This window comes from Emys orbicularis, chromosome 2, assembly GCF_028017835.1.
Source record: "Emys orbicularis isolate rEmyOrb1 chromosome 2, rEmyOrb1.hap1, whole genome shotgun sequence".
NCBI lineage: Eukaryota > Metazoa > Chordata > Testudines > Emydidae > Emys > Emys orbicularis.
Genome location: NC_088684.1, coordinates 248286429 through 248403160, shown reverse-complemented (window position 1 = coordinate 248403160; position 116732 = coordinate 248286429). Strand labels below are relative to the sequence as shown.

Here is a 116732-nt window from a genome sequence, read left to right as displayed (position 1 = left end):
TGGACAGGGCATAGCCTGAGAATTCAAAGCTAACTTTACTTTTCAAAATGACATTTTACAATGGCTTAATCCATAATGTGAACGAATGAGTTCCATCATTTTAGAAAAATATTGGGAAAGCTACTTCCAGTTTGTCTAGTTAAAAATGGGTGGATATGATGAGGATTCAGAGCAATGCAGATGCTTTGCTGCACTTGTGCAGTACCCAAAAATGACCAGAGTCATTTACAGTTCAGAGGTCTACGATCTGTGACCTAATAGCTGCTTTAAAGCCATTATGGTCTCAGTGGCCTTGTTCACACTGGGTATTTTTCAGTAAAATTTTCCACCTTTGCATTAATTGGAGCAGCTCCTGGGAACTTTAATGGAGATTTGCTGCCACCATTTTAATAGCCATGGAGTCAAACTATGCTCAGAACAGGTTGACATGATATGTTGGGCTAGTGGCCCACTTAAGACAGTGAGAATCTTTATTGATTTCAGTGAGCACTGGGATTGGGATCTTAAATGCCAGCAGACCATCTCCATTAGTGCTCCCAACATTGCTGCCACCGGTGCTCCCAACATTGCTGCCACCGGTGGAGTTATGTGGGTGATCACAAACGGGGGATGAAAAAAAATGTAGTGCAGACAAAGCCCAGGTTACAAATCCAGATGAGCCATAATTACGAAGGACCAACTTATATTGTGCTGTACAAACCTACCAAAATGTCAGTTTCTGCCCCACCATGCTTACAGTCTAGAAATCAAGACGACAGTTGGAGGAGCTGAATAAACAAGGCAAGGTTGGAGCAGTGGGGTTGGGGTAACAAAAAGAATAGGATACGTGCATTTAAAATATTTTGGAATTCTGTAGTTAAGCAGCTACAACTATTGGATGAATATAATTTTGAAAGTGTTTCCATACTTACTATGTATGGATTTTATAGAGGGCTCGTTTGTTTTTTTAAAGGAAACTCAGCTACCAAAAGTTACACTTCAGGACATTTTAGCCATGCCTTCAATTCACAACACAGATGCTCAGAAGCAAGCTGAAAAAGTGGCTTTGCATCCTGTTGTGCTTCACTTTTGCAGCTTTTAAGGACAAACTTCCTCCCAGCCCCATATGCTTGGAATGCGAATATAATATAACTGGAATATGCTTCATGCAAAAGGTCTCTTGTAAGGTATCATTACAAAGCTTATAATCTATTGAGTGTGGTCATCCTATTTGTATGAATGTATCATTCTTGTATCTAAAACTAGAAAAATGAAGTTAACTCTGAGGTCCTATTGTAATTATGCAAAGTGTGGGCCATTAATGGAGGCTCCCATTGACCAGGACAATTGGTTGTAAATGGCTGTTTCCTTGCAAGCCTTCCTGTGTTCCTGTGAGTACAGGGTTCTCTTGCCAAACCTGCTGCATTACTATTCTTGAGTGGCCTGAGGCAATGAGATGAATTATTAGCTACTGTTTGAAAGCTGGTCATATTTCATCATCAGATGACGACGCATACTGCATTCAACAATGACACTAACATTCTAGCTGAAAAAAGAGGTCCTTAGTATGTCTTTTTTTCTTTGTTGTCAAAACCATTTTATTAAAGGAGAGTTAGTGTCACAACAGGCTCAAGAAACACATGCTTATCAAATCAGTTTGATAAAAACTACTCAACAGAAAACTTGAATGCTTTCAAGGCGTGTGTAAGCAATAGTGGCACCCAACTTCTGCTTTGCATGTACAAATCCTGTTGGCACAATGAAAAACTCAGGAAGGATGCACTCTGGGCAATATTTTTGGTCTTGTGTAGTGCAGTTTGTCTAATAATTTATATCAGAGAGACCCTGAATACAGCAGCTTGACAGACCCAAATATAATCCTTCAATAATTTAGCCTCAGCATGGATTTTTCACTATGGATACTAACAAAACAGATTGAATTTACATCTCAACATAGCAGTGGCAAATACAATCATTATTTGACTCATGCAGCCTCTCCCATTACATGATCTTTTGATTTGCACAAGAAACATTATAAAAAAATAGGTTTATAATTTATATTTCACTCTAGCATTAGCTCCGCACACCTCAGGCAATGACAGTGTTTCAGCAGGTATCCTAATATGGCTAGAATTCTGTCCTAAATTTTAACCTCATTTGGTAAGTCCACATAGAAAATAAATGCAAACTCTTTATACAAAACAAGATCAAATAATTGTACCTATATAAAAGGGGGTTAAATCCCTTTAGTTTTATTATAATGGCACATACTTTATAGTTTCACAACAGCATACTGATTTTGTTGTAGTCTTCTAAACCCGAAGATAGTGTTAATGAACGGAGCAGTGTGAGTTACCATAGGCCGCAGACTCATGCATTGAGCAATTCATGTTCTTTATCTGTTTTCCCAACAGCATCAGGATTGGATAACGGGTCAAGGTCAGCAAAAAGATTGAACCAAGCAGTCAGGTCTTTAGGATTCTTTGCAGGTTCTGGAATAGTGAAATATACCATGTCAGAATTCTTACTTGACTTAAACATAGCTGATTTAATGCAGAAGATCAAACAAAATGAATGCCATGAGTATTGTTAAGCTGATGAAGAAAATGCATCTCCTTCTAGAAATAGTGTAATGAATTACATTTCAACATATTACTTACAACAAAATTAAATATCCACCCATTTCTGTAGAAATGCATGTAGCACATCAGTCTATACAGGTATTTATATGCTCCCCAATTTTAAATATCTGAGCACTTCCTAATTATTTGAAGATACAAATTATTTCTCCCCTCCCTACACCCCCCATCTCCCTGTTTCCAGCCTGTAGGAGAAATTGCTTGATAACTTGACAGGTGTTTTGTTTCAGTTTGCGAATGTGATGGAAGGAGAACAAAGTGAGAGAAATGAGTTTTGCATGTAGCTTTGGCCACGGGACTAACCACTTCCAATCTTCTCCTGTGAAAGCTCTGTCTCCCAGACTGGTCAACAGTTTCATAACTCTGATGAAATGTAGTGGTTATAGCTGTAGAGGGAGAGTAGGGCCAATCCCCTGTAGGGCTTTGAATACCAAGACAGGAGACTCTGAACTGTACTCTAGGTTCACAGCAACCTGCTATGTTAACAGGCTGTTGCATTTTGTAACTGCTGGAGCTATTCAGGGTTAGCAGCTTCACACCTCGATAGAATGAATTCCAATAAATAAGCCTGGAGATTTTGAATTAATTTTTCCCCATAGCCTTATCTGTGTCTGCTAGGCTGGGGCTAAGTCTCAGGCAGGGGCTAGTTGGCTGGGTAATAAAAAAGCACTGAGAGGTCTGAAGGACCCTCTTAGGAGGAAAAGTTGCCCATAATAATCTAAGTTCAGTTTGAGAAGAGGGACCTCAGTCATTTCAGGGCATTTCCATTCACCCCTGAAGCAGCTTGTAGGTGGGACAGGAGTACATGGTCTCAGGTGCCAGAGAGATGAAACAAAATGATCATGGGATGTACTTCCTTTTCCTATGAACAGGAGGAAGATATCCATCAGAGCAACAAGTACTGTCTGAGTACCATGCCCTAGCCTGAACGATCCAAAACATAGGCAGCTGGCACTGAAGTGCTAGCATCTCAAATAGCTTAGTTAGAAAAGGGAGGCAAGTTACTGGGCAGTTGATTGAAAGGTCTCTAACACCAAGGAATGGTCTCTTCAGTACTAGTTGCACTGTTGCATGTATTAGGGCTCTTTAGTCAAAGGAGTTGTGGACAATCTCTGTTAACAGGTGTCCCAGATGTCTTCTGTTTTCTCTTACCATCCAGGAAGGGCAGAAAATGTTTTCATTGCCCTCCCTCCCCTGTGCCAAGCCAAAAAACAGCCAATCAGCACAGCAAAAACGGCCAACTGGCCAGAGTGCAGTAAAACAGCCAAGTGACACAGTGGGACAGCGCACCCTGGAAGAAGGCGCCCAGGGCAATCACCCTGCTTGACCACCCCTCGTAGGGGTCCAAGTCACAGGCGGTGTGTCTGATTGCTGTCAGTGAGTTCATGACTACTGTGTGTGTGAAGGGGCTGAATTCCTGGAAGGAGGAGAGAATTGCATTTCTGGTCTTGTAGTCAGCATGTTGTTTTCGGTGACCTGTGGATCTATTTTATGTGAAATAAAATACTTCCTCTCAGTGGGAGGTACTGTGTTCTGGGGTTGATCGGAGGCAATCTGGGTTCACAAAGCGATTTATGGACGAGAAAAGTTCTGCTGGGTCTGACTTCACTATCTGTATGGCTGAGAAATAGAATCTCTTTGCCACCTTCACAATTATTGGAATAGGTTTTAGACTAATCTAATGAAGTTTATTGTAACTGATGCAATTATCACAACTGCGACTTCCCCACCCACTTTATGACCACATCTAAAACGGATGCCAAAACCCACTCAGCCCTACGCACCTAACCATGCAAAGAAACTTCACACACTTCAGCAAGGAAACAAAAATACACAATATGGTTTAGGTCACTGGTCTTTCCTGCATAAGAGATCTTTGAGGAATTTGTGCACACACACAAGAGGCTAGAGACATGTAATGAACACTTTACATGTACTTTGCCCAATCTTTCAGCAAACCCCAACCAAAGCCAATGGGAGTTATGTCCTGGTAAAGGATGCAGGATTGCACTCTTTGCAATATAATTCACTTGTTGCTACAGGCACCTCAAAGCAAACAGATTACTGTAACATGGGGCACGTCACTGAAATAACATCTTGATCAGCATGTTCAGTTAGGACTCTGTTCTACCATTTCAGAGGCCTGTACTTCAGCCATAATGTCCTCCCTGAACTCCAGAACAAATGAGGTTCAGTTCAGACTGAGTGCACGTGGATGCAATTCTATGGCTCACAGATTTTAGAGCAGAAACCCCTGTGTTTCATCTGCTATTTCATTGGAACTTAAATGATTGCTCATTACATTTCACCAGGTTTAGTGCCAGCAAATACAAATACATATATATTCCAACATCGAGTATCTAAAGTAAAGTATTTAATTAGTGTGCACATACAATTCCTGAAGGTAAATGTATTATGCAAATAAACTTAGAGTAACGGAAAACACTAATAATGAACATATCACCTTTCGCAGGCATCTTGTTGGTGTTCACATTCAGGCTGTTTGATTTCTGTGCTGGCTGTGGTATAGATGGATGGCTAACACTGTTAGCTGCCCAGCCTAAAATTCAATAACAAAGTTGCATTAGTGTCAATCAACAGTAATTATTTAATGAACTCGTATCATCCTGGGTACTTTACAGCAGAAAACTCATATCAGTTGATGGAGTCATACACCAGCCTCACCCCTTTACCGGTTATGGTTACTGCTGCTCATATTCTCCCTCATTTCCATAGAGATAAGCCGTTAACTTCTGCAAAGGAGCAGTGTCCTTGAGAAGAGTATCTGCTGACCAGTTGCACGTTCCGAAAGGCTAAGGCAATCGTGTGCTTTCCGTCTGCACAGCCAAATTTCCACTCTGCCTAAAAGAGCACTTGTCCTGCCTCCCTCCTAACAAGACCACCTTCCAAGCACATTTTAAAAAATAGTCAGAACTAGTTCCTGTTCACAGAAGCTCCAGTGCAGACAATCCAGTCAGGCAGGAGGGTGGGTGGGAGGATTTTTAACATTTGAATTGTGGTAAATGTGACTACGATTTAGCTAAAATCTGACCCATGCTGTAATTTTTTCTTCTGCTGCTGCTCTTGTATAGTTCCAGGGACCATCATTTCATTTATTGGCCAAAGCTAAGTATTTAAAGGGACACTTAACTTGAAGCTATTTTTAAATGATTAATTTTAAAAATTCCAGGTCCTTATAAAGCACCTTTAAATAGCATACCCAGAACTTTATTCTTTAGGTTCCTTTTAAAAAAGATTTTATATGGGTGGTTCTTCTTCTTCCTTGGTTTTAAAATTCTTTTCAGCAAGGGAGAAACTAACTACACAAAGTAAACAGCGAAACTGACTACACACAAAGTGCTGCTATAACATATACACACAGGCACCACAGTCAACAGTGGGAATAGAACCCACCAACTTTAGCACCAAAACGCCAAGTCTTTACCCTTGAGTTAACACCCCTCCCCTCCTTTTTCCTGTGAGAGAGCTGTGGATTATGCAATCGCTGGGCTCCGCCAGTACAGGAAGACAGGATCACAAGCACTAGGCTTCCATATTACACTGTTAAACATGCAATGTAAACACACAGGAAAATAGGACTTTTTCCCTTAAATTATTTTATTTACAGTTATCTAAGGTGCTTATTGTAGCTATAATGGGTGCACGTTATTTCAGTCCTTTCATTTTTATGACGGTTATAGGGTATACGCTACCACAAGTCTAACCATGATATGTGGTGCTACGTCTGTGTATATATGTAGCCAGATCCTCTTCCCAGTAATCCTATCATAATGTTGTCTTCTCTGCATGTGACCAGGGCCGGCTCTAGGCACCAGCAAACCAAGCACGTGCTTGGGGCAGCACATTTTCAGGGGCGGCATTTCGGCCTCTTTTTTTTTTTTTTTTTGTTGCTTCCGGTGGCAAAAGACTATAGCTGGGCCTGGCAGCAGCAGCGCCTCATGCGCGGGGGTGCCCTGGGGCCGCTGCAGTTTGCGCCATGACGGAGCAGTGCCGCACCTTGTGGCTGGGCCGGGCAGGCTTCGAGCGGGGGACACTCAGGCTGGGGGACACCCCGCGGGGCACACGGAGCTGCCTGCAGGTGCCGCAGGGCAGCCACCCCCCAGCGCCGCAGCCGGGGCTGGGCGAAGCAGCCCGAGCCGCCCAGGGACTGCGGCAGGGCGGCCAGAAGCAGCAGCAGCAGCGGAGCCATAGAGGGCGGGGCGCTGCCGTGCGGGGCCCACGTCCTGCTCTCCGGGGCTCCGCTTCCTCTGGGGCTACCCTGCCCCGGCTCCGTAGCCCCCTGCTGGGGCGGTCCCCCGGCTCTGCCCTCCTGGTCCCGGCCGGTCCTGGAGGTGGGAGCCCTGGCTGGAGGGACCCTGGGCTGAGGCGCGGCCCGGGAGCCCCGCTGCTTACCACAATCCTGCCAGCGCTGGACCGGCTGGAGACGAGGGGGGAGTGACGGAGTCAGCACTGGTGGGGGGGAGCCCAGGGCTGGGGCAGCAGGGGGTGCAGGTGGGGGTGGGTGGGAGAGAGCCCAGCGCTGGGGTGGCAGGGGGTGTGGGTGGGGGAGGACACTGGGGGGGGGGTGAGAGCCCAGGGCTGGGGGGGGGGGGGGGGGGCAGCCAAAATTTTTTTTGCTTGGGGCGGCAAAAAACCTAGAGCCGGCCCTGCATGTGACTTACTTATCCAACCACCAATTTTACTGATCAATGGTCCCTAATTCTAGGATATCTTAATTGTAATACACACACACACACACATATATATAAATTGTTAGCATTCAGAATATCCTCATTTGTTCTCATCTCCCTTCTTTCTACAAGCCCACACCTTCCTTCTCTGTCTCCCATAGTTTCGCTCCACTTTCCTCGTCCTCCATCCCTCTACTTACTTTCTTATCTTTTGCCATGCCTGTCAGATACTGGGTCCTGGTGCCACTGGTTCGTGTTCCAAAGGCCATTTAAGATAAAGTCTATACCCTAGAGTCTTGCTCGCTTCAGTAGACTACCGCCATTACTGTGGCGATCTGACCTCTTTCTATTTGATTGGTAGGTAAAGCGGTTCCCCTCTGTTTATAATTAATGCCAAGGCCATTTTATTAAAATAGACAGCAGGAGTGTTTTATAGACCTGGTCTACACTATGACGGTAAATCGATCTAACTTACGTGAATAATGTAACTGAAGTTGATGTAGTTAGATCCACTTACGGAGGTGGCTACACAGTGCTGTGTCGACAGGAGAGCGTCTCCCGTTGACTTCCCTTATGCTTCTCGGGGAGGTGGAGTACACAAACCGATGGGAGAGTGCTCTCCCATAGATTTAGCGTGTCTTCACCAGACCTGCTAAATCAACACTTGCTGCATCGATTGCAGCAGTGTCGATCTACTGGTAAGTGTAGACATGCCCACAGAATCACATAAAATTAGAGGTGGCAGGGGTCTTTTATGTCCTTTCCCTACCAATGAACAGCAGGTTGTCACCAACTCTAGTAAGAAGGGAAAAGAGATGGAAACCTAGGGCAGAGATGCATTGTCTATATTCATACAAGCAAACTGGACAATTGTGCCACAGGCCCCTCACAAGCGGGCCTCTACCTCCTTAAAATGTGACCCTGCACTGTTAAAAGTTTAAACTTACATACCACTAAGTTAGGCTTCCTTTATTATTTATAATTCTATCAGCCAATCTGCTTGGGAAAGGCTTACACTAGATTGTACCAAAGCCCTTGTAAATTCATGTGCCACATCCATCTCCTCATCTTTTTCTTTTAAATCTCGTCACAGTTTCATTAATGGACAACTGGTGCAGCGCTAAAGGTATCTGGTTTTGATGGTGGGTTTTTCAGGTTAGTGTGTGTATTCTAGACTACAGATGTCTGCTAATTCTAGTAGAAGTTTTTTCTGATACACAATATGTATCATAACTCTACAGCAGGGATCGGCAAACTTTGGCATGCAGCCCATCAGGGAAATCCGCTGGCGGGCCGGGGCGGTTTGTTTACCTGCAGCGTCCGCAGGTTCGGCCAATTGCAGCTCCCACTGGCCGCGGTTCGCCGTTCCCGGCCAATGGGAGCTGCAGGAAGCGGCAGCCAGCACATCCCTTGGCCCACGCCACTTCCCACAGCCCCCATTGACCTGGCACAGTGAACTGCGGCCAGTGTGAGCTGCAATCGGCCAAACCTGCGGACGCTGCAGGTAAACAAACCGTCCCAGCCCACCAGCAGATTTCCCTGATGGACCGTGTGCCAAAGGTTGCCAATCCCTGCTCTACAATATTTGCACACTAGTACCTTCTTTCCTTTGCTGTCTTCCACAATGAAATCCTGATAACCATGGACATATTCTTCTGGGGCTCTTGTGCGATGAAGCGTTTTTTAAATTGCTTCCATAATTTGTAATACAGTATTGTTTTAAATCCCACGCATGTGCACAATACTCCGTCTAATGAATGGCCAATAGAAATGTAGGAATTTGCTGCCACTCTATTTGAGCATGATATACCCAGCATGATATAATGTTAGATACAAGCCAGGGAGCAGGGGCATTGCCTACATCAGCGGTTCTCAAACTTCATTGCAGCGTGACCCTCTTCCGACAACAAAAAGTTACTACATGACCCCAGGAGGGGACCGAAGCCCAAGCACACCCCAGCCCCACCACCCTGGGCCGGTGGGGGTCCATAGCTGAAGCCCAAGGGTTTCTGCCCTGGGCAGGAGGCATGTAACCTTAGCCCTGGGGCTACAGCCCTGGGCTTCAGCCCCAGGTGGTGGGGTTCGGGCTTTGGCTTTAGCCCCAGGCCCCAGCAAGTCTAACACCAGCCTGGGCGACCCCATTAAAATGGGGTTGCGACCCACTTTGGGGTCCCGACCCACAGATTGAGAACCCCTGGCCTATATAAACAAACTGCATTGGGAAAGGGATGAAGGCAACATGAATTGAGTAACCATTTCCCGTGTTTTTCTGGAGTTTACTGGATAAACATTTCCCCTACCCCCTTTGGCATAGTGATGTTTTATCAGTGTTTATTGGTTACTACAGAAATCAGAACCCCATTTGTATGCCAATTGTTGGCAATGGATAGGTTGAGTCGGTTAAGTAAATGAGGCCAAATTCTAATTTCACAGAAACAAATGGGAATTTTGCCTGGAAACTTTCTCCCACTGACTTCCGTGAGACCAGTATTTGGCTCAAAGAACTAACTGATGGGAGATTTACACTGATGAGACTGGCAGACCACAAATCTGAACATATTGTAGAACAGTATTTAACTCTTACATAGTTTTTCCTTTTTGTCCTTGCACTAAGAGTTGGGGAGCAGAACGCCTCTGAAAGAGACAGTGGACTCTGCTCTTGCTTGAGGAGAACAGACAGTTTAACAAGTAAACCAATTTAAAAAAAAGTCCTCAATACAAACTGTGCTGATTTTTGTGATGAAACACTGGCTCTGAAAAGGACTGCTTTAAGAGATTACCAGCGTCTCTTTATGAAGTAGTCTCATGTACTGTACATGGGGGAGGGATAGCTCAGTGGTTTGAGCATTGGCCTGCTAAACCCAGGGTTGTGAGTTCAATCCTTGAGGGGGCGATTTGGGGATTTAGTTGGGGATTGGTCCTGCTTTGAGCAGGGGGTTGGACTAGATGACCTCCTGAGGTCCCTTCCAACCCTGATATTCTATGATTATCACTATAGAGCAAGTTAGAGAGAGGAATTTTGCCTTTGAAAAAACAAATTGCAATTTATAAATTTGAAAGCATTTGTTGGCCTTGAGCCTATTCTGGTTTGCCTGTTCACTGAGAATGGCTTTATGACATGACTAGACAAAAAGATTATCAGTGAGACAGTAAGGAAGTCAAGCAGCTTACTTTTCATTCCTGCAAATGTGGGAAGTAAGTTAAAAAAAAAGTTACCACAATTCAATTTAGAAATGGAACCAGCAAGTTGCACATTTTTCTCCAGCTGAATGATATGTCTACACAGATAATGTTAATAAGAGTCCTTTAATTATTATGGATAAGTAAATGGGATTGAAAGTATAGCAAGAGGAAAGCTAATGCTCCCTTTAAAAAGGCAGCTGAACTAGAGCGCTACATTTGCAGTGGAATATAAAAACCTAGAGAGAGCAATTGTTTGTTAACCAAGAACTTTTAAAAATAAAACTGGCTTGCTTTCTCCTTTAGAAATAACAACAACAACTTGTACTACCGTATCACTAAGAGGCTCCATATGAGATCAGGCCCCATTGCGTGAGATAATGTACGTATAGTAAGAGAAAATTTCTGACCCTCAGGGTATCATCTGTACACTGCACTAAATCACTGGTGGCCAGCCCATGTCAGATGACTCAGGCTCACAGGGCTATAAAATTGCAGTGTAGACATTCATTCCCAGAGGTCGGGCACCAGCCCGAGCCTGAATGTCTACACAGCAATTTTATTGCCCCACAGCCCAAGCTGGAGTCAGTTGACATGGGCCAGCCACAGGCATTTTATTGCAGTGTAGACATACCATAAGAGTTTACACTCTAAATAGCCAAGACGGACAAAGATTGGGAACTGAAGTAAAGAGAGACTAAGGTCCCAAATCTGGAAAAACTTACGCAAGTGCAAGACACACACTCACCATGTAGAGAGGACTGTAAATCGTTCATGTTTTGGTCTAAGAGCTGTGAGGGAAGAAAGCCTGATGGTGCTGCCGCTGATGATGGAGTGCTCTCCATTTCTCCGACTGAAGAGGTAGTGGAGAGGTCAGTGAGTGGGTCTTCTCCAAAGACAGCTGTCCACTCTTTGCTGAATTCCCCCTCATCCAACGAGGAAGCATTGAGGATCTCATTCAACAATACCATATCATCCTTATCACCAGACTCAGGCTCCAGGGAGTTTGCAAAATGGTCTTTCAGAGCTGATTTTAAACAAAACGTGGGGAACAAGACAAATTACTACAGATGAATTAACTTTCAGGGAAACAAATGCAGAATGAAGTGGAATACAGAAAACTTCAATTCAGTTTTAAAATACTGAATCATATTCAGATTGTATACTCGGTGTGGATGTCTATGGTTTCCCATTTCCAGACCCGGCTTCTGTGGACAAGTCTGGTTGCAGCTTATGCAGCAAGGTATTCTTTGATAGGTACTTGAAAACAATTACCTCCACAGAGACTTTTTTCCATTTAAAATGCAGTACAAGTTCATAATCACAAACCAAAGCACCGTATAGTCCAAGGTTTAATAAACTCTAGAAGGCTGCTTTTCTGCTTGCTGTCCGGGTCCCTGTTATACGTGCACTCTAAAAAGACTCATTTGACCTTAAATTAAATCAGGTTGCTGCATGCCCAAATAGAAGGCTGCCTGTGTAAGATTCAAATATATAGCAAACATTTGTTCAGTTGGACTTTTTGACCCACTGATGAATGACTGGATCAGTTGGGGGTCTCTATTTGAGAAAACTGCATACATGTTGAGGGGGATTTTCAAAGACACTCAGCTTTGGCCTAATGCTTCTCCCATTGAAGTCAATGTTAAAACTCCCATTAATTTTAATGGGAGCACAGTTAGACCAGCACAGAGTACTTTTGAAAGTCCCAGCGCTTAACCCTCGTTATCCTCTTGACCTGTTTCCCATTCTATATCAAAGGAACTGTGGTTAAAGAAGCTGCTAGGTTATCACTGACAAGGTTAGTGTTTTTAAAAAGTCTATTCCCACCCCCCCCCAACACAGACATACACAGCACATGTAATTCCTGATCATAACTATTAACCATCTGGTTACATCCGATATTGTCACAGTACTCAAACTGAAAGAAACCATCTCTGGATTTAATCAATAGGTATTACTTTCATCTTCACCCAGAAACGTTTAGAACTACAGGTATATTGAGGGACTATGCTGATAATGAAAACAGTGGTTTCCATCTGCTACTTAGCGCTGGTTACAAGTCTGATACTATCACAGTACTGAAACTTAACAGTTTACCTCAATTATGTATACCTCAAGCATGTGAAAGCACAAGAGGCAGCTTCATTTTGCAAAGCTTCAGATGACTAGTTATCTTACTTTGTCCTCCACTTCAGCTTACATACAACTGTAGAGATTACAGATGCTTTTAATGTTTTTGGCATAAGAGATCATAAGAATGGACAACAGGATCTCATGAGGCAAAATGGTCACTACATTTTATTTAAATGTAACTCCCTACTTCAATGTGTTCTTTTTTTTAAACGACCATAATGATTTACACTGAAGTTACCACAGTGGAGTCAGTAGAGAGAAAAGGGGCAGAACTTGAGTTTTAAATAGGCACATGAGTCAATATCACATAGGAGAATACAAACATCTACATATGAGGAATGAGTAAACCAGCTCCTATAAAATAAGAACCAGCCTGAATTTTTAGCCAATATTAAGGTAGAATCCAAACATTTAAACATCTTTTTAATTTACATTTTTATATGGTTCTGCATTTCCTAGGTAGGATCAAAAATGGAAAGAGCACAAAAAAGCCTATTCTCCTGGCATTCCTATTAGAAATTACTAGGAGTATCACAAGAAAACCTATCTCATGAGATTTTCACCCCCCCCCCCCCTCATCTCAGAGGAGTGGCTAAGAATATTAATACCTTCAAAACTTTTCAAAGTTCACCTAGCAGTACTTATCCATATATTTACAGTGCACTCATGACTATGGTAACAACAGTACTCTATCTAGTATTTCTCAGGCATTTATCACTCTGATATCTAAGCACTCACATACTCTCCTAGTGTTTCAGCAGGAAATGTTTTACTTTCATGAAGTTTCAAGACTAGCAGGAGAAGATAACATGTATTAAGAGTGTTGTTACTAGTGATAATGTGATACCATTACTGCACCTCACCACAAATTAAATTTACCACAACAGGAAGAAGGTTTGCAGTGATACAGCTCAGATCAAAACTATGCTAGGTTTGCAGTTTTCATGTGTGTCACACCTCGTTAGTGAAGAAATTATACATGAAGATTTAAATCTGAAAACTCAATTTCTTGTGACTATTCTAGTGTGGTAGCTATACTAGGTCATAAGTTATGGACTTTCTTACTTCATACCCCCCTCCGACACTTTCATATTTGTTTTGCTTTTTGTTTTTCTCCTTTGCTTCCTATCCACCATTTCTGCTCCGCTGCCCATTTTCCCACCATATCCTTTCCTTGCCTGCACACACAGCTCTGAGCCCTGGAAATGTTTAAACACCACATTTAAAAAAATCCTGCCATCACATTTCATTTTTGTCTGTTTGAATACACGTAACATGTATGTGTCCTTTAGAACCATTCTGTAAGGTATTTAAAAAAAAAAGGAGAGAGAAGAATAATGTGGCTTGAAAGAACTGCAACATGAGGGTTAAACAACACAGAAGGCGAATTAGGACTTGTGTACACACACAAAAATTGTGCCACTTTAACTATACCGGTAGAGTTAAAGCGTTAAAATCCCGCCTCACAGTTGTACAGGTATCAAGGTGTTTATACCAGTAGATATTATTCTCATAAAATTAGAGGAATAAGGTATACCACCATAAGCACCTTTATACCAGCATAACCGCCTCCATGCTAAGGATTGTACAGCTTTAAGTCTTTCAGAAATTGTTAAATTGGTTCAAAACCTGTACATAGACCAGGCCTTACCTGTGACTCCAGTAGGAATGTTCGACATAGAAGATGGTGGAAGTGGTGGAAAAAGGAAAGAGAGAAAAAGGCCACTACCAGGCACAAGAGGGACACAATATTAAGCCACAAAACAAAAACTCACCATGTCTAACAGTTTATACATGGAGAGTCTGGGGCTCTCTATATTACACATATGACTGAGGAATCATCACTATGTCAGCATCTCCATGGCCCTGGATAATATTTCCATCAGCACTTCAAAAACAGAGCTGTGCAAATAACTATTTTTTTCAATTTTCTGGCAATTCCAGAAATTACTTTTGGATTGACCTGAAAATGAAATTTTTTGAAATTTTCCGCAAACCCAAAAAATAATAAAATTCATTTAGACCCAAAATGCAACATTTTGTTCAACTTGAAATGAATTGTTTCATTTTGAGCTTCTTAAAATTTTTGAAGCATAAAACAGAACTTTCAAAATGAAAAGTCATTTTGAATCAAAAAATCTTCGTTTCAAAAATGTCAAAACAACTTTTTTTTTTACAAAAACAATTCAGCAAATTCAAAACAAATTTGCAACATATTTTGTTCAAACCGAATCTGCATTTTTGGCAAAAACTAAGTTTTAGTTGAAAAACTTTTTTCCCCTAGACAGTTCCGTTGTCTTAACTAAAGTGTAGATATCTGCATCCACTCCTTCCCATTTGGAATTCTATACTTCATAGGCTCCTCCTCAGATAGCCTAAAATATATTTGCCAATCTATCTGACTCAGCTACATAATGTTTTTGAGTCACAAAAGACTGTGTGGTCTTCTGAGATAAGTAAATTAGGAGCAAATGAAACTGTTGCATGAAGTGTTACTGCATTTTCATAAGATAGTGCGGTAAATAAAGGGTGTCATTATCATTAGTTGGGACCTTCTTAAACGCAAGTGAGGGTAGGAGAAAAAGACAGGCTAAAACAGCACAGTTGGGAAAGAACAGTGAATACTACTCATCCCTTAGTGCTGACACTAGTCTAACCAGCAGAGGATACAAGTAGAGGGTATATATTATAGATTGTTCTCCCGTGTATAAATGAGAACAGCATATCTGTTTTAATTAACAGGGAGGGTCAGAGAACTCAACAGTTCTTTTAAGTTTTTAAAGGCACTCAAATCAGTTGTTTCTGGTACTGATATCTGCCATATTTCCAAAAAAATTATAGTAGCTATAGAGTCAGTACCAACTATAATGACAAGGTGGGCATAAAAAGCAAAGAAGAATAAAAGACAGGACTATTAAACATTATGGGAAGGATGGGAATGACACTGTAATGTGCATAACATTAGCCCCACTGAAATAAATATGAATTACATCTTTTGCCAGCAAGACAATTATATTTTTTGGCAAATAAATTGAAGTATTGTAAATCCTATTGCACTCAATAGGGTTTACTTTTTATTTCAATATCAGATTTAGTGCCCACAAATTACGTATGCAGAGTTGAAGTTCTTTAACAATATTTAAATACTGTAGGTGGATGATCTCATTTAGAAAAAGATAAGATTAAAAATATTTTTGGTGTTTTGCTTTTGGAAAACTGATATAATAGACATGCATGAATTTCACGTACCACTTTCTTCAGGTTTCAGGTCTAATAAATCATCTATGGCACCTAGTGGTTAAAAAGCAAAGCACAAAAAAATATTAGTCATTCATTGACTCCTTATGTAATCAATAGTTATAAATTGTAAAGTTACCTAGGTTACCTGAATTCTCTTTATAGTCAAAGCTTCCTCCTAAGGCAGAAAGGATGTCCTTCCCATCTTCAGCTGCAACCAAACACATGAAGCAAGTCAAACCAAGTTCAGCAGTAGGTATATACTATCGATCACCTGACCAGGATGGTGGTGATGATTTTGAATGCCCAGGGAGATATAGAGAGGCTACAAAAATAGAAATAGCAATAATAATGGGGGATTTCAACTATCCCCATATTGATTGGGTACATGTCACCTCAGGATGGGATGCAGAGATAAAATTTCTAGACACCATTAATGACTGATCCTTGGAGCAGCTAGTTCTGGAACTCACAAGGGGAGAAACAATTCTTGATTTTACCCTAAGTGGAGCACAGGATCTAGTCCAAGAGGTGAATGTAGCTGAACCTCTTGGTAATAGTGACCATAATGTAATTAAATTCAACATCCTAGGAGCGAGGGAAATACTAAAGAAGAACTAGCATTTAACTTCAAAGAGGGAATTTCACAAAAATGAGGAAGCGACTTAAACGGAAACGAAAAGGAACAGTCAGAAGAGTGAAATGCCTGCAAGCTGCATGAAAACTATTTAAAAACACCGTAATAGAGGTTCAAACTAAATATATCCCACTGCCCCCTCCTCCCAAGAAAAAACAGTTAGAGAACCAAAAAAATGCCACCATGGCTAAATAGCAGTCTAAAAGATGCTGTTAGAAGCAAAAAGGCATCCTTTAAAAATTGCAAGTCAAATCCTACTGAGGAAAATAGAAAGGAGCATAAACTCTAGCAAGGCAAGAGTAAAAGTATAATTAGGCATGCGAAAAAGACTTTAAAGAGCAACTATCAAAAGACACAAAAACTAAAAGCAAAACAATTTTTAAGTACATCATAAGCAGGAAGCCTTCCAAACAATCAGTGGGGCCACTGGATGATCAAGGTGCTAAAGGAGTACACAGGGAAGACAAGGTTCCTGGGGAGAAGCTAAATGAATCCTTGCATCGATCTTCAGGGTTGAGGATGTGAGGGAGATTCCCACACCTGAGCCATCCTTTTTACCTGACAAATCTGAGGAACTGTCCCAGATTGAGGTGTCAATAGGGGAGGTTTGGGAACAAATTGATAAAATAAACAGTAAAAAGTCACCAGGAGGGTATGAACATGGGCCAGGGGCTGCTCTAGGGCCTGCCAGCCCTCTGCCCAGGGCAGGTGGAGGGTCCGGGGCTCTCCAAAGTGGCTCAGGCTCCCTGGGCGGCCCAACTCCAGCTTCTGGCCTGGCTAGGGGGTGTGGCGGCGGGGGAAAGAGGAGGAGCAGTTACTCCTTAAGTACCTATCCGTAAGGTGTCAAAAAGAAAAAATATTATGGGGGACTTCAATGTGGGAGATACTGCTTGCTGCATGGGACCTCCAGCATGTAAATCATCATCAAAGTTTACAAAAAGTATACACATTTTCTAACACAAAAGGTATTGCACCCAACACGAGGTAACATTGTTTTGGCTCTCATAATGAAGGATAAAGATTAATCAGTCACTGTACTGGAAGTTGGTGATTGCCTAAAAAAAATGTATTGGGAATAAAAATTTAAACAGAAAAAGTCTGAATGAAAATGGGAGTGCTTAAGGGAGAGCTAATAGGTGGCCAAAAAGCCACAATTAAACAATGACAGCTTTGGCTAAAAGCCCATCCTGGACCAGTGGCAAAGTGAAGGCAGCAATTACAGATTTTAAAAAGCAATATAACAAATGGAATAAAGTTACTTAGATAGCACTCATTATAAATGAGAACTTATGAAAATTGATAGCAGAAGCTAGAGAAATCACAGAAAAAATCCATGCCTGGCAGGGCTAAGGACAATAAAAAGGAGGCTAAGTATATTAGGCCTGGTCCACACTAACCCCCCACTTCGGACTAAGGTACGCAAATTCAGCTACGTTAATAACGTAGCTGAATTCGAAGTACCTTAGTCCGAACTTACCGCGGGTCCAGACGCTGCAGGCAGGCTCCCCCGTCGATGCCGCGTACTCCTCTCGCCGAGCTGGAGTACCGGCATCGACGGCGAGCACTTCCGGGATCGATTTATTGCGTCTAGAAAAGACGCGATAAATCGATCCCAGAAGATCGATCGCTTACATCCGGACCAGGAAGTAAGTATAGACGTACCCTTAGGAACAAAAATCCTAGCAATGGGAATAGCCAGACGAGGATGGTAAAACTGGTAATAATAAAGCAGAAAAGGCAAAAGTGTTCAATAAATATTTCTGTTTGGTATTTGAAAAGAAGCAGGATTGCGTACTCCTGTCATATGAGGATGACGAAGTGATATCTAGTCCATCAGAAACTTAGGCCCAGATCCTCAAAGATATTCAGGTGCCTAACGCCCACTGACATCAATGGTGATGTGATTTCAATGGGAGTTAGGTGCCTGAATACCTCTGAAGATCTGGGCCTGAGTAAACTACATCTACCAGGGATAAACATTTTAAAATCAGCAGGCTAGAATTCAGACTGGATGATGTAATGGTCCCTTCTCTGCTTAATTCTATGAATTGCTATGAAGTAGCTTGCGGAAAGTAATATATACATTACATAGATCACCACAACTGAGAAACATTAGGATATACAATAATACCTGAATAGGTCAGTTCCTTGCTGTGGTTTTCCTCATCTAGTGAAATCAACCTTAAATTGGAGAGTGAAAAAAATTCAGAGCACACTTCTATGTTTTAGTGTCATACATCTTGTAAAAGGTAGAAAAACTTTGGATACCTTTCCTTCTTCAGTTGTACCATAATAGCATTACATCAGTAGCAATAAAACAGTAATTTACATTAATCCCTTTACTTCCCAAGTATGCTGGTAAATTGTTGCCTTCTAATATTTTGTCTGCAAAACCTATTAAAGATTAAACTGGGTTGAAGAGAAACTGTCAAGTGGCTTAAGTCCCATTTTTATCTACCTAAAAATCTGTAATGGACAATATACAATTGGATTCTGTGCATCCAGATTTTGTTTTGTCCACTTATCACTAAGGAGCTATAACCATCCCCCATCAAAACATTTTGCATTCTCGATCTATGGCAGCAATTAAATAGTATGGGCCAGATTCACTCCTCGTGCAAGTCCACTGACTCCAGTCAAGTTACATCCACCTCAGTGTTAACACAGATTTGGAAAGAATGAATCAACGGTGCTGATGATATGAACAAGCAACGTAAGATCTGGTCTACACACAATTTTTATACTGGTTTAACCATTTTGATTAGTGGTGTATTTAACCAAATGAATGCAGTTATCTATATAGCTATCTATATATTCCTAATATAACTGAATCCACAGTAGTGGGGGTTGCATTGCTTTAACTATATACTGGTATAGTAAAAGCAGTACAATTTGTGTGTGTAGACAAGCTCTAAGATTATTTAAAAACAAAACAAAAAACCCCAGCATGCTAATTTAACCTGTGTTCACAACATAAGGTAAAATTCAACAGCCATCAAATGCTGAAAGGTAAAAGGGTTGTGTTACTGACTTAACCAATGGTCTCATAGTTGAGTACCAGAAGAATAAATGACCTGATAAGAGTAATGTAAGTTCATTAATCAAGGTAGTGAGTTCAATTCCACCCTGCAAACAAGTCAGATATTTAAAATATATTGTGATTCCATGGGGATTTATATTTATTTTTTCTCAAGCCTTAGAAATGGTAATTAATATTTTTGTTTTAAGGAAGAAAATGAGGGAGAGGGAAACTGTTCTTTCTTCTCTGTTACAGAGGTTTGTGAAAAGCCATGACACAAGCAAGTGTGCCCATTACATGATAGCTGATGTGTTTTCTGGCAAGATCTACAATACTATGTCTAGTATCAAAGCAGACCTCTTGCATGAACCATGATTCTAGCACTCAGGATAGGTGTATTGTTTTGCTTTTGTTTTTAAACTGTAGCAGGAATGCAGGCAATATGGGGACTGAGGAAGTTTCTAGGCACAAGCTCTGAATTGGGGTGGGGTGGGGTAAGCTTCACGGAATAATCATAGAAGTGTAGGACTGGAAGGGACCTCGAGAGGTCATCTAGTCCAGTCCTCTGCACTCAAGACAGGACTACGTACTACGTACTAAGTAGTTCATTCCTAATATTCTTTTCCTTATTCCAGAAGTTCCTTCTTCAGTCCTTTCTAACCTGTTAAACCCCCAAATAGGACTCACTTAAAACCTGTTAGCTAGTGGAAAATGTCTTCTGATTCTTTAATTTGTTTAAAAATGCAACAGTCTTTCCAAAAGACTTCTAAAAACCAGCCAAACAAAACCCAGTAACCAGCATTCAAATTGTTCTTAATTTTTTGACATCCGATCCTTATGTAGGTACTTTACTTGGATGGTCAAAACAACAGGTGGCATCAGGATTACATCACTGTATGTCCTCGCAACTGAATCTTGAAGTTTCCATAGGCGAGGGATCACATCTCATCCTCCAGTTCTCCCATCCCCTGATCAGCTGCTCCGAAGATTAACATACATCCCATTCATATATCCCTCTCACCTCAGAGCCGCAGGTAACTCAAGTCACAATAGAATCAGCTCACTTAGATGTTCTCTTTGCAAAGTACCTGCTGCTGTACTGGATTAATAGCCAACGCTGTATACATCATAAAAACTAATCAGTGCTTACAGCAAGCAAGAATTCAGCTCCTGTTCCCAGATGCAAGGAAGAGGGCATGAAAGGGACAAAGGATGGAGCGCAATATTATCATTTTTCTTGAAATAAGTTGTTTACTGTTTCTCTTTATTTTTCAGGTTTTGCATTTTCCCCCTTATTAAATAGAAAGAGTAAAGCAGAAAGCAGTTAATTCGAGGGCCTAATTGTACTTGTTCTACATTGCTCACTTTTAGTTTACGACAGAACTTTTGTGCTTGGCTCCTTGGCTGGGGATCTGATCTATACACTGCAGTATTACAGGAATTCCTCCACTTTGATCTCTATTTATCCAAATCTCTAGTGTTCAAATAAAGTAAGCCTGTATTTACAGTTATAAGCATGACAGACAAACCCAAAGATGAATTGGAAAGCACAGCACAGATGAAAAAAATACATTGTTTTGAGATGCAGGACACGTGACTTACTGACTCTGCTGATCCTCCACTGATTTGGTGCTTGCAGTCTGCAAATCCTCCTCCTTTTCTGCTCTCTCGGTTAATTTATTTACAGGATCTTGTAAGCTCTAGATCACAATCAATACATAAACGAAAAAGAAAATGGTAGACATTCAGGGAAATGATATTATTTCATGTAACATTAAACTGGCCCAGCTAAGTCCACATAAGAGAGCAAAATACTTTCAAAGTATTGGAGCCTAGTCTGAATCAGAGAGAGAAAATTCCTGCAGGTAATTTTTTTTTTTAGTGATTATTCACTAAAGCAGAGCTACAGTATAAATAACATGAAAAGAAGCAACCACTCACTATATATTTCCTTTATTGACCATTCATTTCTGAAGGAGGCCTCTTGGCTGTTGCTAAACTCATATTCTGTTTCCAACACGTATTTAAGAAAAATCTGTTCCGTTTGCAGCCCACACACTGAGTGTGTGTGTGTGATGAGCTAGAATTAAAAATAAAATGAAGCCATATTTTTTTCTTCATACTGCTTCTTCATCTCCTCTCTCTGGCACAGCTATTTACAGGACCCTGACAATTTAGCTCATGTGCAAAGACTATAAGAAGGCCACACCTGTGTCCTCAGTGATAAACTCTTGTACTATATGACCTCCAGCTACTGTACTTTATCAAAACCTATTTGGTGTTTATTTTATAATTGAAGCAGACTTTGAGAGGCGGCTAAAGTGGAAATTTGGTCAGTTGAAAGCACGGTCGTGCACTGAAAAGTAAATATGTAAGAAACAGCATCCTGGAGTTTCATGTTTATCATCTCAGTCCCAAATGTGGGCATGCAAACAAAAATACACAAACAGTTTATGCACTCAGTGACAAGGATTACATATATGATCATTAAAAGTATAGTATATATTGGGATGTTCTGATGTGGGTCTGCCTCACTCTCTCTTGTGGCAGCTACTCCACATATATAAATAATTTAATCATTAAATATGCATTGGGCCAGAGAGAGTAACTCCATACCCAAGTGGTTCAGGCACTCACCTGAGATGCGAGAAACCTATGCTCAAACCCCTTCTCCTCATCAAGCAAGAGGGTCTCCCGCATCCCAGATGAGTGCTCCAGTCACTGGCCACAAGGAAAATTTATTTCTTGCCTCATCCCCAGGCCATTTTGGGTGGAGTTAGGTGTGTGCCACCATCATTCTTGCAAGAAACAGCTTAGGCACTTCCCTTCCAGGAGAGGGTTCCCAGCTGTGGCTCCCAAGGAGAGATAGGCAGCTCCCCCCAGCCCGGACTTAGGTGCCTAACTCCCTAAAAACCAGTGGGGTTTAGGATACATCCCTCTCCTTGGTATCTGCTATCAGCTAGTTTAGGTAGCTCCTCACATAGTGTGCTGCCTTTTGTGGACCCCAGTTTTAGGCATCTCTCTAACCCCATGAATCGTATAGGGAGCCTCGGTGCATAACTCAGAGCTTGTGGATTCCACCGGTTGGCAACAGTCCTAAAAGTCAGAGATTGCAATGCTGAGCATTGCAAGACCGAAGTCCCTTTGTAGATTTGGGCCCAGATCATAAACTTGGAACTGTGAGAGTGGATCTTTGTGCCTGTGCAGAACAGCACTGAATTCAACAGAGCTCTGTGCAGACAGAAGTGTGTCTTGCAGGATCAGGATTTATATTTGTATCTTGTGCTGTGCCAAACACACTATGTGAATGTAACAAAAAACCAAATGGAGCAGATATCATGATTTGGAATACCCACAAAAGAAGATCTTTTGGGTAAGTAAATGCCACTTTTACTGTCCCTTTTCTGGTAACTGCACTTTAAAGTGTTCATTTTACTGTAAGCCTTGCTGATAATTCAGGATAACCAATTTATTTATTTTTTGCTAAGAGAGAACACACTTTGTGAGAAGCACACTGAGTAGAGAACCGTTATAGTTTGTGTCCAGAGTCTTAATAAAATGCTAGCATACGTCACTGGAATAGTAGAACCAGGGAAAGCTCTTGCTCCAAGTTCCCCACAGGATCACAAAGGAAAGTTAGAGTCACCAGTGATCTGCCATGTGGAAAATATTCCCACTTATCTAGTTTAGTTTGTTTTTACTGCTCCCCTGCTGACCTGAACAGATTATTCACCAGCGGGGGCATTTCTAGCTCCTGTTTATATAATTTTGGTCCATGTTTATATGAAGGCAGCCAGTTGTACTTATTTTACCTTTGGTGTTTTAGGAACCAAGTTAATGTGCTTGCCATAAAGCTACATCTTGCAAGGTTTTTGTTTTCTTTATCCCACATTTATGTTTCTGTAAAGTAGCCGAAGTGAATGTAGTGCTGCACTGGAGAGTCGAGGTGTTTAAAGAATAGAAAAGAACACATGCAGCAGGAGTGCAAGCTTCTCATGCTGTGCTGCAAATGGAACCTAGTGGGACCACTCCCTCTTCCAGTTCAGTCCGGGCCCCCTTTGCTTATACTGCCAAAAAGGGCATTAATCAGCACCATTTACGAGGGGCTTTGTGGGTTTTCGGAAATGGACACTTGTCCACTGGCACCTAGAATGAAATCACTCTTGTATTTCACAGATACCATACAACAGATGGTAATGACTGGGCTGCATTCAAACTAGTGACCAAAGACCAGTTCTTGCACCACTGAAGTCTGTGGGAGTTTTTCCATTGACTTAAATAGGCACAGGACTAGGTTCCAACAGACTAAAGGCTTTGGTGAGATGCAGCTCAGAGGCACCGCACAGAACACAATGGGGAGAGGGCTGTACGTCACCTTTGTATCCTACTGATCCTCGGCTCCTCCAAAGGCTGAAGAGGCCCCTGACAGGCCCTGAGGACTTGTCTAAGTTACAGCAGCCTCCTCAGGTTGCCGCATGGGCCACAGCACTGCCTGGAATCTCTGCAGTGCAGTGTGCTGTGGTCCTGTCCCTGACACGCCCTTCTCTCCCCCAGGCCCACCCGTGGCATATGCCCTATGCCAGGGCTTTTGCAGGGTCCTCAGGAGGCAGCCTTACATTTGTCTTCCGCAGTGCTCTCAGAGGAGAAATCCTCTGCCAGCCAGACATGGGGCTTTTAGGGCCCCTTTCCCTGACCGTCTCCCTCACCCTCCATATTCCAATACTATTTCCCTGAGCCATTCAGTCTTTCGTTTTAACTTTTATTGGAATGTAATAAATACAACTTACACTATGATTTTTTAACTGTTTTGATTTCCAAAAAGTTTGTGGTTACCATAACATGGTAACTGCAATACTAGATTAGCACCCAGGCTCTCTTTAATGATTCAAAGGTGGAAAGAAAAATCCTCAGTATTCCCTGGGGAAATTACATACATAAAATGTTTTTTTAAACGGGTGTTTTCCTCTTAGAAACTCTAATACTAAGCTAATATTTTCCGTCAGTGCTCAGACTGTTTCAGGAAATACATTTTTATGGTACCAGGATCGGCACACCATGGGAAACGCCAAACAGAAATGGTGCTCACAAGTGTCTGAAAAAGGTAACATAATGATAATAATAATAATAATGGAAGTTACTATTTCCTGTATTAGGAAAATAAATATAGCACAAAGTCCACAATTAAAAGGGAAATTATGCTGCATGATGATTTAAAAAAAGAATGGTAGCCATATTTTAATGCAATATCCAAGTTTAATTATATTGGTATTTAGGAAATATTGTCTTGAACTCTGCTAGCAAATACCTCAGTATTTTCCCCTTTCTCTCTCCCCACTAAAAGCACTTATTTTTTTATGAAAGAGACAAAAGGGCTAGAGAATTTAGCAAATATTTTAATACAAAAATAAATTTAGTTAAATTAAGAAACAATGGTTAACAGTTTGGTTTACTGAATGTAAATCCACAGTTTGTGATTGCAGTTGTGAACAAGTATACAAACAACAGTGTTTGGCATTCTGTAAATATCTTTGGTAGGTTATGTTATGTTTTGATGGAGCGAGGAATTCTCTCTTACCTTACAGATAGTATAATAAGTAGACTTCACTGAAGTCACTGGAGTTGCGCACACTAAACCAAAGCTATTTGGTTCAGAATAAGCAATATGCATAGGATCATATGCTTTGACTAGATGAATGTGCGGTGCTCCCATTGACTTTGCTGGGAGCTGTATGCCTGTATCCGAAACTCGACTCTCAGAGTATTAACAGAATCTTCTTGCTTGCCTCATTTATACCCCTCCAGTATAAAATCAGGAATATACTTTGTGTAACCCTGTACACACTACATTCCTTAGAGCTTGTCTTCACACCGAAATCACACCAATTTAATTTAAATGTTAAAATAAAAAGTTAAACTAGTACAGTTTTTGTGTGTGGACTCTTTTATGCCAGTTTAATGCTGGTTACATAGGTTTAACAATCCCTAGGGTAAAGAACTAATGTTTGAAGCCTTAACCAAATGTATAGGAAATGACTCTTACTCAGGTGTTGCTTCTAACCCAGCTCCTGATCACACACAGAATTGTCTCAGCCAAGTTTGGTGGTGCTTACCGTTCGCGTCTGCTGACTTGTTTGGGGTTGTAGGCTAACCACTGAGCTGGTAAGTGCCAACTTTGCAGTGAGGACATAGGCTAAACCACTCTAGTGCTGATAGTCCTTCAGTGCCTTCCCACGATTCCCCCCACGTGTCCAGAAGGACAGACAAGTTCTCTCACAATTCACCAGGAAAGAACCATAGAGCAGATCATCTTACTACAGCACAAAAAACCACAGGATCTGCCCCCACATGCCCTAGGTACACACACTGGTTAGCACAGCACCAGTGACGACACAGTAACTCGAGTATGGCTTTGCAGTGTGGCTGCTCATACCTGACCTACATAAACCCTGATGCTCAGACCCAGGTGCCAATCATTTCATATAATTCCACGATGAAGACCCACCCAATGAGACAATTATGGGACATCTGTTGCTAGACCATGAAAGGCGCTTTTGTCCCACTGTGGTTTCCTTCTTTTTCCCCAATAAATTAAAAAAAAAAATTGAATGGGTTTATATTAGCAGCTGAATGAGAATTAGCCGTATATCCACCCACCCTTATTTCTTTCCCCCACTCAGTGTGAGGGACAGCTGTCAAATTGGCAGAGGGCCAGGGAAAGTATGCCCTCCCAGTCCTACTGTCCAAAATAATGACCTTCTCACTAGGAAATTGTTATACACTTTTCAACACCAGTGTTATAAAAGGTGTAAGCTTTACCAAAGCCAGGCTACCGGCATTTTTACCTCTGTGTTCGCTAACTCAACACGGTTTCAATGGCAAAGTTGTAAAAAGGTCTGCAACCTGCTTTTTATAGCTGATTGATGGCACCAGTGCTGAAAAATGGCTACAAAAATTCCTAGTGCAGATGAATGTAAAGTACGAAGTGCCCCATGGGGGTAACATGATATGCTAGGACCACCATTTTCACCATCCCACCTAGTGAGTAAAATCAGCGCCTCATCACCCCGGCACCTGTGGGCTTGCTGCATCGGTTATGAATGTAAAAAAATTGCTCGAGCCCTGGCTCCTCTTTCATTATAAATTAAACACTGAGTAAAATATGGGATAGTAAATAGGAATCAGGAGGGATGACATACGTAAGAAAAAGACAGCCGAATATAATAATCCCTATATGGTGCTTTTACAGCCAGAGATCTCAAAGAGCTCTAAGCAGTCAGTCAGTAGCATCATCCCCACTTTACAGATACACAGAGAAGTTATGTGAGTTAGTGGCAGAGCTTGGAATCCAGGTCTTCTGTTTCCCCAGTTCAGGACCCACACTACTTCCAGACCCCTGTGAGCAATTCAGGAAGTTAGGAATTATACTACCAAAAAAACACAAACAGGAATTAATGAAATATTAAAGTAACTATGGCAAGAAAGAAACAATTAAAGGATATAGAAATGAGCTTCATTCATAAAAAGAAGCAACTGATGCGTATTCTGACACATTTGTTATCGAGTAAAATTGTTCAGGTTAGTGCAACCTTAACGTTCTATACACTCAATCAGCCCATTCCCTTGAATAATACTGTAGCAAACAGATCTCTCCAGGATGCATGGAGTCTTTAAACATTAATAATCATCTTTCATCAAGCATAAAACTAAGAGTCAGGAAATACAGCTGCAATCGCACAATTACACTACTCTCAGAATACACCCTGAAGCAAAGAAAACAAATGGGTTGCTTTTCATTAACAGAGCTTGGCAAGCATCTCCAAAGACAATGTTTTCTTTCCAGAAACAATCCCAACAGGCATTTCAGAGGCTCTTTGCTGAGGTAAGCCTAATACATGAATACTCATTAATATATTAATTAAAACTTCCAAACATAAATAGTAATTTCCACTGTACAGTAATATTGCTAATTTTCCAATGACAGTCTATATTTAACTAAAATATTACATTTAAGAAAACAATGTTTGTTTTCAAATAATGTCCTAAAGTAAGGTCCTGATCCTACAAATATTTATGCTTAATTTAACTTATGCAAGTAGTCCCAGTGAAGTGTATGGGACTACTTGTGTGACTAAAGCTAAGCAACATGTGTTTTTCAGGACAGGGCTTCAAAATGAGAAAAGTGACTTGATGGCATAGTAGCAAGCACCAGATTTAAGAATTACAGTGATTCTTCATACTTATATGTATTTTAAATTATGGAGGTTCTTGATCATAATTCCACAGTGTGTGTTTGGAAACTGGTTTACAGGGTATAAATTCCTAGTTCTTTCTACATGTAAGTGGCCTTTCAAACTCAAAATTGCACACACTGTTAGTTTTTATTCCCTTTGAATTTTCTAATTAGCACTTGTTCAGTTTAATTTCACAAAATATAACTGTAGCTTAAAAGTGTTAGTATCAATTTGTGTTTTTTTAAAGGATCGTTGTTTTTCTACACAAAAATTGGCATGGAGATTAATCTTGAGTAGATCTGGTGCAATGTGTAGATTTAAAAACACAACAACAGGATTTATGGTCATTTTTAGCTGTTTATCATTATTCCAAAATTTATGCATCAAATGAATAGCTGACAGAAGCAGTCTTCACTGGATAAAATTTCTGTCTTACATACACAGTCTCTCCATCAGCAGCTACACTTATCTGTCAGATTTAATTTTACAATGGAAAAAGTTTCATGTGTTATTGCTGACAGAAGTTTTTATATGCAGCTGCTGATGGATACATCTTCTCGGAGAAGTTGCATTTCTTTAGCAGATAAAATTTTATCCATTAGCAGCTTCTGCTACATACAGTCCTCTTCTGGAGTGATGGTGGTGGTGGCCCTCAAGAGCAGTGGGTCTTGAGGTTAATACCCCATCAAGATGCACAGGGCAGTTCACTCATCTCAGAGCTACTGATTCAGGCTTTCTGCAGACTCAGGCAGATATTGGTACACTGGTTACACTCAGTTCATATTTTCAAGCCTATCTTCACAGCCATGAAGGCTAAAAACTTAAAAAAAAAAACAACACACACACAAATAACTTGGATTCTGATGTAATCACATGAGCCCAGGAGCTGAGGACTTAGCCATATACATAGCCATTAGGGCCTATAGTACCTGTGCTTTAATCTGGCCATATAGTAGCCTTAACTGTGTCACAACCCACACGCGAGTGCACACAACATTTTGTTGTAAAACAGTTATATACACAGTATGTATATTTGTAACATAATATAAAATTTAAATTTATTAAAATTACACGTGCACGTTAAAGATATATAGGCACAGAGGAAAAAACTGAAATATTAGAAATATTCTTTGTATGAAAGATAAGTCTTCTATAGCCATAACATGAAGCCATCTATTGAAATTATGGGGATATGAATCTATTATCCATTCACTCAGCTTTCTAAAAAAAGCTAGATTGTTACTATTCAGTAATATTCATGTACTTGAAATGAATAAATGAAATATGATGACCTACAGATTTAAATTAAAATCTATTCATTATCCACAACTGTAAAATTAGTTTAGTAACACAGATTGTTTAAAGTAGGAAACCATAACATATTAATTTTTTTTTAAATAAAAACTTTGGTGTACCATGGAAAGTGGTCATTGTAATAGCTACCAAAAGAAAGAAATTGCTGATATTAAAAGACAACTAGCCTAATCTTCTATCCCAAATATTTAGTTATTTTCTTAAACATTTCCACTAACCCTTCATGTAGTTCCATGCTGAAAATCCCAGAACAGCGATCAGCATGACATTCTCAGCATGGTAAAATGTCATAGCAAAAAACAAGGAGCCATATTTTCTCAACATGGGAGGCCAGCTCTACAAATTATAAGGATTCTCGTTATGAGGCAAGAGCTATATATGCTACATTGTGGAATATTCACATTCATTTTTATGGCTGTAGTTTGTTTTAAGAGACTTCATATCACACACACACACACACATCTAGATCACACTTCTTTGAGTCACTGAGTCCAAATCCAATTTTAATTATAATCAAATATATCACAGAAGAGGAGTAAAATCAGAATAGCATTGCCTATCTACCATCCTCCACCACAGGGATCTTTTATGCATGGAAATAAGCATGTTGGCTGCCCAAGTTCTCTCTCAGCATGACATCTAAAATGTGTCCCATATATTGAGATCTGAACAATATTTGGCTAGTTACTTATAATACATGCAGAGGAATCTCACTTTCTTAGACTATGTTAGAAGAGCAAATACTATAATACCAACAGAAAAAAAGTCAGAGTATTCAACAACAAATATATTTGTTTGCTTCAAAGCATAAGAAAAGGAAGTTAGTAAACTACCTTCGGTGCAGCGTGACCAGGCACAGGCTTCCCTAGTTCTCTAGCAATCCTGCTACCAAATAGGGGATCCAAATCAGAAACTTTGCCCCCAAATCTGGGATGTGCCTGAGCTGCACTTGAGGCAGCTGAGTGAGGGGAAACAACGGCGGCTTTATGCCCTGCCCGATCCTGGGACTAACTGGGGATCAACTTGATCCCGTGTGCAACTTGCAGCAGCCTCAAGGCTATTATATATGCCTCGCTGCCTACTGCTTTATCACATAGGGCTGTGCTGGCCATGATCCCAGTCTTCTGCACCGGGGGCTGAAAGAGGTGGGGTGGAGCCACTATGGTAGCTTTATGGTATCTGAGGACTCATGGATTCCTCCTCCGGCTAGTTAAGCTAGCATTATGGCAGCTTTATGATGCTTTAATCGGGCTCAGAAATGGGCCCTTGATTTATTTTTGCTGTTCCTTGGTCAGTGGAGGTTAGCAAATCAGATTTTTTTGAGCTGTTGCACCAGCAGACCTAGGGTTGCCAATTTTGGTTGGACGTATTCCTGGAGGTTTCATCACATGACAATTTTAATTAAAGATTAATCTTTAATTCCTGGAGACTCCAGGACAATCCTGGAGGATTGGCAACCATAAATCCCTATAGGCTCTTTGGGGTTGTGAGGTAAAGCTCTAACCTCAAGTCTCTCCCCGCTCTGGGGCCTATAGTGCAGCTGCAAGGACTGACTAGTGAAATGTGGACCAACTGGTTATTCTGCGTTTGAGACACACACAATTGAGGATCTGACCTGGAATTGTTTTAAAGCTAGGCTGTCTCAATCAATATTATATTGTCACAAGTCATTCATTCTTGACTTTCCTGCTTGTTGCAGCTCTCCTATCACTTCCCCAAATCCCTCCTGGACGGAAATACTTCCATCTTCTCCCCATCCCTATTTATTTGGTGCAAATGAGATTAGGCAGTTACATGCCTTCTTTGCTGTGTAATGACTACTGGGCAAGAGACTACTCTAATTTTAACTGAACAGTTGACAGATTTTTCAAAAAAAATTCTGTTTCTTTAGTGAATCCCCAAATTGCAGTGATCAGTGATTTTTACAGTGAGGCAGAAGAGATCATAAACATAAGCATTGAGAATGGAGTCCAGCCCTATGTTCCAAGTGCGGCAGATTCAGAGATTCTACTGCACTCCTGAAATTCCACCACAGAATTTATAACAAAGCAAAGGAGAAGAAAAAAGAGCTTGAGCATCCAAAATCACCTTGTGGGTACTTAGATGCAGACGTTCTTTTTAATATGAGAGGATATTTTTAAAGAGCTGTTTATAAAAACAAGTGCAAAAAGCAAAATGGTGGCCATAAAATTTGTGGAATTGTGGAGGACAATGTAAAACCTAGAGTTTGTCCTGCTTGCTTGCTATTCTTTTTGGCCCTGATTCAGCACTTGGGGCACATCACTATTTGAGATAATACTTGAGCATGTGCTTAAACTTTAAACAAGTGCTTAAATGCCATCCTGAATAGGGATGCTTTGCTGATATGGGGCCATATGCTGGCCACTACGCATTTATCAAAAGGAAATGCCAGGATACTTGATAAACTGCACACCATGACCATGGTTGGCAATCCACGACAAACCCCCTAGATATAAACATGCAACTAAAAAATGTGTACTGCTTTTCTCTCATTTATTACCAAATCACTTGATCAATGGATACATAAAAGAATACACCTGTAAGTTCCTTACCTTTAACATAGTGAATTCGTATGGCTGATAACCTTTGAAACTTTCATGGATAGCTGCCATGGTATGTGAGGTTTTTTCCCAAAAATGAAGCAGCGTTGTCTATAAAGAAAGTAATATTTCAATACAATATTAGTTTAATAATCAGTATTAATGCTAACTTTCATTCCCCCAAGCGATTTAGATAGTCTTATACTTATCAGCATATTGTCACATTACCGTAATATGAAAAACAGGTTTTACAGCTTACAGGGAATATTTCCTTTGAGGTCAAAGTGTTCTTTGAATACCTGATATGTTGTTAAAACATGAGACAGGAGGTTACATCTACTCGCTCCAAGAAGATCCACTTTCTGACACACATCAGTCTTCAATTTGTCAAAATTTAGTTTTGCATGACGTACTTGTGCTTGAACCTTCAAATACAAAGAGTCATTTATCACAAACAGGAGATGAGGGAGTTTGGAGCAGCTGGTTTTTAATTATTTAAACTTTTTCTGCTTCCATCTACCTAGCCTAGCAGCTTATAAAAAAAAAAACACCCTGAAAAACAGTGCAGCAAACGTATATAATCTTTTCAGAAAATTAGGTAAATTAACAGGACTAGTTAAAAACCTATATAAGGCCCCTATTGTGCTATTGAATGTTGCACAGAACTCCCAGTGAAATGAGAATTAAGCAGATTGATTCATGATAGCATATGGTCTTATTTTTCTCTCGTCCTTTTTAGTTACTATAAGTAATTATATTCATTCACTGAAGATGTTATGTTTTAATATTGACACACACACTACATAAAATGCATGTTAAATATTTATTATTTATAATGTGTTCAATATACAGTGTCCTTATTTTCATAACAGTTTGTAGGAACACATTCAAAAGCTTTAAGGATGATCAACTTATTCGGAACTGAATGCACCTTATTATGCATTATAACAAGAGTATTTATTGCGTGTCTAGCAGTTAAATATATATAGTTATATATGTATGCATCTCTTTCAGACACAGTCAAAAATGTGCTGTAATATGCATAAAGCTCTTTATAATCAATGTGAATGAAACTATACAGTCATCATCTGCCTATTGTTGCTCATATCTGACTATGGTAGATGTACAATTTAACAGTTTAATTCTATTACAAAAGTTCTCTATTCAAAGCTTTCTTTATAATAGGTAGGTAGGTTTTTTTTTATACTTTTAATAAAAACACCAGAACCTTCTTATCCTAGGTAAACAAGCATATAGAATTTCACAGGACTGTGTTTTCTGCTCACATTAACCTTTGCATACCCCACTCTCCAGAATTAGCACACAATTTTGCCTGTTAAACAAGTAATTTTTGTTTTGAAGGCCAGTAAAGTATTGGTTCTCTTAGCAGTAGCAGCAGCTAACAGAGTAAAAGGCTGATCTGGATGTTTTGTGAATAGGGTTGGGGCGTAACCAGAATTTTCCCTAAGGGAGGGAGCCCAGAGTTTTCCCTCCTCTGCCCTGCACCCAGCCCCAAGCTCTCCATCCCACAAACTCTTCCTCCCCTCCCCCACTGCCTCTACACTCAGACTCATAATCTCCACCCTGCAGCCAGCTCTACAGTCCCTTCCTGCTGCCCCACACCAGCCCAGCACCAAGCTATTCCCACCCCACACCCTGCTCTTTCCCCTACATTGCCCTGCACACAACTCTAAACTCTCCCCACCTCATACCCATCCCTGAGCTCTCACCCACAGAGGTGATCAGGCTGAAGAACACCGTACCCAGCAGGGGCCAGGTAGTTCTAGGAGCCCCAGACCCCACCCTCCTGCAACTCTGCTCCCCCAGGAAGTGCTAAAGCCTGGATCAAACCTTGTACCCTCCTGGAGACTGGGGGTTCCTGGTGCCAAGGAGCTGGAGGTGGCTGGTGCCCATGGCTGTAGGAAGAACTGCAAAGGTGGGAGGGGGAGAGGGAAGGGGAGAAGCAGGCACATGGGGCCACACCACCACTCAAATTTGGCCTGGCCACCTATCTGTCCTGACAGGGGGGCAGTCGGGCCAAATTTGAGTGAGTGGTGTTATGACTTGGTGCACTCAAATTTCAGCTCACGGCACCCCTGACCAGAGAGTTTCATTTTCATGACAGTTCTGCAAGTCTGCCTTAGTATTACATGGATGGAAATCTTTGTATGTAATTCCTCAGATTTCTTTTAAGGAAATGGAGAAATATTGCACACACGTACCTCTCTGTTGATTTCCCTGTATACCACCATAGTTACAAATCAAAAAGTTTACCTAACAAAAACTCCACAGTGAAATGGCAGGCAAAAATAAATGAAATAAATTAATTTAAAAAAAAAATCACACCCACATAATGAATATTGATATTATGTATTAACTTATTCCATATTACAACAAATAGTACTGCAGCCCTGTATTTGGAGGAAACTTCATACCACTTGTTCCAATGTATATTATTTTATTCCGAATTAGTCTAGAAACTCGAGAACAGTGAAGATAAGCTACTTCAAAAGGCCAGTTTTAAGGCTTGGCTACTGAAGCCTGTGTGTTTGCAAAAATTTCTTTAAAAAAAAAAATCTTAACTATAACACAAATAAATTTCCCCATCATCACATAACTTAATATAAATGAGTACATTTTGTTCAAAATTCACTCTCCCATTTCCCCTCCCCCACCACAGACACACAGAGAGAGCAACTGAGACCAAGCACTTAAAAATGCAACCTTAAAAGAAGAATTTTGGAAGAAGTTATAAATACATGAAAGAAGGAAGTCTAAACATAGATTATCTATAGCTTTTGCTACCAAGTAATGCTATATGAAGGTACTTGAATGGGAAAGGTGCTGGGGTTCTGGGAAATATACTGGAGACTTAGGACCAAATTCTGGTTTCAGTTACACTCTTGTATATCCAGAACAGCTCCATTGATGTCAATGGGGTTACACGAGTTACTCTGGATTTACACTGGTGCACCTGAGATCAGAATCTGGTCTCTAGTCCATATGCTGTGATCCTGTGTTTTGCAAGAAAACAATGAATGCCACTATGACCTTGCATAGTGATATCCCAAGTGTGCAAAGAATGTTCATTTCTTAATATTCTGTCACACACAAGGCAGACCACAGGAATAATTCCTGCTGACAGCATGCATAATTATTAATTTCCAGAATTGTAAATCTGCACAAGGGTTTTATATAACAGACTGGAATTAGGATGTATGCGAGGTTTCCAATTTATTAAAAATAATACTTTCCCAACTGAAGGAAAGGTTAGAAAATTACCACAGAAAGTGTGCTTTTTTCCTTTTAGTGGTATATGATTAAACCATTGTATGTTCTCTGTAACCTAGGGGCCTGTCTCAGGATATATCCTCTAAAGATTCTATGTAACATAGTACATGTCAAACTATATACTTATATCCTAACTGAATCTATGATTATAAATCTTTTAGCTTCCAAAAGAGAAAACAAAGATGACTAATACTTCATCCACTTGACCCAATGTGTAATTCAAGACCATATGTTTTGTGTGTCAATACTGATTATTAAAATACTTAATGTACTGCTGTGTTACCAAATGCCATACACTTTTCCTGCCAAACAAGGAAGACAAGACACCTCTGAGAATTATTAAATAGTTGATTTCATCTAGTATTTTGAGTTACCGGAGGTTTGGTCAGTAATGGGACTTCTTTTTCTGCAACAGCAGTACAGGATATTCAGGAGAGAAAATGCAGCCTAGTACACCAGCTTGAGTCTTTGCTTATTTTTGTTTGTCTATACATGCATTTATAATCCAAATTACATTAAACATCTTTTAAGAATATTTGTGGCTTTAGGAATTAATAATAAAACTAACACTTAATCATAATCTACTTCAGCAGTTCTCAAACTGTGGGTTCCCGTTTCAATGGGGTCGCCAGGGCTGGCGTTAGACTTGCTGGGGCCTGAGGCCAAAGCCTGAGTCCCACCGTCTGGGGCTGAAGCCGAAGCCTGAGCCCCACTGCATGGGACTGAAGCCCAAGGGCTTCAGCCCTGGGCGGTGGGGCTCAGGCTTCGGCTTCAGCCCTGGGCGGCAGAGCTCAGGCTACAGGTTCCCCCCCAGGGCGGCAGGTCTTGGACTTCGGTTTTGCGCCCCCCTCCCACCCGGGGCATTGGGGCTCGGATGGGTTCAGGCTTTGGCCACTCCTCTTGGGGTCATGTAGTAATTTTTGTTGTCAGAAGGGGATCTCAGTGCAATGAAGTTTGAGAACCCCTGATCTACTTAATACCTCATAATTCATTAGGCACTGACAGAACCGTGCGTTCTCTTCTCAAATAAAGGGCTCATGTAATACACCCTAATCGTCTCCCTCCCCAGCGATTACTCTATACACCATGACTTTGATGACCGCATTTCATCATGGCCCTTATCCTGCAAACTCTTACACATATGTTCAGGGCCACCCAGAGGATTCAGGGGGCCTGGGGCAAAGCAATTTCGGGGGCCCCTTCCATAAAAAAAAAGTTGCAATACTATAGAATACTATATTCTCGTGGGGGCCCCTGCAGGGCCCGGGGCCTGGGGCAAATTGCCCTATTTGCTCCCCACCCCGGGCAGCCCTGCATATATTTAACTTTGCTCACGTCTTGAAAGTTCAGCACATGAATGTATTGAAGATTGTGGCCCTGATGAGATTTTTAAGAATTCTGATAGGGGTCAAAGGATTCTATTGACTACATAAGTAAATTACACTAATCCAAATACGCCTTGAACATTTCCCAGTGAAAGAGGCAGGTACCCAGCATGTAGTGCTCAGCAGTTGCTTAGTTTCATAGCATAGATTAGAACTGGTTGCTATACAAGCAAATCCGGCAATGTCACCAACACCATCTGTAAAGCTTCTGACTGCCTTGTCTTTTAGTTACTAAAGTGCCAAGCACTGAACAAAAAAATCATTTTCTATTCCCGACATTCAGATATATTACTACAGTGAATGTACGTATTACTTCTAACAGTCTTGCACTGAAACCTATAAAATACAGATTTGGAATACACTACTTTATACTTATATTACCATCGGTCTTAAATATTAGATTTTTTTATTTGAATTTGAACTATAACATTTCCCTACTCAATCAATCCAAGTTCTCACGGGAGGTTGTAGCATTTTAATTTGTATTAAAGCAGCAATAAAACTAAAACTACCAGATAAAGCAAAGGTATCAGAGACACAATAAATTATAGAAAACTGAGAAACAATGTCACACAATCCATAACGGAATGAGCAGAATGTAAACAAGTGCTATTTAATTTGAATCATCACAGCAGCAACAGCATTTCAGTTTGATTTACTTGAGAACCAGATGAGACCTTGGAAATTGGAACAATCACATTTTCCTGTCAGACAACCGGTCTGAAATCTTAACTGCTCGTGAACAAATGATTGGGAAAAGTTTCTCTCCCTGGTCGCCTGAGTGCTGTATTTCTCTCAACGTAATTGAAATCAAGAATTTTGTGAGCTGATGGCCAACTCTGTTCATAAATTAAATTCCCATGATTTTGATATATATCTAACTATGCTTATACCGTATACTGTGACTGAGTCATTTTAAAGAAAACAAACATGTAAAAAGTTATGCTACCATTTTAATCCCCCCACTCCCCAACAACTATATGTTCTGAACTCTGTCATTTGCACTGTCTCTAATTTTAGATGTTTCCACTATCTCATTGTATTTCAGCTGGTATGAGGTTAAATTCAGTCTTGTAGCTAGTTTCCTTCGCACAAATGACATTATTTATTCAAGAACAAGATTTTTTCCATCCACCTTTATCAAAATGAGAGGCGTAAATGAAACTTAATTCTAATTCATGCATAAAAACAATAGCCTGTGACAGTAATTCACATTTTTAATTTTAATATGTGACTATTCCCATTGAATTTCAACAGTAATGCTCGTCGTTACTACTATTTAACATTTATATTATGGTAGTTACTGAAGGCCTCAACCAGGTTGGGTCCCAATGTCCTAGGAACCAAACATTACTAAATTAAAGTTCTGCCCCAAGGATTAGTAATTTAAGTACATGAGTAAGCATTTGAAGGATTGGGCCTACATCAAACTGAAAACACTCTAGACATAACCCCCTTAATAACTACCAGTCTAATATAAATCCTGAGGAACTTCAAACTACAGCAGTGTTACTGAGTATGCATTATGGTAGTTAGTAGTTTTTGAGTAGTTTTATCTCAATAAAGAATTTACTATTGTAAAACTCACCCCAATTTCAATGCAGGGAGGACTGGGGCCCTAAATCTACTTAACACTCCAGGTTTTTTGCACATTGTGTGCACTAATTTTCATGGGAAAGGTCATATCATCTTCCCCCATCTGAATGGTAATAGAGAAGCCAAAAACATAAGGAAGTGTGTGTGCGCACCATGCAAGGAAGGGATGTGTGGATTAAATTTCATGTGGACACTACATTCGGACATGAGAATGAGTAGTCCTGAACTTGCACATAGCACATGAAAGATAGTATACTGCAGTTTCTAAGGACCATGATATTACCAGGAACAAAAGAAAGCTTCTTGGTTTTGTTCCATCAATCTCTCTCTTCTACAGTACACAAGGTGCTAGAGAACAAGAGGGTTTTAAATTATTTTTTCATTTGAAAACTGATCATACTTTACTAAAGCTTTACAGACAGAAGTAAAAGCCATGTTGTCCTTTGGCACTACATAAATGATAAATTAAAATTAAAATGAAGAGCCCCGAATTGTTAGGAAGCAATATATAAAGGAACTTGATCTCTTTGTAAGGGTACATGACTCAGAATCTAAACATGTATTTTTATAATTATAGTGTAATTTACCAAAATGGAACAGAACAACTTGAAATGCTTTTAAGGGTGGGTGAAAGAGCTCTGTTTTTGAAATCTATTAGTAAGTAGGTCTTTAAAAACCCTATTCACCTGGATAGCAAAGTAGAACAACTAGTAGAGAAACAATAATATGTTTGTGTTGGGTTAAGTTTTAAAATACAAAAATTTCTTTTTTTTTTTTTAAATTAATGACATTAATAGTTCTTATTCATCTTTTAAAATAGTATTGTAGTTTTAGGATACTAAGCAAAGTGAAACAGAAGTTACTATATACTTTATTTGTGTATTTGTCTATTTAAAAAAAAACACTTTACTAAACAGATCAAAGTGTTTATAGGTAACAGACTTCTGAAATCCAGGAATCACCACTTTTGAGTTCTGCCTAAAAATCAATGGCAGATTAAGCCTATTAGGGCAGATTTTACGCTAGTTTAAATTGTTATAACTTCATTCCCTTTAAATGAGCTATGACCATTTGTACCAGCTGAGGATTTGTCCCACAGAATTTTTTTTTTTTTTGTCACTTAGTGCCTGATTCAAAGCCCACTCAAGTCAATGGAAAAACTCCCATAGACTTCAGTGGACTTTCAATTAGGCTCTTATTAAAATGTGCATAGAAGAACCATAATCTTGAAGAACTCCATACAAGTATTTGTAGATCTGCTTGTTTTATTTTTATTAGTAGTAAACAACTCTGGTATTCTTTAATAGAACCCCTCCCTCCAAAGTGTGCCTGAAATACCTCACAGTGCACAATAGGTAAATATATTAAAGGAGATGAGACAAATGGACCTGTGATGACATGAGTCTTTGGGGTCCATGAAGCCTAAAGACATTCCCTTCCCACCCCTACTACTCACTACTGGGAAATTTATAAAGAGCAAGATTATCTCAGCTTTCATTTAATTAGTACATTTCTAGCTTTGTTTTCATTACAGAGATGTCCTTGAAAATGTGACCACCACTTGGGCTTAAAATCTGTCAGTGATTTTTCCCACTGATTATCAGCTGTTCATAGTTCTTCAACCCGGTGTCCACCATGTCCTGCCGTGGTATTTGGGGTCTATGAAACCTCTCTAGCAATGGGGTCTCCAGGTGAAAGCAGTGTGTTGGAAAGATTCTTACAGTCTAAGGCCAGAAAGGACCATTAGATCATCTAGTCTGACCTTCTGTATAACACTGGCCATTAAATTTCACCCAGGTACCTCGGTATTGAGCCAATAACTTGTGTCTGACTAAAGCATACTTTCCAGAAAGGCATCCAGTTTGCTTGTTATTTTTTATAAACACCAATCAGTGGAGAATCTACCACTTCCCTTGGTAGTTTGTTCCCCTAGTTAATCACCCTCACTGCCTTACTTCTGATGTGCATTCTATAAGACTCTCACTAGAAGTCATTTTCCGCAGCCCTCAATTAATTTTTGTGGTTGTTTTTTGCACTCTCTCCAAGGACAACAACATGAGAAGTGGGGTGTTGTCTGGATTGCCTCAAATTGTATTAGCTTGGTGCTGCAGGCTCCCTTCCAGCTGCCTACAACTGAGGCAGGCTCTCTGCTGAGCAGTATGATATGAGCTCTATGTTCCTTCCCAAAAATTGAGATAGCAACCCCACATCTCCTATTTCAGAGCTGTGTCTAACAGCCACTATCTGGAGGGGGAAATGGTGAATTTTCTCCACTTCCTTCAGCACTCTCAACATACCGGACCATGACACTAATCTCTCCAAACTTTGCCCTTTCTTCACTGTCCCCACTACTAAAATTCTGTCCACTCCTGAATTCTCCCCCCAATAATTACTGTAACCTCTTCCTTCTGGTCTCTCTCTCTCTTTCCTCCAGGCTATCCAAAATGCTGCCAGTCACCAAAGCCATCTTCCTCTCACACAACTCCAATCACATCCCCCTCCTGCTTGATACCTCCACCATCTTACTATCTTTTCCTAATATAGACAGGTGCCTCATCTTCACTTACAACACCCTACATAGCTACCCCCCCCCATTTGCTTTCATTTTCTCCTTCAGTCTTCTCCTTTCCTAACAGCCTTCCCAATCCTTTCATCCAATAACCTTTTGCCTTGTACCATGTTGTACCAACACCTGGAACAGGCTTCCTGTCCTCTTGGCTAGGTACCGTCTTGTGTCTTCCCTTCTTCAAGTTCCTCCTTCAAACCCACCTCTTCTAGCAATCCTATCCTATCTCCTAGAACTGGAAGGGACCTTGAAAGGTCATTGAGTCCAGCCCCCTGCCTTCACTAGCAGGACCAAGTACTGATTTTTGCCCCAGATCCCTAAATGGCCCCCTCAAGGATTGAACTCACAACCTTGGGTTTAGCAGGCCAATGCTCAAACCACTGAACTACCCCTCCCCCCAATCCCTCCTCCTATATCTTGTTTTATTTATCCTGTTAAGATATTTGGGGCAAGGAAGGAAGTTTGTGTTAAATTACGAAGTGCTGTGCTAGCAGTGCTATCTATCTGTATTTTTAAAATGGTAATATAATATTGGAAGCAAAGATGCTAGTGAGCATTTTTTGAGTTCAGACACTGCTTATTTTTTAAGTCCTGGGAGAAGATGATTACACTTTTTTTTTAAAGACTTTGTACAGACCTGGCAGTACGAAACTCTTAGCATCATGGACACATACCATGTTGCGTCAACTTCTTTGTGGATTTTGTTTACAGTGAAAAATAAATTTGCTCCTCTTGTCAAGTTTATATAGAATCATGTGCTAAGCTTGCAAAATTTTACTAGCTTGAGGTTCTTGGCTCAGAAGAAATGTAACTTCAGTATAATTATGATTAAGTGATGATCATAACTGTTTATTTCATAACCACAGACAATCGGCAGATGTGAACAATTCTCTGACTCCAGCAAGGATACAGCATTAGTGCTAGCCGCCTGTTCTCCTTCCCATCCAACATACAATTGCTCAAACCCATTTTCAATGATGGGTGGAACAAAAATTGAGTTGTAAAAGGCAATTAGCCTCGATCTGCCAGACATACACCACACAGTGAAATCAGAAAAGGAATGGCTTGTCTGTGATATACCTCCACTACTCTAACATTTGTTGTTTCCCTTCAAATTCCCTTTCATACATTTCATATTTTATCTCTTTAAAAAGATTTTTAATGAACCTATCAAAGTAGCAATGGAAGGATTAACATATTCCTCTGTATTAAAAAAACAGATATACAATATAGATTAAATTTATTCTACTGGACCTCCCTATGCTCAGTAATATATTCTGTTGCTGTTAGCAATAAGAAATTAATTACTTATCAGTCATTTAATTAGTGCTGAAGTAGAAGAGGCAAGACATTTTTGCACTGATTTTTTTTTTATTTTTACAGACTACTGAATTTGAAGTTTGCTTGTATTAATAAAGAGGTCTATTTCACATTATATAACATATACAAGTTCAGTTCATATAAACAGTCAGGACTTTGACTGCGATGCTGAGGGCAGCTGAAAAAAGTTTACCCGTGTCGCTTGCTCAGGCACTCCTATCTTTTCAAGTGTCCTGTCCCTTCTCCAATGACCACAGCTCTTTGACCTAGTTTCATTGCTCCATAAAACCTCCAAAGCTACTAGCCGGGTTCTTTCAATGGTAGAGGTGGCAGGCTCTTTAAAGGTGATTGATTGGGTGGCACTCTCTTATTATTTATTCTTCTGTAAGGAGGGAAGCACGGAGAGCTCAATGGCCTATTTCACCCTTAAGATCTGCTGAGCAGGAAGCACATCTTGCAGAAACCCACTGGTATACTACAAGTTTTTAGCCAATTAGTTGGTCTGCTTACTTCTATGGGTCTTCTGTGTACAAGGGAACAACTACGGACCCGGCCCTGTAGAGGCTCCTTTCCCTGGAAGAAGGAACTGATCCTCAGGGTCAGCACAAGCAGTTCTAACTGGCTGGCCAAGCTACGGAACAGTGAATGTAGGAAGCGGCTGCAGTGTGACCTGCAAATAAAGGAATTTAAAAAGACAAAATTATATTGTCTCTCTCTCTCTCTAGGACCAGGTGAAAGGGGTTGTAAAACCCTGATTACAAAGAGCAGCATAAAATACACCACCAATGAGAAGAGAAAACAAGCAAGCCTGGAGGGGAATGAGGGATTGTCCCTTCCTCTATACACTCCCTGCATGTTGGCGTGGTGACTGTGGCACATAACCATTAACAACATTTCAGAAGCTGCAGTTCTGGATCTATAACTCCAGGTACAAGTTAGTGTCATCTCTTTTACATTCTTTTAACACCATGGGGTTTTTTTTGTTTTTTTTTAATCAATGTAATTTTATGGCGGCAAAATCCATGACTCAAAAGTTAGGAAATGCCATTAAAGTTGCCCATGGAACTTTAATTCACCTCTCCCAACCCTTGTGCGTATGAATTATTATACTGTAATTAAATGATCACTTCTTTTTCCCCCACAGGACTCTTGCCTAATTCAGTGAATGGGTATTTAGTTATTCAATATTTCTCTTTATCGTCCTCATTCAACACAATGCCCTGGGCCTTAATTAATGGACACCATCCAAATTCTGCACTGCATACAAAATTATTGATTTCCTCATGGGCATTTCTAGGGTGCTCTCACCATAACATCTGTGCACTTCATAAACATTAACAAATTTATCTCCACAGCACTCCTGTGAAAGGAAGGGGTTTATAACCCCATTTTACCACAGGAGGTCTTAGGCACAGAAAAATTACGGCCAAAATTGTCAGAAGTGCCCACTAATTTGGGGTGCCCAAATTGAAACAGCTAGGGCCCTTATTTTCAAGAGTACTTCCCATTTTTGTAGCACTTTGTATGTTCAAAGCACAGCTCCAACCAATTTCAGTTGCAGTTGTGAGCATTCAAAATGTCTGCAAATCCAGGTGTCTCTCAGTTGGCACCCAGAAAACGAGGCACATACAATTAGCGATCATCTCTGAAAAGGTTGACTTAGGTGACTTGCCCAGCATTACATAGGAATGTCATGCCAGAGACGGCAACAGAATCCAGTTCTCTGGGATGGCATTCAACTCCCTTAACCAAGTAATCACCATTCTTCTTCCTGAAATCCCCTGCCTCAATCACTACACACCTTCCAAATTCAGCAACAAACGAGGCAGGGATCGTACAGACAACAGCGTTCTTTACTGCACAACCCTAATTCCTAAATAAGATTAAGGGAAAATATGTTGCTCTGTCCATGTTAAAAAAAATTCTTACAACTGTTTCATTGATCATCTGTAGCACCACCATGCTTTAAGCATGGACTTGAAATTTGGCTAGGGGTCAAGGTGTCACAGACGTGCCTTTACTGATCTGCCCAAATCTGGCCAATTCATAAACCTTTAAAGAAAAAACAAACAAAAATACTGTAGCAGCGGCAAGGGTCTTGTCCACAGCTCTACACAGAAGACAACAGCCTATTATTGTTACCAGTTACTGCATTAAATCAAGTGGTAGAGCTGACTCTGCACAGATATTTAATGTTATGATAGTTTTTGTTCTGAAAGCTCAAGGCAAAAAATTGTTGCAAGGTTGAGATTTTGTACGGTCCAGCTACTTACCCGTACAAATAGGATTTATATAACTGCATTTATACAAACTCATTCGAGTGACAAGGAACAAGAGATCCTTATATACCAAAATATTTAGAAATGTTACTGTATTATGTTATATCTGACACACACACCATACATATATTTTACATACACACACACACACACACACACACACATATATATAAAGTTTTCCTAGACATTCGGCATGCATTAACAAAATACAAAATGGATTTTTCCTAAGTTTGGTGTATTTATTCTATAAAAAATGAACTTTTGCAAAATCACTGAATATACATTGTAAATTATTTGTGTTTGTGAAATTCTGTGAAATCATCTTCTGTTTCAAAAAAATAAAAAAATAAAATAAAAAAATTCCACCTAGAGACACCCAGCATGGCAAATCTAAGCTCAGACAGTTAACATTTGGCAAATTTATTAGGGTTACCATATTTAAAAAATAAAAAAAAAGAGGACACTCCACGGGCCCTGGCCCCGCCCCTTTCCCACCCCTGCCCCTTTTCCCAGTCCCCGCCCTAACTCCGTCCCCTCCCCTGAGCGCCCCGCATTCCCCCTCCTCCCTCCCAGCCATGCGAAAAGGGCTGCCCGAGCGCTACCGGCTTCACGGTTTGCTGGGCAGCCTCCAGACCCTGCGCCCCCGGCCGGCGCTTCCCCAGCGCAGCTGGCGCCCGGGAGGGGAAGCGCCCAGCTGGGGGTGCAGGGTCTGGAGGCTGCCCGGCAAACCGTGAAGCCGGTAACGCTCGGGCTTCGGGCAGCCCCCATGCCTCCGGACCCTGCGCCCCCGGCCGGGCACTTCCCCTCCCGGGCTCCGGCTGCTGTGCTCCTCCCCTGACTCTTCGGCTCTGTTTAAGAGCCGAGCTGCCCGAGCGCTACCGGCTTCGGGCAGCCCCCATGCCTCTGGACCCTGTGCCCCCGGAGCCCGGGAGGGGAAGTGCCCGGTCGGCGGCTCAGGGTCCGGAGGCATGGGGGCTGCCCGAAGCCGGTAGCGCTCGGGCAGCTTGGCTCTTAAACAGAGCCAAAGAGTCAAGGTAGGGAGCACAGCAGCCGCGGGGGAGGAAGTGCCCGGCCGGCGGTATTTTTCCCGGACATGTTCGGCTTTTTGGCAATTCCTCCCGGACGGGGGTTTGATTACCAAAAAGCCGGACATGTCCAGGAAAAACCGGGCGTATGGTAACCCTAAATTTATAAGCAATTGAAAACAGTCATATTGGGAAGTGTTAGGCAACAACAACAACTGGCAGCACTACCAGTTCTATCTATTAGCAGCAACATGGGTTGGGTGAAACTCAGGAGAAAAACTTGGAAATTTCTAAAAGTGTCAAAGCTTCCATGGATTAAATCTGTAATTTTTAAGCAGAACATATACATTGCAAATAATAGGAAAATATTCAATTCAATTCAATGACAGCTTTATTTGAATGTTGTGGATCAAATTTATACATTAAGAGTCCAAGGTTTCAGAACAAAGATGAGCACACATCTGCAGATCCACACTGGAGCACGCGATGACCACAATTGTGTGCTTGGATGGGTAAATACCTAAAGTGACAATGTGGGCACAGTTCTGTGGATGGACATCTGACCTCTCTATTTAAAAATGAATTATTCAGAAATGCCTATCTCAGCGTTATCATGAATTTGAAAAACCAACACAGAAATGATTGTGCACAACATTTCTTACTCCCAAATGCAAGTCTATTGAGTACAGTGGTTGAGGTATAGGAAAAAGAGCTGCCAAAACCCTAGAAAGAATCCATCTCCACATCTAATTCTTCAAAGAGGCAATGCTGCAAACATCCCTTCAAAGCCATGGGATGACCACACATGTTGCTATACAACTAGACAGTTCGTGTCCTTAAGGATCAAACTATTTTCTGCAGCATTCACAGACCTCAGTTTGGTGAAAGAGGATCAGGTTTACACAGAAGAGCACTGCACTAATACTAATCTGTAAGATTTAAGTATTCAGGGCTTGACATGGAAGAGGGAGAAAAGGGAATCAGTTACCTGCTGTACGTTTTTTAAAAACTAGTCCTGTTAATCTAGTTACATACCCTACTCAAAGCAACAAATTGAATTGTCTGACTAGAACCATCTGTCACTCTCATATTAACGGGGAACATCTTCCTGAAGAACACAGTGACGTGTAGGGAGGAATAAAGTTAAGTAACCTAAAAGCTGCTTTTGGTCTTCTCTTGCTCTATACTTTTATTTCCCCCCTCCATTTTTATTTTTATTCTCCTTTTCCTGTATCTCCTCTTCTTGATCTCTGGCTGAACTCTGTGACTTTGTCCTCACCCACAACTATTTCACATTTGGGGACAATATATACCTTCAAGTCAGCGGCACTGCTATGGGTACCCGCATGGCCCCACAGTATGCCAACATTTTTATGGCTGACTTAGAACAACGCTTCCTTAGCTCTCGTCCCCTAACGCCCCTACTCTACTTGCGCTACATTGATGACATCTTCATCATCTGGACCCATGGAAAAGAAGCCCTTGAGGAATTCCACCATGATTTCAATAATTTCCATCCCACCATCAACCTCAGCCTAGATCAATCCACACAAGCGGTCCATTTCCTGGACACTACTGTGCTAATAAGCGATGGTCACATAAATACCACCCTGTACTGGAAACCTACTGACCGCTACACTTACCTACATGCCTCCAGCTTCCATCCAGGACACACCACACGATCCATTGTCTACAGCCAAGCTCTAAGATATAACCGCATTTGCTCCAATCCCTCAGATAGAGACAAGCACCTACAAGATCTCTATCAAGCATTCTTAAAACTACAATACCCACCTGCTGAAGTGAAAAAACAGATTGACAGAGCCAGACGAGTACCCAGAAGTCACCTCCTACAAGACAGGGCCAACAAAGAAAATAACAGAACACCACTAGCTGTCACCTTCAGCCCCCAACTAAAACCTCTCCAGTGCATCATCAGAGATCTACAACCTATCCTGAAAGATGATCCTTTACTCTCACAGATTTTGGGAGACAGACCTGTCCTCGCTTACAGACAACCCCCCAACCTAAAGCAAATACTCACCAGCAACCACACATCACTGAACAAAAACACTGACCCAGGAACCTATCCTTGTAACAAAGCCCGATGCCAACTCTGCCCACATATCTATTCAAGTGACACCATCATAGGGCCTAATCACATCAGCCATACCATCAGGGGCTCATTCACCTGCACATCTACCAATGTGATATATGCCATCATGTGCCAGCAATGCCCCTCTGCCATGTACATTGGCCAAACCGGACAGTCTCTACGCAAAAGAATTAATGGACACAAATCTGACATCAGGAATCATAATACTCAAAAACCAGTGGGAGAACACTTTAACCTGTCTGGCCATTCTATGACAGACCTGCGGGTGGCTATCTTAAAACAGAAAAACTTCAAAAACAGACTCCAACGAGAGACTGCTGAGCTGGAATTGATATGCAAACTAGACACAATCAACTCAGGGCTAAATAGGGATTGGGAATGGCTGAGCCATTACAAACATTGAATCTATCTCCCCTTGTAAGTATTCTCACACTTGCTTCTTATCAAACTGTCTGTACTGGGCTATCTTGATTATCACTTCAAAAGTTTTGTTTCTCTTACTTAATTGGCCTCTCAGACTTGGTAAGACAACTCGCACCTGTTCATGCTCTCTGTATGTGTGTATATATATCTCCTCAATATATGTTTCACTCTATATGCATCCGAAGAAGTGGGTTGTAGCCCACGAAAGCTTATGCTCTAATAAATTTGTTAGTCTCTAAGGTGCCACAAGTACTCCTGTTATTTTTGCGGATACAGACTAACACGGCTGCTACTCTGAAACCTTACATGTCAAAATGAACAGCTCGTTTTTAAAAAGGAAAGAGGTACTCTGCTAAAAACGTGGGTCTGCAAGAGTAGTGCTGGCATTTTAAATCAGAGCAGGTCCATCGACTTTAAGGTGTTAGAACACAGGCTAAAACATTTTATGGTGTTCATGGAATGAGGCTTCTCAATGGAGCCATCTTAGGAATTTTCTATTCACAAAAACCAACACTTTCCTCCTTGCCAACTTAATTCCTCAGTAAATTGAATCCTTGTCCAAGTTATCTACCCATCCTGATGATCAATACTACATCATTCTTGCAATAGTTCCCATTAGATACAGTCCTAATTGTTGCTTATGTTTTCAATTTTTTGTAATTTTTACAAAAATGACTTGCAAGACACAGATAACAGAACTCTACATACATACATACACACGCACAGAATTCAAGGGGCCTCTCCATGGGTGCAGTACACCCAGATAGATCCAGTTGCAAGAGAGGGGTTACAAGCATACCAGGTCTTTGGAGATTCCAGCACTTTTGCTGAATAGATTTTTTTTTTATATTTTCAAAACAAAGTGTTTCATAATGATCCTTAAAGTTTTCCAATACCTTAAACACTTAACTTGACCTACTATTCTGAGGTAAACCAAATTTACCCGTAAATGTATTTTACATACTTATAAAATCCTCAGAAGTGGCAAAATTCCTTGTCAAAAAGCAATAGCTTACAAATTTGCTATTGTTCAGTACGGATGTGTGTAAAGAACAATCTTATTCGTCACAGCTGTATTCTAGGGGCAAGCTGATTGTGCCATACTATACTCCATGATTAAATACTGTTAACAATGCATTCAAACTCTTGGTTTCCATTTCCCATAACTTTCAGATTCTGAATAACTCACTCGAGTTAAAGACCTGGGTTCTCTTTGATCTCTGATTTGGCTCAAATGAACCTTAACCTTATAAATTGTACAGCAGTCCTCTTCGTACTAGTCCTTTTGCACTTTCAGCATGCTTTCCGCTATGCAAATAAGTTAGCCACATACTAATATGTGCAATGCAGCCTTCCTTAAGTACACCCTTTATGAGCATAGAGAAAATGCTGTGCAGAATGTACTGCACATGCACAGCAAACAAATTTCCCAAGAGCACAAGTCTGTCAAATCCAAATGAAACTTCACTGCAACAGTTAAAAGCATTTATTGTAAATGATGGTCTTCTCCATACTAAATTTCAGTTTTCTACCTTGTGCTGATCCAATAAGAGGCACATCATTTTTTTTATAAATAGAAAAATAATATTTATTCACTCTCCCCAAACACAAAAAAGGATGAACCATTTTCTCAAAGTAGTAAAAAACATCCTCATGCAGATACTAAGACTGCAAAATTTGACCTTCAAAGGTGAAAGTTTCAAAAAGGTCTGTGCAACTGAGGGTAGGGATTTAGAATGGAAACTGTTATGCAACCTCAAATCTAGAGGTCACTGCTGCTCCTAATATGATGAATACTCACACGTGCCTATTAGAAAGGTACATCTGAACAGAAACAGAAATGCTCTCTAGGCCAGGGGTATGGAAATTGTATGGCGGGCCATGAATGCTCATGAAACTGGGGTTGGGGTGAGGGCTCCAGCTGGGGGTACAGGCTCTGGGGTGGGGATGTGGGGTTGGGGGTGCAGAAGGGTGCTCTGGGCTGGGACCGAGGGGTTTGGAGGGCAGGAGGGGGATCGGGGTGGGTCAGGGGCGTGGGAAGGGGGTCAGGGGTGCAGGCTCCAGGCAGCGCTTACCTCAAGCAGCTCCCGGAAGCAGCATGTCCCCCCTCCATCTCCTATGTGGCGGCGCAGCCAGGCGGCTCTGCTCGCTGCCCTGTCCGCAGGCACCACCCCTGCGGCTCCCATTGGCTGTGGTTCCTGGCCAATGGGAGCTGCGGGGGCAGCGCTTGGGTCAGGGGCAGTGTACGGAGCCAGAGGGGGGACATGCTGCTGCTTCCGGGAGCCGTGTGGAGCCACGGCACACGCAGAGCAGATCAAGCCCCCAACACTGCTCCCCGGCTGAAGCACTGGAGCGGGACAAGACCCAGACCCCACTCCCTGGCGGGAGCTCGAGGACCAGATTAAAACGTCTGAAGGGCCAGATGCGTCTCCCTGGCCGTAGTTTGGCCACCCCTGCTCTAGGCTAATCAAAGATGTATTTCTGGACTGAGATTCAATAAATTACCCATCCCAGAACTAGACACTAGAAGCCTTCCGTCACACATCTCATACCACCTACACAAAGAACACTAGATCGTAATTCCAAGGTATGACCCCAATCACTCCACCAACAATTAAGAATATATAGCAAACTCTCAAATACATATTCTGGACACTTTCCATAATTCCAGCCACAATTCACTATTTATAAAACAGTGAACATGACATCTTTTAAGAAGCTGCAACTTACGTGGGTTATTTCTCTTTAGCCTTTGGAAACAAAACCAAAAATCTTTGCCTTTATTCAGAATGATCTCATACGGTAAAACCATATGTATGAGACTTGGTGAATCAAAAGGTACACGTTGTCCACATAGCCACAAGGAACTGCAAGTTACACTCTAAAGAAATGGAACAGTGGAAGATATTTGGTGGACTCATAGGGTAGGGTTACCATACGTCCGGTTTTTCCCGGACATGTCCGGCTTTTTGGTAATCAAACCCCCGTCCGGGGGGAATTGCCAAAAAGCCGAACATGTCCGGGAAAATGCCGGCCGGGCACTTCCCCTCCCGCGGCTGCTCTGCTCCTCCCGACTCTTCGGCTCTGTTTAAGAGCCGAGTTGCCCGAGCGCTATGGGCTTCAGGCAGCCCCCTTGCCTCCGGACCCCAGCCACCGGCCGGGCACTTCCCCTCCCGGGCTCCGGCGGCGCAGGGTCCGGAGGCATGGGGGCTGCCCGAAGCCGGTAGCGCTCGGGCAGCTCGGCTCTTAAACAGAGCCGAAGAGTCAGGGGAGGAGCAGAGCCTCCAGCCGCGGCGGCTCTGCTCCTCCCCTGACTCTTCGGCTCTGTTTAAGAGCCGAGCGCTACGGGCTTCGGGCAGCCCCCATGCCTCCGGACCCTGCGCCGCTGGAGCCCGGGAGGGGGAGTGCCCGGCCGGGGGCGCAGGGTCCGGAGGCATGGGGGCTGCCCGAAGCCTGAGCGCTACCGGCTTCACGGTTTGCCGGGCAGCCTCCAGACCCTGCGCCCTCGGCTGGGCGCTTCCCCTCACGGGCTCCAGCTGCGCTGGGGAAGCGCCGGCCGGGGGCGCAGGGTCTGGGGGCTGCCCGGCAAACCGTGAAGCCGGTAGCGCTCAGGCAGCCCTTTTCGCGTGGCTGGGAGTGGGAGGGAGGAGGGGGCGGAGTTAGGGCGGGGTTGGGGCGGGGCTGGGGGTGGGAAATGGGCGGGGCCAGGGCACTGTGGAGGGTCCTCTTTTTTTATTTGTTAAATATGGTAACCCTACATAGGGCTGATCTATTAAAAAAACTGCAGCAGTTTAAATTAGTTTTTAAATCTGATTTTAAATGATCTGATGCAAAACCCCATGTAGAGACTTAGTTCAGTTTAAGAATGGTTTATGTGGGATTAAGCATAAATTAGTAAGGGATATACTTAAGCTAAATTGATAAACCACTCTTAAATCAAAATAAGAGTGTCCACACAGGTTTTGCACTACTTTAACTTAATCAGTTTAAAAACTCACCTTTACAGGATGTTTTTGCATAGCTATACATCAGGTTAGTAAAAAAGGGCTACATACTGCTTTGGCTCAAAATATCCAGAGACTTCTTGGTAGGTTCAGGCTCCAGGTCTATTCTGATATCTATTCTTGTGCTCTTTACATATCAGCTACTAACTTCTTGTCCCCTCCTCCCTACCACTCACACATCTTTCCCAATCATTCAGTCAACAATCAGCTCCAAACAGTATGCAGCCCTATCCTAGATGACTGTGCCTACCTCTGACAAAATACCTGAACAGTATGTCTCTTTTACACCGTGGCAACCCTTGGATAGCTTGTTCATACCCACAATTGAATGTGGGTATTGTATTTTTGATCCAAGTGGCTAGTCAAAGTTTGAGAGCCTGTAAGTGTTCCAGTTGGGAGTAGAAATTAATGGTAGTCAGGTATTTCTTTAATGCAGTTGTGTTTATTTACAAAGAATGTACAAAGTTCTGCGTCTCTGAATGCAGAAGGTATCAAATAGCAGGAAACAGATTATTTTGCTCACAATACCAAGAGCACTCTTTTCAAAAATATCTCCTCAGATTTCCTCCAGGGTCAGCTACCATGGTTTCACAGCTGCCTCCCTTCCCACCCAGACCTACCCAAAATAGTCAGCCAAAGCTCCTGAGAGAAGTCACACACTCCTTTTGTCTTAGGTTGGGGCTTATCTTTACAGTTATGTTAACTTTAAAAATGAGTTTGCACCTACCAATTTCCATGGGGTTTTTATTCAACCCATAACAAGGCTGCACCCAGCACACAACAGTATATTGCATACACACATCCTCAAATATTTTGTTCTAATTCTTTTAGCAACTAAAGCACTCAGATGTTCAAAGATATTTAACAGTTATTATACCACGCTGAGTTCTTGTTAACCATGTCACAGGCAATGCTTTAAGGTAATATATGTATATCATTCTGCTGATAAAACTTTGCATGGAATCAGTTTGGTCACTGAAAGGTTAAAACACAATACAGTGTCATTGCTCTTGTGTTCTTTGATAATCAACCAACAGAACACAAACCATTTTCCTCAAGCAGTTTTAATTTAAAGGTTTCTATCAGGAATTTATTCACTTTTTTATAGATTGGATTAATATGACAACTATAAACAAGCAAGCAATCATTAAATGACTATCTAGATGAAGAAAAGTCAACTAATATATTTTGTTTCTATCTTTGTTGCCAGAATGTCAGATCTTTCCGCTTTAAGAACCCTAGATGTACACCTCAGAAAACTCTTCTCGTAAAAACAAGTTTCAGTATTAGTCAAGTTCAGCATATGTGCTATTGTAGCATGCAAAAAAAGTTAACACAATAGCAGTCAACTTCGACCACTGTCATAGGAAGCAAAACATTCAGCAAGTAATTCTTCTACTGTTCTGAGCAAGATGAGACCATTAGCTTGCAAATAAGAGGAAAATACTCAACTAGCATTATTTGACTGTTGTGAGCAAGATTTTACATTAAGAGCTCAAGATCAGAGCACAAAAATGAGCACACATCTGCAGGTCTACATTTGTGCAGAGATTACCCCAACTGCATGCTTGGATTGGTAGTCATCTAAACCCCATATGTGGGCACATTTTTGTACTCTGACCTCTTTATTTAAAAATCTGGCCTGGATGATTCAAAACACCTCAGAGAGTTATCACTGATTTGAAAAAAATCGACAGAGAAAAACTATGTCGAATTTCACAAACAAAAATAACTTGCAGTATATTCTGCTCTTTTTATTTAGTGATTTTGCAAAAGTTGTATGTTTTTGCAAAATACATATGCTATGGTTAAGAAAAATCCACCATTTTGAATTTTGTTAATCCAAGTTGACAGTCTCTAAGAACATTTAAAATTGAATATGCATGTCTATGTATGCATGATAACAAAATATAATACAGTGACATTCATAAGTGCTTTGATATATGGGGACTCTTGTTGATCCTGTTGTATAAATTCTATTTTAAGGGTAAGCAGCTGGACCATAAAGAAAAAAAAAAGCAAGATTGTGATTTTTTGTCATTTAAACTTTCAAAATGCAATCTTACATTTGAAGTCTAGGGAAAATAATAATTTTAAATACCTTTGCAGTCAAATTAAATTTTTACAGGCTATGGGACAATCCTTAAGCTGCATAAAGGAATGGTATAAAAGTGCTCTAGAAGCCCTGGTTCTCCCTGGGGGAGGACAATCCCTACAAGGCATAATACCATAAACCTGTTTTCCAAAAAAAACTCTGAAAACCTGAGGTAGGAGCCATTCCAGGGCTGGGGGCAGGAGGGATGTATCAGTTGGGGCTACCACACATAGTACTGCAGAGATTCTGGGCAGCACTGTGGCCCAAGGAGCAGTCCAGGAGCTGCCGTAAATTAGATATGCTTCCAGCAGCTGGATTTCTGACCCCTGCACTCCACTGGAACAACTTTTACAAAGGTCAGCACAATGACCAAGTTGTGACTGAGTATTGCATATCATGAGGTGAGAAGTCTCCCAGGGCCCTGAGGCTCCCTAGCAGAAAGCCACATTAGTTACGATATTTATGCAGAAGAGAGTTTGGACACAGGTAAGCTTCAAAAAGAAACACCAACAATTCAGCTGTCGACTGAAACCTTTTTAGAACAAAATATGAGAGGTTATTCATTAATAATTATAATTCACATGCAATGTTATGTCTCTTGCATATCAGCCTCACAACTGTACCTCCCCTCAACCCATCTCAGTGATAAACATCTGAAATATATAATTTAAACCTGACCAAAGCTGATATTTAATAGAAAAAAAAATGATGGCTTAGAGTTTCCTGGTTATTGTTTAATGAACCAATAATTATATTTCCATTTCCTTCAAAATAACTTAATTATAAAACAGTTTTCAGGATATGTGCAATTTCAGGAAGGTTCTTTATACATCTTGCCGCAGTGCTGCTGAAACTGTTTTCTCTTCCACCCCAGAAGAAAAATCTATAAGTGACAACTGGAATCTGCACAGGTACATCCAAGCCAAGGGGAAAAAATAAGATTCAAAGATGGAAAATGGCATGTTAGATCACAGTATCGTTTCTCTCATCAGTACAGTATATATTTTAGTGTTCATTCAGTTTAGTTTTTAATAGTCTCACGCAATGAGGAAGACAGATCAAAGTATACCATATTATATTTTTGTAATTAAATTATACCAAAGCTATATTATATGACGGTACAGCAAAGCATTTACAAAGTGAAGCAGATGGACCACATTATGGATATGCCCAGGCACTGTAGGAAGGGATAAGAGAAAATTTCTGGGCAGTGGTTACCACAGAAAATCTTGGTCCTCTTATGTAAACAACATTTTCCCAGCAGCTGTACTCCCCTTCCTGTTTACTCTTCTCTCCTGCAGAATTTTCACAGTTCAGATCCATCTGTAATTCATTTTTTAAAATCCATTATATTTTTAAAAGATATTTTGGCTGTACTACTAACCTCCTCAGATTATTAAAACTGAAGGAGTTTTCAAATCTAATTTACTTCCACACCTTCTCTTCTTTGTTTACTTTTTGTCCTTCATTTGGGCTCTGATTTTGCAGGATGATCCACATAGGTCTCGGTGTCCGCCCACCGAGCTCAACTTGCAGGATCCAAGCCTTGATGTGGACAATGGAAATAAACTAGGCATTTTTTTCCTGGTTTCACCTTCTGGTTTTCCCTTTTGGATGCAAATATGGCAAGGTAAATTTTTTTTTCTTTTTTTTTCATTCAGGTGTGTTTCATTGCACTTTTAAAAATCTCATGATAACTTTTCGAAGATTACTAGATTTACATGAGAAAAACCATCAAAATCTAAATTTGGCATCTAAATTACTTGATATTGTTGCTTTAAAATAAAGCAAAGCATAATCAAAACAAAAGTAAATTAAAATTGGACTCTATATATTCTGTTGGTTTAAGGCAATTGCTAATGTGTTTTTAGATTCATTTGCTGTGTCATGGTGAAACAGAAAAAGTTGTACATAGTTATTTGAAGCTATTTATTGGATGGCCATCATTAAAATCTTTTGTCCGCTTGCCCTTATGTGATCTCAAATTTATATTAATGTTAAGTGAACAGCTAAACTTAATCTACTTTTTCATGTCTCAGCTAGTAATTCGAGGTCATTCAAAAATATTTCATATCTGTAGCAGTTTCTAAGCCTTTTATTTAATTTTACAGCCATTTCCCCAATCTCATTTCAGACTTTAACTTCTTAAAAATAATTGAACAGATGACGAGGAATCTCTCAAGGGCATTCTTCAATCTGTGGAAGCTACTATAGTCTGCAAGCAATACATCTTAAAACTGATGTAATCTGTTCCAAGAAGCTTGCTTCTATTTTTAAATAGCATCCTTTTATTATGCTTTCAAAGGGCATCTCTATCATACATTGTTATTTGGCTTTTAACCTACTAACAGCAATGATGTACTCCTTCATGCCATTTAATATACATTAAATAGCTGCAGGTAGCTATTGATTTTATCATGCTATCTGGAATGATTTTACAAATACGTGCTACAATAGTCCTGCTACAGTAATTTAAATTTCTATAGAATATAAATGTTTGTGTCACTAGGAACATTTCTGTTTCAAGTCACACTGTCAAGATGAGTATATCTTCTAAGGCCTGGTCTACACTACGAGTTTAGGTCGACTTTAGCCGCGTTAAATCGAATTAAGCCTGGACACGTTCACACGACGAAGCCCTTTCTTTCGACTTAAAGGGCCCTTTAAACCGGTTTCTTTACTCCACCTCCGACGAGGGGATTAGCGATAAAATCGGCCTTAGGGGGTCGGAATTGGGGTAGTGTGGACGGAATTCGACATTATTGGCCTCCGGGAGCTATCCCACAGTGCTTCATTGTGACCGCTCTGGACAGCACTCTCAACTCAGATGCACTGGCCAGGTAGACAGGAAAAGCCCCGCGAATGTTTGAATTTCATTTCCTGTTTGCTCAGCGTGGAGAGCACAGGTGACCACGCAGAGCTCATCAGCACAGGTAACCGTGATGGAGTCCCAGGATCGCAAAAGAGCTCCAGCATGGACAGAACGGGAGGTACGGGATCTGCTCGCTATATGGGGAGATGAATCAGTGCTGGCCGAACTCCGAAGCAGTAAACGAAATGGCAAAATATTAGAAAAGGTCTCCAAGGCCATGAAGGAAAGAGGCCATAACAGGGACGCGCAGCAGTGCCGCGTGAACATTAAGGAGCTAAGGCAAGCCTACCACAAAGCCAGAGAAGCAAACGGAAGGTCCGGGGCTGAGCCGCAAACATGCCGCTTCTACGCAGAGCTGCATGCCATTCTAGGGGGTGCAGCCACCACTACCCCAACCGTGTGCTATGACTCCCTCACTGGAGAAACACACAGGGAAGAGGGTTCGGAAGAGGAGGATGGAGGAAATGTAGATAGCTCACAGCCGCAAGGAAGCGGAGAAACCGATTTCCCCAACAGCCAGGATATGTTTGCCACCCTGGACCTGGAACCAGTAACCCCCGAACTCACCGAAGACCCTGAGGGCACACAGGGGACCTCTGGTGAGTGTACCTTTGTAAATATTACACATGGTTTAAAAGCAAGCGTGTTTAATGATTAATTATTAATTTGCCCTGGCAATCGCGGCCAGTACAGCTACTGGAAAAGTCTGTTAACGTGTATGGGGATGGAGCGGAAATCCTCCAGGGACATCTCCAGAAAGCTCTCCTTCATGTACTCCCAAAGCCTTTGCAAAAGGTTTCTGGGGAGGGCTGCCTTATCCCGTCCGCCATGGTAGGACACTTTACCGCGCCAGGCCAGTAGCACGTAGTCTGGAATCATTGCATAACAAAGCATGGCAGCGTATGGTCCCGGTGTTTGCTGGCATGCAGACAACATCCATTCCTGATCGCTCTTTGTTATCCTCAGGAGAGTGATATCATTCACGTTCACCTGGTTGAAATGGGGCAATTTTATTAAGGGGACATTCAGAGGTGCCCGTTCCTGCTCTGCTGAACAGAAATATTCCCCGCTGTTAGCCACGCGGTGGGGGGAGGGGTGAAGTGATCATCCCAGAGAATTGGGTGTGGGGGAGGGGAATTAGTTGGGTTTGTGCTGCATGTTAACCCTGAAACCGCAGCCCCTCCTTTTACATTGCAAACCCATTTTAAATGGCCAACCCAACGGGTGCTTGGTATGGAAAATGAGAGCACTACTGTTTGAAACCATTCCCACATGTTAAGAAGGTTAAAAAAGCCAAAAGACTGTGTCTTACCATGGCTGCCTGCAAGCTGAAATCTGTGGCCTGGCACTGCGTGAGTGATCTCTCACACCAAACCGGCAGGACCTCAATATAAGAGGAAAAATGCGACCTTGTAACGAAAGCACATGTGCTGTGTAATGTGAACAGCAAAATTTAACATGAAAGAGTGTACCCATTGTTCTCTAAAATGTGTCTTTTTTAACCACCTCTCCCTTCTCCTCCACCAGCTGCAAATGTTTCTCCTTCACAGAGGCTAGTGAAGATTAGAAAGAGAAAGCGAAGGACACGTGATGACATGTTTACAGAACTACAGATGTCCTCCCACGCTGACAGAGCACAGCAGAATGCGTGGAGGCAGTCAATGACTGATTATAGAAAAGCCCAATATGAACGAGAGGAGAGGTGGCGTGCTGAATCGCGGGATGAACAGAGCAAGTTGCGGGCTGAAGATGATAGGTGGCATCAGCTTGCAGACAGAAGGCAAGAGTCGATGCTCCGGCTGCTGGAGCATCAAACTGATATGCTCCAGCGTATGGTTGAGCTGCAGGAAAGGCAGCAGGAGCAGAGACCGCCGCTACAGCCCCTGTGTAACCAACAGCCCTCCTCCCCAAGTTCCATAGCCTCCTCACCCAGACGCCCAAGAACACGGTGGGGGGGGCCTCCGGCCACCCAGTCACTCCACCCCAGATGATTGCCCTAGCATCAGAAGGCTTGCCTTCAATAAGAGTTAAAGTTTTAAACTGCAGTGTGTCCTTTTCCTTCCCTCCTCCCCCACCCATCCCGGGCTACCTTTGCAATTATCCCCCTAGTTGTGTGATGAATTAATAAAGAATGCATGAATGTGAAGTAACAATGACTTTATTGCCTCTGCAAGTGGTGCTCGAAGGGGGGAGGGTAGGGTGGTTGGTTTACAGGGAAGTAGAGTTAACCGGGGGGGGGGGGAGGGGCGGAGGGTTCTTCAAGGAGAAACAAACAGAAGTTTCACACCATAGCCTGGCCAGTCACAAAACTCGTTTTCAAAGCTTCTCTGATGCGCACCGCGCCATGCTGTGCTCCTCTAACCGCCCTGGTGTCTGGCTGCGCGTAATCAGCGGCCAGGCGATTTGCCTCAACCTCCCACCCCGCCATAAATGTCTCCCCCTTACTCTCACAGATACTGTGGAGCGCACAACAAGCAGCAATAACAATGGGGATATTCTTTTCGCTAAGGTCTGAGCGAGTCAGTAAGCTGCGCCAGCGCGCTTTTAAACGCCCAAATGCACATTCCACCACCATTCGGCACTTGCTCAGCCTGTAGTTGAACAGGTCCTGACTACTGTCCAGGCTGCCTGTGTACGGCTTCATGAGCCATGGCATTAAGGGGTAGGCTGGGTCCCCAAGGATCACGATAGGCATTTCAACATCCCCAATGGTTATTTTCTGGTCCGGGAAGAAAGTCCCTTCCTCCAGCTTTCGAAACAGAGCAGAGTGCCTGAAGACGCGAGCATCATGTACCCTTCCCGGCCAGCCCACGTTGAGGTTGGTGAAACGTCCCTTGTGATCCACCAGGGCTTGCAGCAGCATTGAAAAGTACCCCTTGCGGTTTATGTACTCGGTGGCTTGGTGCTCCGATGCCAAGATAGGGATATGGGTTCCGTCTATGGCCCCACTACAGTTTGGGAATCCCATTGCAGCAAAGCCATCCGCTATGGCCTGCACGTTTCCCAGAGTCACTACCCTTGATATCACCAGGTCTCTCATTGCCCTGGCAACTTGGATCACAGCAGCCCCCACAGTAGATTTGCCCACTCCAAATTGATTCCCGACTGACCGGTAGCTGTCTGGCGTTGCAAGCTTCCACAGGGCTATCGCCACTCGCTTCTCAACTGTGAGGGCTGCTCTCATCCTGGTATTCTGGCGCTTCAGGGCAGGGGAAAGCAAGTCACAAAGTTCCATGAAAGTGCCCTTACGCATGCGAAAGTTTCGCAGCCACTGAGAATCGTCCCACACCTGCAGCACGATGCGGTCCCACCAGTCTGTGCTTGTTTCCCGGGCCCAGAATCGGCGTTCCACGGCATCAACCTGCCCCAGGAACACCATGATTTCCAAATTGCTGGGGCCTGTGCCTTGTGAGAGGTCTATGTCCATGTCCATTTCCTCATCACTCTCGTGGCCGCGCTGCAATCGCCTCCTCGGCTGGTCCTGGTTTTGCTTTGGCATGTCCTGGCTCTGCATATACTCCAGGACAATGCACGTGGTGTTCATAGTGCTCATAATTGCCGCGGTGATCTGAGCGGGCTCCATGATCCCAGTGCTAGCTATGGCGTCTGGTCTGAAAAAAGGCGCGAAACTAGTATCTGACGGACCAGGGGAAGGAGGGAGGGAGGGAGGGGCGAGTGACGACATGGTGTACAGGTACAGGGAATTAAAATCAACAAAGGTGGCTGTGCATCAGGGAGAAACACAAACAACTGTCACATAGAATGGCCCCCCCAAAGATTGAACTCAAAAGCCTGGGTTTAGCAGGCCGTTGATTTCACGGAGGGAGGGGGGAAGCAAATGAATACAGAACAAATCTATTTTTTACATCTTAAGACGACGGTGCAGCATGACTGATAGCCCTCGGCATCTTCTGGGTGCTTGGCAGCAAATACTGGGCGCTTGGCAGTAGCCTTCAGGCCTATTGCACGATCTGCTGCTCAGGGAAGACTCTGCTAATGTGCGATGATCCAACAGGGCGCTTGGCAGAAAATGGCATACTACGACTGATAGCCATCATCATCATTGTGAAGGCAGCAGAATATGACTGGGGGGATGGGGGACTGGGGGACATACGGAGTTCCAGCCACTGCTGGACTGAACATGTCTGCCCAGGTGCCCATGATCGACAGCCACTGCAGTACGATGACGACGGTTACCAGTCGTAATAAACCATCTACTGGCAAAAGGCAAGGGCTGGTGCAATGCAGCCCTACGGCTGCCAGCACCCAGATCGCCGATGAAGGCTACCAGTCATGCTGCACCGTCTACCGCCAAAAGGCAGTTAGCTGCTGCTGCTGTGTAGCAATTCAGTCCCACGTCTGCCGGCACCCAGATGACATATGGTGACGGTGAGCTGAGCTGAGCGGGCTCCATGCTTGCCGTGGTATGTTGTCTGCACAGGTAACCCAGGTAAAAAGGCGCGAATCTATTGTCTGCCGTTGCTCTGACGGAGGGGGAGGGGCCTGACGACATGTACCCAGAACCCCCCGCGACACTGTTTTGCATCATTCGGGCATTGGGATCTCAACCCAGAATTCCAATGGGCGGCGGAGACTGCGGGAACTGTGGGATAGCTACCCATAGTGCAATGCTCCGGAAGTCGACGCTAGTCTCGGTACTGTGGACGCGGTCCGCCGACTAGAGCACTTAGAGCATTTTATGTGGGGACACACACAATCGGCTGTATACAACCGATTTCTATAAAACCGGCTTCTATTAATTCGACCTAATTTCATAGTGTAGACATACCCTAAAATTCAGTCTTGTATGGGCCTGTCCATTTAATGTCACTGGATTGGACTTTGGAGGAAAAACTGACCAGAGAAGACCCTCTCTGTACTGAAACTCCATCTGCCAGTAGGAAACCCTCCCCCACCGCAATGGAGAATGAAGACCATGATTCTTTAGGAAGAGGAGTGTTGACAAAATGACTTTAAAAACAACAAAACCCTGCGCATGTTCCAAGACTGATCACCAGATAAACATTTCACATAAACAGGATCATACATTAAACAGCTCCAACTACAACCATGTATATTGTAGGATTTCAAAGCCCACATCAAAAGAAGATATTATTCTTAGCATCACACTCTACCACCATGAAACCTGACATATCCGTGTCAATACCTAATTTTAATCTTATTGTAATCCAAGTTTGCAAACAGCCTGCTTATTCTTTTAAAGAGCTTTTTGAAGTGGTAGTGGTAGAGACAGGTGAATTATCTCCATACTCTGTCATATGATGTCTGTTACACATGCAGTCAAACAATAACAAAAATAGCATTGTTTGACATTATATCACTTTGAGAACTCTTATCTCTGAGATCTACCACGACCACAGCTTGCTCTATTTCAGTGTTCCCCGGTAGCACCCATCTTCTTTCAATCTTTGGCCGGCTTCTCATTTGTTAACTCCCATATCTTTGTCACCTTCAAGCCACACTACTCTAACAGCTTGTCTACATAATGCTGGTAAAGTGTACTTGAGGGGTGTGATCAGAAAGCACTGTAACATGCTGCATGCTAATTTCCCCTTATAGACCTGCTGATGCACTCTAAAAGGGGTACTTAGTCTCCAACAGAACTATGCTAAAGCAAACTAGGTACCTTTTAGAGTACAACAGCAGGGTCTACATGGGACACTTAGTGTGCTTTACAAGTCACATCCCTCTGGCATGCTTTGCCACACTGTGCAGACAAGCCTCTAGTTTCTCTACATTGGATTAAGCCCGGGGTGGGCACATTTTTTGGCCTGAGGGCCACATCGGGGGTATGGAAATTGTATGGGGGGCCATGAATGCTCACAAAATTGGGGCTTGGGGTGCGGGAGGGGGTGAGGGCTCTGGACTGGGGCCAGAAATGAGGAGTTCATGGAGAGGGAGGGGGCTCCAAGCTGGGGCAGGGGGTGTGGGCTCTGGGGTGGGACTGGGAATGAGGAGTTTGGGGTGCAGGTGGTGTTGGGATGGAGCCAAATTGGTGTGGCCATACTGAATGAATGGTGAGAGCATAACTTGACATGACTTAAACATGGCTGAATGGCTGCAGAGGATCCTGGAAGCAGGTTCCCTTTAAGCAGAAGCAAATTTGATAAAGAACTGGCAACGTCTGCGTTTACAATCAATATTGAACTATCACATGTATAAAGTTACAGCACGGAACACAGGTCAACCTGGTTGTAGTGACCTTACAGCAAGGACACCACGCAGAGAGTCAGAGTGAATGACTGATGAGTGAATAAACATGGGGTGATCTTCGTTCGGTACCACCACCACCCCCAGCCACTTCTAAAATACTAATTGGGTAAAAATTAGTAACCACACGCCCACTGGGCATGCTTGTAAGACATGTGACTCCTTTGAGGGAAAAGAGTATAAGAATCAAGCAAAGTAAATTACTGTGGTTGGGATTCCTTAATTGACGCTTGAAGCAGCAACGCTGCTAGACAGAGTAGCCAAAACTCTGCTCCGTGGGCTCGAGTAGGACTGTGAACCAGAGGGGTGTCAAGGCAACCAAGGCCTTGCCTTGAGGGAATCCGAGACAGACCAGAGGGCTGAGAAGAACAGACCAGGAGGGAAGAAGCCGTCTATAAAATTGGTAACCACCTTCTCTGTTTGCCAAGCAGGAACTGCGTGAGACTAGCGCAGGGCCTGTTTGTGTATGTTTGTGAAAAAGAGACTCGTTAAGAGAAATGTATAGCTCTTAATGTCTAAAATAGGAGTTATGTGCTTAATATAACCCTTTACCGTTTGTGTAATTCCTTCTCAATAAACTGCTGTGTAATGCAGATAATTATTGTGGACCTTTTTCACTAGTATGACAGTCATCTGCTCCACCGGTAGCCAGTGAAGATCCATTTCAGGGGTAGTAACACCCCCTGCTGTCAACAGGAGGGTGCTCCGAGCTGGGAGCGAGGGGTTTGGAGGGCGGTAGGGGACTAAGGGCTGGGGCAGGGGATTGGGGGGCGGAGGGAGCTCAAGGGTGCAGGCTCTGGGCCGCGCTTACCAGAAGCAGCTCCCGGAAGCATGTCACCCCTCTGGCTCCTACATGGCGCGGAGGCGTGGCCAGGCTGCTGTGTGCGCTACCCCGTCCGTAGGCACCGCCCCGCAGCTCCCATTGGCTGGGAACCATGGCCAATGGGAGCTGCGGGGGTGGCACCTGCGGATGGGGCAGTGCGCACAGCCGCCTGCCGCGCCTCCTCATACTACGTAGGAGCCAGAGGGGGGTCATGCAGGCTGCTTCCTGGGAGCTGTGCAGAGCGGGGCAAGCCCCTGATAGGAGCTCGAGGGCCGGATTGAAAGGTCTGATGGGCCGGATGTGGCCTGCGGGTCGTAGTTTCCCACCCCTGGATTAAGGGCTAGTCTACACTGAAAAATTACATGGGTTTAGCTACATTGCTCGGGGGTGTGAAAAATCCACCACCCTCCCTCCCGAGACACACAGTTAAACTGACCTAACACCCAGCGTAGATAGCACTAGGTTGACAGAAAAAGTCTTCCCTCAACCTAGCTACCACTCTGACGGGATCTCCAGGTACCCCCTGGAACTCTGGGATCACTGTGCCCCCTTAGCTCTCCTGCCTTGGTTGTCCCTCACAAGGCTTTGCCAGTGACAAGCAGCAAACCCCTCCAGCCATTGTTATCACTCAGCCACCAGTATGCAGCGTCACACCCAGCAAAATTGCATGAATACTCTCCAAGGCACTCATGAACTATACGCAGGGTAACACCAGCAAATCTCCCAAGCCCCCAGCCTTGCACCCCAGAAATATATAGTCTTACACTGCTCAAGACCTTCTCTTGAACAGTGCACGCTTATTAATTAGTTTGCCACTTTGTCAAAGGAAAGTGGATATGCACCAGCCTTTGTAATCTGAGCAGATTTCCCAAGCACTTTAGACAAACTCACTGGTAAGGATAAATCATTCAAATAAGTTTGTGAACTACAGAAAGATAGATTATAAGTGGTTATAAGTAGTAGGTATAAAGGTCAGAGATAGTTCCCTTAAGAAAATAAAAAGTAAACATGCATTCTAAATCCTAAACTTTTAGGCTAAGTAAGAGTTGAATCAAACAGCTTTTCTCACCCCACTCGATGTTACAGGTAGGTTACAGTTCTTAATCACAGAATCATAGAACTGGAAGGGACCTCGAGAGGTCATCTAGTCCAGTCCCCTGCACTCAAGGCAGGACTAAGTATTATCTAGACCATCCCTGACAGGTGTTTGTCCAACCTGCTCTTAAAAATCCCCAATGATGGAGATTCCACAACCTCCCTAGGCAAATTATTCCACTGCTTAATCACTCTGACAGGAAGTTTTTCCTAATGGCCAATCTAAACCGCCATTGCTGCAATTGAAGCCCATTGCTTCTTGTCCTAACCTCAGAGGTTAAGAGCAACAAATTTTTCTCCCTTCTCCTTGTAATACCTTCTACGTACTTGAAAATTATTATCATGTCCCCTCTCAGTCTTCTCTTCTCCAGATTAAACAAACCCTATTTTTTCAATGTTCCCTTATAGGTCATGTTTTCTAGACTTTTAATCATTTTTGTTGCTTTTCTCTGGACTTTCTCGAATTTGCCCACATCTTTCCTGAAATGTGGTGCCCAGAACTGGACACAATACTCCAGTTGAGGCCTAATCAGCACGGAGTAGAGCGGAAGAATTACTTCTCGTATCTTGCTTACAATACTCCTGCTAATACATCCCAGAATGATGTTTGCTTTTTTTGCAACAGCGTTACACTTCAAGTATCGGGGGTAGCCATGTTAGTCTATATCCACAAAAACAACAAGGAGTCCGGTGGCACCTTAAAGACTAAAGACTGTTAGTCTTTAAGGTGCCACTGGACTCCTTGTTGTTTTCATATTTAGCTTGTGATCGATCCACTATGATCCCCAGATCCCTTTCCACAGTACTCCTTCCTAGGCCGTCATTTCCCCATTTTGTATGTGTGTAACAGATTGTTCCTTCCTAAGTGGAGTACTTTGCATTTGTCCTCATTGAATTTCATCCTATTTACTTCAGATCATTTCTCCAGTTTGTCGAGATCATTTTGAATTTAATCCTATCCTCCAAAGCACTTGCAACCCCTCCTAGCTTGGTATCATCCGCAAATTTTATAAGTGTACTCTCTATGACATTATCTAAATCATTGATGAAGATATTGAACAGAACCAGACCCAGAACCGATCCCTGCGGGACCCCACTCGTTTTGCCCTTCCAGCATGACTGTGAACCACTGATGATTACTCTCTGGGAACAATTTTCCAACCAGTTATGCACCCACCTTATAGTAGCTCCATCTAGGTTGTATTTCCCTAGTTTGTTTATGAGAAGGTCATGCAAGACAGTATCAAAAGCCTTACTAAAGTCAAGATATACCACATCTACCGCTTCCCCCTATCCACAAGGCTTGTTACCCTGTCAAGAAAGCTATCAGGTTGGTTTGACATGATTTGTTCTTGACAAATCCATGCTGACTGTTATTTATCACCTTATCATTTTCTAGGTGTTTGCAAATTGATTGCTTAATTATTTGCTCCATTATCTTTCTGGGTACAGAAGTTAAGCTGACTGGTCTGTAATTCCCCGGGTTGTCCTTATTTCCCTTTTTATAGATGGGTGTTATATTTGCCCTTTTCCAGTCTTCTGGAATGTCTCCAGTCTTCCATGACTTTTCAAAGATAATTGCTAATGGCTCAGATATCTCCTCAGTCAGCTCCTTGAGTATTCTAGGATGCATTTAATCAGGCCCTGGTGATTTGAAGACATCTAACTTGTCTAAGTAATTTTTAACTTGTTCTTTCCCTATTTTAGACTCGGATCCTACCTCATTTTCACTGGCATTCACTATGTTAGACATCCAATCGCCACCAACCTTCTTGGTGAAAACCAAAACAAAGAAGCCTAATACATAGGCTGAATTTCTTTCTCTGCTTGGGACCAGTCTCCTCATTCAAGTCCTTGTCTTCCCAGAGTTCTTGCTGCTTTCAGAATAAGTGGGGGAGGACATAGGTGGTCTCATGATGCCACTGGCCCTTATTTTATACTCTTAATCCATGTCCCTGGAGAGATACTGGCCCAGGCATGTCCTGATGGGCCTTGCTAAATAGGAGAGTTGAGCAAGCTCCATTGTGTGGTGCTTGCGCAACTAAGTCAGAGAGTTGCGCAATTCTGATTGTGTGGTGCTTGCGCAAATGTCTCTCATTGAGCTGCACATCTTTTGTTTACAATTCTCCTGCTGGTCAATGGTCGTTTAACGGTTGTCTAGGTGTGGGTTACCTCCTTTGTTCTCACTGGGAGTCGCCCACTGCTAGTTCCCCAAACTCACAACATATTTCAACAACAATCATGCAGCAAACTCACATAATTCATATAAATAAATATAGCAAAAATGCATTTGGTATCTTACCCGGCATGCCTTGTATGAAATTTCACAACCATATATGACAATGAATATGGTGGTTAAATGGTGCTACTCTGAGGTACAGTGTGTCACAACCACCTCTTGGGGGAGGTGGATTACCTGCAGCAATGGAAGAACCCCTCCCAGCTCTGTAGTAAATGACTACACTGAAGTGCTACAGGGATATATCTACAGCGCTGCAGCTGTAGCGTTTTAAGGGTAGACATAGCCTAAGGCTGGAAGACCACTTGGAAACTTCAACTAATACCGAACGCAGCTAGATGCTGTCTACGTTGCAGCTTTTACCAGTGCTGGTAACCAATTAATATCATGGTTAACGTACACACACAGCATTGTTAGTAATTATGGCAGCTGAAAGTGTATTGCCCATTCAACAGGCCTATGCCGGCAGTTTTCTTTAACAGATTCAGCACACTTTGCTGCACAGAAAGTCAAAACACCTCCCAATTGAATATCATTTGCAAATGTAATTAACATTAGTGCTCCCTTTTCTGGGTATCTAAAAGCTGTGAATAAAACAAGGGAAACATCCATCCCTGTAGCACCTCAGTGAGTATCATCCTCGAGTTCTTTTTACCACACTGGACAAAATACTAGGAAAATTCATTATAAAAGCACAATCTTGCCTTGGCAGAGATAGTTTATTTGATCTAATAGGTATCTTCCATCTTTATTTTCCATGATTCCCTGTAACTGTGTTTATGGTCCTTCAGCCAGTTTTCAAAACTCCTGAGAGTGCTTGCTATCCTAGCCAATTTGAATTCATTTTTGTTCAGTAAGACTCCACAAGGCACTGTATCAAGCCAATACTTAACTAAAGCCCAGATTTATTACATTTAATGCAATTCTTTTTCTACTAATTTAGTAATTTGATTAAAAATATTGCTCTTTCAAGATATGTTATTTATAAATCTGTATTGTTTAGTACTCTTCATTCTGTTATCCTCTAAATGCTTACAGATTTTCTTCTCATTTTACCAGGGAGCAAAATTAGGTTTACAATACAGCAATTTTTTCTAAGACTGCTCTTATTTCAAAGATTGGTATCATATCTGGTTTTCTTCCCATCCTGTTCCTTTGGTACTTCCTCAGTTCCGCATGATGTTCCAAAGGTTACAAATAGCTATTTAGTACAGTCACTAACACATTCCCTTGCACCTTCAGACGTACACTATCCATACCTGATTATTATTATTCTATATAAAAATGTAGTTTTCTTTCAAGTATTCCCTTCTTTGCTTTCAATCTACAGCTTTATTTAGGTCTTCATTCCTCCCTGATTATGCACATCACTTTCATATTTTTTTCTTCTTAAAAATGTTTAAAACAGGACTTTAGGAAATCATCCATTTTAGGGTGGTAGTTAATATTTTATCTCACTCTTCAGTTGCTAATGGGCCTACTCTCTTTCCAGTGATTCTTGACCATTCCCATCCCCAGAATATTTATGAACAACCTTCTTCATCCCTTTGGATAGTGTTAGATTTTTATTTATTTATGCACTGCACTTTGTTTCCTTGCCAACCTTAATAGAATCTGTAAAACACCCGTTGGGGAGTCCATAGCATTTTTTATACTTGATACAACTAGGAAAATCTGTCAGAGGAACTGATCCAAAGTAAAGAATTTAACAGCAATTTAAAAGTTTCTCATAACTGCATGTAGAGTACTAGCCTGATTAAACTGTCCAAACAACTGGTTAGGATTTTTACCCTTGCATGGTGGATTCAGGAGATTTTGGCATGTCTCTTCTTTAGTGAAATCCATATCCCTCCTTTAATCCTTAGCAACACGAGCCAGTTAAGTGCAGGCTTCTGTAGGACTGCTAAAGCAGGTAAACGTAGCCGAGGCCCATACTAGACGTCCACTGTCATAGCTATATTGGGCAGGGACATGAAGAGGTGTGATCCGTGACCAACATAGCAACACTCTGCTGAAAGAATGCAGTAATCCAAGCAGGATTTTCTACACACATTCAATCTAGCGTTAAATTTCTGGAGCAGAGAAGGAGAGGACACTCGTACCTGTCATTTAGCCATTTTCTTGACAGTAGTTTATTCTACATACATGCCAACTCACTTAATTTGGGCAAAAGCCTCCCAGACTCCTGCCCACCGAATGAGTGGAGCAGGGCAGCCATGCTGAGCTATCTTTCTCAATCAGACCACAGATACAATGGACCAAGCACCTCTGCTTTCCTCGAGCCATAAAGTAGCACCATGTTGTAGCTGACAGTAGAGGCTCAGACCCCTCTAAGGCCTGATCTACACTAACCCCCCAATTCGAACTAAGGTACGCAACTTCAGCTACGTGAATAACATAGCTGAAGTCGACGTACCTTAGTTCGAACTTACCGCGGTCCAGACGCGGCAGGCAGGCTCCCCCGTCGACTCCGCGTACTCCTCGTGCCGAGCAGGATTACCGGAGTCGACGGCGAGCACTTCTGGGTTCGATTTATCGCGTCCAGACAAAACGCGATAAATCGAACCCAGAAGTTCAATTGCCTGCCGCCGAACCAGCGCGGTAAGTATAGACAAGCCCTAAGAGACCCTGTGGTGTGGCTACTGCAGGCTCCTCCACACCCCTTGAAATGCTGAGAAACCCCTACCCAGGAGAAAGAGAGGAAACAAGCCACAAGAAAGTGAGTCCCGGGTTCAGTGGCTCATCTCCTTAGGCTGGGGGAGGGGACGTTAGCTGTGGGCGGGCTTGCGCTCACCCACTTCCCAGACCCCAACAGGACAAGAAAAGATAGCAAAGGTGTTGGGGAAAAGGTGATGCTCTCCCCCTCACTCAGAGAGTGTTAAGGATCAGGTGGAGGGGGAAATAGAGGAAAGAAGAGTTTGAGAGGGAGCACCAAGAGAATGGAGGGGTAGGTGGAAAAGGGATCTGATGTTTGGGAATGTGAAAAAGAGGGCTGGAAGGAAGGAGGAAAGAAGGAAAGAAATTGAGGGACACAGGAAAAAGAAAGCAGAAAGACAAGATGAAGGTACCTGTAGAAGGAATGTAACAGTGAAATGAGAACCAACAGATGGAACATGACAAACCATATATTTTTTTAAAGTGGAAAACACAAAACGTACATGGTTGTTTTTATGAATGTTTCTTGCTTACCTCTTTGTGTCTCTGGCCAATGGAAATTTATGACTGGGTTGGTGGGGAAGTGGCTTTGGAGATGTGTCTGGGTTCCATTTTTAAACACAATACAGAACTTGTCTCTGGCCAGTTATGCTACTGCAGAAGTCCACATAAGCACCAGCAGGGTTTTGTTATCTTAGCATGAATTCTTTGATCTGCAGTGTTCTAAAATTATCTAAAATGTGTGAAACTGTACCTGGTATTCAAAATATTCCTGGGAGCCCCTCTGGGACTTACATTTTTATTTTTAGGTGAATAAAGTATCTTTCTCCTTTGTCAATTATAAAATCTGGCATTCATGGCTTAATGTCCGACACACCCCAGGGCCTCCTTGCATGCAAGAATGAGGATCCTAATCAGATACAAATACGTGTGACATAGTGGGGATTTTCCCTTGTTATGTTGTATGTGAGCCTATGTGAGTCTTACTGTTTTGCATGAATGCTGTGTGCCTCAGTTTCCCTGTGTATTGCACCAATGTCTAGGTGGTGGGAATAAGGATGTGTGACTTTCGCGGGGGCTGCTTCAGCTGCCTGCACGGATGCTATGGCCGCCCCTTCATAACCTGAGATCCAGGAGGGGGATGCGACCTTTGGACTCTTGGCCCGGGAAGCGAGACAAAGGCTGGAGGAGGAGCAATGGGCAGGGCAGGGGCCAGGCAGCTGGAAGCAAGTCAGTTTCGGCTGGCTTGGGGCGTAGGTGGAGGGCCAGAGCCCTGGCCTACGCTGTGTTCCTGTCAACTAATAAACCTTCTGTTTTACTGGCTGGCTGAGAGTCACATCTGGCTGTGGGGCAGAGCCCTCTGGCTTCCCCAGGAGCCCCACCTGGGCAGACTCGTTGCGGGAAGCACACAGTGTGGAAGGAGATGCTGAATGTCAGACCCAGGAAGGTCGAAACTGTGTAAGCTTCTTGCCCTGGAGACAGCATGCTCAGAGAAGGAGGCATGCTCCCCCAGAGTCCTGGCTGGCTTCATACGGAGTAGTTCCAGAGCATTGCATTGACTCTGTGACAACTCTGGAGATCTTAGAGGCCTAAGGTCTAGGATATGTAGGAAAGGTGTGTCTCCTACTGTTTTCTGGTTCCTGTCTGAGGAGATTCTGACCCATTCATAGACCTGACATCAGTTTCCACTGGGCCCAAAAACTGAGCCTGTATGCAGCCTCACCTTCACAGCCCAGCTTCCTCTCCCTCAGGTTGGATAGAGCTATCAATCTAGGGTTCTAGGCGCTTATAATGGCACCTATCACCATAGCATCTGAGCACCACACAGGTGCAGGACTTGCAATGTACTCCAGGCAGAGGAATCCCATAAGGGAAGACTACAAAGCTGGACTGCAGACTGAGCCCCTGCACCACTTCTTCCACCTTAAATTTATTTTTTCCCATGCTTGTTCAATTGGGACTAAAGTTGCTGGGTAAAGTGTCTGCCTGAAGCTGAAGGGGAAAGATGAGATAATGGGCCAACACCCCCCACCCGTACCTTACAACTCTAGCTGATGGTGGCTCAGCTTCACTGACAGGTCCCAATCCGGCAACTTTGAAAAACCCACTACTCTGGAATGGTGCAGTCCAAATCCCAGGAATGAGGGGAAGTGGGGTGGAGAATAACAATGGAAGATGAAGAAAGAGGTACAGAAAGGAGTCATTTGCTATGTAAATGGATGCACAACGTACATCCAGCCCTGTGACACATAACGTTTCCCTTATAGTCACATAAGGGTCAGCATGAGGTAACAAACTCAAGAGCAGGTAACTTTGGATCTTCTCAGTGTAAGATGGAACACCAGGTAGCTGATTACATTACACGTAGAGCCACCTTAGTGTGTCCATGTAATCTGTTAATTGAAAAAGGGTCAGAGGCGCATAATATTTGTTGAAGTGTGCAGGAAAAAGTGAATGACTTACTCCTTCTCTGGTTTGACATAATAAGGAATGCAATCGTTTTATAAACAATAAAAAAAGATCATATTTCATGTTATCAATGGAAAGCCACACTAGGTCCACTTGAGTGTGGAGACTTTGTGGGGCTCAGCATGCTCATGCTGTTGCCCCTGCACACACCAAAGGTAAACGTGTGCCCCAAGTATCTCTGCTGTTTTGAAAGAGAGCTACAAAAAAATGCTAGTGGTTTAACTCCAATGTTATCAACTCTAACAATACTGTTTGGACTGCTGGTCTTTTAGTGTGTAAATCCTGGGTTTTTTTGAGGAAGGATATCAGAAACTCGTCTATATGAATTTACTTTAGTCTCTGAAAAAAAGCTACCAGATTTACAAGGGTATATGTATTATATTTACAATCTCATTAGGAAAGCATATATATTCCAACAAACATTCATATGATCAAGTGATATAAATACTGCCAAAGGCAGATTTCTTCACATATTAACTAAGGGCTAGTCTACACTTACCGGGTAGTTCGACGGCTGCGGATCGAAGTTCCGAGTTCGATTTATCGCGTCTGGTGTGGACGCGATAAATCGAACCAGGAAGTGATCCCCGTCGACTGCGGTACTCCAGCTAGACGAGAGGAGTACCGCGAAGTCGACGGGGGAGCCTGCCTGCCGCGTGTGGACCGCGTCTGAACCGCGGTAAGTTCGAAGTAAGGTATGTCGAATTCAGCTACGTTATTCACGTAGCTGAATTTGCGTACCTTACTTCGACTTGGGGGGTAAGTGTAGACCAAGCCTAAGAGAAATTAAAACCACAAATGTTTACTTAAAAAGCTAAAACAAAAAAAGATTACTGTTAAAATAAATACCGTGGTCTTTTTGCAATCAAAAGTCTGAACAGCACTTTAAAATTTTTTTTTAAAATAACCCTCCAAGAATTTGAACTCAACCTCACTAACTACTTGCATCACTGAATATGCAACACCCAAACCAAACACTTTATTTTTCCTCTAAGTTGGCACTTTATATTTACAGATTTTGTTTTTCCAAAGTGCAAAAAGTCTTTTACTGAACACAAAACTACCACATGATTTCTCAGTTGTAATTATATAAATCCCAACTTCATCTAAAAAAATACAGTAGAATACTGCCACATTATGGCACAATTTAGATTTGCAAGCAAGAGGAGAACAAAAACAACTCAGCTACTTCTACTGTTGAGAACTACAGTATCTGAACACTACTTAAACTGTCCATGGAGTAGCATGAGCACCACCATAACTTGTTAAATAAAATCTATCTACAAAAATCTTTAGGCATAAAGCAATCCAAGTGTTCCCCAATGTTAGAGGAGACAACAACAAAAAATTTCTATAAGAGGGCTAACAACCTTTGAATACACGACCAGGCTGATAAAACGGTTACTCACCTTCTCGTAACTGTTGTTCTTCGAGATGTGTTGTTCATGTCCATTCCAAGCAGGTGCGTGCGCGCCGCGTGAACGCCAGCCGGAAGATTTTACTAAGCGTCCGTAGGGTCGGCTTCGGCGCCCCCTGGAGTGGCGCCTTCATGGTGCTGTATATAGGGGCCAGCCGACCCCCCACCCCCTCAGTTCCTTCTTGCCGATACTCCGACAGAGGGGTAGGAGGGTGGGTATTGGAATGGACATGAACAACACATCTCAAAGAACAACAGTTACGAGAAGGTGAGTAACTGTTTTTTCTTCTTCGAGTGATTGTTCATGTCCATTCCAAGCAGGTGACTCACAAGCCCGAAGCTAGGCGGTGGGGTTGGAGGTCACTGCAGACTGGAGGACTGCAAGGCCAAAGGCAGCATCATCTCTGGTCTGGTGTGTGATGGCGTAGTGCGCCGTAAAGGTGTGGATTGAGGACCAGGTGGCCGCTCTACAAATTTCCTGCGTCGGGACTTGGGCCAGGAACGCAGTGGAAGAGGCCTGCTCTCTTGTGGAGTGGGCCGTGATAGGCGGGGCTGGTATATTGGCCCGACTGTAGCACTCCCGGATGCAGGTTCTGATCCAAGCCGAAATTCGCTGTGACGTGACCGGGAGCCCTTTCATCCTGTCGGCCTCAGCGACGAAAAGTTGGGTTGACTTTCTGAAGGATCTTGTCCTTTCGATATAGAAAGCGAGAGCCCTGCGAACATCGAGGGAATGCAGCCTACGCTCCCTCGCAGAGGAGTGTGGTTTCGGATAAAATACCGGGAGAAAAATGTCTTGACCCATGTGAAATGGGGAAACCACCTTAGGCAGGAACGCTGGGTGTGGCCTGAGTTGGACCTTGTCCTTGTGGAAGACGGTGTACGGGGGTTCAGATGTTAGAGCTCTGAGTTCTGACACTCTCCGGGCTGATGTGATAGCCACCAAGAACACGAACTTATATGAAAGATATAACAGCGAGCACGAAGCCAGCGGCTCGAAGGGGGGCCCTGTGAGGACGGACAGGACCAAATTGAGGTCCCAAGCAAGGACAGGTTGACGGATGTGCGGGAACAGTCTGTCAAGGCCCTTAAGGAACCGTCCAACGAGTGGGTTCGCAAACACTGAGGTACCTGCCTCTCCCGGGTGGAACGCCGAGATTGCAGCAAGGTGTACTCGAACCGACGAGAGAGTCAGTCCCAGGTGTCTCAGATGTAGCAAATAGTCCAATATGAGAGGGACCGGGGCGAGCAAGGGAGCCTGGCCCCGTTGTGTGGCCCAGAGGGAGAAGCGCTTCCACTTGGCCAAGTACGTGGTCCTTGTTGAGGGCTTCCTGCTACCCAGAAGGACCTGCCTGACCTGATGAGAGCATTGCAACTCCACGGGGTTTAGCCATGGAGCATCCAGGCTGTAAGGTGGAGCGACTCCAGGTTCGGGTGAAGCAGGCGACCGTGATCCTGTGTGATCAAGTCCGGTAGTAGGGGCAACCTGAGTGGCACCCGCATAGACACGTGCAGGAGAGATGTGTACCAGTGCTGGGGCGGCCACGCAGGCGCTATCAGGATGAGCCGAGCGTGATCTCTGCGGGCCTTGAGGATTACTCTGTGCATCATGGGAAAGGCGTAAAATAGCCCGTCTGTCCAAGAGAGGAGAAAGGCGTTTGTTAGGGACCCCGGACTGCGTCCCCTGAGGGAGCAGAATTGATGACACTTCCTGTTCTTGCTGGAGGCAAACAGGTCCACCTGGGGATGACCCCAGAGTCGGAAAATTGAAAGAACTATATCCCAGCGGATAGACCACTCGTGACCCTGGAACGAGCGGCTGAGTGCATCCACGAGCCCGTTGTGCGTCCCCGGGAGGTAGGATGCTGTCAGGTGAATTACGTTCTGTACGCAAAAGTCCCATAATGCGAGGGCCTCCCGGCAAAGGGGAGAGGAGCGAGCACCACCCTGTTTGTTGATATAGAACATCGTTGGAGTATTGTCCGTGAGGACAGAAACGCACCTGCCTGCCAGCTGGGATTTGAAGGCTATGCATGCGAGGCGCACAGCTCGTAATTCCCTGACATTGATGTGCAGCGAAAGATCCTCTTGTGACCAAAGGCCTTGGGTTCTGAGGTCGCCCAGATGTGCACCCCATCCCCGATCCAATGCGTCCGTTACCAGGGAGAGGGAGGGCTCGGGGTCGAGGAAAGGAACTCCTGCGCAGACCACCCGCGGGTCAAGCCACCATTGAAGGGAGTCCAACACCGGCCGAGGTAACGTCACCACTGATTCTAGGGAGTCCCTGACTGGCCGATAAACCCCTGCCAACCAAGACTGGAGTGGGCGCAGTCTGAGTCTGGCGTGTCTCACCACGTAGGTACATGCTGCCATGTGCCCTAGTAATTTGAGGCAGCTTCTTGCTGTGGTGGTGGGGGCCGAGAATAATGTTGGATATAGTCCGAAATCTGGCCTCTGGGAGATATGCCCTGGCGTGTGTCGAGTCCAGAACTGCCCCTATGAATTTGATTTTTTGGGTTGGAGATAGTGTGGACTTGGCCTCATTGAGTAAGAGGCCAAGCGCGAGGAAGGTTTGCCTGGTAAAGACCACCTGAGCCTCCACTTGCGCCCTGGACCTGCCCTTGATGAGCCAATCGTCCAGGTAGGGAAACACCTGGATCCCGTGCTTGCGTAGGAAGGCAGCCACGACTGCCATGCACTTCGTGAAGACCCTTGGGGCTGCTGACAGACCAAAGGGCAGAACCGTAAACTGTAGATGAGCGTTGCCCACAAGAAACCTGATGTAACGCCTGTGCTGAGGGATTATCGCAATATGAAAGTATGCGTCCTTTAAGTCGAGGGCGACATACCAGTCTCCTGTATCCATGGAAGGAATGATGGAAGACAGGGAGACCATGCGGAACTTGAGCTTCTTCACAAACTTGTTGAGACGCCGCAAGTCCAGAATAGGTCTGAGGCCCCCTTTTACTTTCGGTATTAGGAAATATCGAGAATAGAAGCCCTTGCCCCGTAGCTCCTGAGGAACCTCCTCTACTGCCCCTGATGTGAGGAGGGACTGAACTTCTTGAAGTAGAAGTTGCTCGTGAGAGGGGTCCCTGAAGAGGGACGGGGAGGGGGGAGAACTGGATAGAATATCCCTCCTTTACCGTGCGAAGCACCCATGCGTCCGATGTGATCCGGGCCCATGCACGATAAAAGGGGGACAGACGTGACGAGAAGGTAAGGTTGGACGGATCCAGGGTTCTGACTGGGAGGTCGTCCTCGACCAAGCCATCAAAATGGTGGTCTAGGCCCCTGTGTAGGCCTTGGTTGGGCAGATGACTGGCCGAAGGGCTGCTGTTGTTGCCTCCTCCTGCCCGTCCTTGGCCTTCTGCGCAAGGCATCCCCTCGATTTTGAGGCTGGTATGGCCGAGGGGCCTGCGGTGGCCTAAACTGCCTACGCTGAGTGACAGGGGTGTGTAGGCCTAGTGAACGGAGAGTGGTCCGTGAGTCCTTTAGGCTATGAAGCCTCTTATCAGTCTTCTCTGAGAAGAGCGTGGGCCCTTCGAAGGGGAGGTCCTGGATTGTTTGTTGGACCTCGTGAGGGAGGCCGGAAACTTGAAGCCAGGTTCCACGCCTCATGACCAGACCAGTCGCCAACGTGCGTGAAGCTGAATCGGCCGCGTCCAGGGCCGCCTGGAGGGAAGCCCGGGTAATCAATCTCCCCTCCTCAACCAGGGCTGAAAACTCAGTTCGTGACTCCTGCGGAAGGAGGTCCGTGAACCTAGACAAAGCCGAGCACGTGTTGTGTCCATACCGGCTCACTATGGCTTGCTGATTGGCAATGCGCAACTGCAGGCCCCCCGTTGAATACACCTTGCGCCCGAACAGGTCCAACTTTTTGGCCTCTCTATTTTTAGGCGTAGCCCCCTGAAAACCTTGGCATTCCCTCTGGTTGGCTGCATCAACCAGTAGGGAGTCCGGGGGAGGGTGTGTATAAAGATGGTCATAGCCCTTGGTTGGAACGAAATATCACCTCTCAGTCCTTTTGGCCGTAGGGGCCAATGAGGCAGGGGTTTGCCACAAGGTGCGGGTTGTGTCCGTAATGGTCTTTATGAGAGGTAGGGCTACCCTGGATGGGCCTGACGGGGTCAGGATATCAATCACCGCATCCGTGTCCACCTCGATCTCCTCAGTCTGGATCGAGAGGCTTTGGGCTGCTCGAGTAAGCAGTTGTTGGAGGATCCTATTGTCCTCCAGGGCCGGTGCCGCTGAAGTTCCCGCTACTGCCTCATCCGGAGATGAGGAGGAAGAGATCCCTTGAAGAAGGCCTTCATCTACCCCCTCTCCCTCTACGAGGGCCTGCGGCACACGGTACTCAGGCTGCGCGGCCGGTGCAGACTCGGGATGCGGCACCGCGGCCGGTACCGGGGTTGACACCGAGCGACGAGGCGCGCTGGACGGTGCCTGCGGTGTTGGGAGCAAGGTCCCCGTCTGTGCCATTGTTTGGCTAGGCGGTGCCGTGTCCCTTTGTGGCACACTCCTGTCAGACGGCGGTGCTGGTGGTGGTGGCATTAGCGGCGGTACCGCCGACGTTGAAGAGACAGATGTGGCTCGTGAGCAGGGTCCGTGCGCCTGACCCACTGACTGGTGGTAGGCCCACGGCGTCCAGAACGGCCACTGGGGGGGCGGTTGCCACTGCTGCTGCTGCCACTGCGGTGGGTACAGTTGGGCACTCGTACGCGAGGACGATTGCCTACTTCTCGATCTGTTAGAGCAATATGAGTCCGCCTCCGAGTCCGAAGTTTCTGAGTAGGAGGACATAGGAGGCGCGGTACCCACTGTCGCCGTAGAGGGTGCTGTCTGCACCGGTGCGGCGCGGGGAGCGCGGCGAGAGCATTGCCGGTTTGCCCCTAGATTGATAATGGGCCCAAGCGGTAGCCAGAGGTTCTCTGCACTGGTGCGGCGACGCCGGCACCGGGAGGCTCAAGAGGTCTGAGGCGGCCTCGAACGCCTCCGGCGTCGATGGGAGGCGCACTTCCTCCATCATGTCCGGGGATCGAGGCTTTTCCGGACTCGACCGTACCCTCTCCGGGGCGGGAGTCAACGGGATGGCCAGATGGGTCTGTGGCGCGAATTGTCCTGTAGTAGACGTGGACGGCGCCGGCCCTTTAGAGTCCTGGTGTGGAGAATGATCCCTCACCGGCCTGTTCCTTTTAACCGGTACTGGCGATGGGGAACGGTGTCTCATCGAGGATGGTTTCTTGTGCGCCGACTCTTTCTGATGCCGGGGTTTGGTGGCCTTGGCCTCACGACTTATCTCCGGTGCCGGAGCACTGCGCACCGAGGATGAAGTGCTCGGTGCCATCTCAGTAGGCCCGGGATCTGATTGCGGCCGCAGGGCCGCCTCCATTAGGAGGACTTTAAGTCTCTGCTCTCTATCTTTGAGAGTCCTGGGGCGAAAAGCCCTGCAGATACTGCACCTGTCTCTTTGGTGGCTCTCCCCTAGGCACCGCAAGCACGAAGAGTGCAGGTCACTCTTTGGCATGAATTTCCCACAGTCTCGGCAGAGTTTGAACCCTGGGGACCCGGGCATGCCCCAGCGGGGCGACGAAAACTTGGGGAAAACCCCCCAACTAATAACTAACTAAGCTAACACTAAACAACAAACTAACTAACTATTTACAACAACGACGGAATACTGCTACGATTGCTGAAGAGCAAGCGAAGTTCCAGCTAGCCGTCACCGGCGGTAAGAAGGAACTGAGGGGGTGGGGGGTTGGCTGGCCCCTATATACAGCGCCATGAAGGCGCCACTCCAGGGGGCGCCGAAGCCGACCCTACGGACGCTGCTATAGTAAAATCTTCCGGCTGGCGTGCACGCGGCGCGCACACACCTGCTTGGAATGGACATGAACAATCACTCGAAGAAGCAGCAGCAGTTGTTCAGTGTGAGGGGGAACTATAGGGGTAGTCAATATCACAGGCATTGCTTTATCCAAAAATAGGATACATATATTTTGTTGGCTATAAAATGTAGAGCTTTTTGTACTTGGCATTCCAATGTGGTTTGAAAAGTTTAATGTTAAATAATAGCTGGGGATGGGAGGGACAGGGAGAAATTAGAGATTTTAGCCTAATAGTTTTTAACCTTCTCCTTTGCAGCAAAGCAACAGAACTTTGGTAAACAGTTAAAGAAATAACTGTTGATGTAACTGCAACAGACAAAACTGCTTACAGAATTATACACGTTTCAAAATACTTGGCTCCCGGGGTGGTATTGTAAACAGGATGCAAAAGCTCCTAAAAGCTCTAAGACAAATCATTCATAGCAACTTTTAGAAATCTTCATTGCCAACTTTGAGGCATAGCATCCTGAGAAGACTTAAATTTCATGGACAAGATTTTAACTAGTTTCCCATAAAAACCCTCATTATCTTAACTACTCTATCTTTTTGATAATGTAGATCTTCCACATCACTTGTTTCACAAGAGCATAAATCAGGTTTGAATGACCATTACCAATACTATTTTCAATTCTTTATTCAAACACTCCTTTTATAGTGCATTTCCACTAAATCAACTGTTATACATATGCAACTGGCCGAGGCTGGGACCAGACTGATTATTTTGCCTGCAAGAACCTGCCATTATAAAAATTTCCCAACAGGCACAATAAAATACAAGTTGGGTGCCCTGAGATTTGCAGGCATATCCTATACTGACGCATTAAAGAAAAATTATGTCAAGATTTGGGAATTTTATCCCTCCCACCCCACTGCTATTGTCACAGCTTGCATTCACAAATATTAATATGAACTAGACATGGCAATTCTTTCCTATCACTGTTTGATTCAAGTTTTAACCCCTTCCCCCCAAACAAAACAAAATATATTGTGCAGTATAATCATATGAAAACATTTACTTCATCTCAAAATATTTCCAGTTCAAGGAAACGGACAGTTCATTTAAGGCTTCAAGGAGAGCAAGTTCTCTTTCACACAACAACTTTCTTTAGGGCAGATATGTACCAAAGTAACTTCTAGATCTCAAGCCAATGACCTACAATATTATGCCATTTCTGTTAACATTATAAATGTATTTATTCAGAGTGTAGGTCTTTGCCTGCGATCCAGGATTCTGCCCTCTCACTCCAATCCAGATTCAGAACAGCAAGCATACTACTAGTTCTACTACATTCTGTAGGGAGAACAGCCACTAGTCCTATAGCTACGACTGTAAAGGCCTCCTAAGAATGAATTGGAGCCAAAGGAGATCAGTATGGTCTACACTTAAAACTTATATTGGCATAGCTATGTTGGTCAGCGCTGTGAAAAAGAAAAAAAAACATCCCTGACTGACATAGCTACGCCAACAAAACCCCCAGTGTAGATGCGGCTATGCCAACAGAAGAGTGCTTTTGTTGGCACAGCTAACATCGTTCTGAAAGGTGGTGTTTCTACACTGACTGAAGAATTTCTATATGCATACACTGAGGCCCAGATTTTTAAAGGTATTTAGCTGCTGCTGCACACAGTGGTGACTGTTAATGGGATTTAGGCTCCTCAGTGCCTGAATCCCTTTTGAAAATAAGACTTAGGCATTGCAACACTGAACAGAGCAATGTCTAAATACCTTTAAAAATCTGGGCCTGAGTCTACACTAGGCTCAGCAATGCTGACATAGACTCTGTAGCACAGACATAGCCTAAGTAACTCCTACGTTGCTACCTTGAGGTGTGGTATCTTTGGGCTAAGCTTTTCGAGAGTGAATAGTGATGGAGTATCTTAGTTTTTGGGTGCCAAACCTGAAATACCTTAAAATGGCCTGATTTTTGAAGGTTGAGTGCTGAGCACTTTCTGAAAAATCAATCCTCTTTGAGGTTTCCCAAATTGAGTACTGAAAAAAAAAATGAGACACCTAAAGAAATCACTAGTCACTTTTGAAAATCTTGGCCTTTAACCAAGCCCAAACAGTTCAACTCAGCAACAAATATTATGGTATTTTTATTAGTCTATACAGAAATTTCGTACTTTCTAGTAGCATCATCAATCTTCTCCACCCCTGTTGAGTGCAGACATATCTCCTTCTCTTAATCATTCAGGTGTTTCCCCTCAGTTAAACATTTTAAAATATATATTATATAAAATACAAAAATGTATTCTAATCAGAACCAGGTAGTTAAGAACTGTGATTTCTTGCCACTTTCTCTCCCCCTTAGCCTCATCATCTGTGAAAGATATAATATTCCATATCAAATTAATGGGTATTCTGTCACATGGAAAAGATCAGTTTTGATTAATTGCATCCTCAGTGCTGTTGAATGTCTTCCTCACAGGAATCAAAATCATGCTTCACTACCATTTATCATGCTTCCCCCTCCAGCAAACCACAGGAAACATCATACCTTCCTAAACTTCTCCATCTGCTTGTAAAGATCCGGATCCAGCTCTTGAGAGACATCTTTCATCCAAAGTAGTGCTCCTCGGTATTCAGTCCGATACTGTTCCATTCGGTTTACGGTCAGCCATGTATCTGATATAGCCCTATATCTAAAAGTCTCCACTTCTTGGTATAGTCTGCACAAAGGAGTACGTAATGCCAACCTTTAAAAAAACAACCCAAAAACATATATTTTGAACTGATCCATAAAGATAATAGTTGTTTCTTTAAAAAAAAAAATAGCAATCAAACAAATATACACAACCCTGAGCCATTTCTAAAAAGTATGGAATGGACAAGTCAGTCTAAAAGAAATTCACTGAAATGACTACAACATGTGAGATCGTCCAAAGACTCATTTATGGTCATAAGTGACGAGGATATCTTTACGTCTATGTTGTGTATGCTTTCTGCATAGGTGTCATGATTTTCACAATTACTTTCAGCTTCTCAAATCAGTAACAGAGGAATCTTTTTCACTGTATTTTTGATTAACTGCAAAATTTATCAGTGTGTGTGTGTGTGTGTCAATTAAAAGGTTTAGACAAGTGAAATTAGCAAATGGGAATTACATTTAACAGTCACAAAACCTTTGATAAAGCACCTGTTACTAGTCACATACCACAGATATACCAGGATTGTAATGTTAAACTGCACATTAGGTTAATGGTAGGGTTAAGAATGTAGCCCTGCTATGAGCAGGTAACACTGAAGTCATCAGTCAAGCAGATAAATTATCTGAGTTTTCAAAGGAATTTGAATAGTTCTGTTTATTTTTATGAAGTTTTAAGGCATTTTCTGCCATACTCTCAGACCCAGCATTATGGAGAGGCAGCTGGGGATATCAGCTCCCCCACTCACACCCACTTCCTCCCCTTAACAGGCTCTCAAAAAATTCTACCCACTACTAACTTGCCCTTCCTACCTCCAGCTGCTGCTTTCCCCTGCCTGTAGCCAGCAGCAGCTTCACCGAGACACATTCAACAGCCTATTAAGTGGCATAAAGCAGATTTTAAAGCTGGTTTAAGTAGCTATCTGGGGATTTCCCTGGGATAGGGGAATGTCTAGTTAGTGTAGGGCTGGCACAGCCAGGGAGCTACTACATCTGGCTGATCTTCCGTTACTGAGATGGCCAGAGGCTGATGACACAATAAAGTGAAGTAGTGACTTGTTATGAGGAGGGTGGGTCACAGAGGTGGAGGGGAGAACTGGCCGTCTGGGCAAGGGAAGGACGTATGTGGTTCTCTCTTTATGTTGGCTAAAAAAAGACCAAAATGTTGATTCTGGCTCTGAATATTTATATATATATAAAAAAGTTTTCATATGATACAGGATTACTTATGGGGCACTGGGGCTTTGGTGAGAGGTTAAGGCACATTTACTGGCATTCTAAAAGAACCTAGTTTGCCACATGCAAGGGTTTCCATAATTGGATGCATGTCAGATAATTAGCTAAAGAGAGGGATTTTCAAAAATATCTAGGCTACTTAGGAGCATAGTCAGTGGGATCTGTGCTCCTAAAAGACTTATATGCTTTTGAAGATCCCACCTGTGGCTGTTACTAGCTGTGCTAACAGTCAAATTACAACCTAAGATGAACATATCAACCTCCCAATGTTCAGCATGTGATGCTTCATTTTGAGACAAGCAGCCACATTGTTCAGCTCAAAATGGAGTGTTTCAAGCCAGTCATTGAGGACACTGAAAAAATGTCAGCGCACAGAATTTGGTCCAACATGAATGAAGCCATGGAGTAACATTTCCCTTACACGCTGAAGCTGACATACCTTTGCTGAGAAGAAAAGCAGAGGGCCTTTCCTGTGGCCTGCATCATTTTTCCTGCTCTGGTTTTATCCTGAGAACCCTGTGATCGAAGAAATTTCCCCAATTCATTTTCTTCCTGAGACAAAACTAATGAAAAAGGAATGAACGGTCATATATATGCAATGTAACAGGTTTTAACTGTTTAAAAATGTGAACAGCAAAAATAGGCTCACAAGTCACTTCAGATCCAAGCAGCACAGCACAAAAAAAGTTTTTTCTAATTAACCTTCATGCAGTTCCTGGATTTATGAAACAAAAGCTCAGATTCACTTGAACACACCTGTCAGTGAGTTTGGTGTAGTGTAATAAGAACCGCAAAATCATCTCTGGGCTGAAAGGCAACAAGCGAATGTGCTATTTATTGCTTGAATAAAGATATTACCTTGGTGAGATCATATGAAGGAGCCTACTGTGACCTGACAATATTATTTCCCTTGATAGTTTTTTTTTTTTTTAAAAGCTCATGGAGCCAGATCCTCAGTTGATATAAAATAGCATAGCTCTATTGAAGCCAATGTTGATTTACACCAGCTGGCCCCTTAAAATCTCTCTCCCCTTTTCTATTATTGTATTATTTAGTTGGAGATTTAATTCTTCAGGATAAATGCGTGATTTTCTTTTTAAGTTAATTGCTGGATGGTCTGCTCACTTTATGATTCTACTGGTATTTCAAAAGCTGCATAGTTTAAAGGTCTCTCCTGTTGAATTTTCTGGGGGATTGGAAGTGGGAGTGTTACATGGTAGAATGCTGGATACTTCTGGAGTGGAAGTAAGTAAACTACAATTGGTTTTCGTGGGTAAGAACCCAAGTGAGGTTCTTACCCACGAAAGCTTATGCTCCCAATACTTCTGTTAGTCTTAAAGGTGCCAGGTGCCACAGGACCCTCTGTTGCTTTTTACAGATTCAGACGAACACGGCTACCCCTCTGATACAATTGGTTGTCGCCTTAAACCAGATCTCTGCGATGCCGGAAGGTCACAGCCATTTTCACCTCATGGACCTCCTCCAGACAAGCTGTCCCCTGCAGCAAGCACTTTTTCCTGCCCCCCTCCACCCCGCCAATTAGAACTCTCCACACATAGCTCCCTGTCTGTCAGCCTCTTGGCCATCCGCATGTCAGGTCATGCAGAGTAAAACAAGTGACACGTGAAGGAAGAGAGACATAGTCATTACTGTAATTGAAATATTGTTATACAAATTATATTTCTAGATGTCAGCAAGGGCCCCTTGTTAACCAAATCCACTCTATGCCCACACTGCATTCTAATCGAGTATGTTCCTCCCTATATAATCGTCACACAAAAGACTTCACTTGGGTCATCACTGCTACCATGGAACACTAACTCGGATATATTAAACTACTGTGTAATCACACTTTTCCTTTACATCTTGAGACTTTTCATGGGCTTTTTTCTTGGGGGGCAGGTGGAGGTGGGGAGTGGAATGGGAAAGTACCTACAACACTCTACCGAATAGAACCAGCCCCCCCCCCCCCAACACCAATGTGGCTCTCCCCCTGACTAGTCCCCCGTTAGCTTATTTTCTGCCTCAGACCATAACCCACCTTCCCCCACATGTGGTTCTCTGATCTGCCACTCACTGTAGCTGTCCACATGTCAGGGCCAGTTTGACTATCAATTCAATGTCATGGCTGTGTTGTGTTAAAACCTCCATTGCTCCTAATGCACACTAAATTCACATCTATCCCTCAAAAGACACACTCCTCACCAAGAAAACCAAATTTGGAGTTTCTAACATAAGCCACTTCTAAATTTGGGTAAGTCAAGTAGTTAGGCCTTGATTCTTGAATGCTTTCCTATCTCCTATATGTACTCCTGTCTATCCTGGCCTAGTATCACACATGTACAATTTCAGGAGAATTGAAGGAACTTTGGCCAAATTAGGAGGTTAGTTTCAAAACTGGGTTTATAATGGAAGGGTTAGCTTCAAATTTAACTAGGATGAAGAGAGTAGCATTTATCCCATGATCAGCTTCACTTTGTCACATATTAGTTACTTCCATATTGCAGACTCAGCTCCCTGCTTAACTGCTGTAGTTAGTTATACTTACAACAAATTCGTTTTTGATAGAGTTCAATTGCTTTAAGCAACTCCATACATGTTCTCTGAATCGAGTGGAACAGCTGAAATTATACATAAAACAAGCTAATTATAAAACATGCAAGAAACAGTCTAAAGAAAAAACAAAAACAAAAAAGTATTTGTTCTAAAACAAACCTGCATTACTTTTAAATTAAAAAAATATATCATTATTTCCTTTTAAAATGTGTTGCTTCTAATACCCTCATACTTGAATGTAAGATTTTCCTTCGATAGCCTTTTCTTACGTTCAAATTGTTTACTGAAACTATAAACAGATCAACAAGATACAAAGGAAACAAGAAAAAAACAGAACAAAACAATTATCTTTGTTTTTGCAAAATAAAGTGACAGTTCACCAAGAATATGTTTATTTCTTATGTTTCTTTACTGACATTTTTAAATCTATGCACTAGTCATGAAGTTGTATAAAACTCTATTTTGGAAGAAAAAAAGTATATGTACACACAGAGCACCTTAATTGGAGTATATGAGATAACACAATGCCTATTAGCTTTTCAATATAAGGCCACAGTCTTGAAAAGGGGTCTATGGGTGGTGGAATCTTACTGACTTCAGTGGGACTCTCTACTGGCATAAGTATCGATCCCTGCAGATCCCTTTGCAGGATTGGGGCTTTAGTTTATAAATCAATAGGCCAGGCCGTTGATTACAAAGAATGTTCAACCTGATCAGTTTTGTTTCTGTTCCAGTGTAGTCGCACCTCAGAGACACTAATTTCATAGCTTCAATTATTATTTATTATTATTATTTCTTTTATGAGAGCACCTTCAGGACCCAACTGAGATATGGTCCCCACTATGGTAGGCATTATATAAAGATATTGTAAGAGGCACTCAGCACACAATTCATCATACCTAATCAAAACTTCAGCCTGGCCTACTATACATTTGTGCTGGGCTCGTCTATCAAATAGTCAGCACTATTTGCAGTTACAAAGTTATTTAGGTAAAAATGTGCTTGCCTTTTTCTATTTAGCAAACAATCATTTCCCTGTTTCCCAACACGACTGTTGCTGCAGCATCAATAAGAGGGCTGAGCTCAGGGACAAGCACATAAAAAATTGTTTGTACATGGACCCCACTGAATGGCTTTTACATCACCACTGTTGGCTTATAAACCACGATAAACAACGTTCACCATATAAATGCAACATCACAGGATAAATATTTTCAGAATGCCGTGAACTAAAGTACTATTCAGAAAGATACACCCATTCCCAACAACTGTCCGGAACACAGAGATTTTATATATTAATTTTCAAAGCAAACATACTGACTTCAAGTGAAAATTGGGTGATGAACTGGGAAGGATAAAAGTCAACAGAGAAAAATGTCATTTTCAAAACAACAGGATATTCTAAAGAAAGCTGTAAGATAAATTCTTTAAAAAGGAACAAGTTTTATACCTATATAACAATATATAGCATGTTAATATGTAACTAGATACTCTGCCTTATTTATTACATGTTGGAAACCCTTTTTCTTTCTTTCCCAGCTACACAAAAAATTGGAAGAAAGATGTACACTGTGCGTTTTGTATAAGAGGATTTCTGGAGCATGCAGTGCAGTATTACTTTAAAAACGTGTTAGTATTTATGCATTTAGGTTATTTGTATGACACACACTACAATTTTTAGAAGAAGAGTAAACAAAAATTATTTTTTGAAAGTTACTCCACAAACCACGTAATGCTGCCAAGAGCGTGAGAACCAACCTCAGGGCAGACTGTTAGGAACCAGGGCAGAAACCCCAAATTGGTTGTGAGCACTATACTTAGATTTCACCAACCAATTAACAAATGTAAATTCCTGAGGCACTCCAACTACCTTAACATGGAGTCACAGACAGTCTCTTTGGGTACTCCGATCTATCTCACCACCCAGGTGAGCGTACCTTTGTGATAGATGGTCCATCACACCAAGAGTCACAGTAATATTTAGGTTACTCCCAATCCCAAAGGACCAGCCACTTACTCTGGGTCAATGGCAAGTCACGACAAAGACTATGCATGTAACCAACCCAATAATACACTATATAAAGAGTTATTAAACTGGAAAAGGAAACGAGAGAGTTATTTACAAGTTTGAAGTAGGTAAACATAGATACACAGGTGAGTTACAATCTTAAGTTTCAAAAGGAAATAGAAGCTTCTATCAGCAGCAAGCTTTACAAGTCCTTTAGGGCTAACCCAGACTAAGCACCTGGGGATCTCTTATTTATGCCTAGAAACATTCCCCCACCATCCCCAGAGTCCACGCAGCAGAGATATCAAGTGCCTTTTGTTTAGGGTTTTTAATCCCCCTTCAGCCACAAGCTCTGAGCTGCAAACTCAGCTGATGGGAGGAGTCCACTTGTATGACTCATTTTCATGGGGAGGAGGCAGAACAAGAACAAAAGTTTTTTGTCGTCTTGTTGACGGGGAAAAAAAATAATTGTAAAAAGCCAGTGAATATCTTATATTTACATAGCAATTTTCAACCAGCATTCAAAAGGCTTGACAGACTATGATCATTCTATCTACAGATGTTCTGTGGCATAAGCCCTACACAACAATTTGAATAAAGAATTTATCCAAATTAAAGTTACGGGAGGAACAAATAGGTATAAAATAATTTTCCAAGTTTTAGCAACCTTAGGGTAAAACCGTGTCCCACTAAAGCAATAGAAAAATTCCCATTGACTTCAGTGGGGACCAGGATTTCACCCCAATATTTTGAGAGCAGGTGAAAAATTATTTGTTTAGCTTCCCCATTCCATTGCTGAGAACTTTTACCACCAATCACCACAATGATGATATTTTATAGGGCCTCCATAAACATCTTTTCTTTCAATATTCTGCTAATTCAGCAGCAACATTTGAACACTTTTCCAGTGCTCTACTGTTTTGCATAGTGAAAACTATAAAATCTTATTTAGTAAGCAAAATACTGCTGAGGTGAGGTTGGCTGGTTTGTTGGTTTAAAAAAAACAACAACAACAAAACACATTTAACTGCAGTGGATATCAAAGAGTGCAGTACTCCCACCCCCACCCCACACACAACCTGCACATGAGATTAGACCCATAAATACAAAGTATGGTACACATACATATGTACATACAAACACACAGACTTGATCCCATTATCAGATTTTCAGAGAGATTTCAGTCATTAATGTCTATTGTAAATTCATTACAAACCTCTAGTTTTGCATCCAGGTCTGCATCTGAAGCCACAACATGTTCATCTTCCTTCTTTCCTGTGACTTTAATAAGGGTTTGTTTTGTTTTCCAATATTTCTGCTGCATTTTATTGACCACAGATTTTTCCTGGCTTTGAGCATACTGGTCATAAAATTCCCTTGAATAACTGCTGAAACATTTAAGAAACAAAATTACAATGCTTGATTAAATAAAAAGAATGAGGCTTTTGAAAAAACTTACAAACATTTTATTAGATTTTTAAGGAGTATCAAGAAAAAGAGGAAAAAGGATATATATATTCTTTATCTGTGAAACTATATAAAACTACTAATTATGAACAAATACTTGTGGTTATGAATAAAAACCCTAGACTTGAACATTTCTGCACTTTGCAATGGTCAAATCCTAAACCTGAAGTTGTCATTAATGCTCATCACTATCAAATATGCAGCAAATTCTCTAATTCCTTTTAGCCAAAAGAAATATTAGCATGACAATATATTCATGAATGTTTCCAGTCTTATTTTTGGAAGCATTTAAACCACTTCCAATTTGAATGTCGTAAATTGGTAGTGTTGCCCATTATCAATACACCTCTACCCCGACATAACGCGACCCGATATAACACGAATTCGGATATAACGCGGTAAAGCAGTGCTCCACGGGGGCGGGACTGCACACTCCAGCGGATCAAAGCAAGTTCAATATAACGCGGTTTCACCTATAACGCGGTAAGATTTTTTGGCTCCCGAGGACAGCGTTATATCGGGGTAGAGGTGTATTTAGTAGTGAAGAATTCTTCAGTATTATAGAGTGATTTATCGCAGATATGATAATGTCTCAGTTTGCATTTTTATTTACTTGTTCTGTAATGGTTTTTTGATTCATATATTGGGAGATATTTAAGGTGAAATCCTGGCCCCACTCAAGGGCTGCAGTAGAAAACTGCCATTGTCTTCAATAGGTCCAGGATTTCACCCTGAATGTCAATCTTGTATGTAAACAGATTGCAACTCAATGTGTAGAAAAGCAAGCAACAGTACCCCATCCTGCTCAATCTGCCAAGCACAAGACAAAGTCTGACACTCCAATTCTATACAGTACAAAGTCTAGAAGCAGGAAAAATGGATGATGCTGGATTGTATGCAACATGTACACTTTTCCCAGATTATTTTCCATTGGGGGATGATTCTGCATCTCTTTTCTAAACTTATTGAAGTTGTAGACGAAATAGAAATTGCATCCTCCTACAATTCCTTTAACCATATGAGGCACAGAAAATTTAGCTTCTCAATATAACACTGATATGTCTGATGAACAGTTAATTATTAACTTCTGTGAAAATGGAATCCCTAACCCGTAAATAACTGAAAAACTGCATTAATTTTGCAAATGTTTAAAAGAAATGGGTTTGCTAATATTAAAATTATGTCAAATTATTATTCTAGAAGAATTTAAAGAGATTGAATACTTGTTAAAAAATAAAATAAAACATGAAGGCTTAGTTATGCCCCTACATGGTTCATAGCCAGATAGGGTTTATACTCCCTAGGAAATTTAATTGTATGACATAACTATATTATTTGATTCAATTGTTTTTTAAAATGTATATAACACAAAGCACTTTTTTTGTCTCTCACAAAAATATTTACAGTAGAGAAATTCAAGCATCTTATTCAACCTAAACACTGACTTCTAAGATTTGATTGCAGATCCCAAAGTAAAAATAAGGTTTTCAGTTACTTTTTTGCTGCAGCACAAAATACCCACTATATGCAAAAACATGCCAAATCCAATTTCATGTGCAACTCTTTGTAAACTAATTGCATACATATTAACAAGGGATAGCACATTAAGTCAGGTGAAATGTGTAGTATATTTTAAGATGCAGCAAATATCAATTAAAGTTTTAATCCTATTATTAAAGAGAGGATCCAAAGAATCCCCATCATGAAGTTAAGAATTTTCCAGACAGATCTCTTTAGAGAACCAGGGTCTTAATTCTCAAAGTAAGTCAGCTTTTATCTATAACAAAAGTGACAATGTCCTTTAAAACTATTCAAAACAGAAATGATATCAAAATCACTTCAAGGAAAAATGTAAAATTAAATTAAACACATCCACACACTCATGAAAACAAACGTTTTCAAAACATATATTTTATTAAAAGGACTTAATGGGAAATGAAAGTTTATAATTCATGTTTTGCAATATCTCAAGTCTCAGACCTGCACTGTGGTCAGAACAGGCAGACTATTGTGTCTCACTAAAGTCAATGAGGCAGTACCTGGGCAGATCAAAACATAGGATCAAGGCCCCAGTGTTTCAGCTTACATTCCTACTTCCTTTGAAGTCAAGGGGAATTCAATGGGTGCACAGTTGGGCTACAAATGTCATATAACAAAAAGGAAAATTTATTTAATAAGAATTATGGCTTTAGAGAATTCTTAGATAATAGCCAAATTTTGAAGAAATCAGGGGAATATAACCCCTTATCAATTTCTTAAGGACAATGAGAAAACTACATTTTTAAATTGAACTTTGAGAAAAAAATTACTCCTGTTTATGCATGAGATTTGATCATAATTTTTAAAGTGTACCTTATATGAGGAATTGAGTGTTGCCCGTATATTCTGTACATAGGATAACTGAACAGAAAAAGCCTCTGTACTACAGGACACTGTTTTTGTGAACAACTTTATTCAGTACTGTAAATTGTCAACCTGGGTTTTTATACGGTGAATAATCATGAACATATGTTTAAATTTTACTATCATTTAACAAAACCTAACAACAATTATAACTAAAGAAGTATCTACTTTAGTCATAAAGTTAAATGATGTGGATAAATTCAACTCTGTTTGTAAAACAGAAGATTAATAACTAACATATTGGTTTTTCCATTACTTGATCACATGGCAGTCGGTTTCTTTTTCCAATCTGTCCTTACTGGGGATTTTATGCCAAAGATTGGATGACAAAACATAAAAAGTGTGGTAAGTATAGACAGCAATACTTCAGCATATGTCTTCTAATTTTATTAGTGCGACAGGTTAAAAATATAAAATTACTTACTACTTATGGCCATCCATGTTTCTTTATTTTCTTCGGACACCTAGAACTAAAAAAAAATATAAATAAATAAATAAATATATGACCACTAAAATTGAATTTAAAATAAAACTGAAATAAGCTCTTAAAGTAGATATCCAACCATATATACATGTTAAGTATTATGTTTACAGCATCCTTCTTTCCATATTGTCCCAAAATATTTCACAAGCTACGGACCAAATGCTGCACTCATGTACACACATGGAACTCTCATTCAAGTCAATGGGGATCACACAGAATGATAAAAATGTAAGGAACCTTGAGAAGTCACCAAGTCCAGCCTCCTGTGCTGGAGGCAGGACCAAGAAAACCTAGACCGTACGTCACAGATGTTTGTCTAACTTGTTCTTAAAAACCTCCAGTGATGGGGATTCCACAACCTCCCTTGGAAGCCTATTCCAGAGCTTAACTACCCTCATGGTTAGAAAGTTTTTCCTAATATCTAACCTAAATTTCCATTGATGCAGAGTAAATCCATTACTTCTTGTCCTACTTTCAATGGACATGCAGAACAATTGATCATTGCCCTCTTTATAATAGCACTTAACGCTAGGGATGTAAATACTATTTTAAAAGTTAACCATTTAAATGATTAAAAATATGTTGTTTAAACGGTTAACCGATGAAGCGGCTGGGGCTGGGACCGCTCCGACCGGAGCAGGGCCGCTGGGGCCACTCCGGCCGGCCGGCCCGGGGTTGACGGTTAAGGTGGGTTAACTGGTAAGACTAATGCTTACCGGTTAACCTTTTACATCCCTACTTAACACATTTCAAGACTTATCAGGTTCTGCCCAGTCTTCTTTTCTCAAGACTAGAGATGCCCAGTTTTTTTAATCTTTTCCTCATAGTTCAGGGTTGTTTTTTAAAAGCTTTTTATCATTTTTTGTCACTTTCCTCTTTGGACTCTTTCCAATTTCTCTACATCTTTCCTAAATCATGGTGCCAGAATTGGACACCGTACTCCGAGGCCTCACAGTGCTGAATAAAGTGGAACAATTACCTCCTGTGCCTTACATACCACATTCTTGTTAATACACCTCAAAATAATATTAGTCTTTTTTGCAACGGCATCACATTTGTTGTCAATCCACTGTAACACCCAGATCCTTTTCAGCAGTACTACCACCTAGTCTGTTATTCCCGATTTTGTAGCTGTCCATTTGATTTTTCCTTCCTATGTGAATTACTTTGCACTTGTCTTTATTGAATTTCATCTTGTTGATTTCAGACCAAATTCTTCAATTTGTCCAGGTCATTTTGGAATTCTAATTTTGTCCTGTAAAATGCTTGTAATCCGTCCTACGTATGTTTTATAGACAGTGCTGGTAGCACAACCTATTCATGTAGATACCCGACTCTTCCCATTAAAAGACACTGTTTTCAGTGGGCCTATAACTTTGCCAAGCTTTTACCATTCAGGCTGAAGTTTTATGTGCCAGGGTCTGCCTCAGGCTGAATATTTCTGAAAAATTTCAGTCAAAATAGTTCAGCTAGTTCAGTTTCCCAGAAGGTGGGTAGTGAAAAACACAGTTTTACACACATTAAAGAATTCTGGTGATCTAGCACCTCTATACTTTAGAAATATTGCAGGAGGTGGCATGTGTGGGTGATGTGCCTTTTGCTATCCCTGTGAAAATCTGCCCACATTTGGCCAAGTTATGAGCCTTTGGGGGGAAAACCTGGCACATGCTGAGTAGAGCCTTCTTAGATTTAGCAGCTAAAATCTGAGATTCCATCTCCACTGAGCACTGTCAAGCCTCTCATAGCTCCTGTGTGTGACTAGACTATGAATACACGATCCCCACAGAGTGACTGAGCATGCTCCCTCCAGCTCAGTTATACAAGAGTGAAGCCAGACTTCCTCTGTAATGGCTGCTCTGGGTTGGGGTGGGATTAGGCACCAGAGGCGAGATTAGAGAGTCTGTCTCTTCTGTGCTCTCAGTGACCCCCTTGCTGGCAACCAGGCAGTGTTGAAGAAAAAGCCATTTGATTCAAATACAGAGGGGACAAAAACCGGTTCTGAGGGCAAGGAGTAGGCTGATAACAGGAGTTTGGTGAAACTGGGAACCGAAGGGGAAGGGGAGAGAGAAACTGCCTGGGAAGGCCTGAAAGCCTGGGAATGGGAGCCAGTCGACTGGGAGGTGCGGGGAGAGACACAGATTGGACAAGGCACTGGAGAAAGGGGGGAGACTGGGACTGGCTGGATGAAGAGACTGAAACAAGGAGACAGGGAGCTGGTGAGAGCAGACAGATTGGATGAGGAGCCCAGGGAGGAAGACTAAGGGCAGGTCTACACTTACTTCCTGGTCCGGCCGTAAGCAATCGATCTTCTGGGATCGATTTATCGCGTCTTGTCTAGACGCGATAAATCGATCCCGGAAGTGCTCGCCGTCGACGCCGGTACTCCAGCTCGGCGAGAGGAGTACGCGGCATCGACGGGGGAGCCTGCCTGCCGCGTCTGGACCCGCGGTAAGTTCGAACTAAGGTACTTCGAATTCAGCTACGTTATTAACGTAGCTGAATTTGCATACCTTAGTTTGAAGTGGGGGGTTAGTGTGGACCAGGCCTAAGACTTGGAGCATGTGGGGGGGGGGGGGAGGGAGAGAGAGAGAGAGATTAGACAAGAAGCTGGGAGGAGGAAAATAAAACTGGCTGGGCAAAGAGACTGGGCCTGGTTGTGGGGAGATTCAGACTGGGACAGCAAGCCCGGTGGGGAAGACTAGGACTGGCTGGTCAAGGAGACTGGAATCAGTAGTCTGAGGAGTGGCTATTGGGACTGGGACAAAGATCCAGGGGTGAGAAAGAGACGGGATTGGGACAAGGACAGGTTGGTGGGGACTGGGCAAAAAGAGTCTGTGCCCACTAGAACGCACTCTCCTCCAGAGGCTGAACCCAAGATTTTTGAGTCTCACCATGCTTCTGCTATCAGCAAATATCTGTGAAACCCACTGGCAAAGTGTGTCTCATCCCCCTGGAATGCTCATCCACGTAAAGGATGGCAATCTACTGCTGCTATCAGTTACTGTGCTTGCTCAAGTGGCAGAGGTCTGTGCGGTGGATCTAAAGGTTCCAGCCCTGTTGATGAAACCCCATGAGTGTCAATATGAGTGTCCAAGAGGGCGGATTAGCCCTTTTAGCCACACCACTGCACTGGGAGCTCAGACTTAGCTGATTATCCACCATAACCCCCAAGTATTTTTCCAAGTGTCTGCTTCCCTGGAGAGAGTTCCCCATCCTGTAAGGCTGGTCTGGATTGTTTGTTCCTACATCTCTGACTTTACATTTGGCCATACTGAAACACATTGTTTGATTCCATCCAGCCTACCAAGCGATTCATATTGCTTTGTATCAGGGACCTGTCCTCTTCATTACTTACCATTTACCCAATCTCTGTGTCATCTGCAAACTTTATCTGGGGTGGTTTTGTTTTCTTCCAGGTCATTGATAAAAATGTTAGATAGCATAGGACCAGAACAGATCCCTGCAGGACGCACAAGAAGCGAACCCATTCAATGAGGATTCCCCATTTACAATTATATTGAGAAATAACATAAGAACATAAAAATGGCCATATGCAGTCAGAACAATGTTCCATCTAGCCCAGTATCCTGTCTTCCAACATTGGTCAATGCCAGGTGCTTCAAAAGGCAATTAACAGAACAGGGCAATCCATCAAGTTAGTCCAGTCCCAGCATCTGGCAGCTAGCATACACCAAATAAATCAAGTTAATCTCAACTTTCAGAAAAGTGAGTACGTTAATATCTGAACATCATTAATAAGAAAAAAATATATTGCTGGCTTCTCTGCATTATCTAGATTTGACACCCAACAATCCGTATTTTGACATCAAGCAGGACATAATTTGCTTAATTTGATATCTTCATGTAAAGCAGAAGTGCATATTTAAAAAGTTATTTGTATGCAGTAAGGGGCAAATCCAGACCCCAGCATCTGGCTAAGTAAAGTGGATATGTACCTATGGAAAAATAAAACTTCCATTCCCCATTCTAATTCCTATCCCCATTCGTGTTGTAGGTATGGAGCTATTCTGCAGAGATTATTCCAGTCAATGGCTGCAAGTAACCTACAGGGGAGCCTTTACACAGCCCTGTTCTGCAGGGGTTGAACAGGAGGATCCACACAAAGGTGTTCCTCACCAGCCCACCTATCCCTCACAAGTAGACCTTCTGCTTCCAGTATGCACCAGTACCGCTATAATGATGTTGCAGCACAGGAGGCCTCGACAACTGATGGGGGTGAGGATGGGGCTGTGTTTGGCCCTTAGTGCAGTGGGTCCCCAGTAAAGAGTTCAGAATAAAACTGATAGGAAACATGTGCTGCAGGCTTTAAAAATAAATAAATAAAGTTTTAGAATGAAAGTTGTATCCTTGTGAATGGATCTGTTTTCTTCCTGTCAGATCATCAGAATTCTTGTGAATGGATCTGTTTTCTTCCTGTCAGATCATCAGAATTCCTTCTTTCCTTTCAGATAAGGAACTGAGCAAAATGATCCATTTCATCACCTCCTGGACAAATTACAATTCACTGCATTTGTACTATCCAGTGGAAGTAGCACAGAGGCTCCAGCTTCTGCAGAACAGAGAGGCCCAACTTCACGGTGGAATGAATCACCATGAACCCATCACTCCTACATTATGCACCCTTCACTGGGTCCCATTTCACTTCCAATGCCAATTCAAGATCATGGTCATGGTCTTCAAAGCGAGCAACAGTTCAGGACCCAGCTACAGCAGGGGCTTCCTCTTCATCCATGTACCAGAGGAGAACAACTGACTTGGTGGGTCAATTCAGCTAACAAAACCAAGAGTGCATGGGAGCTGCAGATAAAGAGATCTTGGTTGAAGAGCTCATCTGGATAATGAATTACCAAAGGGAATTTGATTAAGACAAAGTCTCACTATACTTTTACAATTCAATGCAAGGCCCATCTGTAATCCAAGTGTTTTAAAATACACAATCCACCCAGGCAGAGATTCCTAGAATCAGGAAATGGTAATGAGAAGAAAACCCTATGAAGTCACTATAGATGTCAACCTGCAGATAAATTTAGTTATTCAAAGGGGACACACTACAGTGATATAAAAAGAACTAAGATTAATACATCAAATGACATGTTCTCTTGGGAAGTACCTAGAAATAACATATGTGGACAGCATGAAATGTGGAGAAGAATCCAGCCTTTATCTTAAGGTACTGTGTGAAAACAGGAGATGAATTCACACTCCTGGTAATACTTAACCTCTCCACCAGCCTCTCGTTTATCATACACTCATGGTTCCTGATCTGATATGACCCTGCAAGCACTAAGGATCTTCCACTCCCATTGAACTCCCTCCTCATCTGCATTTTAAACCAATTATCATATTACTTTAGTCCTTCCTTATCTGCATTTTAAATAATCAATTATCTAGACACATTTTTAGCCAGCTGCATAGCAAAGAGAAATTAATTGTACCTGTTCTAAGTAGAAATAGTGTCAATCTTGCAAGTACACTATTTTGTAACAAAACAAGCAGCACTGTAGTACTAGTAATAAAATACTAGCTTTAAGCAAGTTCTATTTTTAAGATACATAAGAATTATGGACTCCTTCCCTGCAGGAGGAGCTAAAGGGGAGGAAACTCTGCAAGGTTCCTCTCATGGAGATTTGTCCCTGATTGTTCCATTGGGAAACCAGGGCTGTCTACGTGGAGGTTCTGTGCCTCTGCACCAGCTATGTGTCCCTGGCATTCCCCTCCACAATGCCCTGAAAGCATGTTTCCATAAAAATCAAATAATTATGGCTTCTGCAGTCAAGAGGATCCTCACTGCAAGTGGGGGTGGTGGGGATGTAGAAAGGACAGAGTGCATTCCCTTCAGTCTGCCCATGAACTTGCATAACCAACAGGTCAGTGGATAACTGACACATGTCTTGTTGGTTCTATTTTGTTATTTTCCCAAGCAGCGTAAGGAATACAGAGCTGCCTGTTTGGCTTGTATTAGTGATGTAAATCAACCATTGTAAGAAGAAAAACAGAACCATGAGCTCAGCTTGCTATGTACGTACAGAATGAATGACTGTTTCAAAATACAACGACCCAATCCTGCAATCTGATCCCTGTGGGAAGAACCATCGGCCCATGCAGAGCCCACTGAAGCCAGTGTGGATCATCTTGCAGGACTGAGAACTAAATTTTTAAATCTCCACATCTCCTAATGATTTGGGATCTTAAACAATACTTTTACACCCTATATAAAAACATTGCCATAAGACCTGTATTTCCATGCAAAGTTTTTTCCCCTTTAGCATTACACATTTCGTTCACTATTGGGAAAGGAAAACAATAAATAAATAACCCATTCAATTTACTTTGGATATCTGACATGTCAGAATAGTCTTGAACTGTTTAGCCTGCCAACTTTAACTTTCATGAGGGGTACTGTATTATATCATGTCTCAGAGGAAGGCCACTAAGGGAGAGACTATATTTTGCTGGCAATAACATCCAAATAGTAAGAGTTTTTACTGCTATAAAGAAAAAAATGGAATCATGCTGTCTTGAAAGGTTTACCAAATGTTCCTGTTCTTCAGAAGAAGCAGCACAACATTTTTCATTTATACTTCATACAGAATTTAATTTAAGGAAAGATTCTATACATGAGAAATTATTCCTCAAACAATATATAACAAAAATCAGCTAGAATTGATCTAGAATTCTTAGCTGTTATATTTATATGCAAACCAGCATTTCAGTGTTCTCTCTTGGGCTTTCCTACAGTACCTATCACCATAGTACCTAAGGCCCTGGTCCTGCATACACACCCATGCTCAGCTTTAAGCACATAAAAAGTTCAAGTTAATGAGACTACTCATCCATGTGCTTATTTTGCATGCAAGTGTATGAAGGATTAGTGCCTAATTGCTGAAATTGGCTCCTTTTCTTCCTCTTCTGACCACCTTTGGTCTATGCTTATCAGAAACAGAGATGCATAACTAAACCCCATATTACAGTTTACCCTCAGCTTTGCAGGAAAAAAAGATTGCAACTGCTTCCTTTTAAAAAAAAAAAAAAGAGAGAGAGAGAGAGATGTTGCTTCATTAGAAGTAAAGCTGAAGGAGGGAAATGAGTTCAGGAGCTAGGATCAGGAAATAACAGTCGCTCTTATCCAAAATAGACCCTTTTTTTCCTGGCTGCTTTTACAAATACGTCTTATTCTGTTATGTCTTAGAAATACCACAATCATCTCAGAATAGAGGGGTCTCAGGGAGATTTTGTAGAACTGCTCTATACATTATAGGAATTTTCTCCTCATCCATACCCAGTACTGGGGACAAGAACTTCCCCGTGAAGCCCACTGGGACCACTTCCCTCTTCCACTCTAGGTATTACTGGGATATATATTTATTATTTTGCATATAATTTTCCACCATTTCTAGTTCCCCCCCCACCTCAAGCTTTTGAGGCACAAGTGGCAAAATTTCATGTATCTCATATAAATTCCACCCCACCCTCCCAAATTTTTTTGGTTGATTTTCTACACCTTTGAATTGATTATCTGTCACATCTAGTTTTGTTGTTAAAGTTTTCCCCTTTTGTCTCTGAAGTAGTAAAAGGCTGAGCTGATCCATTTTGTGACTAAGCAATTTTAGGGAAGCCCTAATACTGTGCTCCCTTCTTCTTTTCCTGGGATACTTGAGTTGTGGGAAGGACAAATATCACAGTGATAAGTGCAAATGACCAAACATACATTAGATTGGTGAGACATGTAATTCAAAACCTGGACTCTAGGGAATTTGAAGAAGTCTGGATCACTTAAGTTTACTCACTGGAATTCTATGGCACTGTCTATGATCCTGAGCTGCATATGCTTACTACTAGGTTTAGTATTCACTAACTTGATTGCATTGGCCTCGTTAGCACTACAAAAGTAATTTTCCCTCTCTTGATATTCACCCCTTCTTGTCAACTGTTGAGAACAGGCCACTTCCACCTTAATCAAATTGGCTTTGTTAGCACTGACCCCCCACTTGATAAGGCAACTCCCATCTTTTCATGTGCTCTGATATATATACTGCTTACTGTATTTTTCATCCATGCATCTGATGAAGTGGGTTTTAGCCCATGAAAGCTTATGCCCAAATAAATGTGTTAAGTCAGTAACGTGCCACAAGGACTCCTCATTGTTTTTACCATTAACAATGTATGTGCTTGAGGACTATCTTTTGTATTACTAAAAGCATCAGTCCCTCTTTCATTCAGCTTTAAATCCTCAGTAAGGGCTTGTCTACACAGGGAAATTGATTGTAATTGCTATTGTGGAATAAGCTATAAAAGTCACTTCATTCCAGAATTCATAGATGTATAGCTCATAAAGCTAGAAGGAACCCCTGTGACCACCTAATCTGACTTCCTGCATTACACAGGCCATAGAACTTCTTTTAATTAATTCCTGTTTGAATAATTGAAAGTGCACTAATTACTGAGGAATGATATGCCTTAATCCAGAATAGAGTGTCCACACAGGGAACTAGTCCAGAATACTTACTGAAGAACAGCTTATTCTAATCAATTTCCTTGTGTAAACAAGCCCTTACTGAATGTAGTAACCAGGGGTCTATTTCCTCTGTGGACGCTCTATCCTTTAGGGTACACCATCTACCATTGCTACTGCTTGGTGCCACCCTTCCCCTTCCCACCCCAATAAATAAATTTTAATTCACACTTAAACGCTATGTGTTTCTCTGTAGCAAATGTCAACCCAACTGCGTATTACTCCTAGATTATGTCTGTAAGAAGAAGAGTTTAATTCCTAAACAGAAGCGCCCCATTTTTTTGGTCGGCAGAACTGGGAAACGTTGGAGATCGTGTGTGTTGGACTGCAGGGGGAAGTGGAAATTTGGCACTATGTCAAGGTGATCTCTATTTTTCAATTTTCATAGACATTTTTGGTCCCTGCACAACTGCAAGGTCCACTTCAAGTGTCAAAATTCTTCTTTAAATACAAATGATTGTAACCAAGGTTGTGCTGATGCAATCTCTCAGGTACTCCAGTGTTCACCCCACAAATGCCAAATCTGATTATGCTGTACTATGTGCTGTATGCCTGACAAATTGTGAGTTACAATAACAATTATAAGATTGCAAAAGAGTGCTTCAGAATTCTTAAGTTTATTTTTTACTCACAAATTTAAATTTAAACATTTTAAAGTGTTGTCTTTTTTTCCAAAACCTAAAATTCCATGTTCCAAGGCATGGAACTTTTTTACAGCAGAATTACACATCCCTGGAAACAGTGGTTTATCTCAGTAACACCGATAAGAGTGTTATATGTAGACATCACACTCTCTAGTGTAACAAAGTATTTCAAACGTAAGTGCAGGCATATTCAATTGGCAACAGAATCATGTGCAAACAATCGTCTTTTCTAGGTAATAATTAACTTTCACAGAGCATAATGTACACCATACAAATAGGTTAATACAGCACATTAAATTGATATTTCAGTCTAAAATGATATTAACTTTGCAATTGCTGCAAGTGAAATAGTCCCTGCACAAAAACTCAGTATGTAATATCCCTTTGCCCTTTTACAGCACCTTTCATTTGAAGAGTTCAAAGCACTTCTAAAATATACATGAAAGCCTAACATGACCCTGGGATGGAGGTAGGTAAGTATCCATTTTGGAGATGGGTATACTGAGAACAAAAAATTCAGTGTCTTGTCCAACTTCATTGTGCACGTCTATGACGGAGCTGGGAATAAAGCTCAGTCCTTCAATTAAGTACATTTAAGAACCTCTTTAATTTCTCTGAAATGGCTATATAACATTCTTTAATAATACATTTTAGCACTCTAAAATTAAGCAAAACAAAATCTATGCCAAGTAGAATAAATTATAAAGTAATCAAATATTATTATGGTATTTTCTTTATGCAGAGCACCTGCCTTCGTTTAGACTATCATAATAGTTTTGGCAATTCTTTGCTATATCTCAGCTTTAACCATACTAGAATAATATTTTATATAATGAAGTTTTTACTTTTCTAGAACATTGTTCTATTAGAAAGTGAGCTTATTCACAAACTGAGTTGGCAAGTCTCTTCCATTATCTGGTATGTCAAAAAAAGATAGATATTGCTATAATAGATCAGATCAAGGCTCAACTGGTCAGATATCCTATTTCCAGCAGTGCTTACTACTCAACATATCTAATTTAAATTCCTACCCCCACTCGTCCACGAAGCAAGATGCATAATACTATTGCTGTACATGGGGGAGGGAGGGGGAATATTCCTCTCTGAACCCCTTCAGCTGCTCAGCTTGCACTCTGATCCATGAGGTCTGATTAACCATATGGTTTTACCTTGCACAGCATCAGCAATATACAATGATCCTGTTTCACCTTGGAGTCAACACTCCAGACCAACACAGACTGGTTGTGCTTGAAAGTCAACCTTTGTACTATAGTTTTCAATGAAACACCAATGGGGTCTGTAATTAGCTCCACTACAGGAGTCATCTCTACTGAAGGTACGGGCAAGAGTGACTTGAATGTTCTTATAATGACCTGTAACAGATAATTCCCAAGATCTACAGTAACTGATTGCATAAGAGACTCACTTTACCACAGCTAGTAACAGCCACAAAACAATTGTTGTGAAATCACAATTACTAGGCAGTGTAGAAAAGTAAGAAGGTTTCCAATGTTCTTGGCTTCCAGTTTTTCCTTATTTATAATGCTTTTGCATAATTCTGCAAAGTTTAACCTTGAAAATACTACACAAATTAAACAGTGGCAAAACATTTTGAACAACCAACTGTTTTACTGCTATGCTGATGGAGGAGGCATTTAAGAAAATATAAATGACACTTTGTTGCCATTTCCTGACTTTTTGTTTTGAAGACTGACTGATGGAGTAGTAAGTTTTCCTGCCAACTTAAACAACAGCTTTCAACACTAGGTTAGAGGGTAAAAAGTATGTGCAATTATTCAAACTTTTTTGGTAGTATTACTTGGGAATTCATCAGAACAGTTCAGGGTTGGGACTGTGAAGCACATATAATGTATAGATAGCAGTACAATATAGTTAGCTTTAAAAGGAAGGAGGAAAAGCTTGTTTTTAAAGTAACATAGATCCCCACCCCACAGTCTTTACTCAGGCAAAACTCCCATTGACTTCAGCAGCCTGGGCTCAGAGTCTACACTAGACCAATATTTTTTACTCTTTTCCATAACATGACCCTATATTTCAAAGAAAAAATAGTTTCTGGACCCAATCTTTCTCCCATCTAGCCATAAATGACCACCCTAGACCTGTTCCCTCCCTAGACCATCCCCAGTGGAGGGTGCAATCCCCATGTTGAGAACTAATGCAATAGATCAGTTTCACTAAAAGCCATCACCCAATAGTGCAGTAATAGAAAACTTGTGCAGCTCTAATGTAGACAAGGTGTTGGCAGCATTTTAACCATCACATTGCCTTCACATACGGCTTGTCTACCTGGAAATTTTTTACTTGTTATGCCAATACAGTTAACAGTGGCTTTCTTTGGTTTAGCTTAAACCTTTTCCTCAATGCCATAAGCTAAAATTGAAAAAAAGCAATCGTACCAGGATACAAGTGTCCACACAATGGGTTATGATGGTGTAACTATATCTGTTAAAATTCACATATTAATGCCTATACAGGGAAATTCAGTATACAGGGTCATAATCTATACAACAAAGTGATAAAAAAAACAGTGGAGCTGCCAGTGCCTTGCCTATACAAGAGCCCTCACCATTGCTACCACCAATAGGAAACATTGGGGGAAAGATTGGCATTACACAAGGTCTGAGTTAAGGATTCAAGAATCCAACACACAGTTTGCTTGGCCTGATGTTGTGAGAAAGTGATCAAACAGCTCTGGGAGATGTAGCTTTCATCTGATACCAACAGCTGACTGCCCCTGCAGGCAGAACCAGGGAACTAAGCTCACTTCAGAGAAGCCTGCCCTGGAGGAAAAAAAAACTTGGTACCTGGGCCTTTTCAGCCCATAATTTGTACATACAGCTTCACACTTTCAACACACCCCACATCCACCAAGAAACCAAGACCTGGGAGAAGATAACAGAGGTAAACAAGGGGAAACAGAACAGCAGGGGCTGCACATGACTACCAAAGATGACATATCAACAAGGCATTTCAGCTACTAAAGATTCAGCCTTCCCCTTTCCAATACATCCAGAGAACCGTAGGAGATAAAAATGTTCTGGAAACTAAAGGCCAGATTCTGATTTCAGTTTCACGGACATAAATCAGGTCCTAATCCATTGAAACCAAATAGAACCATAATCTCTGCTGGATCAGAATGAGAGACTGAGACTATTAGCACTAAATGAGAGAGTTCAGAACAGAACACTTATTTCATTTACATATATAAATACACTTACAATATATATTGACATAAATAAATACCTGTGTCAGTATATCAATGAGTTAAATAGCATGCTGCTCACATGCTCATTGAAGGGACCCTGTCAGTTTACAGTAAGACTAAATCGTGCACTTTAAAAAAAACACACCAAGGTACTATATGCATGCTGTTCACATGCTAATTTAAAGGACACAGCAGACAAATCTATGATTTGTAAAACTAAGCTTTTTACAATATTAACGCTTCATTAGAAATATTTTCATGCTTTTTAAAATCCCAGTGGAACCAGTTTTGTTGGGCTGTAGCCATTTCACTACCTGGTCTGCAGCCCAAACAGAGCAATATGCACAAAAATAGAAAAAAAGGAAAACCCACTATCAACCTGGGGGAAAACAGCCATTGCATTTTCTTCATCCAAGCTCAGGAAAATGCAAAAAGTGAACACACAGAAAAAAACAGTAAAAAGTTCATTTGATTTTTAAATTTCTTCCCATTTTAATCTGTGGGGTCGGTGGCAACACAGAGAAGGATTTGTAATAGTTTTAACTGGACATTTCCCCCTGTTGCCATGTCTGCCCATTTCCCCCAAGACCAGTGGCTGGAGGGGATGAGTGCGGGGAGGGGAAGGAGCCAGAGAGACATGGATAAACTGCATATGAACCCAGGGATGTACCCGAATGGTAAAGGGGGGTGGGGTGGGGGGGAATGGAGGGGGACAGGTGCCATTTTGTAACCTGGAAATTTTGCACAGGCAAAACCCATTAGGAGTCACAATCCAGCCTCAGCCACATCTGACTCTACACCCCCACCTGGGGCGCATCAGTGCCCCATGCCCACCCCTCCCCCAGCAAGAGAGGCGAGGGATCCCACCCGAGGGAGACGTGGTGCCTGCCCAGCATGCCCACCCCGCATCCCTGCCCGGCCCTTAGGCGCCTCGGCCCGGGCACCAGCTGCCTGAGAAGAAACCTGCTCTTCCAGCCAGGCCCAGCACCGAGAAGCCGCACTTCCCCTCCCCCTCGCCCCCAGGGCCTCCCCGGCTGCGCTCACCTTGTCCGGGGATGCGGAGGGCGCGGCCGCCCCGTGCTGGACGCAGAGGGCTCTGCGCGCCCCGCTCCCCGCGCGGCCCCTCTTCGCCGGGGCGCCCCCCACAGCCAGCGCCGGGGCCTGCTGAGCTGCTGCCGCCGCAGGTGTTCCAGCCCCGCCAGCGTCACAATGCCGAACGTAGGCTCCTCCGCCGGGGAGACCGGCCCCGAGCAGGGCGGAGCCTCCGTCACCTACATCCTCCTCCCCGCCCCCGGCTCCGGCATTCGGGAGCGTTGCCCTGGCGCGAACCCGGGGCGCGCGGGCCCCATTGTCCCGAGTTCCGTGCCTGGCACCTCCCTGGGATTGTCCGCGCCAGGCTGACACTCACCTCCGCCCCTTTGTCCGCCCCGTGCTGGCTGAATTCTGTACTGGAGGCAATACATGAAATTCTCTCCTCCCCCCACCCCCCGGAATCAGGAAGCCTCTGTGTGCTGGGAGGCAGGGCGACCTAGTGGGTACAGAGCGGCGAGGAAGGAATGGACAGCAGGGGCTGGATCCAGCTCTCATGAAAGTCAAGTGAGAGCCTGGCCATTGACTTCCAGCCGGAGAGTTGGAGCAGCCCCCAGTATTGCCAATATCAGATGAAAAATCATGAGTCAGCTCCCCCAAAATCATAAAACTGCCCCCCCAAAACCATGAGATTTTTTACAAAGATTATATTGTGTTTTTTAGGTCAGTCTCTGGGTTTTTGAACTCCCTCTGCCCACCCCCAGGGTATATGCATGTGACAATTAGTGTTTCCCATTCTCGCACAGGTACTGGATAAGGTAACTTTGGACTCTGCTCCAGGAGCTCTCACCTCCACATCTGCTCGATTCTTGCCCAGCAATTAATCCTGTCCTCCAGTCCCCCATCAGTTGTGTCCCCACTTAAGCCCCCTCAATTCAGCCTCCCTACTCCATAGACCCCACCATCCTCAGTTCATCCTCTCAGCACTCACCCCATCTGCTCAGTACTCACCATCAGTACAGCCCCTGCATCCTACCAGCCCCCACCCTTCTCACTTCAGTCCCCCTGCAGCACCCAGGCCACAGTTCAGCCCTTCCAGCCTCATCTCTATTCCTCTTAGGGTTCTTCACCCTCCCCAAGCTTGGGGCAGGGGGGCTGCAGTGGGGTCCCCTGTTACCCAGGGTTTTCAGAACCCAAAACAGTGGTAACTTAACTGTTTCTCTCCAGGCAGTGTCAGTAATAAATCAATGGGGGCACAGCTCAGCAGTCTGACATATCATGGCACAAGCTAGAGTCTTTTTTTATTAAATCTTAAGCACACACACATACATATGCTGTCAGCGTAGGTTTAGAGCATTTCAAAACATTTATATTTACCTAAAGTTAAGAAATGGTTTAAAGGGATCCGTGGCCAGGCTGTGGGGGGGTGGGACACATCTCCCTTCCCTCTGACTGCTGGAGAGCTTAGATGCCAGATCCATGCTCAAAATCCATGCTCAAAGAAAACTTCCTCGAATTGCTCCAAAGCAAATTATTTCGCCTACTCTTTTATAGCTAATTTCAAAGCACATAACCTATTGTGACTCCTAGTGGGTCACCATAGTAATCCCTAATGGGTCACTAATTCTCCTACTTTCAGCAAAACTACTCATTATCTCTTATCATCAAAACATTTCTAGTCATAACAATAATAAAACTTACATATCAAAGGTGTCTGGGGCGCTCCAGCCCAAGGTCGACCATCTAAACCCTCCTTCTATTCTTACAATACATTCACTTCTTATCCCATCCTCCCATTCTGATAGCAAAATTGCAGACATGCAGTTATTTGGCCTTGCCTCTCAAGGCCTAAAGATTTTCCTAGCTATGTGATTTTGATTTTCAGCTGGCCATGGCTCAACATACAAAATTGCTGACTGCAGTACTGTCACATTCTGGGGTACATGCAGGACTGTGAAATTCTGGGGTAACACTCCCACTTCCCAGGTTGGCAGGGAAGCAGCTGCCTGTGGCTGACAGCCGGAGCTGAAAAAAAATCCTGAGCTTTGAGAGGTCTATCACGAGATCATGAGTGAGGCTTAATTTTACTTAGAAATCACATCTCTCGCAATAAATTTGTGAGAGTTGGCTAGTCTGCTCTCACCCTGCCAAGGCCTGAGTGTGGGACGCATTGTGGGATAAAGCCCCCAAATGAGGGACACACAGAAATGATTCAATTAGGAAAATTGAATTGCTGTAATTCCTTACTTCACTGTAATTCCTTACTTCACTGTAAATGACGCCTTCTGTAACCTCCCTTTTTCATGCAGGGCCTGCTCCAGGCACCAGCTGAGCAAGCTGGTGCTTGGGGCGGCAGATTGTTGGAGGCGGCATTCTGCCCAATCCTAGGGCGGCACGGCCGCTTTTTTTTTTGGTTCTTGTTCCACTCCGGCCGCCCTGTAGGGGGCAGCGGCACGGAGAACCAGAGCGCCCTGCAGGGCAGTCCTCTTCCTTCCCTCCCCGCCGACCGGAGCGGAGCCCTCGCGGCAGGCGGCAGGAGGCGGTGCAGCGGGAGGGGCTGCGTGGCAGCGCCCCTGCTGTATTCCTGGCCGCCCCCTTCTCTCTCTCTCCCGCCCACCCCCCCCCCAGCTGGTCCCCCTGCACCCGCGCTCCGGCCGCGCCGCAGGTTTTTTTTTTTTTTTTTTTTGCTTTGCCGTTCTGGCCGCCCCGTTTTTTTTTTTTTTTTTTTGCTTGGGGCGGCCAAAAAGCCAGAGCTGGCCCTATTTTCATGCTTACTCAACAACAAAAATGAGGTTTATGTGGAGCAATGGGAACTGGGACAAACATGAGGGGCATTTGAGAGGAAAACATGTAAAGAAAGAGTAATGGGTTCTTACTTTTCCCAGTGCCTTTGCTTCAGGTTCTCCTCACCAATAAAAGTGAGAGGGCACCAGTAGAGTGCAGTAAAATTAATATTATTTGTTTCTATTAAGTAGTACCTAGGAGCCCCAGTCATGGAGCAGGACCCCTTTGTGCTAGGTGCTGTCCAAATACAGAACAAAAAGATGGTTCCTGTCTCAAAGAGTTTGCAGTCTAAGTCAAAAGAGAACAGCCAGACCAATGAGGGAGAGAATATTGGTCAGCATGATAAGCTGTGATCCCAGTTCACCAGCTACCTAACTGTTGTCAAGTCTTTTATAGGCAGCAGGGCAAAGGAGAGTTTTAAGGTGGGGTTTGAAGGAGGACAACAAGGTAGCTTTGTGGATGTTTACAGGGAGCTCCTCCCAAGAATGAGGGGCAGCAGGGGAGGAATCATACAGGTGCTTGTTTGAAGAATTAACAAGTGGGTGATGAAAGCTGCATCATTGGCCAGTAGGAATCAGTAGTCAACATGTTGATTGTGAATGGGAGATGATAGATGGGGTAAGGATAGGATGTGAAGGCCTATTTGTGAAGAAGACCACAAGGCTGATGAGAGCTGGATTGGTGCTTTATACCTCACAACAGTCCTTGGCTTCACAGGATTGTGCTGCCTTGACCCCCAAAACCCGCTGCCCCAGTGGCTCCTGTTCTGTGGGGCTGGCTGGACTCAGCTCTCCGTTCCAGCTATTGTGACCTGGCCGCTTGTGCCTGGGGTCACAGTACTGACAGGACAAAGCTGAGTGGTACTGTGACCCCATATGCCAGGGCCAGGTTGCAATGCCTAGGGCAAGGAGTCAAGCCCAGTGGGACAGAAGCTGCAGGAGCTGCCACTGTGGGGTGAATGTGGGGTAGGCTCACTCAGCAACTGCCCCCCAGGTCTCCCAGCCCCTGGCGGCGCCACCTGATCCCTGCCTAGGGCCTTCCACACACTAGGAGCAGCATCTGACACTCCACCCTGGGCCTCCCACCCCTTAGAGGCAGGACCCATACTACTTTAGCTACAGGAAATGTTGGGAGATACGGAGTTTCAGCTATGTGGATGGATAGGAAATTCCTTCTCTTAGAGATATTATGCAGAAAGAACCAGCAGGATTATATATAACCTAGATGTAAGGACCTAGAGAGAGAGCTGAGTGACCCCCAGGTTACAGGCCTGAGTGACTCGCAGGATGGTGATGTTTTCTACAGTGATTGAAAAATGAGGAAGTGGGAAGATTTGGGATGAAAGAGTAGAAGCTCTGTTTTATCCAAGATGAGCTTAAATTTATAGCTGGAAATTCATGAGGAGATGTCAGAAATACAGGCCATGATTTTAGTGTAGCCATCAGGAGATGGGTTTGGAGAACAGAGGCAGATCTGTGAATTGTCAGCATAGAGATGGCATATAAATTTTTGTTTGTGGATCAGATTATCCAAAGACACAGGTGTAGAAGAAGAAGAGAGGGGGATCGAGGATGGAGCTCTATGAAATCTCCACAGAAAGTTGGAGGGGGATGAGGAGGATCAGCTGAAGAACATGCTGAAGAACATGCTGAAGAAGCTATTAGGAGAACAAAGAAAGGAAAGAGTTACAGTAGCTGAAGGGGGACAGGATTTAAAGAAAAGCATGATCAATGGTGGCTGACTGGCCAAGGGGGATGAGTACTGTTTCTGAGCTATGGCTAGAAACGGGTGCTCAGAGACTTTGGTGAGAGATTGTTCTATGGAATGCAAGGGGCAAAATCTGGATTGGAGAAGGTCTAGCATAGAACTCCAGACATCAGTTGTAAACAACACATTCAGTGAGTTTAGAGATGAAAGGGAGATGTGGCAGTAGTTGGAATGGCAAGAAGGGTGGAGGGTTAAAAAGAAAAAGCCTAAAGCATGCTTGTATTGTGAATGGAAAAAGCCAGAAGACATGTCTGGCTGAACTGAGGGGGGCTGAATTGAGGCGGCTTGAGTGGGGACACAACTGATGGGGGACTGGAGGACAGGATTAATCACATGGATGTCATGCAGGTTCAGGGCCTAGACTGGTCTGACAAATAATGGAGGTGTTGCTGTAAAAATTAAGGTTGAGTCTCCTAGATTCATGATAACTTACCACACTTGTGCAGAGACACAAATACGTGTTTCTTCTTCACCTGTTTCTCTACTTATTTTTAGACTTAAAAATCAAATGCTACAGTATAAAGTATCTGGGTTACAACATCATCTACTTTGGTGTTATTTAGCATAATGAATTTCTCAGTTAAGATATTTTCCCTTTAATATTGTTATATGGCACTTTTAAAATTAAATTTCAACCCCTTTTTTCTTAATGTTTCTTAGTCTAAAATCATATTTCATGTATAGTATCTCCAGATGAGGATATTATTAATAAAGCTAAGTACTATCAGGCCATTATAGCATCTGTCCGACCTCCTCTGGAATATTTTTAGTGCAGCAGAGATAAAAAATGTAACCACAGGAAACAGTACCTGCCAAATGGTGTGTCATATATAATGTACCTAGCACTTTGCTCACCCAAGACTGTCTGCCAAAGTCTATCACAGAGGTCGGCAACCTCTGGCACGTGGCTCGCCAGGGTAAGCACCCTGGCGGGCCGGGCCAGTTTGTTTACCTGCCGCGTCCGCAGGTTTGGCCGATCGCAGCTCCCACTGGCCGCGGTTCGCCACTCCAGGCCAATGGGGGCGGCGGGAAGCCACAGCCAGCACATCCCTCGGCCCGTGACGTTTCCCGCAGCCCCCATTGTCTTGGAGCGGTGAACCGCGGCCAGTGGGAGCAGCGATTGGCCGAACCTGTGGACGCGGCAGGTAAACAAATTGGCCCGGCCCGCTAGGGTGCTTACCCTGGCGAGCCACGTGCCAGAGGTTGCCGACCCCTGTCTTACATATTACCTTATAACATGGGATATAGACATTACAAGTAAGATTAATGCATGCAGCAAGCAACTTACAAGTATTCTATAGAAACTAAACACATCTTTACAAATCTAACTGCTATCTTGAACAATACTAACATACAATTGAGCTGGTGTGGTTTCCAGCCAGGAATTTGTCAGTGCCAAGCTGATGCCTACAGCCTTGGCAAGAGCTAGCACCTGGTCTACCAGTGTCACAGTGTGTTTTTGTTTGATTTTTGTTTGTTTGGTTGGTTGGTTGGCTTTTTTGAGGGACTCTGGTTAGACTTGCTCCAGCCAACCTTTTATTGACACTGTCACTCTTTTCTGCCTTCCCTGCTGGACTCCTGTTTGTCCCTTCACGACACTTTTGTGCCTGGTCTACACTACAGAGTTAGGTTGATGTAAGGTAGCTTACACTGACTTAACTCTGTAAGCCTCTACACTAAAATGTATCTCCCATCGATGTAACTCACTCACTACTCCGAAGTATTATAAAATGTAGTCAATAAACACTCCTAAACTTTTTTAGGGACAGGAAGTATCAACTAATTGTATCTTATTGGTTAGGTTTGTATGGTATTATTACACTGAAAACATTAATAATAAATAAGGCACCCTGGAAATCAGTAGTAAAGAATTAAAAGTAAAGGCTGAAGCTTCTGGGTGTTTTCTTTGATATGTTCATGGGAATTGTTCTGTTAACTACAGACTTGAAACAAATGTATTAATTATTAAAAGAACTTCACCCATTAAGAATATGAATCATCTCATTTTTTAAAGATTCCTGGAGACATTTCATATGATAATAAGATGAAAAATCTATTTTTTAACATTTCTAGCAGCTGTTGTGTTGGTGAAGGGTAAGGAACAGCACATTCTCCAAAGTGTTGGAATAATTTTAACATGTCAGAAAGCAAACATTTTAAATCTTGACAAACACTAACTATTGCAAGCAATAACATAAGATTGATATTTTACTCATCTACCATAAAAGATTCTTATATAATAAAAAACATTTCATGTCCACCAGTTGAAGGTATTTGTCTTAATAGATGGACATTTTTATTTATCAGGCAATGCCATGACTTGGCATCCCAGGTTTCCATTTCTGAACAGCCTAAAATCCTGGGTCAGCAGCATTTAAAATAATCATTGGTCCAAAATATGTTAGTATCTCCATTTTGTAAAGTAATGTAGCACCTACTTGCATATAGAGTGAAAGCAGGCCAGCACAAAACATGGCAAAATATCACCATGTGTGACAAAAGGATTCTTACCGGTAATATTAGGGATCTTTACTGAACATGGTAGCTGATAAGTCCCATTGAGTAATCTGGGAGAGCTGAATATTTTGAATCAGATTTTTCAGTGCTGTGCAGATGTTTTGCACTATATTGCTGGGGCAAACTGACCCTAAAACTGTCTTATCTGGCCCAAGGAGGATCACACTGAAGTAAATCTGATCTCCAGTGGCACAGAGCTGCCATAGGGGCTTTGATGCTCCTCCTCATTCTTGTTGCTGGTGTAGCAGGGAAAAGTGGGAGTGGCTTGAGGAAAGGGAGTGTGGCTGAAATGCCCCTGTGGTGCATCAGTTCTTAGCGATGGTTTCAGCTCTTTGTGGCTATTTGCTTGGGCTCCTCTAACTTGGCAAAGTAGGACCAGAGTTGAACAGAGGCAGCAACAGAATAAAAGGAGCAACCTTCCCTGACCTGCACTCTGGGATGATCAACCACACCTCAGGAGCTAACCCTGTGTCTGTATTTATAAATACTTGTATCCATTGAAAGATATTGTGTGTTAGACTTACATTAAATAGATCAAGGGATAAATCTAGCTCACCTAACTCATGGAGGCAGTCCTACTAAGTAAACTAATAACTTACCAGGTAGATTTGCTCTTTACTCATGACCAGTCCATTGCCAGTTTAATGTCCAAGTCTTATTGTAAAGGTATTTCACCTATGTACCATCTCCATAATTTGCACCAGTTGTGTGATTCCTGAGATGATTCTTCACCTTAGTTTGGTCTTAACCATTTTTGGTTTATTTCTTCAAATGACACCAAGCAAATATTTTTCAGTTGTATTCTCTAGCTGCAAGCTATTGCTCTATTGTTAGCAGAAAAAGAGGTGGTCATTTTATTTTCCAGAAATTTCCATCTATTTTGTTCAATGAAGAACTTCTAACGTAAAAAGACCATGACAAAATGGTAAGACATACTTGAAAATAAATGACAACTACTTTTAAAATCTCTTGAACCTACTATTGGTGGCAGCTTCCCTTTGTATGTCATACCTTTCCAGGCCTCTGCAACATAGGGAGCATGTCAAGATCAGAAGTTGGGCATGAACAGTTCTGCTGCATTCCAGCAATCTCTGGAGGGTACAACAGGAGCATGTTGAAACTGGCAGAATTTAGAACAGATCTGAGGTTGCTTTAAATTACACCAGGGCCAATGGATCAGTTCAGGTACCAAGCACAGCATGGCTGGAGCTGAGGATATGACCCAATGAGTTCATGCTTAGGATCATTGTTTTCCATAGGACCTTCCATAGGACAGTGACCTGAGGGTGTTAAAATATATATATATAGTGTATACGTGCTATTAATTCTCCACTTGTGGAGAAGTCTCTTTCCTTCTCTCTCTTCTTACTAGTCATGAGAAAGAATTAGAGAGGTACTGAGTTGCGACACTAGAATTGGTATTCTGTTAGCTGCCATCACCCTTATGTGCTGGAGTAACAGCACTTGTTGATTTAGGTCAGAGGGAGTTTTTTCATAATAAGCTCAGAAATATTAATTGTGTTGAAAATTTTATTTTCAAATCCATTTCACAGTTTGTTCCTGGAAAGCTTTGCTTCTTACCCTGCGGACATTATTGACCTGTACTGAGAAAAATGGTTTGAGTTTTCTTTTAAGCAGAGAAAGTACTTGTTGCTTCAAACTAATTTTCCATCTCCCGTTCAGCAGTTTTTCTTTCTTCTGTTTTTCTCTTTTAGATACAACATGGATCATCTGGCACAGAAGACATGCTGTACTCTAACACAGATTCATTGTTCCCTATTCATGCTGATCTTTTCTTCTCTTACATATTGATTTAGTGCACATAGTTACATGAGACTTGCGTTTCCTGCACATTCATCTAAAATTATATTATTTATTCCAGTTCAGTTCTCTTGGCCTGATGTGTTTCAAATCATTCCTGCTGAAGAGAGCTCAAAATTAATTAAGAGTATGCTGTGACAGATATGGCAATTTCCACAATATCTCTGGGAGATCTTACTGTGTTAAGTTTATGTATCATTGTGGGCCAGGGATTGTATGCAGTTCATGGGGGAAGGTGACCACAGGCCTTCAGGAACTAAGACCATGATTGGGGGAGGGAATGAGGCAAATCCACTCAGGTTGTAACACCTCCAAAGAAGTACCACCACCCAAAGCTGTGTGGTAACTTATAGCTGTGGACAATTATGCTGTTTATAGCCTTTGAAGAGAAAGCAAAGCAGGCCTGCTTAAGCAGTCTGACTTGCTGGGGTGCTCACAGTGTGGGCAGGGGACTGTGAAGTCTGGAAAAACCCTGGTCAGGAAGAAGAGAGATGCAGGTCTTTGCTCAAGAGAGGTGATGGCTGGGGAGCTAGGAGCCTAGAGCAGGTGCCCTTGCTGGACCATGGAGGGGAAATACAGGTGCAGATGCCCTGAACTGTGACATAGGCATTAAATTTTTTACCTTCAGATTCAGCCTCTTAATCCACTGTCTGAAAATAACTAACTTTCTCAACCCTCACACACACTTTTGTAAAGCTGATTCTAAATATCCACATTAGTTTTTGGAAATATACTAGTTTGCCTTTTTGTTGGTTTATTTTTTGTTGTTTTGTTTTCCAATATGTAGGATCCTCCTATCTTTTTAGAGATGTAGCCTGCTAACTTTTGTTGGTTTCTCAGGATCTTCTCAGTGATATGTATCATTTTAGTTTATTGCAATGGGCTACAGCAGTGAAAGGTCTGTCAACATTTCCACTATCACTTCCTGTTTGGAGACATTTCTAATTCCTTCATTAAATCCCCATCAAGATAAAAATAAGCTTGCAGTATATATAGATATAGCTAGAGCTATATTGTAGAGTTTGAATTAAATTGTTTTGAATTTGCAGATGTGAACCATATCATACTCTCACAAGTTTAATTTATTTCTTGCACAGCTGTAGAAATAATCCAACTAAATGTCAGAAAATAAAATATGTGGGGACAGATTATGCCTTTCAGCACAGCCTTGAGCAAAGGATGATGTGTAATCTGCACCACCCCAAAAACAGACCTGGAAGGCACTGTGCTTCTAAGACACCCTTCTGAGGCATAAATTACCTCCCTGATTCCCTCTAGCCTAAACCAGCAGCAAATTATGACTCTTGCTGCACTGGGGGAATGTGTCCAAGGCTCCACCCATTCCCTTCTCCATCTTGTCGATTCCCTGCCCTTGGCTGTTGCATTTGGATGTTGTCAGACTTAATACAGAAGGTCTCCCCAAAAGGCACAGCAAAGGTGAAATCCTGGCCCCAGTGCAGTCAATGGGAGTTTTACCCTTGACTTCAGTGGGGCCAGGATTTTACCCTAAATAGTAGATTATTCAGTATATCAGCCCCGGGTAAGAGGACAGTGCAGATTCACTCTGTCCCAGGGTGCCTAAGTCAGAATTCAGGGACAATCTGGTGCCAAACAAAGTATGCTCAACTCAGTCCTGGAGGAATCTGTGCCGGTAACTCCCTGTACATTTAGGGCCAAATTCTGCCTTTCCTTACAGCAGTATAAATGTGGAATAAAACCACTGAAGTGAATGGATTTTCTCAGACTCAGGTATAACTGAGGCCAAATTTTTGACCATGGTTTTTAAGAATACCAGAGAAAGAGAGGCATGTCTTTAGTTTCTGGGTTCCCTATGTGGAGACTAGTGGAAAAGGAGAATAGGTTTTGTTTTTCTAAGAGATATGCTCTAGTTCAAGCAGGAATTAATTCAGGAAAGTCCTGTGGCCTGTCTTATACAGAAGGTCAGACTACATGATCACAATCATCCATGCTGCCCTTAAAAATCTATGACTCCATGGGGGTGATTGGGGTGGGAAAGGAGAACTTCACATTAACCCCTGATCCTGAGCTAGGAACAGAATTGATGGGCTCTGAAATAAGTCCATCTGGCCCTCTTTGGCCAAGGAAAGATGCTGTTATATGGGAGGGAATTTGCTGTCATGCATGAATAATCTTTGTTCCCCACTGCTGATAAATGGATTATTTAACTGCAAATTGTTG

At 42.6% G+C, this 116732-nt stretch overlaps 1 protein-coding gene across 1 annotated transcript; it reads right to left on the bottom strand.

Moving 5' to 3' along the window:
- Window positions 1–2349: 2349 nt before the first annotated feature.
- On the bottom strand, window positions 2350–92169 carry ICA1 (islet cell autoantigen 1). Its single transcript, XM_065398744.1, has 13 exons — window positions 92153–92169; window positions 89075–89246; window positions 85843–85915; window positions 83734–83857; window positions 81912–82110; window positions 31924–32049; window positions 31637–31735; window positions 21121–21218; window positions 18631–18680; window positions 16011–16073; window positions 15875–15916; window positions 11238–11516; window positions 2350–2471 (listed from the first exon to the last, which is right to left on the bottom strand). Exons 1-13 carry the CDS (start codon window positions 92167–92169, stop codon window positions 2350–2352), a joined length of 1464 nt encoding a protein of 487 aa, XP_065254816.1.
- Window positions 92170–116732: the final 24563 nt, after the last annotated feature.

Bases quoted from the DNA above. Each gene is read 5' to 3' on its own strand.
- ICA1 (XM_065398744.1), bottom strand. The intron at 16,074-18,630 runs GTATTATTGTAT...GTTTGGTTGCAG, and splicing joins CAAGGAACTGACCTATTCAG to CTGAAGATGGGAAGGACATC. The intron at 2,472-11,237 runs GTGAGTGTGTGT...TCACTATTCCAG, and splicing joins TTTACAGTCCTCTCTACATG to AACCTGCAAAGAATCCTAAA.